The sequence below is a fragment of the Planococcus citri genome, chromosome 1 (assembly GCF_950023065.1).
Source record: "Planococcus citri chromosome 1, ihPlaCitr1.1, whole genome shotgun sequence".
Classification (NCBI taxonomy): Eukaryota; Metazoa; Arthropoda; class Insecta; order Hemiptera; family Pseudococcidae; genus Planococcus; species Planococcus citri.
Window position 1 is genome coordinate 67569701 of NC_088677.1, and position 113868 is coordinate 67683568.

General features: G+C 34.4%; 1 protein-coding gene and 1 long non-coding RNA gene across 7 annotated transcripts; both read left to right on the forward strand.

Annotated features, from left to right (window-relative positions):
* The first annotated feature begins 37667 nt into the window (after positions 1–37667).
* On the forward strand, positions 37668–102332 carry LOC135833478 (protein abrupt-like). 6 transcript variants are annotated; one of them, XM_065347335.1, is made up of 8 exons: positions 37668–37859; positions 75791–76324; positions 79989–80186; positions 80320–80598; positions 80690–80948; positions 84943–85002; positions 94735–95039; positions 100681–102332. In XM_065347335.1, exons 2-8 carry the CDS (start codon positions 76109–76111, stop codon positions 101188–101190), a joined length of 1827 nt encoding a protein of 608 aa, XP_065203407.1. In that variant the 5' UTR covers positions 37668–37859; positions 75791–76108; the 3' UTR covers positions 101191–102332. The 6 variants fall into 6 exon arrangements, with proteins under 6 accessions (XP_065203407.1, XP_065203406.1, XP_065203408.1 ...); XM_065347334.1 differs by lacking the exon at positions 37668–37859 and adding an exon at positions 55857–56442; XM_065347336.1 differs by lacking the exon at positions 37668–37859 and adding an exon at positions 57357–57535.
* Positions 102333–109538: 7206 nt separating this feature from the next.
* On the forward strand, positions 109539–110850 carry LOC135842508 (uncharacterized). The gene is made up of 2 exons (XR_010558134.1): positions 109539–110065; positions 110441–110850. It is a non-coding gene; the product is annotated as an uncharacterized LOC135842508 (long non-coding RNA).
* The last annotated feature ends 3018 nt before the right edge of the window (positions 110851–113868 follow it).

The following is a 113868-nucleotide window of genomic DNA, read 5'->3' on the forward strand; positions in this document are numbered from 1 at the left end:
ATTCAGACGTGCTCTAATTTCCTCTCCCACGTACTTAATTATTTCGTATTTTTTCGATAAAAATAAAGGACATCGAAGCAGGAAGGAAAAAAATCATACGACTAGAATAATCGAACGCGTCATTTACGAAATAAAACCGCGTCTACGAGTATACGATGCTACTGGAGCGATAAAGAGGATGAATTTTCCGAGCATTTGCGTTTCTTCCATAAACAAGTATAACGTCGTCGTTGTATGTATAAGGATAAAGGATAAAGCATGGTAGATTGGATTACACGTTACATGGCAGCATGATGCTGTATTATATGCGAGAACTATGGATGGAAGTTGGTTTAGTATGGTTGACGAAGAAGAAAAAAATGAAAGGATGAAGAGAAAGAGAGACAAAAATACAAAGGGAGGAAGGAAATATACTGTCGTATACCGAAGGCAACGTAACGCATTCGGCGAAAATTCTTCTTATCATCGAAAAGGCTAATGAATTAAATTGTTTTGTATAAAACAACAGCTATCTACATACACATAGTATAAACGAACGAATGAACAAATGAGTGAGCGAACGAACGAACGACGAACTTGCAACTCATCGTAATGGATCGGTATAGCGATTTAATTGAAAACTCAGCGAAAAATTAAGATTTCGCATTATCGCCAAGCTAATTGAACTGCTCCGCTTCGGCTCGACTTTGAATACGAAACGAATCGTGTGCGGCGTTGTATATTATTCGATTAAGGCGCAAATTTTAAGGCGACCCGGTTGACGCGGAGACGCGAACGATAAATTGGACGAGCTACGAAGAGGAGAAGGAAGGAGGAACAAGGATACGGTACGGCATCGGTGGCGGCAAAGGACGACGAATATTCAGCAATTATTTCCATTACAAAAGTTGTTATAATGATTTAGTTTTATCAGAAATATAGCGATGAGGAGAACGAGAAAGCTGTGCAGCGAGTACCACCGACCCGACCGAAAAAGGAGAGACGAAGGCTGGAAAGCTCGAGAAAAAGAACACGCAGTCGAAGCGTACAGTACAGCGTAGAGAGAAAAAGGACGGACGTTTTTCCGCTATGCTATACCTCTCTTCTTCGTCTTTTCTGTGTGCGATTGTGTGCTACATTATTCGCAATCGTAAGGCAATACTCGTCGATTCGGTTCGGTTCGAAAAAGAGAGGAAAAACAGAGAGATCGAGAGGTAGGTGCGCGTTCGTCTTCTTCTATGTGTACCTACTCTGTGTAGCCGCGTACCCTTTCGCTGTATGCCTTTCTCTTCTCATCCTGCTGAGGGTAGGACGACGACGAGGAGCGACGTCGACGTCGATGACGATGGTCGAACGGCGAACGACGAACGACGACGGTAGTTGCTCTTTAAAGCAAAACAATGCTACGCAATCAGTCACCGAAATCCAACGGAACAATGCTTTTTCTCCAGATCGATTCCAATTTTACTCGTAAACAATGCAGATCACATTTTAGAGTTTATTAAATTCTCTCGCCCGTTGTTTCGACGACGACGTTGTCGTCGCCGTCACCGTTCTCATTGCTGCTGTCACCTTCGTTTTTACCTATACCTATACAAGAGAAGAGTGTACGAGGTGGAGGTAAATTTGTGAAGCGTAGTCTCCCAGTGAAAGGTGTGGGTGAGGGAGCTGGAAAGAAAATAAAGGTACTATGGGACTTGGTTTTTTTGCAAAGGTAGGATAACAGGTAAATATCGTGAATGAAAAGGACAAGAAATCAAACTGCTATGTGAAAATTTGTAAATCATTATTTAATATACGAGAAAACGCTTCGAATGTTTTTCCCCCTTACTCATTCGTACGAGCTAAGGGTGCTGGGCTGCTGGCTCAAGGAGTATAAGGGGCAACGAAAGGGAATAAATAGGTGCCAAAAAACGAGGTGAAGGTGAAATACGAAATACTACAATATATTTCGACGAATGAGATATAGGCGGTTATTTTGTATTTTGCGTTTTTTGTTAAGCGTTGTTTTCATTTTTGGTTTTTCTTGTCCCTATGTAGAGTACGTGTTTGCGTGATGGGGCGGAAGGGTATTTGAAAAATAAAAAAAATGGCTCCCGGTGGTTAAAGCCGCGTCGCGGTTTTTTCGTTTTTTTTCTTTTTTCATAATTCGTCCTTTTCCGCGCCGCGAAATGTTATCGAATGAAAAATGAAAAGTAAACGAGCAACGATACCCGTAATGGTTACGTTTTACCGTGTTCAACTTTTTCATAAGTGATCGTTTCCGTTCAAAGTGTGTTTTAAAAATAAAAAAACCACAGTCGACCTTTTTTTCGCCTTTGTCGTTTTATGTAGGCTATCACTGACTGAAAGAGAAAGTTGGGTGGAAGGGGGATTTTCGAAAATGGGTGAATTTGTTAGGTGCTGATAACTGAAGTGAGCAATCTTAATTTGATTTTTCTTCGTGTTTTCTGGAATATACAAGTTATAGATGCTAATCCTTATTTTTGGGCTCTTCGGAGCGATCTGAAGTTCCTGGAGGGAAATTGAGAAATCGCTGGAGGCTCCAAAATGGCCCAAAGGTCAAAACTGATAAGCTAGTTTTTGATGTATGGCGGTTGAATTTTGAAAGAATTATTAACATTGGTTCACTTTATACTTGAAAAAATTTATATTTTCATGGACAAGTTTTAAAAATTGACGTTGAAACAGCTTCTTTGAATTTTCAAAAATTTGTCCCCAAAATCGAAAAATAGACTTCAGCATTCAAAGTTTCGGTCAGCGGAGGGGGGAGGGGGAGGAGTCAAATCTGGAAACATTCCCCTCGTCAAGATCGTGTTAACATTCTGAAAAGGGCTTACAAAAGTCTACTGAAGTCAGGCCTATGTTTTGGTAAGACAGGGTGTGTGAACAATATTCTGTTAATTCTGCTTTTTAGTCCATGCTTTCATGGTCAAGTTTGCCAAAAAGTCTTGCTTTTCTTCATTTTTAAAATCAAACTTTGAAATTTTCCGATCAATTTCATATTTATTTGGAATTTTGAATTTATAAAATTTTGATCCCTCTCCCTCTCTGTTTTCTTCTCCAAAAATTTGAAATATACTTATTTGAAAAAATGTCTTGTTAAAAGTCCAGCACTTGAGTTGTGTTTATTCTTTATTCTTCAGTTAGACTTTCTTTTTGGTTCATTTCTTTTTTTTTTTAAGTTTTGAAATTATTTTTTTTTCATTTTTTAGTTCATCTTGGAAATTGGAAAATTTTGACACCTCTGCCCCTCTTCCTTGCTCTTCTTAAAAAATTGGAATATTTGAAAAAAATGTCCCATGAAATCTATATATATTAAAAGAATTTTGAAAACCTTTGTCCAGTCCGTGAGCCTCTCCCACTGGACTGATTTTCCTCATTTTTGTTTTAAAATGTTCCTCATGACGCATAGATATGTCATGAAACATTTAGAATTCAGAAGTTTTTAGTTTGAGCCCAAAAAATTAAAAATGCATAATTTTGGACAATTGTAACTTTGAGCTTTCATTTGATGGCCGAATATTTCTCATTTGCTAGGCATTTTTCTTATCATCAAATAGTAAACAAAACATCCAGCTTATACTTCGCAGCCGACTATTTCTCCTTCTAACTACTCATTTTGTTTGAAAATTTTTGATTTTTGAAGGAAGTGAGGAAATCTGAATAAAATTAAACAAAGGAAAAAGATAGCAATTGAGAATCAGAGTACCTATGTATAGGTATACCTATATAAATAAATTGAGAAAGTAAGCAAACCAGAAAAAAACAGAAAGAATTGGAGAAAATTAATATGCGCATTTTAAAACAAAAATAAAATGTAAGGTTAAAGTCACGAAACAAAGAATGAAAAGTAATGGAAAATGAATGCATAAGGAATAAAAGAAAAGAAAAAAATTAATGAATTGAACAAAATCTAAATTAAAACCGCATCAATCTTGAAAAAACTGAATGAAAACAAAAGAAATCAGATCAAATTGAAACCAAAACCAGGAAACAATAATTGTACGAAAAGAAAATGTAAAAACAAAAACGAAGTTAACACTTTATAAACAAACTCAATCGTTGAAAAACAAAAAAAGAAATGAAGGAAATTGAAATATTTGAAAATTAAAATAAAACCTAAGAAAAAAATTAATGCCCCCCCCCCCACAAACAAAGAAAAATGTATTTAAGTGAAATAAAAAAAAATGTGGTTAAAAAGGAATAAAAATGAATAAACAATAAAAAATGATAACAGAAAAATTATGGGAATTGATAAATTCAATAAAAAATGAGATAATATATGAAAAAGGAATGAAAAAGAATAAATGTTAGAAATTGATGAATAAAAACAAGAAGAAATGATAATGATGATAAAAGTGAAAACAATTGGCAAAGAAAATTGAAAGATATCAAAACAAAAAAAAAACTAAAATTGAATGAAGAACTAACAACAAGAAAAAATGCGAAAATAAAACTGAAGACAAAAAATTGAAAATGAAAAATAAAAACAAGAAAAAGTTATTAATAATAAAATAAAAGTGAATTTAAACAAAGAAAATTGAATGACATCTAAGTAAACAAAAGAAAAACTGAAATTGAATCGAAAACTGAAAACAAGAAAAAGTGCAAAAATGAAACTGAAAATTAAAAATGAAAACCTTGAGATATGAAGGATTTTTTATTTTTACAATGAAGAAAAACGTTGCCAATTCATCAACAATTTTGAACGTTCAGGGGAAATATTATCAATGTTTTGGGGGGGGGCGAGCCAGAGTTGGGGCTGCGGAGCAGCCCAGGGTGCGGAACACCCTAGTTATTATTTTAAATGATAAATTTAAATTGATAATATTCTGGGAAGATCAAAATGAGGGTTGAGAGGGGTGGAGGGGACTTTTTATGGGAAAGTTGGTTGCTGGTTCTCTCATTACTTTCCCTTAAAATGCCTCAACTTCTTTATTTCAGTGGAAGTATGTACTTAATTATATTTTCAACTTTGATTTTTGTGCTCAATCCCTCTCCTCTCTTCCTCATGTTTGAATGAGATGCTTAGAATGGCCTAATTGGAGATTCGACGTCGAACGTACTTACCTATTAGTGTTCGAGGAAGCTCGATTTTTGTGAAAACATACCAATTATTTGTTATTCATTTGTTAGCTCCAAAAGATCACATCACCGTCGCAATTTTTGGAAAATTCATTCCTTAATTTTTTCAGTTTCCTATTTTTCAAAAGTTTTTTCTGATTTTTACTGTGTTTGAGATTTGAATAAATAATTTTTCAACATTTTTTTTTTTGTTATCAACTTTTACTCCATTTTTGAGAAATTTTTCTCAAATTTAGTGACCTTTTTGTTTTTGTGAATTTTCTGAAAATTTTGCATCGTTTATTGATTTATCCCATTTCAACATAATGTTTCCAATTTTTCCAATTTTTTTTTTTTACAGATTTTTGATCAGTTATAAGTTTATTTTACCGCTGTTTTGATTATTTTACACCAATTTGTTCATATTTTGTGTTATTATCACCATGGATAATACTTTGGCATTGCTCCACTAATTTTCAGTTGAATTAATTGCCAATTTTCTGACCGCAGTTTTGGACATTTTTTTTTATATTTTCAAAAAAATTTCGTGATGAGTTTTATGTAAAAATTTTCCACTGGTTTCATGACAAATCGTGATATTTTCAAATTAATCAATAATAATTGTAGATTATTCGTTCGCGAACGATTACCGATCGCGAATGAATGAATCGAATCACCAATAAATTAATTAATCAAATAATATTACAAATCTATCATTATCAACAAAAAAATTTAAAGTTGATTCGTTCGTGAACGATTTGCTCTGAAACGATGAATCATTCGAGAACGACTGAATCACTTGAAAATAAAATTGTATAATTCACGACAAAATAAAATCAAACTTATGTAAGTATATTTTTAGGCGAAAATTTGTGAACGATTCGTTCACGAACGACTGCTCAAATGAGAAAAATCGTTCGCGAACGAATAAATAACTAATTCACTATGAGATCAAATTAGGAATTGAGGACGTGAGGACGTGACTAAAATTGACAGTTTTAATTTTGTCATCAAGAAAAATTGGACCCACTTCGTTCACGAACGATTTGCTCAGAAGTCAGAATCAACAAATCATTCGAGAACGACTGAATCGCTGCTAAATCAAATCTAACGAAAGAGGACCCGAAGACATGGTGAAATTTGACTTTTTCAAACTCATCAACAAAAATTGTAGATAGTTTGTTTGCGAAATGATTCATTCTGAAAAGTTCAAAAAGTCGTTCATGAATGAATGAATTACCAATGAATCAGGTGAAGATTCCGTGACATCGAAAAATTAATTATTTACATAGAAAAATGACAATATTTCAATAGATTGAAATTAAAATCGTAAAATTGAAAAGGTTTCCTGGTATAAGCACAACATTACTCTTAAACAGATGGAAGAAGAAACGCGTTTGTGGGTCATTTAGAAGTTTTACCGAAGAAGAAATTAATCGCGGAATTCCCCGAACGGTGTTTTCGCCGATCGACAAATTCGAGTATTTTGCTGTTTTCTTTTGGGATATGTTACGTCGATTGGAATATTGTTCTGGGGTATAAATTTATAGGCTTGGGAGGTTTCATTGTTTCTGAAAGTAGAAATCGGACCGATTTTACTTTTTCACTTTGTACTGATCTTGAAAAATGGTCTTCGTGTTGAAATTTTAGGCAATGGATTTTGATGTTTACATACTTTTTTTTTTTTAAATCGTAACTTTTGAACTGATTATTTCGCCATTCACGCATATCATTTTACAAAGTTTTAACTAGGTAAGTAAATTAGATTTGAATAAAAATAAGAGTAAAATTGAGAGATGATCGCACGTATACCTACGTACAAGTACAAGTTTCGTAATCTATTATTAAACCGGCTTCACCCAACGCGTTAATAGGTTAATTACCTTGATACAATTAGAACCCATTTAAAAAATTCGATTATGTAAATACTTAGAATAAAAATACAAATACATACATAAGAATTGGACTATCAAATCGTAGGCATATAGGTTTAGGTACGATAATTATATCATAAATACTATCAATATACCCAGATAGGTAGGTATAAGAAGCTGTTGCTCGACAAGTCGTGTATAGGCAAGCTAATAATATAATAATTCGATCATATACGAGTAGCTTTACCTACCCAATTAATTATCTCGCTAATATATGTTACAAAGCAAACAAGGATAGCTTAATTAGTGACCTGTTTTACGGTGCAGCTTCTCGTAAAAGCTAAAGCTACATTACTACGTGTACCATACTTTACAATATGATGTAGGTATATTTACTTCTTCTCCTGTTTCTTTTCATCTATCGTCATCTTATGGGCATTTATCTCTCCTCTAAATACACAGACGCCATATTCTCTTAGGCTATTATGATCATAAGTGTAAAAAGTTCAAGAAGAAAAAAAAAGCAAGCTTATTTACACAACGATTAGATTACCGTATTGGATAATTATAAAATGATTCCTCATAAACTACGTGTACGTAGGAGGTGGTGAGAGGAGTATACTTTTGGTGAAGATAAAATCGTCTTACTCTTACGCTTTCTATTTGATCAACGTGTGCGAAGACGGCTTCCTTCAAGTGTCTTGGAAGATGAAGTCATCGTAGTCGTACACGCGACAAACTATTTATACTTACACAAAGTATACATACATATAAGTATTAGATAATTGCTGATTGAGTTCGATTTGAACCATTATCAATGATTGCGATTACGATGATTACGATTCTTATAATAATGCATACGTGTAGACGTACCATCAAAGGAGGCCGAAAAGAAGACGTACGTCGTCGTGTAATTCATAATCTATTGCAACGGATGCGGAAAAATTAAATTGAAATAGATTCGTTCGACAGATCGTTGAAATCATTGCCTTGATTTTTTTTTTTTTTGCGATGACCAGCTTCCGGTAATGATAAACTCATTCATAGAAACGTAGAATTGAATTGATAGATAACGTACGTAGGTGATGAAATATGTACCTATACTTGGCTTGGCATGATTTTTAATCTTCGACGGGAGAGGAAATTCCAAGAGAAGAAGCTCGAAAAGGGGCGAATTTTTTTTGAAATTTTTGGGAAATTAATTTTCAAATGACTTGGAGAAGGGGAGAGGGTGGAGAAGAAATGCTGCCTGAGCGAAGTGAGGACGAAAATTCGAAAAATATTGCACTTTGGCTATAAAAATATATCTTTTTTATACGATTTTAGGTTGAATTTTCTACTTTTTTTGGGCATGAAGTTTAGGGCTGTTGAAGTCATAAGTAAAAAAGTTCAAAAATTTGCAAAGAAGCTCCATTTCTACTTTTTTTTGATATACTTTTTTTGCATTGTTACAGAATGTTATTTTTTCCCTTTTTAGGTATTTTTTTTCAAAGATTTTTGTACCCGTATTTATGGTTTTTTTGTACCTATGTTGATTTTGAAAATGCAATTTCATGACTTTGCAGCAATTTTTTGCCAAGTAATATTACTTTCTAGCAGACTTGGAAAGCTAGCCTAAAAGCTAAAAGCAGATGCTTTTTGAAGTTTTTCAAAAGCTGAAAGCCAGCTCAGTTTTTTTACGGCTGTTCTATTGGCTTTTTTTGTGACATTTTTGTAAATATTGGAATTTAGATGGGGAGTGGATTTCATTATCATATTTTTGAAAAATAGAAGTGTTAAATTTTGATTTAACCAGTGCGATTTTAGTACTATGATAGGTGCATGTGTGAACTAGAATAATTTTAAATGAAATTTATTTTCAAAAAAAATGTCCAATTTTTGTCCAGATAGAATATATTTTACCACAGCTGAAGCCAGCCAAAAGTCAGCTACATAACCATATCAATTTTGAAAGATATAAGAGCTGAAGCTTCATATTTTTTATTATTTTTTATCGAAAGCTGAAAGCTAATAGCTAAAAGTTCAGCTTTATCTTTAGGCTTTCAAAGTTTGCTTTCTAGATTTATTTTACACTATTTTACAATTTTTTTGTACTATGTATTTTTTGTTTGTCATTTACCACTTTTTCGATTTTTTTTTACGTTGTATTTAATCATTTCTAAGTTTTGGTTTTTAAATGAAAATTTCATTGTTCTATCAGCTGTTATTTTTTCAGGTTTTTATTTTTTATTTTTCAAGTTTTCCTACAATTTTTGTTCAGTTTTTCGATTTTGTTTTTATTATTAGAAAAATTTGTCAGTATTCAAAAGATTTTTTTTAAATTGATTTTTCTATTAACGATGATGAATTCAATATTGGAAACCAGTGTCTGATTTTCTTGGTGTTTTTAAACTTCGTTATACGAGGTTGTTAGGTTGTTTACTTTTCATAATTTGGATTCTTAAATCTTTTTTGCTTTTTTCAAAATTTTAACTACCTAATGCTGTTTTTAAACTTAGATTCAAATTTTCAATTTTTTGTGTGATTTTCAATTTTTTTTCAATTTTTTCATTTGTTTTGTTGTTGTTTTTTTTTCTGAAGATAGATTAGTTTACTCTGTGGATAATTTTTCTTGTTTTTTTTCTTTTTTCTCCCAGTCTTTTCTAGTTTGTTTTGTCATGAAAAAGTTTTTATCTTTTGTTGAAATCATCATTCTACATTATTTTCAAAATTTGAAACTACCAAATGTTTTTAAATTTTGATTCAAATTTTCAATTTTTTGTGTGCTTAACTACTTTCTTATCAATGTTTTTTGCCAATTTTTTTTTGTTTTTTTTTCTGAAGAAAGATTTTACTCTGTGAATAATTTTTCTTCTTTTTTTTCAAGTCTTTTCTAGTTTTGTTTTGCCATGAAAAAATTATTATTTTTTGTTGAAATCACCTACGTAATTTCATTCAATGTATGCTTCAAGATTTTTAGAATTCCTATAAATTTTTCTTAGTTTTCCGATTATTTTAAAATTTATTTGTCCTTTTTTCATGTTGAAAAAACATCAATTTTTCCACGGTTTCTAAATTTCTGAAAAATACTTCTTAATTCAATTTTGTCCATTTGAATTAATTTTCATCAAGTTCTCATTTATTGTTTTTTTGTGGAAGGTTGGAAAAAGTGGAATTTTTGACATTTTATTAAAATATTGAAGCATTTTTCTCTAAATTCGTATTGTTGATGTTTTCGAATTTTTTCCAATTTTCTCTGCTGGAGTAATAAATAAATATTTTTTATTTTTGAATTTGAATTTTCCATTTTTTTTTTGAAGATTTAATTTTTGTTTTTATTTTTTAATTTGAAAAAAAAATCTCGGATTGTTTCAGTGTCTTTAATTTTTTTTCGCATTTTGAAAAAATGCCCGCAGCTGAACTAAACTTTTTGAAAATAATTCTCAATTTTCCTCGAGGTTTCTCCTTAAATATCGATAATGATGACTTCTGCATACCAAAAATCGTCCAATTTCTCAATATTTTAGCACCTTAAGACGGATGGCCCTCCCACTGCAATCTCCCACCCTTAGTACATAAAACCCATTCGAATTGAAAATCAATAAAATATTAAATACCTGCTGGAAATCCGATCTTAACCGAATTAGATGCATTTTTTTATCAAATGGTCTTTAAAAATAAACATAGACAGAAAAATTCGACCTGCACCCAGTTTAATTTTACAGGTGAAATACTCGTAAGGTAGAAATTTGAACGAAATTTCTCACCGAATTGGCTCTCAAGGTGTACCTATTCCTCTCTCGTACGTACGTACGTGTTGTATACGTTAATCAAAAAGGACACGCTATCTCATTCGGCCCTCCTGGGAGAAGAAAATGGTCCTTCAGTCTCGAAGGGATGATACCACAGGCCGCGTTGTTGTAGCGATAAGACAACGCGTTGATGTATACGTACGAGATAGTAAAAACAGATAGGTGTACTCGTGTCAGATTTCAGCTTTCGCTCCAATTTGAGGGGGTGAAAACGCATGCAAGATAGAGAGAATGATGAATGGTTGAGGAGGAAGGGAAGATACCGGCACGTAAAGGCAGCGTACAGTGCGAGTGTACTCTTATGTTTTCTGTACCTACATGTATAAGCCTGTAGCATATAGAGTAGATAGGTAAGTATGAGGTGCTGAAAGGAGAAGAGTAGAGTGGTGAATCGTGCATGCGAGAGATGAAAACAAGAGACGAAATGTTGTTAATGAGTATGGAAGGTCGGCTGCGCTAAGCTAAATCAGCATCAACTGTAAAACGTATTTTAGTAGATGTCATTTTATAGGCGAAGAATCGAATTACCTATTGCTATTGCTGCCGTCGTCGTGGGTATGTGTGGGTGAGGTAAGACGATAATTTGCGCCCAAAGGTATACTGAGTGAGTGAGCCTTTGCGCCGCGGGTATAATTCCCTCCTACACGTATGAACGTTGACGTATGTCGTTACGAGTTACGTACATTGGGCCTCCAACTCCGGCTTCGGCTTTTGAACTCGTTTCTCGTTGAGCCTTTTTTTTCTCTCTTGGCAACGACGACGACGACGAAGATGTGACACGATTGTCGTCGACTCGTCGTCGCGTTTAAATCGAATTATTTTACTAATTTGGTTAAAATTCGAGGCGATGTGGCGTAGGTAGGTAGGCAGGCAGTTGGCTCAGATACCTAGATAGGTTGTGTTAAGGTACACTTTGGGTCAGGAGATGAACATAGTTAACAGAAGATGTACCTACTTGTACATCTTCAATATACTTATATGTGTATTGGTAATGAGCTGTGAAGAGACGATCAACTGGGATAAATTGCGAAATACTGCAACAGAAGAGAACCAGTTTCTCGATACGAATTTGTAGTATCTTCTTATAGAAAAATGTATATGTGTACCTACTATAGGTACACAGTTAACACCGGAGGGGGTAAGGGTGGTTCACGTAGAGCTTTCGCATACGAATTACATACGATGTGCCAGCTATAGTGCCAATGCCGCCGGAGACAAATTAACGTAAACAAAGAGGCCGGTACAGTTATTTGGGATTTTTTGCTCATCGCCATGCAGCTAGATGTACCTACTTAGTACTTACTCGCGTATCGTCTGCTCTGTTTGGCATCAGTGATTTGAAAAGAGCTTCATTTTTTTTCTCCATTCGAAATCTGGTAGCGGATTTGACAGCTGTCGTATTCCAGCGACTAGTGAGTTTCAACGTTCGTAGTATGTCGATGATGGGAAAAATATGTAGGGCTACGATTTCGTCTTCGTCTTCGTCGTCTGCATCTTGAATCTACATACATAGTACGTATTTGTATTTCGCGTGTACAGTACATCGAATTAAGCTATTCCAAGTGCGCTGGATTCGAAAAAAAAGTATATTTATACATAAGTAGATACGAGTAACTATGTGTTAATTCGAGCCAAGTTTTGTCTTTTTGTGCTATTATGAAGAAAGGAGTATTTCGACATGACGATGGCAGATATTAAGGATGGGTGCACGACTGCACGTGTGTGCACTGCCTCGTGTACATATTTGTTGTTGAATGCATGTGTGCATATAGAATTGCATGGGTTGATATGAAAATGAAAATAATCGTTGATGAAGTACGTAATGCATCGCTCGAGTTGTACAAAATTTTTAAAAATTAATATTTGTTACCTATTTTAATTGCCAATAGTGTAGATGATGTTGCATTTTTGTTCGGGAAGATCAATTTCGAAAGATCATTTCTGCACTACAGAAGGAGTAGCGAGGGAAGGAAGGGGGAGGCAATCTCACAACTCTGATTTCGAAAAAATTAGGAAAACGAAGTTTTGAATCATCAATGAAAATATTTTAGGGAAGTATCAACTATTCGATTGCCCCCCCCCCCCAAAAAAAAGAGAACCTGAAAATAAGTGGAAATCGTGACGTAAAGTACCAGCCTTTAGCGATTCGAATCACGAACTGTCTAAAAGTTTGATTGAATTTTGGAAGCACATAAAATAACCAACCCTACAGTCTCTGAGCTCTGAGCTCCTGCACCAAAGTTGAAAAAATCAAGAAATTGATGGATTTTTTTCAAATTTATTTTACGAATGGTGAACTTTTGTTCGAAGTTGAAAAGTTTTCAGGTTTTGAAATCACGCATGCTCTGATTTTATTATGAAAAGTACTGAAAAATTGAATGAATTGAAGCTGCAATTTTTAGACACCCGTTATAAAAAAAATGGCAGATTCTGGATTCCTGGTTTTTGAAAAATTGTAATGAACTTTGGCAGGAACGCTGTTTGTTGTTTTTTTTCAGCTAGAAAAAATGAAAAGGAATATCAATCTCAACTTTTTGGGTAGAAATTTTAAAAACTCGTGAAGTTTTTACAATTTTAATATTTCTTGACATCTTGATAGATAAAATTTTGAAAAAAATAAAGATTGTCAAATCTTCAATTTTTTAGACTTATCTACCTAAGTATGTGATTAAACTTGAGTGGTCTTTCTAGTTAAAATTTGACATTATCTTATTGTCCTAAATCATCCAAGCTCGCATTAATTTCCTCATTTTTTCCTTGTTTTTTTTTTAATTTTCAATTTTTTGTTCAATATTTTCTTTCTTTTTTTGAGAATGTTTTTTGGAGCAAAGTCTTTATTGATAGAAATAAATGTATTTGTTTTTTTTTAATAAGATATTCATCTCGGATCCGATCCTAGAATATATTTTTTTTTTGAACCATCGACCATCGAGTCTTGAATTTGAAAATGCAATTTTTTTTTAAATTTTGGCTACTTTGTAGTGAACAGATTGCTCAATTTCTAAAATAGGTTCCAACCAGGTTCATATTTCCGGGTTCTAAAAGGGGTAAACTTTGAAGTCAATTTATCAAAATGTAGACATATGGACTTTTAGGTGTGAGATTTTTCAAACTTTACTCCTATCCTCCTTCGTCAGTATTCTTTCTCTTTCTCATTGTTCATATAGATTAGCGTAGTGCATGTGACTTGAAATTTTTTCCCATGCAAATGCTGAATGGATCAGTTATTGTTCGTGTTATTATTACAAGATAATACATGGTACTCACGTTATTATCGCGGTAATTATTTACTTTTACTAGCTACATAATTATGTACACAATACACGAAGCCTACCGAATTAGCGATAATATCGATTTTTTATCGAATTATTTCATTTAATGTGGCATTTATTCTGAGAAAATGATTAGTATTTAGGTTATGAGGATTCCATATAGGTATTAATATACATTATAGACAGAGTAATTACGATTGAAACGTTGTTGGGTTTTTTTCCATCAGAACGAAAATTCGACGATAGATTTATTTTACACGTGTATTTGTGAGGTTATAAGTTATAAAAGTAGAGAATGAATTCGGTTAACATTTCAATAAAAATTAAAAATAATCGCAGAATGATTTTTGAAATAATTACAAGAATTGTTCATTTTTGACAGAAAAAAAACTATCAATTTTTGTGAATTTGCAACACTATGTTAGAGTACGCATTTTTTTCTCATAAATATACTTAATTATAGATAATGCCCGTTCATTTTTTTTTTGGTAATTTTGATTTTTTTACTCTGATTTGAAATTCTTTCTGTAATAAATTTGATCTCTTTGTTTTTTGTTTTTTGGAAAAGGAAAGAGAGGGAGAGGGAGGAAGGGGGATTGCAAGATTTTCAACATTTTGTAAACGTGTAGTGTGGTTGCTCAAATTTACAAAAAAAAAAAAAAAAAAAAAAAAAATACAAAAGATTGAAATTGTTTAAACCTTACAATTTAGAAGTGTTCCTGTAAATGTTCAAATCTCATCTAGCCCCCATTTTCAAATTCTCAAAAAAACGATTGCAATTTGCAATTTTCCAGCTGAGTCTGGAGCCTCCAGCAAATTAGTTACATAATACAAAATTACAGAAGTTTTGTAAAAGGAATGAATGAAATGGATGATAAATTTTATACATGTATTTCATCTTTGAAAACATCTTTTATTATTCTCTTTGCCTGACAGGTAAGTTTTTGAAAGTTACCTGATTTCCTCCTCTCCACATCGTGCTCTTTCAAAATTTCTGAAGTTTCAGATAAAAATGGTTTTTCAAGTCAATAACTGTTCTCAGTTTTTATTTCTGTATGGATTGAAGAGGTGTGATATGCAAGGAGAGGAAGTGGAGTAATCTGCTAATTCTTGAGATGGTGAAGATGGGTTGTCCAATCGTCCTTCCTTATCCTGCTTTTTGCTTGGCTCCTGCTTCATTTCCAAAATCGCTAGAAAATGAGAAAAATCAAATAAGTTGAAATTTTCACGTTTTCAAATTCAAAAAAAAATCATCTAAAACCCTTCAAAAGTTTTGATCCCCCCTCCCTCCCTCCCTCTTAATTATGAAAAATGTGTGGAACTTGGGCTTCTTCAGTTCTTTAGAGAATAAGAAAAATCAAAAAATCTGAATTTTTTTATACTCCAATCCTAGAATTGGATCCATTTTCATCAAGAAGCACTATTCGATAATTTTGACCCCTTCCTTCTCCTCTCCCCAATAAATTGATGAAACAATGAGACTTGGGCCTCCTAAAAAATGAGTAAGAAAAGTCAAACAGGTTGAAATTTTCATGTTTTACAGTCTAATTACAGTATTTGATCTATTTCCATGAGAGAAAAATTCATCTAAAGCCATACTCAATAGTTTTGACTAACTTCCCGTGAGGTATTGATTGAAAAGTTTTGGACTATGGGATTCCTTAGTTCCTCAGAAAATGAGAAAAATCAAAAAAACTGAAATTTTCGTGTTTTTACGCTATAATTCTTGGATTTGATCCATTTTTATCAAAAAGCTTTATTCAGTAGTTTTGACCACCCCTTCCCTAAAATTGATGAAAAAGTGAAACTTGGAGTTTCTCAGAAAATGAGAAAATTAAACAGGTAGAAATTTTCAGGTTTTTACAGACTAGGTAATCCTAGAATTTGGTCCATTTTCATGAAAAATAAAATTCATCTAAAATCATTTCAATAGTTTTGACCCCTCTTCCCTCGATGAAAAAGTGTGGAATTTGAGCTTCCTACGGCTGCCTCAGTTCTTCAGAAAGTGCTGTTTTTTTATCTCGTTTTATAATCAAATTTTGAAATTTTCTGTTCTTTACATATGTGTCCGTTTCAGGAATTTTCAATTCTTTTTTTAGTTTTTCTCTAAAAAGCGGCCAATTTTTGACCGAAAAAAAAAACTGAAAAAATGCCTCCCTAGGAAAAGTTGGTTTTTAGGTTTTTGGCAAAAATTCTAATCTTCAATTTGAAAATAAACCTCTTCGAAGGCATTCTAGAGCCTGCAACATGACTTTAATTTTAGCCAGAAATTCCAAATTCTCCAGTCGAGCTAAAAATAAATCAGGTCAAATTGGGAAAAAAATCTCAAGTATTTTTTTTTTTTGCTGTAAAGTGTGTGTAAGAATCGTTTCCCGATCCCGAAGTTCGCATCATGATCGGATTTCAAAACCAATTCAGAGGTTCCCAAAATTGTGAAAATTGAGCTCCTGCGTTCTCATCACTAAGTGTGGTCTATAAGTCGTGACAGAAAGGTGTGTTGGGAGGGGGAGGGGGTTGTGATCTCAAATAACTCGCATCAGACCATTCTTGAAATATCAGCCCGCAACCACTCCCACCCAACCAATGATCTTCAATATTTCAGGGGTTCTCAAAGTTGTATTTTTCGATTAAAATTTTTTTAAATCACGCAATCGAACAAATATTGGAACTTGATAGAAACGAAACGCTGCAAAACTACATTTGAACCTAAAATTGCGTTTTTTTTTTTTTAGGTCATCATGTGTAGGTACATGAAGCCTGCAATCCCCCCACCCCCCCCCCGGATGTAGTTTTTTCGTTACGAGAAAACATTAATTCGCTTGAGGTTTGGTGGGCGAGGTGAGAGAGAAGGTACGTATATTATATGCCTAAATTCAAAACTGAAATTATTTACTCAATATTAAGCATCGCTATCTATCCATTTCCTACTCACTTGTGTGGACTTATTTCATCTACAGAACTTACCTGATAACCTGGTACATGAGTTCGCGTATGTTCTACGTATATTTTTGAAATCCGCTGTGGAAATTTTCCATCGTTATACTGCAGTATAAATAAGCAGGTACATGCGAAAACATATCAGGCATATTTTCTATTAAAAATACGTACCTATAGATAAAGAAGATACAAGCTCGAGCTTTTCGAAGACGACGAGGTATAAGTGTATAAGCAGAACAACATTTTCATTTCCTTGAAAGAAAAGTCCGTAGAACCTGAACCGCCGATAGAATACGATGTTTGTATTTACGTTAAGCTGTATCCAGAAATGAGATGAGGGGGATCTGTATACAGAAAGAAAAGGAAAAGGAAGAAAAAAATTATTTTTTTCTCGTTTTACGTACTTTATCGTACTACAAACTACTCGCTAATCTTATTTCGTCAGCGTAACATAATATACGAGTAGTACAGTCAGTATATAATATAGTTTGGTCGACGTACGAATGATGTACTGTGTTTGGGGTGCAAACGGGTGTTGGGGTACATAAGGCGTGCAGAAAAGCGGCGAATGTATGTATATACTGTGTATAGTATGCTCTATATAAACCACGTGCTTAGTATATCAAAGCGTATCATCATCATCGCATCGTCTTTCATATATACCCGCGGTAATAATACATTATTCAGGGAATTTTTCCCTCGTGTCCGTCCCTTCTTCGAGTCTTCTGACTATGGTACATATGGACGATGGAATCGACGAAGAAAATCCGTATCCAGTTGTGTGGTTTTTTTTACTCAAATTTTCACGAATCTGCGTAGTTCATTGGTTGGTCAAACCGGAAGTGCAAAAAAAAATCGCGACGAAATTTTAATTAAAATTTTCCTTAAAAATATCCCCAGGGAAAAGCTCAGCCGAGCCTGAAAGGCACCTGTGCGTTTATGAAACACTCGAGAGCGAAAAAAATTTATACCTACGTAGGTATACGGCAGTGTAGATGTAATAATTAAATACAAACGTGGCAACGCTGCGGCCGTCGCTGCGCCGCGGCGTGCCGCCGATGACAGAAGAATGGTTAAAGGCCGTTGTGTGTGTGTGTTTAGGTATATACGTACGTACTTGTGCTGTGTGTACTGTGTATAGTGTAGAGAGTAAGAAGAGATAGAAAAGCGAAAGGCCGTTTTCTGGAACGAATGAGAGGTTATATTCGTATTATTGATTAAAACCGAAAAAGCCTGTGTAATGTAGGGAAGAAGCGTCGACATTTTAGATTTATCAGTGCGTTAAGTAGATGACTCAATTTGACGGCAAAGGCCGTTCCCCGAGTAGTGGCAGTACACAGAGAGAGCGAGAGCGAAGGCGAACGGGGGCGTAAAATAAGGGGCCGTTATAAGGACGCCATTACAGCTTCCCCCGTACGTCCTTTACGGTACAGTCTCTTTTTTTTGCGCCGCGCTGGGCTCGGCTGAGTGCGGCGAGGCGCTCTGTCGGTAGGCGCGGGCGCGGCGGCGCGGCCATTGCGGCCGTTGCCGCAGCGCCGTTATATAGATGGGACTGGGAGAAGAAGCTTCATTCTGTTCATGAACGGTGTACATACGCACTCTGTGTACAAGTGCACGTTACGCAAAATCGATATTGTAAAGCCTGTGTATAGCGCGTACTTATCTGGCTGAGGGCGAGTCGAGGCGTTCGGGTAGATAGAGAAATGAACAAGAGGAAGACGGAAATATTGCGTAAGTTGGCGAGTATGTTCGGTGTACGAGCCGACAACAAGGAGAGAGAAGCATTGCCGGATAGATGGGCATATACGCAGAGTACGTAGGAGCGAGCGAGCTAGACACGCAAAGCACTAACGAGGATAAGGGGGCACGAAGCACAGTGAGGGTGTGCAGAGAAGCTTCATGTAACTCTCTCGCTCTCTCTCTCAGTGCGTCTTTGTCTCACTCGGCACGCTGAGTATGCGAGAGAAAAAAGGAGAGAACGAATGAACGATGAACGACGACGACGACGACGAGTACGAGTACACACAGCACACCGAGAGCTTGGCGCTGGGCGATGTAGGCGCAGGCGGCGCGGCGGCAGCGAGATAAACGAAAGGGAAAAGGTTGCCGAAATGGACCCTCATTGCCGGGGATGTTCCCATTCACAGTGAAATGCGTACATATCTCTTTTTCAGTGGTAAAAGTTGGTACTCTGAACGGTTCGTACGGTAAGGGTATGCGCAGGGTCGCGGGGGCGGCGGCGGGCGCGCTCAACGAGAGAGAGAGAGCGAAAAAAACGTAAAACGTGCTAAAGCACAGAATCGGCAGCACGGTGAAATTTGCGGCTATTTTAAGTGTGCCGCAAATTGTTACCGAATGTGTTAATTATTAGTACGCAGTACGCGCACTTTCGATATCGAAACGGGATATTTTCGCGGCCCCTTGATCGTACCGTACCCTTACCCATCCTTCGTCCTGTTCCTGGCGGCCGTTGGTTGCTGATGCTGGCTGGATACTGCTCTGTTTCTCAAAGGCTGGCCAATGAGAGAAATTTCGCCACGAGCTTACGTTTTCTCGAAATGAAAAAAATGATGTAAAAATACGTCGAACCGACGACACAGTGAACTTAATTTTTTATATAGAGGGGGTTTTTTGTTTGGAAATTTCTTCTCTCCGTTTGGTTGGTTTTTTTTCCTGAATTTTTGTAAGACGTGAGCTAAATTTATTAGGTGTTTTGTCCCTCGAACGACCGTATTGTTTTGGTGATTTTGAGAGGAGGGAAAATAAAGCGGTTAGATTGAAAGGGTGACCTGGTTTGTATGAATTATTGTCACGGCGAGGGTTTTTTTTTTTTTTTTTTTTTTTTGGAATGATTTGTTGGAGAATTAGCAGGTGTAAAAACGTGGAATGGTTCGATTGTGAATTTGAATTGTTTTTGGTTTCAAAACTTTTGGATTTGAGTCGAGTGATGGTTGAAGACTGAGCTGAAATTCGTGACCCGTGTGCTCGAAAAATATGTACTTGAAAATATTAACGATGATTTCTCCCTTAACACTCTTTAAACGTATCCGGAAGCTAAACTCCTATGCCTTGTTGTAAAAAGTGACATCTTTTATTGGATCAAGCAGTGTAGGAAGAGGGGCGGAATGATATTGTTTTTCGGTAATTATTGTTTATAGACTGGAAGTTGCTGTAGTTGACCTGAGAAAGGGAGGATTATATAGGGCAATCGATGGTGGAAAAATATTCGTTTCAAACAAATTTTTTAGCGTAATTATAACCAAACTCTTTCATAGGAACGTAAGTGGTGCGCTCAAATCAGGTACAGTGAGTGTAGAATCAGATTTCAATTTTTTTCTCGATCAATTTGATACAGATTTTTTAAAAACTGTGTTGGTACTAGTAGATGTATTTTGTTCAAAACGACTAGTTTTTGGTGTGTGAGAGCTCTTTTTTGAGTTTTTTTTTCAATTTTTGAAAATTTGCAAATGTCCAAAAATGAACTTTAGAACCTGAAATTTTCGTAGGCATTGAAGAGGGGGGGGGTTTAGGACATGCTCTTTCGATCTTCGATCTAGCTGGGTTTCGTTCAAATTGGAGAGTGTGAGTTCGAATGGTGCCTTTGTTTGTTAGAAAAGCAGAAATGAAACTTATTTTATTATCAAAAGTAAAATTAATGAATAATGACAATTTTGTTGAGAAAAAAGCATAATATGAATGATGAATAGTTGAAAAAACGTCCTATTGTGACATTAAATTGGACCATTTCAAAAATCGTTAAAAATGACAATAAAAAATAAAAACGGGTGAATTTTTAAAATCGAGGAAGAAGTGTGAAAATTGCTGACAGAATTTTGAAAATGGTGTAAATTTTTTATAAGACCGGGTTTTGATCAAAATGTAAGAAACTCTTCAGATTATTTTCAGAAACCAAAAATATTAAAAATAACCCAGAGTCCGCCTCTCAAAAAAATGTAATTTTTAACAGCGCATAACACGGTCATTTTCAGAATACAATACATATTTCAAAATCTATTTTTTACATAGGTAAATATGTTTTTTGCGCCGAGGGTCTTTCCGAAATTTGTGTTACACTGACTTTTGAAAACTTGGAAAAAAGTAGAGATGTTGAATTGTTCATTTTGGAAACTTTGAAAAAAATTCGTACCTAATGTATTATTGTTGACTTTTTGACATAAGGTAACGCCAAATTCAAATAAGTTTGGAGAAAGTAATCCTTGCTGGAACAGAAACGCATATGCAGAAGATGATCGACTAAATCATCAGTGCTGGATTAAAATATGGAATGAAGATGAATGCATGCAAGACCAAGGTGATGCGATTTTCTAAAGGAGATGCTAAAGAGGTCAAAATCAACATCGGAGTGCAAGAAATCAGGGTGTCTAACAGGTACTGCAGGTACTGCAAGTACTGTAAAAATACTGCATTGAAATCCTTAGTACTGCAAGTACTGCATTTTGCCTGAAAAGTGCTGTATTTTTTCTCAGAATCATTGATTTAAAATTTTTTAAAACCCTCAAAATTAATTAATTGGTGAAAATCAAAAAAAAATTTTCATTTTGTACCTCAAAAGATGGCAACACTTGTTAAATTAATCAGAGTGCAACGGGCACCCGGATAACCGGGTTTCCGGGTTCAACCCAGAAAGCAACCCGGTTACCCGGGTACGGAACCGGGTAGTGAAAAACAATGAAAAATGCGACGTTGCCAAATCAAAGTGACGAAAAAAGTTCATCTTTATATAGGATAGTGATATAAAGATGAACTGCTCAAAATTACGTCATTTTCTAAGAATTTTTCTACCCGGATAAGGAACTGGGTAGACCCGGATAATTTTCAGATCCAGGTAATACCCGCGGATCCGGGTACTCGTTGAACTCTGAAATTAATACTTGTAAAAATTTTATCAACAAATTCCAACCAGCTGAAAAATATTTTTTTTGGGGGGGGGGGGTTGGTGTAAGCTGGAAAGGATAACAAAAAATGAGGTAATGCAAAAAGTACTGTAAAAGTACAGTGGAACCTCGATAACTCGAAACTCTTCAACTCGAAAACCCCTATTAACCGAACCAACCTCCATTCCCCTTGAAATCTCCATAACACTCGATGTTAACTTTATTCGGATAAGTCGAAATTGACTACACAAACCAGTCATAACTCGAAGCTAAAATTTTGCCAAAAATAGCAAGAAAGCCTCAAGTCGTACGTTGTCGAGCGCTTACCTCTATAACTCGAATATTTTTCAATTCATACTTCTATCTTTTATGCACTTACATATTTCAGTTGTAACTCCAAGCTAAACTTTTTCTGAAAATAGTGAGAAAGCCTCTATAAGTCGTACGTTGTCTGGCATTTACCTCTATAACTCGAATATTTTAATTCATACTTCTATCTTTTGTGCCTTTAGATATCCCTCAATTCATTCATTTCATAAGACCTCTATAACTCGAGCGCTCTCAAAATCTTACCTGCATAACTCGAAACTGATTATCTCAAAAACCTCTATAAGCCGAATGAATGACCATTCCCCTCGGATTTTGAGTTATCGAGGTTCCACTGTACTGCATTTCTTCGGAGACATTTTGTTAGACACCCTGGAAATTGAAAATGTAAACCAATTCAGATACATTGGAGCGCTGATAAACAATGATGGTAGAGATCATAAAGAAATTAAATCACGGATTGGAATGGCAAAAAATGCATTCAATAACCTCACCAATGTGCTGGCTGCTGGGAAATCGAATGATGTGTCTAGGTCTGAGAAATAGAATTATGCATAGGTATGCAATGCTACATATGGACCGTTCTGAAGTATTCCTGTGAAACATGCACCATGAGTGCTGAATGCGAGAAGAAAGTATCTGCTTTTGAGATGTGGTGCTATCAAAGGCTACTATGGATCTCATGGAAGGACACCAATGAGGAGAGGAAGCAGAGCTGTGGGTCCAAAATGATTTTGGGATTGGATTTTGGTTTGGGGATTGAAATTTATTCATTTTGGGATTGGATTTGTTTCGGGATTCGTTCTTCTAAATTTTCATTTCAGTTTTGGGATTCATTTTGGGATTGAAAAAATTGTTTTGGTTCAGGGTTGAATTGGTTTCGAGGTTTTCATTTCATAATGGCGAGGCGTGAGTTTTACTGGTAGGGAAGCAAAGTTGTAGTGAAAATTTTCAAAAAATGAAGTACATACTTAAACTTCCATAGCCTAATTTTTAAATCAAGGTAATTTGTATAACAAAAAAAAAGTAAGTAACAATTGCAACTGGTTTTTTGGAAGCAATGTACAGTTTGCTTCCAGCACACAGATTTATGATTTTTGTAGGTAATAGAAAGGGTGCATCGGATGACATTTGAACAAGACAGTATTTTGGATTGTTTTAAAATATTTTTTCATAGATATTTTATTGTCAATTTGTTCAATGGTACTGATATTTTTAAATTAATTTAATTTTCTACAACTCGGAAACTTTAGAGGGAAGCATTGCTTCCCTTGCTTCCATGGACGCTTCACCACTGCATTTCAACCAATTTTAAGCCCAAATTGACTAATGAACCCTGCAAGGGTCTATGGTGTAATTAGTTTAAGGTTTTAAATGCATATTTTGCCTAATTCATCGAGTAATTTCTATTACGAATCTGAATGAATGACGATATATGATGTAAAATGACCATTTATCAGAATAAAATTGCTGAAAAAAAGCAAAAAATGAAATTGAGAAACCAAAACGATTCTGTTTTGGTTCTGGAGTTGTTTCGGTTTCAAAATTATACCAGTTTTGGGATCAAGAAAAATAATGATTTTGGTTTTGGGATTGGATTTGAATCAGGATTTAATCGGTTCCGGTTAAGGGATCGTTTCGAACCCACAGCTCTGCAAGGAATAATTAGCAAGAATAGGAGAGGAGCAGAAAGTCATAGTGGAAGATGTCAAGAACAGAAAGCTGAAGTATTTAGCGCATAAAATATGAGAAAATGGTATTTTTAATTTTATGCTAGGGGTACTGGGGAAAATCCAAGGAAGGACGACGAGGAGGAAGGAAACGATTGGAGCTGTTAACAGCAAACTCACTGGCCAACTCTCCCTGTAAGCAGGGATGGAAAGCTAGCCGAAAGCTAAAAGCTAAAAGCCGAAGGAAGTTTGGGATTTTGGAAAGCTGAAAGCTAAAGCCAAAAGCTTCATGTTTTCAGCTTTCTTTCAACTTTTTTTGGATGTTTATTTGGTTTGGTTTCAGTTTCAGTTTTTTTTTATAATTATAGCCCTTTTCCCGTTTTTGTTTTCATTTTTTCCACCGTTTTGTTTGATTCTAATTTCTATTCTTATTAAAGTACACGTTTCCTATTATGAATTATATTCATATTTCATTTCAACTATCTATGGTGTACGTTTCTGTATTGTAGCAATGTGTGAAAATATTGAAAGTCAAAAGCTAAATAAAAGCCGAAAGCCAATGATTTTTGGTAGCCAAAAGCTAGCCATTAGAAAGTTTCATTAATTTGAAGAGCCAAAAGCTAAAGCTGAAGTTTCATCTTTTAGCTTTCCATCCCTGCCTGTAAGACCCTGAAAGAAACCATCAGATACAATAGAAACTGGCTAATATAGATGGAAATATACGCTATCTTATCTCCTCTCTAATTTACCAACAATTGCTTGTAATTTACCAACAATTGCTTGTAATTTACCAAAAATTACCCGTAATTTACCAAAAATCACTCGTGTACAAAAAATTACCCGTAATTTACAAAAAATTACTCGTAATTTACCAGCAGTTACATAAAGTTATTTTACCATAAATTAATGGTAAGCTACCAGACTTCTAATGTGCTAAAATTTATTCAATATGAAGTTGATATTTGTGGTGCAGCTGCAGTGAAGTTCGAAGGTGGCCTTTCTCTTTTCCTTTGCGTCTTCAGAAACTGTAAATTAGATATCTTTAGGTTTGGCCTCTGCATAAAGAAGACACTGGTATGTACCTTCATTTACCTTACATCGAATTTTATTACAATGTAATGCAATTTTCGTGTTTTGCATTGCTGCTGAGTTAGGAAACTTCCAATCAATTTTTAGAATTCACATTGCCTGTAAATGACCAAATTTTGAATAATTTTTCAGAATTCTTATTGTCTTCAAATTACAAAATTTCAAATTCAATTTTCAAGTTCATATTGTCCATAAATTGCAAAACGTTTACTTAATTTTTGGAATTCACATTGGCTCCAATTTTTCAGAATTCTCATTATCTTAATAAATATTACAATTTACATACATATGTACAATAACTCATATCATTTTCAAGTTCACATTATCTACAACTTACAGAACTTTTAATCAATTTTTGGAATTCTCAGTGTCTCTAAATCTAAATGTCAAATTTTCATATTATTTTTTTAGAATTTCCATTGTCTTCAAATTTATAAAATTTCAAACCAATTTTCAGAATTTGCCGTTGATTTTAAATTATTAAATCTAATAAAATATGTTCAGAATTCGCATTGCCTCTAAATTACACAAAAAAAATATGAGTACTTTTTACAAAAAATTTTAACTACATATTTAGCACAATAACTGGATCCCATTCAAAAATACATAATATAAGTATGATAAAATTTCGTTTTAAAACTCAGTATTTCCAACTGTTCAGTTACAATAATAATTTTTACTGTAATCTTATAGTACAAATTACAATTAGGTATCATTTTAATAAATATTGCTATACCTACCAATAGTAAGCTATACCAATAGTAAAAATCATTTTGTTTTAATAATTTTTACTAAATCGTGATAATAAAAATTATATAAACCAAGTTGTGTAAAAATTACTCATTTTAAGGTAATTTTATCATAAAAAAGTAAAAATTACTCATCATAAGGTAATTTTTACTATACTTACGGCACTATAGGTACTGTAAGTAGTGAAAAGTATTGGAATAAATGAAATTAAAATTCATTTAGCAAAATAATATCATCATATTTCATAACTTGATTTTTATAAATTAAAATGAGGGGGTTACAGGGTTCAAAATCCGTTTTTTTTTGCACCATCATCATGTACTTACTCCTCAGCATTTACCTATCCAATATTTCCTACGAAAAATCAGTCACCTATACCTACCTACCTCATGGGGATTCGAACCTGGGACCCTACATATCCTATTCCTACCTATACATGCCCTAACCACTCGGCCATGAGTTCACATGGAGGGTTAGGGCATTAAAAGAATATATGTATTGTTTGGTAAACGCCCCACCAAACCACTCCCACTTGAAATACACAGGGGGCAGACTGGGGGTATAGCAGGGTACATGAAACACAGCTGGTGGTGTTGGTATAGGACAGGGATATAGCAGGGTACAATGAGCGGCAGGTGTTTTGCGAGTCCCCTTTACCATTTTTTAGGAATTTATGCATTAAAATAATGAACTAAAATTGCAATTACTCAGCAATTACCCATTCGAATTGAATGAAAATAAATCTATACCCTTCGCCTTAATGATTCTCAAATGCTGTCCAATAGGTACAAAACACAGTTGGACAGCTTAAGAGAACATTCAGTTACAGTGAAATTTAATTTCTCAAAGCGAAACCAAAAAGCATTTTACTTTTTTTACTCTTCTGTACCTGGTTTTTTAGATTTTCTGAACAAAATCGACATGATTTGAATTAGTTTCACATTTCAGTACTTGAAAGTAAGTACATATATTTCAGCAGCTGAATTTTCAACAACTTCCTAGGAGAGGGGTTGATTGAATCATGAATGAAAATTTAGTTCGGTTCAACGCGCACACCTAAGCTACGGTCGAAAGCTCATTTGAAAATTGAAAAAATTTCAAGTACATTCTCACAATTTCTCATTTCAATAATCTTTACGATAGGTAGTTTGAAAAATATTAATTGCGGAAATTGAACGTGCGTCACAACTTCTCCTGGTTCATTTTACCGTGTTGTTTGTCTTTTTCACCATCCTGTAAACCCATTTTTCTGTCTCCTTTAGCCAGACGTCTTACTCATGAAGTTTCGTCAATTTCATTACAGCTGAGGGCACTGAACGTTCAGAATTATTACAGTTGAGAAGAGTGAATACGGAAAACAATTTCAAATTTATATGCGATTGTTTATACGTGATTAATTTAGGAACATGATGATTCAGTTTCCGTTCGAAATGATAGCGATTCGCAAAAATTTCAAGTTTTATTAGGTTTTTTGAAAATCATCCTTTAAATCCATCTTTTTTATTTCCTTGTGCCAGACATTTTACTCATGAAGTTTTGTCAATTTCATTACAGCTGAGGGCACTGAAGGTTTGTTATCGCGGCTCAATAAGCAAACTATTGGTGCATGTTGAATGGACAATAATTACGTAGGTAATGAAATTCACAATTATTACAGTTGAGAAGAGTGAATACGGAAAACAATTTCAAATTTATTTATGCGATTGTTTACGTGATCAATTTTGGAACATATAATGATTCAGTATCCATTCGAAATGATACCGATTCGCAAAAATTTTCAGTTTTATTAAGTTTCTTGAAAGGCATTGTGAATTTAAGAATTTTTCCAGTTCTTTTTATTTTTGAAGATGAATGATTAAATAATGTGAAAAATAGGGTCTTGCTTGACCAGTAGCAGTAGCCCTTTTTACTAGCTCACAAAGATATTTCCGAGTTAGTTGCTGCAGTAGTATATATGGAATTTATTGTCTATATAACATTCTGTTTTATTACTTCGTACTTTATGCTCGAATTTCCCCTCCTCCAGCAAGTTGTTAGTGTATTATCGAAAAATAAAGAATACAAAATTTCGTTACGCATGAAATAAGGTTACAGTTTCTTGAACTTTTGAAGAAGAAGAGAAAAAAAAAGGAAAGAAAAGAAAACGAATGAAAGAAAATACCTACGCGGTGCGTTACGTATGGAAAAATTGACAATGAACTTTGATCCTAACGCACCGTAAACTACATACATACAATCTGGTATAAAAGTTTTCCATAAACTGAGAACAGCGAATGGTCTTATTGAAAATGTAAATTTAATTTTTCAAAGTACCCGCGTCGTCGTTGTGTTCGGTGTATCGCTGCCAGCACATTTCACGAAACGTAACGTAACCTTATATTACCCCTTTTAAAATAATTGCTCTGTCGTACCCAGACGGAAGAAAAAAAATTTTCGACTTGTGCTAGGTATAAGTTATGTATAAAAGAGAGGCTAAATTTGATTTAAATAATGCCCCCGATGTTTAGATTTGTTGTTTTCTGACAACATATATCATCTTTATTACGCGATGGTCGCGTTGTTGTTGGGTTTGAAATATATAGCGAGAACCGAAAAGATTATGGGACGCGGACGGTGGTGCGATAATAATGATAATTGTGAAGGACGACGCACGCGAGAAAGGTGTAAAAGAATAGAGACAGAGAGAGACGAGAAGGAAAAAGGAAAGGCTGCAGGAGACAATGGAGAGAAACGAAAAACGACGACAAGGACGGCAAGGACGACGACGCACGGTAAAAATCTCATAAATCTTGAGAACCAATGGATCTTCGTTGGGTAGGTAGGTACATCATGGAAGGCAGGCGCCAGGGCCGAGCGGGGGAGTGTGAGAGAAAGATGAACGCTAGAAATGGTACAGCGATGTTGAGGTGGTGGAGAAAGAAAGCGAGACGAGAATCGAAGGAAGGAACAGAGTGCGTAGGATGACGCGGGAATCAAGGGTAACGAATCCCTTACCGACAAACAATAGAATTCGTTGATAAAGTAAGACCCTCGGTAATCAAGGGTTGTAATAGAAGGGATAGGAGAAAGGGGCACGGGCGGCCGGGCCGGGCCGGGCAGCCGACGAGGCACAGTATTTTTCCTCATTTTAACCCTTGCCAGCTCCTAAATCAAGGCTGGAAATTCAGCTATTTTTGGCGTTAAATTTAGTATCTATACTCTTTCTCTCACTCTGTGTCTCTTTCTCTTCTTCGTATTCGTATCGTGTACGGGGCGTTTAGTTTCGGTTCAGCCTGCGAAATTTTTTTTTCATCGGGGTGAAATTTTAGTGCGAATTAAGAGGAGAGAGGTGAGAAGTGAAGAGAAGGTGATAGGAGAGAGAGGGTTTCCTCTTGAATTCGATGGCCCATTCGTCAGGTGAATTTTTTGCTTTTGTTTTAAACGGGTATTTTTTCAAGGATGTTGTCTTTTTTCTATCTTTTTTCGAAACACCTACCGTTTATTAGAGATCATCCCTTTGTACCTGCTACCTACTACCTACCTGAAGGTTAAACGGTTACGAATTGTGTGCGTATGACTTCTGTCACTCTGACGAAAAAGATGAATAAAATAGAAATTTGCGTTTAAAACGTTGAGAAAAGTTTTCATAATCTGTACCTAAAGGTATTTTTAAGAAAATTGTAAGTTTTTCAAATCTTTTTACGTCGGTTATTCTTCAATTGAAACTTTTCAATTCGAGAAAAGCCAGAAAAGGTAATGTAAGAAAGTAAAGATTGTTTAGATTCGTCAGAAAGAGATTAAAAAAACTTTGAAGCTATTTCTAAGTTTCTTCATAATAAAGTGGTGATAAGTGAATCTCTATGGTTTAGTATAAAATAACAAAAAAAACTATCTCAAGACTGATTGAACTTGAAGCAAATCAGTTTTTTTCGTTTTAAAAGCTGTGAAAAGTGAATTCAAACGATTGATTCAAATTTGAAAAGCTCAGACAAATTGAAAGCGTTTTTCTTTTTCATATGGTGAATGGTCAAAAAATTGAAAAAGTTGCGTCAAAGATCTTTAATTTGGCCTCTTTTTACAATAATTTTTGAAATAGAATTTCAGCTTCCTTTCGAATCTTAAAAGCCTCCAATTCATGAACAAAATTTGAAATAAAGTGACATACTTATTGTTCGTTATCACTTACTTAATTTGAAAGTTCTGAAATTGAGTATTGGTCAGATTTTTGACCCGACCCCTTACTCCTGTGAACCCCCCTGTCCCCAACAGTGTCCTTGAACGAGATTTAGGTACAAAAAATTTAGAATATTTGGAAGTAGTGGTTTCGAATATTCGCTTATTGATAGGATTCAGTGTCCTGATGCTCCTTGAGGTGGTATATCTTATTTTGAAATTTCGTTTTTTTAAGAGAGTAATCCCTTGTCCTCCCCCCCCCCAATTTTCTGTCAAAGTTGTGCCGGTAACCTTCCTTCTCCTCCTCCTTTCCACTCCATCAAAAAAATTAAAAATAAAATGGTTTGAAAAAAAATGAAATAAGTCAAAGTCTGTTAAGAAATTATTGAAAAGCTTTCATTTTTGGCCTCAATGCTCTTTAGGGTGAATCGTATTTTGAAGTTTCGCTTTTTTGAAATTTTTGGATTTTATGAGAAAGTTATTCCCTATTTTTTCAGCTTTCCGTGAAGGTTGTGCTGGTAACCGTCTTCTCCCTTTTCCTCCTCACACCAAAAAAATTGAAAAATCAACAAATGTTAAAAAAAAATTAAAATAAGTCAAAGTTTGTAAAAAAAAATGATCGACTAATTTTTATTTTTGGTCAGATTTCTTTGAATATCTCTTCAAGTAAAAAAACCTTCTTTCGGTTTCCGAACAATATTGGTCTCCTTGTGTGGAGCACTTGAATAATTAGGGGGAGTGAGATACAAAATGGAATTATGCAAAACCACGGTATCTAACAGGTAGTGAAAGTAGTGAAATAGTAGTGATTTTTAAAATGGGTAGTGAAAGTAGTTGAAAAGGTAGTGAAAAAATAAAAAAAACTAAAATTCGTTCCTTTTTCTCGATCTTTATTCCGTAACCGTAAGAAAAGTGCTCATTTGTCGACTTTTTTAGAGCTGGAATTACACATTTTTGAGAGCTTTTGCCCTTTTCCACATGAAAAATTTATTGTTCAAATTCAAGAAATGCTTGAAGTGTGAATCAGAAAAATAAACTCCTCCCTACAGAAATAATTTTTTTTTCACTTCTCGAAACATGAATTTTTTTATAATTTTGCCCTCGCTTTTTTTAAAATCATTTGAATTTAAAAATTTTGAAGCAAAGTAATAAACGTTTTATAATTAATAAACTCATTACACTAAAAAACATCGTTTTTTACATATACCTCTCACATAAGTTTTTTATTCGCCCAATTTAATTACGAGTATTACATTAGCAAGAACCTTTGAGGTGAAAATGAAATCAAAAATTGAAATGATGAAATTTTATTTTCGACATCCGCTTGCTTGAAAAAAATCTTGGGATTTTTGAAGACATTGGAAAAGCGAAAAATTCTAATGTAAGTATGTAAAATTCTGCCTCCCCCTGCACCCTTTTTTAAATAGAATCTCTAATGCTTCCTGTTAAAGTCCTGATTTTTTCTCCCAATTTCAATTTTTTTAAAAATTTTCCTGTGAAAAATTTAACTTAGTTCATTGTTTTTGTGTATTGGGGGGGGGGGGTCGAGTGGATAGCATTCTAAAAATTTGGTTTTAAAAAGGTGTTGAAAAAGTAGTGATTTTTTCAACAAAAAAAAAACCGTTAGATACCATGTTATAGAGCCACCCAGAGTTGACAAAAATTATGGAAAAAATAAAAAATTGAAGTCTTTATAAAATTTTGAAAGTTTTTCATTTTTGATGAAGTCAGGATCAGTTCAAGTGACTCCCATTCAAGAAAACGCCTCTTTTCTGCATAGCCCAAGCCCAAAGTGCCCAATTTTTCAAAGTCAAGAGGGGAGGGGTTGAAACTAATAAAGGCTGATGTTTAGATGAAAATGAACCCATTCTAAATAAGAATGTAATTTTTTTTTTTTTTAAATAAATCATTTTCTCAATTTTTGGAGAACTGGGAACGTAACTTGGGAAGCTTCCTGGCACTTGTTAATTTCAAAATGGAGGAGGATCTGCAATTTTTAAGTAACACCCGCCCCTCCCCCCTCCATAAAAAAACAAAAACGTTTGAGTGTAGGGGTAAAAAAATTTTCACTATTATAAATAAGAGCCCTTTTGCTGACAATATTCTTCGATTTCGACTCATTCACTGTGGTTCTGTCAGCATTCGATTATCCATCTGTTTTCGATAGGGTTGATTGACCTTTCATATTTAGTTCAGCGAACTTAGTTATTGTGTGATGAACTTTATGTCCATGTTATTTTTTTGTACTGAACATTTTGAAAGACCTGATACCTCAAGATATCGTTGTTGGGCCTCTGGTACTATGAGATGTTCAAGTAGAATGCTTTCAGGTCTCAAAAAATTACTGAATTGTGTGCAGGATGCTTGAATAATAAGATTTCTTAACATATAAATAGGCAGATAGACAGATAGGCAGGTAGTAAGTACTTACTTACCTACTTACACGAATACCACCCATCATATTCCTACCTTTTACGCAAAATACATATACAAGGCACCTAACAAAATACATAGCATGTAATTCCATAATAGCGTGTAAATAGTACATCTCCGCGTGTAATGCGTTCGGTGGTGCGTTCGTCGTCGTCGTCGTCATCGTCGTACTTCACTCTACTCTACCCCCTTTAATGGTCTTAATCGCGTCTTTATGAACCGATGAAATTTCTGATGTAGAGAAAGAGAGAGCCTTTTTCAACTGTTCACCTTCGCCGCACCATGATGCGGCATGGCAAAGGGTATAGAGAGTGTGGCGCGAGCGAGAGAGGGTGTAGCGTAGGTGAGCGCCGCGGCGCTGCGCCGGCTTCTCGATGAAATGATTTGTTGGCAATTACGCGGCGCGCGGGCGGCTTCCGGCACCGGGTTTTTACGCTTTTTGCGCGGCGCGGCGCGGCGGCGCTAGGGTAGGCAAAGACCAACGTGTATAAAGTGTACCTACAGTACTACACCACCGGAGCAAAAGGGTACGAGGAAAAGAATCGGCATCGGCTTATGTAGAGAGGAAATAAACGTACATACGTGTGTAAGTAGGTAGGCAGTAGATGCCTACCTACACTACAGTACCTACCTACATTATGAGAACGGTACATAATCGTGTGTAAAAGTATACTTTTACTTTCAGATGCGATGTACGGAAAAATATACGAGTACAAGAAGTATTAAGTAGTGTGTTGAACGGGTATAGTGTGGCAGACCAGGGTAGTGTTTTCCTGTATAGATGAGGAGGAGGGATGAACTTCCGGTCAAGGGAGAAAGTTTCAACGTGAAATATATTATACAGGGTGGTCCATATGTGTGGGTAAGATTCCAAGAAATGAGATATGTCTTGTTTTATTCAAATATTTTGAAGAGAGATCCTATACAAGAAACAACTAATTATGCTCTGTTATCGGAGAATTTTCTGCTTTGCAATTTTGATTGTTTTTATTTTCTTTGTAAAAGTAAAACTCTTGAATTTGACTAAAAATTGACTTTTGCGATAGAAATTTTATTCATTTTTTATGGGCTCCAATCAACGTGTCCAAGATTTGAAACCTGCAACCTAACGAGAGCTAGAATTCGAACGTTGAAAACTTCAATAAAGGAATAATTTTTTTATATTTGAAAAATTTTATAAAAAATCATCTTTGGGTCAAAAATAAATCAAAACTATGTACATTTTAGTCCCTCAAAAAGTAAAAAAGATCGAAAACTCGTAAAAAGAACTCGACTCAATGGTTCCAAAAATACATGTACCTACATATGATTTACCCTACTGCAGTACGTTTCCGATGAATGCAGTTTTCTGGAGTTCTTCGGCCATTTTATTTAAGTATTTAATGATTTTTTTGTGGACTGGATGGGTAAGTTGTAATTTATGCACCTTCAACCCAAATACTAGTATGATTTTGAAAAATTGAAAAAAATTTCAGAAATGGCTTCATACTCAAAATTTTGAAGCCTTTTGGATGCCTTTATACGAGTCCTCAAAGGTAATTTGAACATTTTTATGGGGGGGGAGGGGAGTCGGTATTCCTAAATAAAAGACTTCGAATATATGCTTACATTCAAAAAATTAGTAATGTTGAATTTTTAAAAATGATAGGTAATTTGGTGCTAAAACTAGAAAAATTTTCAATTAATTTGGTTCAATTTCTGGACTTTTTAAAATTAATTTACGTATTTGTCTTGAATTTTTTTTTGAAAATTTCAACATTGGAATTCAAATTAACAAGTAAGAAAAAAAACTGTATCTTTTTTCCCAATTCCGGTTCAATTCACCAAATTACAGAATGAAATCTATCCTCCAAAAGGAACTCCTTCTCCCTCCCTCCCCTCTTTCCTATGTCGTCCTATGTAGCAATAAAAATGATGGATTTATCATTATTCAAATCTAAAGGGCTTCGAATTTATTTTTCGTTTGAAGTTTCTGCACTTGAGAGGCAGTGAGAGCCTTAGAGGTGTGAAAAGAACCACGTGAGTGTTGAAATCTTTCGGAGTAGAGGGAGAAGGGTGTAGTAGAGCCCGAGAAATTCTCTTAAATCATGATGAGTCATTTTTTGAGAGGTGATTGGGAGGGAGGAGGTGTAGTAGAGTCCGAGAAATTCTTCCAAATCTTGATGGTTTTTTTTTGAGAGGGGATTGAAAGCGAGGGAGGGAGGGAGGAAGCGGGTGTAGTGGAAACCGAGAAATTCTCCCAAACCTTGATGAGTAATTTTTTTTAGAGGGGATTGAAAGGGAGGGAGGAAGGAAGGGAGAAGGGTGTAGTAGAATACGAAAATTTTTCCCAAATTTTGATGAGTTATTTTTTTTTGAGAGGGGATTCGGAGGGAGGGAGCTAAGGAGGGGGTGTAGTAGAGTCCGATAAATTCTTCCAAATCTTGATGGGTCATTTTTTGAGAGGGGATTGAGAGGGAGGGTGGTAAAAATAATCTGTACGTAATCAAACGCGATTCTCAAAATCATGCTGTTTGAAAAGGTCACGCCGAAGTTCTAATTTTGATTTCAAAGTTTTTTGAATACTCTGTTTTGGGAAAAACCAAGAGTGTGAAGAAAAAAATACTGGTGAGTAAAGGGAAAGAAAATATTGGAGCAAAAATTTGAAAATTCAACTTGAAATTGATTAGTATTTTGTGATAGATTTGAATTTTCTTCATAATTTTTTCATCTCAAAAAACTAATTTTTGGCAATATCAAAAATTTTGCGAAAAAAGTGAAAAAAAGCAAACTTGAGGAGCGTAAAATTTCTAGCAAGCCTGATGTAGCATGATGAGCTTTTTTTTGGGGGGGGCTTTGGTTTTTAAGTATTTTGGGCAAAGTTATGAAGTTCGGTTTGAATTAAGTCGTTGACGATGAAAAATTAATTTTTGGTAAAAAACTGAGACTTCTGAGACGAAAAAATGGAAGGAAACAAATAGTGAAACCTTGAATTCACCTCTTGTAAAGTGTGATTATTTTTTTCTAGGAGGCCATATTTTGAGATATTTTGAGCAAAAGTTGAAAAAATTCAACTTGAAATTTGAATTGATTGTTTATGATGGATTTCAATTCCACCCCCCCCCCCCTATTTTTTCATCACCATAAAATTATTATTAACAGAACTAAAGAACTTTACGAGAAAAATCAAGGGAACAAAGTTATACAGAAACAACTTTGAAAAATTCGCTTAAAATCGAAAAATGAATCTCAGCAGCTAAAAATTGAGGGATGGAGGTTTTTTGACGTCCTTTTTTGACCTATTCCTGTATTACATTCGGCTCAAATCGGAGATTCCGATGTCTATGAGTTCCCTTTTCAAGTAAGAATTGGCACTAATGCAACTCAACACTTGATTTTTGGGGGAAAAAACTGTAAGTGTTAAGAATAAGGTGAAAGGAAACGAAATTTTAGAGCATGAAATTTTCCCTCTGTGCAGTGTGATTATGATTAAATGACTAGTTTTTTTTTTTTTTTTTAATGTTCTGTTTTTGGTAGAAGTTCAAAAGTTTGACTTGAATTTGAATGAACTGTTTGTGCCAAAAAATCAACTTTTTGGAAAAACTGAAAATCCATAAATTTTGATGAATAATTATAAAGCCAAACTGGATCTTTATTAGAGTTAGAACCACCTTGTATAAATGAATCTGGTAAAGTCGTTACAAATAGTATGTATTTACTACTTCAGAAGTCGCCTAAACGCCTGTGTGTGTGTACGATATGGTGCATTTTTTCTAAAGTTCTTTCTCTTTGTTTTTGTATGTGTCTGTGTGCGTGTGTTTTAAAAACTATACGAACAGAAGAAGACCGTTATACAATGTACCGAGGCTGTGTGGACGATGGACGATGGCGGAAAATTCGACAATATTTCGTCTATTTTGCCGAGCTACATATTTTTATTATAAAATGAAAGCTCGTCAGTCGGTCGAGCGTCTTGACTCGAAGACGTCGCTAGTTCGGAGTTATAGAGGAAGAGAGTAGATGAGCATGAAAAATATTCGAAAAGAGAACATCCGCGAAGAGAGGACAAGAGGGATGGTGAAAAATAAAAGGGTCAAAAATTGCGTATACAATACACAGATCAAAAATATCCAACAACGAAGTTGCCGAGGAGCAGGGCCCGGCAGGGGCATCATATAGTACATAGCAGGACGAGATGGAGATGGTGTGAAAAAAGTGGAATCCACACGAGCGAAGAAGGATGCCGGGTGGGGAGGGGGGAGGGATGGTAAGAATTCGAGAGATTGAAGATAGACAAGGAGAAAAAGGCAAAGGCAAAGCAGCAGCGGCGCGGCACGACGCTGATAAGAAGTTATCCAGAAAAAGAAAAGACGATTCCATACTGGCGCCTTATTTATCAACGGTTCATTTAACTTTTGCGGCCTTTCTCTCGGCTGGCTATGCGTATAGTTGTGTATAGTTATGTATGTGCTAGAGAGCGAAGAAGCTACGTAGAGGAGAGAAGAACCGATGCGATTTAATCAAAAACTTTTATTTCTTCTATGACCCGGTTGTAAACAAAACTATTCCGCTATTTGCAGTTATAAATTTTCGACAGGCTCGCAAAATTCGTCGGCTCTAAGCATGAGCCCGCTTATCTTATTATATTAGTTTGGAAGGAAGAAAATGTCCTATTTAAACGGAATATATTTCTCTCGGTGATGGGGCCAGTTTTCAAACTTTACCCAGAAATTACCAATAACTAAGTTGTACTTTTGAAGAACGACCATTTTTATATTTATTTACGCGATTCGTTCACTTCATGCCTTATTTCTGGTTTCCTATAGCCGACTTTTTAACTGGCTTTTGCTGCCTATTTGTGTCTTCTCGGGTCTTCCTCATCCTCCTCCTGCTTGTATATGGTACTCCGAATCTGGTTATTTTATATCTCGGAACTGAGCTTTGCTTTTTCGCCACCTCCACTCCACGCTTGATTTGGCACCGATCTTCGAAATGGCTGCGTTTTCATCTCTTGGATTATATAACGAAACGACGACGACGACGATGTCCCAATTTTAGAGATATGAACGAGATTTTCGTCAGATATTTCCTTTTTTTTCTTTCTCTCTCTTTGCTTATGATGGTGTAGAGATGAATTTTCGACGAATAAGGATTACTCAGAGGGAGTTAATTGTTTGACGGAGTTCTTGTATTGTTTATCTGGGTGAATGGTAGGTATGTGTACGAGGAAGAAGACAGGAAGAAAGAATCAGAGCACATGCAGGTACTTCGAACGACCTTAAGTTGAAAGCTAAATGTACCTATTTATCCATTAATAACGTATGTGTATAGATTGGGTACTGGGTAGTGGGTACCTTTATGTAGCATTAGGTACATTTAGATGCTAGTGAAATGTAAAATATGTTACAAAGGTTTGTTTGTATTGTTTTCGCAGTGACATGTGCATTTTTTTCCAAGAACTCCGAAGTCGATGCCGTCACACTGCAGGGCTGTAATCTCCAGCAAATAATAGATCCTGCCTGCTATTGTATAGTTTGTGTGGTACCTGTGTACCTGAAAAAAGTGAACATACGAGATTTATTGAGGTATATCGACGACCTAAAACCCAACGATCACGCTGCCCACCTTCCTGTGCACCGTATTGGTAAGTGTTTTTGCCTCGTTATGTATTGTTCTTTTTACTTTTCATTTTATACTGCGGGTTTTTTTATTGCTTCTTCTTTTTTTTTTTGGTTCTTGGTAACTGCAGAGTATCTCGTATGTGTCCAAAATAAGAAATTTCTAAATGGTGTGTATGTTTGGTGGGTATTGTTATTTTGACAGCATTTTACTAGGTAGTAGAGGTACGTTTGAGTAATGAAATGCTAGGTATTGTGGAATGTCGAGCATGAAACACTTGTAAGCGAGAAGTAACTGTTACCTATGTATGTGGATTGTGGGTGCAGTATTCGTTAGGGTTTTAAACGATTTACTGTTTAAAATCTTTTAAAATGGTCAAGAAGAAATGGTTCTTTTTCGGAACTCGATTTTTTTGTGTTTTGAGAAATGTTTGTTGGTGTTGAAATACTGTATAGGTGATTCTGGGAACTCTTGATGGTGTTAGAAAGAAGATGCTGGAAGAAGGAAGAAATGCGGATGGTGACATGGTTGTGGCTGAAATTCAAACATACCAGTTACCAGGCTCTTTATTTTTTCCTGGTTTAGTGTTTTGTACTGTTTTTTTGGTATGTTTTTTGGAGGTTATTTTTTTATTATAACTTGAGTTAATGTATCTCTTTGTGTTTATTTTGGACAATATTTTGATTTAAACAGGCGTCAAGGGATTTTGATACGTAATATGTATGATTTATCGTTAGGGCATAAAAGGGTGAATGCAGGAAAAAGCGAAGGTTTAAGCGACAAATAATTGATTCAGGGCAAAAAAAAAAAAAAATGAACGACTGTATGACATATGTATTTTGAGTGGCAATCACGGATCAAAAATATGTCAACACGACAAATTTTACGCTTTGAAAAAAAAAATTGAAAATCTACCAAGTTCAGTCAAGTTTTCTATACTTATACAAATACAAATATATGACAGATCACTGAACCATAGTATCGCTTTTTTAGCTGTTATGATGGTCTTCATTTTTTTCTCATTTCCGCAATAGAAGAATTAATTTAGTTATCAAATTTTTCTGTTTGACGGAAACACCTAATTTTTTTGAAGTAAATTGCCTCAAACAGTGAATCAAGGATGAATATTTTTTGCTTAATATGACAGATATGTTATGAGGAAAGTCGTGACAAAATAAGTCCCCTTTGTCAGAAGGTCATTTTTGAAAGTTTTGCATAATTTTGACAATTCCCTGAACTTTTTTTCTCTATACTTCTTATAAATCAGATTGAGTCATTGGTGCTTTTTAAAGTCAATAAAAATTTTAAAAATTGATCATATTTTTCCCAAGTTTTTAAACAAAGCCTTACATAATGTCAAGATTCTGTTCATGTCAATTTGATCAAATTTTGATTTTATTTTTCATGCAAGGCTTGTCGTACTGAGTTACTTTTTGAATAGGGGTAACGGCCCTATATTTTTACCCCCCCTAAGGACATATCTTGAAATTTCTTTCGACCTAATGAAGCTAGAGAAAAACTGAAAAGCGCATTGAAATCAGCGAACATTCGTCGACAAGATTCAGTGTTTGCCAAAAGTTTAATTTCATTAGGTTCGCCAAAAAAAAATTTTTTTTGCAAAAAAACGAGTTCGCTATTTTTTTTACCCCCAATCGCTATTTCGTTTACCCCCATTCGCTATTTTTTTTACCCCCCAATTTTTTTTTGTGTTTTCAATTGTAACAACATAATTCAACGTTTCCTAACAAATTATTAATTAACCACGCCAAAAAGTGTCCTTTCCGTTATCATCAGTGTATTCATTGCTTGAAAACATAATTGAAAATAAAACTGTGAATTTATAAAGATTATTTGAGCAAATTTTCAACAAAAAAATTCAGTAAACGTATTTTTGGGCTTTAAAATTCCTGGACTACCAGATTAACGCCTTGTTTTTCACAAGAAACTATTTTTTGGGAATTTTTCGCGGATATAGGTGGTGAAAAATTGCTGTGAAAGTTCCTCCTCTAATTTTCTGTTTTTATGTTAATGCTAAGTATACTCAAGGTCTTCAATTTGATAGGTACCCATTTTTGTTTTGTTTGCTTTCATAGAAAACCTGCATTAGAGGGGTATCATTCATTTATTCAATGTTTTTGGTTGATTGTTTACATTGATGTAATCAACTGTAGCAAGTGTTTTTTGGATAATATTATTTACAAAAGTTCAGAGCAGTACATTCAAATACTTCCCTAAAAATGAATAAGATTTATATCACGCCTTTAAATAGTCGTCAACGAGCAAAAATTCTGGAAATTGAGGGGGTAAAAAAATTAGAGAACAAAAATTAATATGGATTTTCCATTTTTTTACCCGGTAAAAAAAATAGAAAACTGGGCTTGAATCGTTCTCTATTCTTTTACCCCCTCTAAATATTTTTAGAAAACAAATTTGATGAAAAATAACTAGCTCATCTAATAGACCAGAATGTGTAGAATTCAGCGATGTACTCACAAACTCATTTTGGTGGAAATTAGCGCGTCCAATTCTTAAAATCAAAACACACTTTCTTAAAATTTTGTTAAGAAAATCGACCAATCTCACATCACATTTTTCAAAGTCTCCTGAACCATGGACATTGAATGGAAAATGCAGCTTTTCAAGGGCACTGTGTTCCAAAAGAAGCACAAAACATATTAATATGGTTTTCGAATTGATTCATGACTTTGGTGGTTTATTTTTCAGAAAATTCTTGGGGGGTAAAAAAAACTGGGCCGTTACCCCTAATCAGTAAATTACTGAAGTTACTAAAAGTAACTTGGTTATTTTTTCAACATTTTAGTTACTAAAGTTAGGTACTTTTTTTTTCAAATTTTCAATGATTCTATGTTTTCATACATCTTGAATCAAAAAAATTTTAATATTAATAACTTGAATGAAAAAGTGCATTTGAAAAAAGCAACAAAATCTCATCTTTTGTCAGAATTGTCAAATGGTGCCGTTTCTTGCTAAAAATTGTCGCTTTTTCGCCAAAAAAATCCCTAAAGTCTCAATTTTTTCAAAAGAATTATGAATAAGTCTCGGTTTTCAAACGAAAAATTATAAAAAAAAATTTTTGTCAGTAATTGATAAGAAAGCATATTTATGTTTTGCTAATTGCCAGTCTTGTTTTTTTTACCAAAAATTCTTAAAAATACTCGCGTTTTCAAAAATTGACAAAAATCCACAAATTCGACTGCAAAATTGCTAAAAATTGTCGGTTTTGCAAAAATTTCAAGAAGTCTTGCTTTACCCAAAAGATTTGCTTATTACTAAATATTTTCAAAAAAATAACCAAAATATCTCATTTTTTTTACCAAAAAATGCAAGAAAGTCTCGCTATTTAAAAAAAAATCCTATGAGAAAATTTCCAACAGTTGCTAATTTTTGGTAAAATTGTCAAATTTTTGCTTTTTGACAAAAAATCAAATTCTCACTTTTTAGCCAATGAACCATACTATTGCTGAAACTTTTCACTTTTCAAAAAACATTCAAAATGTCGCGTTTTTGCCAAAAGTTGCCAAAAAGTATCACTTTTATGGCCAATTATTCCAAATTCATACTTTTTAGCAAAATTACATTCCGAAAAGTCTCACTTTTTTCAAAAAAATTTTGAATTATCACGCGTTTTGCCAGAAATTTCTAAAAAGTGCACCCTTTGTTAAGATTTTCAGAGTTTAGCTATGTATTTGTCAAAAACTGGCTTTATTTGTCAAAAAATTGCAAAAATTCTCACATTGGTACCAAAAATTGCCCAAAAATATTGTTTTTTTTTATGAAGAAGTTTCAAAATGGTTCAACCATTTAAAATAAGAAATTATGATATTTTTTGATTTTTTTTCCTACATTAAAAAGGTTTGCTTACGTTTTGTCTCTTTGTTTGGTTACATTTTTCGCGCTTTTTTGGTTATACTGTAGTTAATAAAGTTTCTTTTTTTGACCAAATTTGAATTATTTTTAAAAAATTGGCAAAAATCCAAAAATGGATTTCAGCTGCTGAACTTTTTGATGGGGGTGTATTTTGAGATCCTTTTTCGATTTCCTTTTGTCTGGTTTAGAAATTTTGTGTCGGTTTGGCGTAGGTACCTCTACCTACTACTAACCTACATCCCTTGATAGAGTGAAGAAAAAATGAATCATGATATCGGGATTGGGGCTACGTTTTGGATTCCAGGAGTTCATTTTCATAAATTTTATGGAAGTGAGATTTTTTTAAAAAAATGTCCAACCGAACTGTAAGATCATTTCTAGCGAAGGATTTTGATTTGGCATTGGATTGAAGAAGTTCGAGTAGAGATGACCTGATGTGCTTGATTGAAAATTCGCGAGTGTCCAAATTTTTTAGAGGGGATAGAGGGAGGGAGTGGCATGAAATTAAAAGTTGTGTAACATCAGTGGAAACTGGAAAGCAGTCTGCTGAGAAATTTGGAGAGGATAAAACGATTTCTCGATTTTTTTTAAATTTTCGATTTTTGCTCTTTTTTTTACCAGTGTTTTGATGTTTTCGTAATCGACGAAGTCTCCCTAAATTGACTTGAGAGAGTGAAATTAGGCATGTAGGTACAATGGTATACATCTTAAGGGCGCTATATAATGTACCTTTTTGTGGTTTCGATTTTTTCTTCATTGGAAAAATTATTCTGAAAAAGTGGAAAAGTCATGTCATCTGAAAGACTGGGCAGAAAATTAGAAGAAATATGATGAGGAGAGAGGAGAAGAGAGGAGTTCAAAAACCATTCACTTTTGCTTGAATTTGAAATTTGTGAACGTCACTTACAGAGATGACCTCCCATTCATTAGTACTGTGAATTGAATTAAGACAAGTCACATCGGCCTTACGTTTATTTGCGGTCATCGTTGCAGACAACAAAAGACGACGATTTTGTTTCTTCTTCTTCGTCGTCGTCGTCATCTAAAAAGCCAGCCTCTAACGGCAGGTCAAATTTCGTTGTTTTTATTTATAAAGTGACGCAGAAGGCCAGGGACTTTGCGTCTCTTACTCGCTATCGCTTTCGTTTGTCGTCTCCTTCTATGCACTATATGTAATGTACAGTATGTATAATGTACGATGTGTTCGTGTGTAGTACGAAAACTTCACGGATGGTAAGTTTTTGACATTATTAAAAAGCCTGGCTGACCATTCTTCTCACCCTGTTTGGCTGCCAGCAGCGTACGTCTCAGCTTCATCGTCCTCTACAATATGTACTAGGGGGGAGGGGGGGGGGGTGGAAAAACACACGGACGCTGATCGCAGGCTGGGGTGTAGTATGTGTCGCCAAAAAATATATATAACCCTTTGGACACGTACGCATGCTTACGGGGTATTTATTACGCGACGATGTCGTCGGTGTGTTTTGCGCTGTACTGTACTCGGTGCAGAGCAAATGAAAGAGAAGAAGAAAATGAGCCCGGCGTGATTTCACGTGTGCGTCAAGGGGGTGGCGCTATATAGGCATCAGAGGTTCGGGGAAACGGCGAAAAATGCAGGGAAAAATTAATTAACAGCATGCGGAAGCGAAGCGAAGTGAGGCGAGAGAGAGAGAGGCGCAGGCGAGGAGGCCGATGCGAAGTAAACGTTTGCCTTTGCCGACGAGAGTGGTTTACGCGTCGAATAAATAAGTCCGAATAAACGCGCCGCTGTCGATGAGCGTAATTTTCTTAAAAGTGAATTTGGAATTATTCCAATGCGCGTATCGGAAGGGAGGAGAAACAAAAAAAGGAGCGCCGAACGTACCAGAATTGGCATTTGGTAAAATAGATATAATTTCAAAAGAAGGAAAACCCGATATCAAGGGGGTAGGGGGGCAGGACGACGAACGGATCCGGGGGTAAATTTTATAATTCGAATTTACGCGCGCAGTTCGGCTCTCTCGTGCGTTGAAAGGTTCGGCGGTGAATACTTTTTTTTTCAACGCTTTTATTAGCTTTTAATTTTTATCTCGGTAGGGAAATCAGCATCGCTGGCTCGAGAGTAGGCGAAAGTCGAGCAAAGCGGAGTTTGAGTTTTCCAAAAGGTACGAAGTACCGGCGTTCGTGTAAAAATGAACAGTGTAGACGTTTCGAGTGATATATGGTACGTGTTTTTCGTCCAAGTCAAACCGGGCCCAAAGGGGAAAGAATGGAAAGGAAATCTACTCGTAACGAGAGCTTGCCTGAACTTACAACTTGTATAGAAATGCTTCGAATGGTTTTTTTCTTTTGACGACTTGAATCGAGTGATGACTGATGAGTAGTTTTATGTAGTTGTGAGGTCCAAGTATTGAAAATCAGCCCGTGATTGGATCTTCGTGAATAAATGAACAGCAATTAGAGGTAGGTATAGACAGGGAAAGCAAAATTTTCATCGTGTGGTGAAAATGAGTGATAATAATTCTGTGTGATGTATCGTTTATTAGGTTTTTTGGGACGCTGAGTTCGATTATTCGATTGGTTTTTTGGTCTAACCAGAGATGTGCCAAACGAGGGGGAAAGCAACCCCAGCCCCTCTTCAGACAGAAAAATGTTGGCAAAAATTGAGAATTTTTGGTGTAAATTAGGTAAATTGGAGAAAGTTGGGAAACTTGGGAATAGTTGGGAAGAATTTATGTAAATTGGAAAAATCAAAGAATTACCAAAAACCATGGGTTTTTACTTCTTGACTGACAAATTTTTGAAAGCTTTCATCCACTCTTCACTCACCTCATGTTGTAGTTCTGCTGTTTGTCTTTTACTGCTATTTTTATTTTTATTTTTCGTCGTCAGACCATTGTTTCCTTAAATTTTGAAATTGTTTATTTGTTGTTTTCATCTATATGCTCACATATTTATTTACTTGTTTAATTTCTCATATATGGTAATAAATTTTGATAAGAGAGCCTTCTATCTAATATGTATAACTATTAATTGCTGAATTCTATGTGATCTGCTTTGCTGAAATTTTGGTGTTGTTACCGATTTGTTATTCATTATTTGCTTATTCAGACATATTGTCTATTATTTATTTATTTATCTGTTCATTTATATGTTTATTCATTTTCACTTGTTGATAATTTACGTTTAGAGAGCCCCTCGCCGCTCGCGCCTAAGGCGCATAGGTGTAGGTAGTCAAAAAAATATGTACAACTTGTATTGTTACTTGTATTTTTCTAATGTAATGTAATTAAGCATGTACAGGTTGAAGTCAAATATAAGCTCTCGACTCTCGGGCCAGATCATTCTCCTTTTCTAATTCTCTAATCATTAGTTTAAGAGTTGAAAAATTGACTTTTCACATCAAAAATAATGTTGTTTCACTTGAAATTTTCCAAGAAGGTCTTTTAATTCCAGTCAAAATAGCCAGAAAGTCTCACCTTTTGCAACAATGCCAAAAAGTCCTATTTTTTGTCAAAAATTCGTGAATAATTTTTAGTTTTTGCCGAAAGTGGTTCTTTTTGAAAACATTGAATTTGGTCCCGAAAAAACGAAGAATTGTGAATTTTTGAAAGTTTAGCTTTTGATCTCGCTTTGCGGGGGTCTTATTTCTATTTCTGCTGAAAATGAAGCATGATGTTACTTTGCGTTTCGAATTATCATTTTTTTCACAGCTTTCGCCCTCGCTTCGCTCGAGATAATTTTTCTTTTCCTTTCTGTGACCAAAGTTAGTAAAGGGTATAGAAAAATTTACTCCTAGCATGAAAAATAGTGATGTTGTTTTAGTTGTGAGGAATCATTAATTTGCAAAAGCTTTCGCCCTCGCTTCGCTCAGGTCTTTATTCCTACATTTTTAAAGTATTATAATTTCCTGTAGGGTATGTAACAGTACCTCAAGTTCAGCTTTTGTGCTGCTTTTTGTGTCCTGCAAACTCTCCAGTTGTCCTGCTTTTCTATAAAAAAGTTCAGATTTTTTTCAATCAGACTTTAAATTTTCAATTTATTTCCCTTTTTTGTGGTATTTTAAAAATTTGTTGTCCTTTTTCTCACTTGACTGATGGAAAAAAATTTTATAAAAATGATCGTTTAGCAGGTCAGATGAAAAAATGCAAAAAGATTTCGGTCTTGCTTTGCTCGGGCAGAAACCGATTCTTTTACTCTTACTGACTTTTTCGTTCGAAAAGTGGAGTACGATTTCGATGAAACTTGAAATCTCACGAGGCCTGCACGATTCCTACAAAGTACTAATACGACCCTCAATTTTTGGCGAATCATTCATGAACGAATTGATCAATTTTTTGAAAGAACCATTCGCCAACAAATCGATCAATTAATTCTTTGATTTATGAATCAATTCGTTCGTGAATGAGTCACTAATATGAATCAAGTCGTTCGCGAATGATTCGCAAAAAATGATTTAATTCGTTCGTGAATGATTCACCTAACATTGAGTAAATGAATCGATTCGTTCGCGAACGAATCACTTGTATGAATCGATTCGTTCGCGAACGAGGCACTTGTACGAATCAATTCGTTCGTGAATGAATGTTTTAAAAAAAGTGGATCAATTCGTTCGTAAAAGATTTTTATTTTACGAAAAGTCGGTCTTCTCACGCTAAATGCGTGAGAGTTTTTTTTCTTCTGTTGTACTTAAGTTATTTTTGAAAAACAGAAAATGTATTTTTTTTAACAATTAAAAACTTCCAGGTGTCTACAAGGTCTCTAAAGGTGCGAAAAAGTCTCATTTTTTTAACCAGAAATCGCCAAAAATTTGGTGAAAATGGCTCGGCGAGAACCAAATTTCACTCAAAACCATCCGGAAGCACGAAAATGTTGCATTGAAACTTGATCTTATGTTAGAAATAATTATTATTTTGGTACTACTGAAATTGTAAATTTTCAAAACCTTTCTCCCTGACTTCGCTCGAGTAAAATTGGAAAATGTTCCAAAAATTTTGCCCCTTCGTCGCTTCATTCGGTAATAAAATGTTCTCTTCTCTTTTTGAATTTAATTTTCAAAAATCAAAAACTGGGAAAAAACTCGAAAAAACAAGAAAAGGTACGAATGTTTAATTTTGGACTGCCAATAATTCTGAATTGAGAATGTGTTTTCTCTCATTGAAGTAAGCTACGGAAGTTTTTAAAATTTCAATTTTTCTTCATATTTCTTGAGACTAGAGAGTAAGAGTAATTCAATTCATACATTTTTTTATGTCAGAGTCAGGTGGATACTGTTGAAAGCTGCTCATTGCAAAATTTCCTAAATAAAATTTTAAAAAGTATAAACTTCTTCGGAAAATTTGATTTTTTCATTAAAAAATTGAGAGGAGTGGGGAGAGCTAATAAAAGTTGCAAAAAGTTCACTTTGACACCCCCTTCGAAAATTTTTTGAATGTCCAAAGACATTGAAAAAAAAACGAATATTTGACGAGTAAAACATTGACACCTCCCCCCCCCCAAAAGTTGTAAAGTGTTTTAAAAATGCCCTGCCAAAAGTCCTGCTAAAGTCTTGATTTTTTTTTGTTCTGAAACTATTGTTAAAGTTTGAAAATCAACTTTTTGCATCAAGAATGATGTTGCTTTGCCGTTTCAAATTATCTATTTTCCCCTGTTTTTGCGCTCGCCTTCGCTGGGCAAATATTCATTCTGCTGCAGAATTTTTCAAAAATTTTCGAGAAAAAAAGTTTAATTGAGAAATTTGGAAAACACAGTCAAATTAATGAAAAAAAATCCAATTCAGAATTATTTTTGTTTTCAACTCCTCTTCCAAAATGTATTCGATTCACATCTGAGCAATTGGCTGGAAAAATTTGTGGGGGGGGGATATGTGGTAAAAAGTTGGCAAAGTATGTCGAAAGAAGTTGGAAAAATTTCAGTCTCCCCCTCGCCCTCCACCAAGACGCATCACTTCGTCATGCCTGCGCCTCCCAAATCCCTTTGTAGGTTTAAAAATTTTTAAGGAAATGATTAAACTATGTGACAAATTGTTTATTATAGGTTTTTGGAGTTGTTGTTGTGAGGGAATATCACTTTGTTTTTTTGCATGAGAGAGAGTCATTTGTAAGTTGTAACTATCCAATGTACGAGTATGAACTTTTTTCACTCCATCTCCCTGTGTATGTACAATTTATCATGGTTTTGTGCGAGTTTGCCTAGGCAACGGTTTAATTTTTAATTCCAATTTCCGCGTATTTTATTGTTTGATTTGACCACGGTACCTACTTTTGTTTGTGTTGTCGTTTTTCTCTTCTCTCACATACAACACGTGTATTTAAAAAGGCTCGATGATGGATTTTTCTCAGTATTTGGTTGTTTATTTGAGTATGTGTTGTGTACGTTGTTTTTTTGTTTGTAGCCAATATGATTGCGATGTACGAGTAACTAACGTTGGCATAATTGCCATAAGTAAACACACAAAGTCTTTGTACGTGTTCTTTTTGCCTACCTTTTATTCTTCTTTTTGTTCTCTGGTGAAATGTTGAATTATTTAGGCACCTGCCCTGCGTACCTTTCTTTCTATTCGTATTGCTAATGTAAGAAAGACGCTTATTCGTATATTCTGTAAGATGATAATCGTTATGTATCTGTAGCTTCCCCGCACACGCGTGGTGTAATTCTCGGAAAGGAGGCGTTCGAGGCAGCATCGTTTATGATGAAAATGCGGATTAGATTATTTATTGCGGCGTTGATTTGCATTACGACGGATGTTTCGCACACGTATGTTTATGGCAGACGGATCGAACGTACCTACATGGAAAAACAAGCGAGCGAAAAAGAAAAAGAAGAGAAGTATGAAGCTCGCAGCGATGTCTGGTTACACCCATGGTATCCTCTCTCTTCACTTGACTAAACCGTAAACACAACTTGTCGGTCATAAGAAAGGTGTGAAAAGTTTATCTATGGCAAGGATCGTGGCCGAGAGGGTGAGCAGGCAGAATGTGGTTTGTTGAAGAGTGTACCACTGTACCTACAAAAATCGCGAAATTTTTTTATGGCAAGTTTTACGAGTCACTTTTGTCATTTTTTTTCTCGCTCCAAATGATGGAGTATGAACGTGAAGTTTTTTCTTGTTGTTTTGATTTAATTTTTTTGTTTTCATTTTCTTTTTTTTTTTGGGGTTGTTTTTCTCAACTTTTCAAGGTCGGGAAAAGTTTGTCGAATGTGTTCTAAATTTGTTTTTCGAAACTCGAGTTGTTGTTTTGAAGTAATTTTAGAAAATGGTCATCGTACCATTCGTGGTCAATGGTCGGTTTTCTTGAAATTGGATATTTTTTAGAAGATTTTGGTCATAAACATACTTAATAGGTAGGTAAATGAGTTTCCTATTATCCAGGAATGCGAATCAATTTGATTTGTTCTAATACCTATAATTATCTACTGTCATTCTTTAATAATTGCTAAATTGGTAGGTAGGTAGTAGGTACCTATTTATAAAACATATTCAAAAAATATCCTCATTGAAAAGAAAAATCACTCTAATGACGATCTGTCTGAAGAAGAAGGAGAAAAAAAGAAGAAAATAAAACTTTCGGGTAACTGTTGAAATCTCCAGAGAGAAAAGAAAAACGACTACAACAATACCAGGTACGCCACTAAAACACTTGAAAAATTCGCGTTTCGCGATCTCCGGAAGATATATTTGCTGTGTTCTGAAAACATTCAAGTTGCGTAATAGGGCTGGAGGCCGTTTAAAATAAAAAATTCTCCGGGGTCTTATCCGATTAAAGGGAGAAAAAAATTCGAACGCGAAAATAAGAGAAAAAAACACTTTACTGGGAACAAAAAAAAAGACTCGTCGATTTGTTAAGTATAATAACGCGAGCTACCGGTTAACTTTTCTTTTCACGGTGATGGGCAACAGTGTCATCGAAATATTCGGCGATATGAGAGAGAAATCGTGAGGAGGGCGAGGAGCAAAGAGGGCGAATAATGAATTTGAAAATGACGCAAAATGAGCAATTTAGACGTCATTCGATTTGTGCGATAAAAAGGGATTCCGTGTATTGCATCGTTTTAGCGTGCGGTAGTCGTCTTTGAGCGGTATGGGAGATAGAAGATCCGAGCAGGAAACAGAAAAAGTTAGAGAAAGGCGAAAGCGGAGGAAAAAAGGCCCCAGGAATCTCATGGGAATACGTGTACCGCGCCGTATAAAAGCTTCTATAAACACTGAACCGATTGTACCTACTCGTGGTATACGTGGTGTTTTTGTGGTTCTGGAATAAACGATGAAGGAATGCGGTAAAAAGTTTAGATATCAGAAAAGGGATTTGTTTTTGTACCTAACTAATAAAATGTGCTAGATGATGAACTATATGTAGTAGATCGATTAAAGAACCATAACTAAATGAAAAGCTTCATAAGATGGAATTGAAGTGATGGGTTTTGACTTGATGTTTTATAGTCTAAACTAAAACAATTGAATCCTCAAATCCAGATTACATAATTTGGTTTCTTCTTATTTGAAAAAAATGTAGCTATTTAATGTACTTACTTACATTTAGTTTGCTATTTCATTAGAATGAAACCTTTGCATTTGGCCAGTAGCGTGAGTATCCCAAAATAATAATCTGCTTACTTACTCATTTATTATATAAAATTAATCAAAATCTTAATTAAAGTTCGGACTTTTGTTCTGGCAAATGCCTCGTGGGATTTTTATTATCATTCTTCAAAATGAAAACAAACTACTACGTATAGGAAGATAAATCGCTGTGGAATTTTGCAACGAGGGTAACAGATTTTCCCCTAGGAATACCCCTCCCCCTCCACCCCAGTTGAAGGCCACTGTAGAAATCTCAAAAATTATTTAAATAAGGTTACACTGGTTACAGTTTTAGTAGGTAGCAGGTACCACCATCTTGTACAATGCGTACCTCGAATGTATGTACTGCAGTGCCTGTTAATTGACGAATAATGCAATATTTTGTGGAAATGTTGCTGTACGGTTTTTGTGAACTGTTGCATCTTTTGAGCACTATTGTACTTCAAGGTTCAGAATCAGACAGGAAAACAAAAAGGCTCATTCTAATGAGGCAAATAGGAATGTCCACATTTAGGTGGTCAAAACTGCATTCCCATCCGCCAGCTCTACAGTTACATGGGGTTTCTTGCAACTTAAACGCAGTAACTTTAACTTACACTGTTCAATGCTTACAAGCATGCTCTGAATATTAGAACCATCACGCTGATTAGTCACATACTGAAACTTCTGATGGTCATAAAATTATTTCTAGAGACGCAAATTACTAATCAGAACCCATGCCAAAATGTTTGATGTATCAAAACATCATGTAGGCTCAAAAAATCATAGTTCAGATGAAATCCGGATTCTGATTTGAGGCCATTGAGAAAAAGGTTTTGATTCCCAAGTAGCAATATTATTGATATTATATATACCTATTCAATTTTTTTCTGAGAGTGATTTGGGTTTTGGTTTTGGGTCTGGATTTGAAACTGGTTTAAATTCATGTCAGGTTCACACAAAGTTCGGTTGTTTCAGTTTCAGATTGGGTTTTGGTTTTGGCCTTTTGGGTTCTTGAAAAAAAATTTTGTTTTATGTTGAAATGGGTTTGGTTTTTGGTCAGGTTCAATGAAAAATAATGTACAATTTTCAGTGATGTGAATCCTTTTTCAAAATGATTTCAGTATCCATTTTCATTCACATTTTTCCATTTTTGTAATAAGATGGAGATGGCCTTGAAAAAAGTACCTATCGACATGATTTTACATGGATGTAAAATTGAAAAAATTAGAACATTTGTCCCAAATAAGGTAAATAAGGGTAAGTTCACAATAACTTGGCAAGACTTGACATTTTTTTTCTTCAAAATATGCTTCTGAGTTCTGAAAAATGTCATGGAAGGAATCATCATGCAAATGGAAATGTCAAAGTCCAGGATGAAAAGAGCATATCAGTTGTGTTGGTCTAGGTCTAGTTGTTAGAAACTCAGTAATTCAAGATCACACTTCACCCAAGTGAGATTTTTTTTCTCTACAATTTTTTTTTTAGTGAGGGTTTTTCAGGAATATGTACTCCTTTTTGAAATGAAAGAGATTTGGCCACTGTTTAACATATGTATTTTCAATCAAAATTGCGCATGGACTTGAACAATCGCCATCAATGTCAAGACCGTGTCAAGACTAAGATGAATGGGAGACCATAGTATTAATTTTGATATCAACTTCTCACTTGTTTTGCATCAACATAACAACATTGGTGTCAAACTGTTGACTAATTTAACACAACCTAGTGTTAGTGACGGATTAGGGATCTCATCTTCATCTTTTTCATCAACTTTGCAGGCATAAATATTGTGCTACAATGGGTAATCTGTATTACAACCTTTTCACAGATTTTAGGATAATTTCCTGGAAAAAGGTATCAATATATTTTTGTGATTGTCAGTTACTTTGATGCTTTTACCAGAGTTTTTCTATTGTTTCAACACATTATCAACACTTTGGAAATAAGTGGTTCCCAGTTTCAGTTCCCAAAAGGTTCTCAGACGTGGCTTTGAAATGGGTTTGTTTTGGTTCCAAAAGGTATCTTTCACATTGTTCTTCCAAAACGGTTCTCAATTTTTTTCAAACTCAAATGAGTTGAACGGTTCTGGTGGTTCCTTTTACTTCTACTTTGATGTTTTGCTGATGGTGCTCGTGGTCCTACCAGTCCAAATGGTTCCAGATCCAAAAATGGAAAAAAATCCAAGTTTCAATGATCATAACTCAATTGGTTCTAACAGTTCTAAATTTTTTCAAAATCATTTTGTACCTATGGCCATGGTTGTTCTTTTGGGTCCTTTCTTTTCCAAATTTTGAAACGGTTCTGATGGTTTTGGTTCCCGATTCAGCTGACCAAAAAAAGTGATGATGGTGACTCCAAACCGTGTTTGTTCCAAATGATTTTCAACTCTGCAACCAAGTAATAAGAGAATCTGGTATTTCAATTCATGTCTACAACACATGGAGAAGTCAAGATGTCAAGACAGCTTTAAGAATAATGGAATTGAATGAATAAAATGGGAAATATATAATCGCAGGACAGAAAAGGGTGTTTGAACGACAACAGCAAACGACAATAAAAGCTGTGGTAGTGACAACTTGAATATTTACAACGACAGGTTTTCAACGATAAAATAATGAGTCAGCACAAAGCACAACTATTTTTAACTATGAATCACGACAACTCCTCCCACCAAAAAAGCATGTCTAAGTGGCAGAATAAAATTTTAAACAACAGAACAATGTATGACCAATTGCATATCTGAAAATACACGAAAAAGCGATAAATAAAATATTGGATTGGGAAGCTAGCAAAAATAATTAAAAATTGCTCTAAAGTACTGCAAAAACTGTGTGACAATTTTCAGATGTGAAGTATGAGCTTCCTATGGACTTATTGAGATTGCAATTTGCATAATAATAATATACCTTTGTGTTCTATGATAATGAGAATGTGCCAATTTTTCCAAAAAAAAAAAATGAAGTTCATGACACTTTATGACATTAATTTTCAAAAACATGGCATGTGACATACAAGTCGAAGGACATTTGGGGTATAAAATCGAATGTACACCAATGAAAGGGGGGCTAAAAATCTCAATACCAAATGTAAAATGTGAGGGAGGTGATGCTTGCATGGACCAAAAAAATCATGCTAAAACTGTTGAGAAATTTGCTGTGTACACAAAATTTACCACTTTTTAAGAACTACCCACCTATCATTTTATGAAAATTTCTGACTATATATACATATGGAACTTGCTTACTATCCGAGACCCGGTACATCGTACTGACGATCCGAGGCCCGCGTCTTTGACACTTAGAAAAATTTTAAAGAGTGCCTAGTAAATTCGTTCGCGCATGCGCCTCGATAGCGGCTAATAAGCCGGGTCTAGAGCCGTTGGTGCGATCTCCAATGAGTGATTTTTATAGGAATGGCGCTAGTGTGAAGTTTCTGTGTGGGGTGAAGTAAGGTAAGCTGTATATACTGTAGGTATGATACCTACTTTGTGAGTCCCAGACAAAAATTTGTCTATAGCATCCCTAAGGTGCGTACATCATAAAAATATAGTTTTTAATCGAAAAACGTTCCGAGACCCGCTAACGGGCCTCGGAACGTCGCGTCGGGTCTCGGATAGTCGATGTCACTTCCAGAAACGGGCCTGTATAAGCTGTAGCAAGCCTGTATATATATTTTTTTCATTTTATTCGATTTGTAACTTTTTTGGTAAAATAAAAATAGACGTGTTGATACTGTTGATGGATTAAAATAAAAATAAAAATAGACCTGTTGACAGATATTTCTATCATGATTTTTTTTTATTATTGTCCTTCAATTTATTCAAGCGCCGTTCAATTTTTTATTTGTCATGGACATTTTTCATCTGTCGTGCAAATATATGATTGTCGTTCAATTTTTTTTCTGCCGTTCAATTTCTTTTTTGGTTGGGCACTTCTTTTATTTGTAGGGCCTGCCGTTTAGACCACCTTTTCTGTCCTGCGATTCACCTATTCTGTCGTAATGATAAATCATACCCGAATAAAATGACTGTGTCACAATTTTTTGTGGCCAGACCTGACGAGTTTTTTAATCCTATAATTTGGTAGTCAGTCTAGGTTTACACACCTGGTAGCAAAATTGCAATTTTATTCATTTATGCTTCTGCTACAGTAAAAGAAGCATCAGACGATTAAGTAACTCTGAAAAACTAATGATGCAACTTACCTTGTTGTTGGCTGGTGTCTTTCAGTCATCGATTGATGCCAGCTATTTTGGATATGCATGCACCATTCTGTTGCCTGTGTGTCGGCATCAAGGTTGAGGATGATACAATTGATACATTATTGAGAGGATTCAGGTATGGGATTCTTTGGAGAAATCCTTTAGGATTCGAGTAATGCAGGAAGCAGCTTTATGGTATCCATTGAACCATGATCATAGGAAAATGAATTTTGACTTTTTTGAGTAGGTAGTGGGTTGGGTTTACTCCTATTACGTACAATAGGCATGTGCTGAGGTAGAATAGAAAATGAGTAGGCAGCAGTGGTGTTGTGAGGGTGAAGACTGAAGAGGCACGTGTACCTGTCCACATGTAGTTTTCATTTACTAGTCTCATTCACACTGTATTGTATGCCACACATTCCTAATTGCTTGTCATATGGCGCTCATGCTTCCCGTAAACGCATATTCTTTCATCATGTTTAATCTGTATTCTTTGTGTTTTGAGAATTGAAACAATGAACCAGTTAGTGCGAATTGCAATATTGTGTATAATACTGTAGATACATACCTGGAGATTGAGTGATTGTTTAGTGCATCATTGTTGTACTTTCTGGTTTTGTATGCAGATGCACATTGCAAATAAGTACCTAGCCATTTCCTGTACCCCTGTGGCCTGTCCCAGTATTGAAATAATAGAATAGAGACAACGCATACTGAGACTATGATCTGTTCTGTTCCTGTACTTTTTTTTCAGCCTTTTATGTCTTGAAACACTGGACACCAGCATGTGAATAATTGTGATATTAATAATTATAGTATAGTGTATGTAGGATTGTAGGTGTGTAAATTAAATAATTACATGATATGTTTTGGTGCATATTTTTATTCACTGTATTTTCTCTCTCGCTGGGTATGATGCACATTGAGGATGCTCCTTATCCTTATCTCAATATTGAAATCGGTTTGGAGGAATTGAAGTAAACCGTAAAATCCATAGAGGGAGTACAAAAGTACGTAGAGTACCGAGTATGTGCGTGTGCATGCATACGCATGCTACCCCTTGCCATGGCATCGCTAAGTACTCGACGAGTGCGTGGTGCGTATTACATAGTTACACCGTGGAGAAAAGCTACCCCTTAGGACGGGGTGAGGCAGCGAGAGTGGGACGACGTCGTCGAGTACACGGAATACGTACGTACGGAGTACCACCAGGAGGAATACGTACGTACGTAAACGTGAAACGTGAATTTTCACCCCGTTTCGGCACAGAGGCTCGGGCTTGTTGGGCATCGGGCGGTATTTTCTCGCTCTCCTACTATCGGCGGTGGTACTCGCTACACTGGCGCGCTGATACCGAAGCCGAAGCCGGTGTGTAGGTACATTATATACACGCCGTGTAGTTACTACGCGTACGTAAACGTTCGTCTTCTTCGTACAACGAGTGCGAGTGCGAGGAGTATACGCTCTTCATACCATACCATTCCATTCCACCATTCCATACCCATACCCATCGCGGCTGGCAATAACAACAACACTATATTCACGAGCAGGAGCAGGCATACTCACTCGCGAGTAGTGTATAGAGTGTACACGCTACAAGCCGACCCGAAACGATACGAAATACGAATCCGACTCCTCGAGGAGGCGAAAAGTACACCGCGCGCGCGGATCACTGTGTAGTGTGTATGTTCGCTCTCGCACTCTCATTACTACATTACGGCGTGTACTCACGCACTAAATCGACGAGTTCGGTGTTCGTTTTTTTTTTTCAATTTTACTATTTTTTTTTTCGCATCGTAATTATTCGTCAAGTAGTGTCGGCGTGAAAATTTTTAAAAAATTTCAGAAAAATAAATCGTCGGTTGTGCTCGGAGTTTTTAAGTGCGTGGTTTTTTAAATACGAGTCGAATATTTTCGTAATATTTCTACTGTATAGTGCTGGCACACGTGAACAGCTGATAATTTTTTTACGCCGAAGGTGGGTTGTATTGAGAAATTTTGGTTATTTTTTCACGGTGATAATTTTTTTTAGAGCAAAGTGTTGTGTTGTTTTTTTTCAATTTTTTTTTTTTTTTTTTTTTTTTTTGTTGATGAAATGAATATTTTTTTCTGAATTTCAGGTATCCTTATATTTTTGTTAATTATTTGTGAATTTTTTCGGGGTGTTTTTTTTTTGGTTTGCATCAGTGTATATTGTATTGGTGTTTTTTGATATTGTTTTATGAATGATTGTTTGGTATCGGGTGAGTTTTTTGAATTTTTCTTACCCTTCGAACGGTATTTCCGGCTGTTTCCAATAATATAACCTGAGCAGGATCAGGAGTGAAGGCTGAGGAGTGAAGAGTTTTTTTCAAGTGTTTTTTTGCATCAATTTTTGTGATCACCTGTTCTGAATGATGTATTTACTCGGTGCTCTAGCATCAGAAAACACATTTTTCAGGTACCGGTAATATCTCGTCGATAAGATAGTTGTTTTTAGCCAAAAATAAACAAATTTTAGTTCCATTTTGGTGAAAAAACAACATCATCGGGAATTCTCGTCGTATACGATTATTGAAAGGGTATTTCCTCAATGTGTTCTTGTTTTCGATATTTATCGATTCTTCGAGGATAGTTCGGTCTTCGGTCGTACGAATTGAATACAAACAGGAAACGATTAACTCTATTCTGGAGCTCTGTATGAAATAGCCAAGTATTGAAAAAATTTACGCACAATTAGGCCAACAGGTGATACAGAGGTGTTAATATAGGTAGTATGTCGTATAGTTCGTACACTGTGAGGTGGTGTATCTTGAAATAGAGGTATTTACTTGCGTCCAGATAGCGTCACTGTACAATGCAACGGTGTACGACCTGAGCATCGCGGGAGACGGCAGGGCAGGCAGGGGGTAGAGAGGCTACGCATATACCATAATAATATATTTGATAGATAGTAGTGTACGTAGTTAAAGATACCGATTGGTATATAGAGTGTATATTTTGCGCGCGGCGGGTACATATTATTATTACTTATACACAGTGTGTAAATGAAGATAGGACCACAACAGTGAGCAGAGCACGAGCAGAGGAGAGTAAGTAAGCAAAACACTCTGTTAGAGTAAGTGAGAAAGAGAGAGTGAGTGAGAGGAGCTGCAACTACTACGACGACGACGACTACGGTGACTGAGGGCGGCAGCGGAGCGGCGAAAACGAGAGAGCAATTATTAATAAAATTATGTGTACGTCGATTAGTCGAACGCTAATCTGTTGTATGGGTCAAACGTGCCGTATTTGTGTTCGTTTTACGACGACGATTTAACGATAATTGAAATTGAAAAAAATTTCGACGAGATTTCCGTTTACCAAAATATTTTGTGACCGGTGGAAATTTTTGTTTTTTTGAGAAATATCGAGTTGTAAAATTTTTCCAAGTTCGCGAAATTTTTTTCCATAGTGAAGTGACATAGTGTGGTGCTTGGATCGTGAAAATTTTTTGAAAATACTGAAAAATTGAGCACGATTGTGGCTGTAGTAGATGTGGAGATGTGCAGGTGTTTTCTCGATCGACGAGTGTAATGAATCAATTGTTGTTGGGGAAATTTGACAAGGTTATCGCTCAAGTATGTACCTCTTACCTTTTGCTGGTTGTGTTGTGATTTTTTGTGTTTTTTTTGGGGGGAAAGGGTAAACGAGGGTTGTTTATCGTTGGTATTTTGAAAAAGATGATTCAGTGCAGGGTGATTGATGAACGAGTGACGTGTTATCTGGTGACGAATGATTATTGCAAAAGATAAGGATTTTTATCGCGATGAAATTTTGAAACTGATAAGGGTGCATTGTGCCTACGTCTCTACGTGTTTCTTCGGTTTGTGATTTTTTTTTTTTTCTAAATCTCGACTGATAACGTTCATAATCCGGACAATAGTTTTTACCGGTGACTAATAAATTTGAATTTATGTAAGGTGAGATCTATTTTGCAGTGAAAATGTATTTTTTTATTTGGCCCGAAGTACGAAAAAATTTTACGAACCGAAGGAGATAACAGTTGTAAAATTTTTCGAGATGTAATATTTCGACTACTTATTTCGAGAGGTGTTTTTTTATGCATTTCGATAAGAGAGGTGTAATATTTGCTCATTTTGATGCCCGAAGCTTGATTTTTATTTGTTTTTGATTATGCACGTAATTTTTTATTACGAGCCTTGTTTGCGATTGAGAATTTTTTTACAGTATATATAAGTATATTTTTTTCGAAAATCGCGATTATAGAACGTAGTAGTAGTGGTGGTAGTAGGTAATTATACAGCCTCGATTGCGAATTGAATTGACTGATAAGAGGTTTTGAAAACGTGTAATTATATTTTTATCGAGTACACGTACCTACTCGATGAATTTATTTAGTGTGTTTTTTTTCTCTCTATAGTCTATCTTGGAAAATGGATGTAATTGAGAAAAATTTTACGATGATCGATAAAAATAATGCTGTCGGGGGTGACGATGTTGAGAAATATTTGCAGTGTTTTTTTTTGGTGTGATTAATTTTAACGCGAGGAGTATTTTTTTATTTTGCTAAATTGTTTTTTTGTTTTTTTTTTTTTGGAATTTTATTTGCTAAGTGTGAAATTTTGATGGATAAAAGGGTGGAAATGATGATACTGCTTGAAACAATACGTTGTTTATCTCGAAATAATCGATAAGAAAAAAATGAAAATTTAAATTGGGAAAAATTGAAGGAAACAGGAGTGTGATTAATTTCAACTGGGTGGAAATAATGATACTGCTTGAAACAATGCGTTGTTTATCTCGAAATGATCGATAAGGAAATGATGAAAATTTAAATTATTGGAAAAACAGAAATGTTGATCGTTTTAATGGTTCAATCAGTGTTAAAATTTGGTTTTATTGTAACAATAAAAAAAAATTATAAATGTACATTAATTTTTTTAAAATTTTTTGATACAAAATAATAACGTTAAAATTGATAACAATTGGTGTATAAAATTTCAAAATGAATTTTGAGAACGAACGTTTAATCGCACGAGCTTTTTACTCGTGTTTCATCTTCATTTTCTGTTGATTTTTTGATTTTTTTTACGATGTTTTAAAATTATATACTTAGTTGAACTGTTTTCGTAAAAAATTGGAAAAGTAATGTTTAGTAGTGACATTTTTGGACCTTTTGAATTTTTTTGTAAATTTTTTCCTTAATTTTCAACCTGTTTGCGTTGAATTGCAATTTACCAAATATGATTGTAGTACATAAATTATTGTATCAAATTTCTTATCAATAATTCGAAAATGATCGTACTTTGATTAAAGTATTTTTTTTTCAGTATGGGTGGTGAATTATTTCAACGTAACGTTTATTTTGATCTAAAAGGAAGCTCTAAAAGTGCGGGAAAAGTTGTACATTTTCCTGAAAAGTGAAAATTTGAAATGAAAATCTACTTATTTTTTAGTTCAGTTTTTTTGGAATACTTGATTTTATTTGTTGATTAAAAAATAACGCTGTCGATGTTGATTCGAGATGTTGACCGGTCGATAAAGTCGAAAATTGGAATTTTTAGTCGAGAAGTTGAGGGAAAAATTGATAATTTTGTTTTTCGAAATTCGATTATCTCTCTGTAATTGTTCGGTTTCATTAATCAATCGAATTTTTGGAAATCGTAGTTCTAAAAGCGTAGAAAAAAATTTGTGAATTTTGTTTTACGAAATCTGATCTGAGATAAATTCAATTTTGTGAATTGAACGAATTTTTCATCAGGAAGATAAGGAAGGGTGGAAATAAATTGTAGGATGAGAAGAAGTTTGAAGAAAAAGCTCTGATAATGTAATTGAATAATAACTGTTCCTTTTCAGACTAAATTTTTTAGTTACTTTTCACCCTCTGCAAAAAAAAAGTCGAATAATAAATTGTTTCAAAATTGAATCAGTTTTGGTTTCTTTCTCAAGTTTTTCTGTGAAATACGAATGTTAATTATCTACGTAGAATTCAGTTCTTTATGAATAATTTCGATGTTTTACATAAGTAGTAATTTTAATGTAGACCTGAAATTATTGAAATTTCAGTGAAAATAACAAAAAAAAAGTTCCTTGAAGTATTTATTTATTTTCTGGTATGATTAACTGAATTGGATCGTTCAAGTTCTTAATGGTTTTCGAGATTCAATAATTGGATATTGTTCGAAATTCGAATATTGTATCATTTTTAAGTAAGATTTTAAAATTTTCTAGCTCATAATATTCTGGATTAGGTATTTTTATTTTTCATATTTTGGTAAAAATTTGAATTTTTTGGGTCGCGATTATTCTGAGAATGTCCCAACATTGCCATTATCTTATTCCTTTCCCTTCAATAATTTGATGAAAACATCATTCTTTTGCAATTTTGTACAAATTTTAGCAACTTTCTATCATTTTTTGTCATTTTCCATCAATTGTTTGTAATTTTTTGTCAGTTTTTCCAATTTTTTTTAGTTGAAAGTTGAAATTTGAATTTTCATGAAATGGAGCAAAATTTTAGCTGATTTGTAGTTGTTGTTTTTTATTATGGCAAACGGATATTTTCACTCGATTTTTATGTTGGCAAAATATCTATCAGGTCGCGAAAGTCTAGTAAAAATCGCGATTTTGAAAATAGGTCGCGAAAGTCGTGAAAAAGCCGCGATTTTTAACAAAAATTGCCAAAATGTTGCTAAAAATCGTCCCGATTTTAAATTTTTTTTTTTTTATTGAGTAAATGTACTTCTTATTAATATCTAATATTCATTTCATTGAATTAACAATGAAGTTTTCAAATTTTTTTCATATATCTTCAGTTCAGAGTATGTACTTTATATATTTTTTCATGTCACATGGGAACTACTGAAAGTTGGCCGAAAACTCCCTAAAAATAGTGTGAACTTTATTGGAAACCCATGTTTTTTTTTTTTTTTTTTTTCGTTAAAAAATTTGGGGGACTGAAGAAAAAAAGTCGCGAAAAAAAGATCGCGAAAAGTCGCGATTTTTGAGTACCAAATTTTGGTAGAAACTCTGGTTGAAAAATTTGCTAAAAAAGTTATTTTGAAATTTCGAAATTTGATGCCCTGTTTAGCGATCATTTGACCCTTCTTTTTCCCTTTTTCATTTTTATTGTTGGTTCTCATTTGTAAATAATCTGTTGAAGTCTATCATACTAGCCAAAAATTAGATGCAGTTTTGAATAATATGTGATTCTAATTTGCTACTTTGGAAACCACTTTAAAGATTGTGCTAAATTATGCATTTCTGAATGGATTAACAATCGAAGGAATTAAAGATGACCAAAGTCCAAAAAATGACGACTTTTTGCGATTTTCCATCAGCAATATTACTCTAATTGAAAGTTGAAATTTTGATTTTTAGGATTAGAGTAAAATTTTGATTGATTTTGTACATATTTAGTTTTTGACATATTTTGATGATTTTCATTCCTATCATGTTTTTTGTTACCAAAATGCTAAAAATATTATTTTACGAATATTCATTTCGCTAATTCTATAAGCGAAAAAAATGACCAATTCCGTAACACCGAACACAAATATTTCAATTTCACTCTAAAATACTCATTCTGAGAATTACGTGAATTTTTTTTCCAAAATTAACACGTTTACTCGTCTACGAGTAAGTAATCGCGATAGCGAGCAAGTTTCTGATATCGATAGAGAGTATGATGGGGTGAGGATAGAAGAACGATGAGAGTTGAAGCTTGTAGAGAGTCGCAGACCTAACACGACGACGCGACGCGTGAAAAAAAAATGAATTCCCTGCATCGTAATTACACGTCCAGGTATTCGATAATGGTATAGGAGTCTGATCGTCTGGTAATTGTTTTCTCAGTATACTATACGATTTGTTTATCGACCAAAGTATATTATACGCATTCGTATCGTATCCGTGCATATTGCCATATAAATGACGATTTTGAGTATAGTAGTATTATTTTGTCCTTGTATATTAATGGATTTTTTTTTCGCTATTTCAAACGTATATGTAGTCGTCGTCGACGTTTATTTATATACGCCAAAGACGCGTTAATGCGATCGAGGTATGGTATTTAATTAAAAATTAATTAATAACAACTATACCACCGCTGCAGCTGATGCTGATGGCGCGTGTAGTGTATAATAATGAAGAAAAGCGAGCTAGAGATACGTACGAATGTGCGAGTATGTTCTCTCATGTGTTGAGTGGAAAAAGGCACCTTACCTGCATATACATATACGTATAACTTACGCGTATGAAGAATCGAACGACTAGGTATATAGCAGGAAAAGTAAAGAAAAACAAGAGTAGGATAGAAGAAAAAAAAATCGTGTCGTAATTTACGACGACGATATTTCCACACAGAAGGAACAACCAAGCAACGTGAAAAGAGAGAAATGAGAATGGCGTGAACGGATGGGATGAATGGGGATGCTGGATACGACTACCTACGAGCATCAGGGATGGAGGATTGGTGGGAGAAGGGGGGGAGGGTGAAAATTTTCGGCAAAATAAACGACGAACAGTGAAATCCGTGTAAGACGACGGAGCTTTTAACGACGCGTATTTTTCTGCGTTCTTTTCTCATCCCTGCTCGCTGTCTGTTTCTCTTTCTTGCTCATTCAGTGTATTGCAACGGCCAAAATTGTTATTCCAAACTTATCTGATAAATTTTCCAATTTTTTGAGGCATTCGCGAATTTTCTCAATAATATTTGGCTGTGCTCGGTTTTTTGATTTTTGTTTATGTACTCGCTAAAATTTCATTTTTTTTTTCATTCCTTTTCAATTCGTTGGTTCGTCAATGTACTTTTTCTAATAATTTTTTTATGTACGCGAATTCGCGAAATTTATATAATGTCTATTTGTTTCATGTACTTTTCATGTTTTCTTTATAAATGAATTTATCTAATGACGATTTCTACTTTTTGTATCGTCATGTTGGTTACATAAATGGGGGCCCGTCCGGGATAGAAACGAAACGGTTCGTTATTTCGTTTTACATAGTTATTTTGTTTTTAACTGTTTTTAAAAAAAAAATGTTCGATCAAAAAAGTCATTTGGTTGAAATTCTAAACCAAGATCCAAACATCTGTATGTATATCGTCTGTACGTAATTACATATCTACGACTACGTTTTCTCCGCGGAATTTGAGTATGCTGAGTGTGTCAACCTTGATGTTACGTCACTACTTCCGATTTCTGTCAAATGAGTCCGCCTAATTCGTCAAATTCATTCAATTTTCTGGAATTATCGATGTCGCTTTTCTCAGCCTGAACCACCAGCACTTGTGTCAATTGATTGGTAATAATATTTCGCTGTTTTTGTTTATTTCGTTCAGCTCATCACCACTCTCGTCATCACATCATAGTTCTCGTTGGGTATTCAAGTATACGTGGTATTTATATTTTGAAAAAAATACGTTTTTGTAATTTTTATTTATTCACGATGTTTTATTTGATAAATCGTCAATTTATTTTCGCATACTTATAACCCACGATATTACGTAATCAATTACCCACCTATCTTATGCTATATTTTTTTTTTTTTGAAAATTGATTGATCAAAGAAAGACATGGAGGAATTCTCAAATAATCCAAAGTTGTTCAATTGTCTCCTTACATTAACAAAAACTCTGGTTAGACTCCATAATCACCTAGATTTATTAGAAGGTAAAAAGACCTCTTTTTCATCTAATTTATTATCTCAAAATAATGAAAAAAGTTATGGTGAGCCTTTCTCTCAATGTTTACCTCAAATACCAGTATCAAATTTTATCGAAACATTTAGAGGTAATTATTATTTGTCTTCAAATAATACAACCGATAATTACGTTTCTACGAACTCAACTCAAATTTATGAACAGAGTTACGGAAATTATCTCGATTTTAGCGATACAAAACAGTGTCCTTCTGAAAATAGGGATTTTAATAATTTTATTGAGCCTAAATTTGTATCTGTTTCTCAAGTTTACAAACAAACTTATGGAAATTATCTCGATTTAAACCATATAGGTCTGAGAGTTCACAAAAAACCCGATCATGTAATTATCCATATGTCTTTTATGGATGATTTTTGTGAGGCAAAAGTATCGAGCGAATCTTTGGAAGTTTTGAACAAAACTACAAATAATTTCCAACTTGAAATTTTGAACTCAGACAAAAATCACGCATGTGATTTCACTCATAATTCTTTGAAAACTGAATTTAAAATCATTGATGATTTTCCCAAAGCAGAAAACTCAAATAATTTTTGTCTTGATTTTTCACCAAAGTTTGAAACTTGTGAGATCAAAATATCTGAAAAGGCTCATTCAGTTGAGAATTTTTCGGAGATTGAAAATATTAACATAGTTGAGATATCTGAACCCTCAATTTTATCTCAAGTTTGTTGTGATTCGGAAAACTATGTTTTCAGTCCAAGTTTTTTTGAATTTGATTTGTTAAAACTAGAAAATGAAATATTTTTTGAGCCAATCATGTTTGAGTCGTCTTCAAATAGTGTTACTAGACCACAAACTTCAAACTTGATAAATTTAGGATCGCAAATTCCAAAAGTTCATGATAAACTAGTTTTAGATGTAACTATAAGTGAGAACTCTCACGAATCCAACATGTCTGAAGATCTTAAAGTTGAAATCAAACTTATAAATCCTTTTTTCAAACTTGTCAATAATTTTGATACAAAATTTATAATCATCAGTATAACAAAACGTTATTTAAAAATGATGTTTGATAAAACCGATCTCTCTTATTTTACTGCATTTTCTCATGCAGGGGGCAAGTCTGTATCTTTTGTAAAACCTTTGCAGGATGATAATTTTTGTGGATATAATAAAATGTTCGATGATCAATCGATTTTGAAATTTATTTTGATTTCCCTGAAACGCAAAAGGAAAAAATGTTTTTTAGATCTTAATGGTTCGCTTTCCTCTGTAAATTTATTCGCTCAAACTGCTCGAAGTTATTGATTTTTCTGATCAATTAATTTTTATTCTTGAAATGAAAATGATTAATTTTTTCTGATTTAGTGGCATTTCTATGCACATCTTTCTGATCCAATTTTCCAACTTTCCAGTTTTTCTTCCTAGTTTTTTCCAATTAATCTTTTCGTTTTCCTTCGTTTTCCTTTCCTACTCTCTGGAATGGGGTGAGGGACTTTTGTCCAAGCCTTACATTCCAGAGAAGGTGGCAGACCATGGTGCAGGCTCGTTGTTTTCCATCTACGCGAGTCTCACGTTGGTGTCACTCTCTTCTCCTATTTTTTTATTTTTCCATGATGTCTCCCGGTTTTTGTCTCTTTTTCCTCATACTTAATATTGTCCTATATATTTTTGTTTTTTTTTTTTTAAATTTATTGTTTTGTTTAATTTAGAACGCGATAAAATTAATTTAGGTAATTTTTGATTGTTTATTATTATTTCACAATTTTGTTATTTTCATCTATGGTCAATTCAATTTTCTCTAAGCTTGCTTTGAGAAATTTGAATTAGCCAGGGGGCATATGCAACGGCCAAAATTGTTATTCCAAACTTATCTGATAAATTTTCCAATTTTTTGAGGCATTCGCGAATTTTCTCAATAATATTTGGCTGTGCTCGGTTTTTTGATTTTTGTTTATGTACTCGCTAAAATTTCATTTTTTTTTTCATTCCTTTTCAATTCGTTGGTTCGTCAATGTACTTTTTCTAATAATTTTTTTATGTACGCGAATTCGCGAAATTTATATAATGTCTATTTGTTTCATGTACTTTTCATGTTTTCTTTATAAATGAATTTATCTAATGACAATTTCTACTTTTTGTATCGTCATGTTGGTTACAGTATCTCGGTTTGTGTTCTTTTGCAACCGTTAACCTTGACTCGAAATTGCTAACGCGTAGAATAAATTAAGTATGAAAGTGTTTTTTTTGAAAGAGAGAGAGAAAAAAAAATTGGGAAATGTGTGCAGGACTTCGATATGAAAATGACGTGCTGTAGTCGAGGGTAAGATTTCTTGTTGATGAAGAGAGAAAATCTCGTGAGAAAGGTATTGCGATGATGATGGTGGTTGTTTGATGATGCATGTTCAAACTTTGACCTGACTTTAAGTCGTAAAGTTTAATAAAATGTTGCGAAGTAGCTCGAGAGTTGAGCGAATTAGGGTTAAAAAGACTGATATGATTTGTATTATTACCTGTAATCTTTAGAATGAGGATTTGAAAAGGTCTACTCGTGTATTGGAGTTTGGGAAGGTTCAGCGAAATGTTGACTAATTTTGTCGGCAATTTTTCAAAAAATTGAATGCTTATTTTGGAAGATGAATTTTGAGAGCTTTGGTAATTGATCAGATGTTGATTCTAGTATTTTTCGCCGAATGCGATAAAATTTTCAGTTGAGAAAAAATATTTTAATTTTTTTTCAGGAGTAGATGAGATATTGAGATAAATATCAAACTTCTAAATTTTGTTAGAGGTTATTGAATTTTTTTAAAGTGTTATTTAGCATTTTTTTTTAAAATATTCAAACTCGTTAGCTTTTTATGTGAGGCAAGGTCTTTTAAAATGAGATGAAAAATGCTGAATTGCTAAGTAAAATTATTTTTTCGTAGCTTATTTTCGTTTTTAAAGAGCCTAGTCGAGGAAAATTTCAACACCTCATATACACCTTTCCTGAATACCTACTTGTAAAAATGTACGTGTTCAGGAAGTCAGGAAAACATTTTTTTGGTAATTTATTTTCATTCTTAAGGAGAAGAAAAGATCAATTTAGGTATAGTTGCACCATTCTGTGAACAAACTCGAATCAAGTTAAACCAAGTTTAAGTGACATATCAATACAAATTTTTGTATGCTAAAAAATAGCCAGCAATTTTTATTCGCATTTAAACCGAGTTTAGCGTTAATCTGAGTTTAAACCATGATGGTGCAACTAGCCCTTATTGAATGAAAGTGGAGTCCATTAGTCAATTGAGTTCAATTATACGATTTCTGTCCTGTTGATCTTACGAATTGGATTTTTCTGATTACTGATCGTTTTTCATTCGCAAGAGAAAATCTTTTTTGTGGGGTATTTTTGGCAACTTTTGTTTCTGAATTCGAAATTTTCCATATATTTCGTTTGTTTTAGTCTGTTGAAATTTCAGTTTTCTTGTTTATTGTTGAGTTTTGATTAACTTGATCGAGCGACATAATCTCTGGATTCTTACAATTTGATAATTGTTTTTGTGATTATCATTATGATTACTCAATTAGCTTCATATATGTTCCCAGCCACATAGGTATCACTGGAAACGAAACTGTTGATAGATTAGCAAAAACAGCCGCTGCCCCCTCCCCTCTTACCTCGCTCACTCCTGATGACATTAAATCTCTAATCACTCACAACACATTTACTAACTGGCAGAACTTTTGGTCACAACAAACTTCAAACAAACTCTTCCAACATGAAAAAACTACCCTCCCCTGGAAAAATCTAGGCCACCTGAACAGAAACGAAGAAATCCTGATTACTAGACTAAGAATAGGCCACACAAAAATTACTCATAACCACTTATACCAAAAAGAACCAAAACCCTCATGCCAATTTTGCAGAAACGAACCCACATCCATCCAACACATACTTTTCAACTGTCCCCAACTAAACAAAACAGACTTACACTACAGATAAAAGAAAACCCACCTACTATCCCTGACGAACCCTCAGAAATTCATCTCCCTAATAAAAAACATCAACCTCACAAACCAAATCTAACCCCCCCCCCCCTTACGGGTGTAATAATCTTGTAATTATAAACACCCAAAAAAAAAAAAAAATTAAATGTTTTCTTTCTGTAATAAATGATAATGATATGTTCAATTTGACCCCTCCCCCCAAATTGATGATCATCTTATATTTACGATTATTTTATGATAATTGAACAAAAAAATTACATCTCGAATTTTTTCCCCTGATGAATCAAAAAATTGTCGAAATCGCACACTCTCAATTTCCTTCAAAATCGAAAATTTTTTCCTTCTTCAGTTACGTTCTTTGTTTTGATTAAAATTATACAAAATCGATGTTCATGTTCTTGTCGATGGCAAATTTCAAAAACGAAGAAAAGCCATCAAGAATCCAGTACAAGAAGAACCACAAGAAAGGTCTTCATCTCCAGAGGAAACTTCAAACGTTGAAATTCCTCCAATTCTTCTCCCAGATGTTGCGAATTATACGTCAGAACCCTTGGTAATTAAGAAAATTGTCACCAAGGAATTCGAATCCGAAATCAACATCAAGTTTTGAAAATATTTTTAACAGATATCGATGACTTCCTCAATTTGACGAGAAAAGTCTCGAAGAAGACTAAAGAAAATTTTTTACGTTTAGTAATCCTGTTGTAATGAAGAATGCCCTTCTTACTCAATCACTGATGATGAAATTCACGATGCTTTTGAGATAAATTGAAATCGATTCCTATCGAGAAAAATTATCGATAGCTGGATTTTCATCGTTTTTTAGTAAATTTTCCTCAAGAGAGTATAAAATTTATGGATTGATTTTCCAATTCAATTTGATTTACGATGTCGACTTTTGGTTGGAGTGGAGAAAAATCGATGCATTCTGGTACTAATAATAACCGAAACCAGAACGATAACAAAAACTAAAACCATTAAAAACTGCTAAAATTATCAACTAACAAAATTAAATTCTGAACAAAATCCTTTTTCATCTGCATCTCAAAATCAAAGAAATTTTCTTTATGTTGGTTTTGGTTTTTATTTTATTTTCTTATTTTCGCTTATTGATTTTCGATTTTTTCGAGGCTCTTTTCTACTTTTTTGAAAAAAATTTGGCCGAGAATTAAATTTTAACCGAAACCGAAACCACTAAAATAATATGTTTCCAAACTAAAACCAAAACGTTTGAAAAACCCAAATTTAACTAGTATGTAGTAAAATTCGTTCTGTTCTCGATGATTGATTTCTGAGGAAGAATTTCCACCTAAATTGTATAATGATTTGCTGAGAATTCTGCAAAAACTGCTTCAAACTTGAACGTATCGAGTGAGATTGATTTTTCAAAAAGTTTTACAAAAATGCTTTTCGATTAAAAGTCGAGTTTGTGTTTTCAAATTTGAAATTTTGACTAATAATCTTGAGCTAAAATGAAACAACAAAATTTTTCTAATTATGAATCGTTTTCTTAGTTTTGTTTTTGTGTATTTTTATAATGTTTCGAAAAATTTGGAATTTTTGCAATGATTTTTTGTGGTTTTGTAAAAGTAGCGTAGAACGTTTTTTAGAAGGAGGAAAGAGCAGACAGAATTGTCGCATTTCTTGTTTTGTTGAAAACATGAGAAAAATTCAGTAGATGAAAAATGGTGTCTGATTTCCTCTTTTTTCGTTTTTTTACGGGTTGAAAAATTCGTATGAGGAAAAATTATCAAATTTCCTACAACTCAATGATTGAAATTCATCTCTTTCCCCGAATTAAAATAATATGGCCAAGTTTAGGTTTCATTCATTTGGGAGTTTGGGACTCTCACTGGTATCATTGATTTATAGAAGAACTCTGATCATAATCCTCCTGACGAGTAAACCTGTAGGCAACTCATACGACACGATTTTTATGAATGAATGACGATGACGAATGAACTCAACAATGTGCTCGTATACCTATTTTGTTTCTCCCCTTTTTTTTCGAAGACGCTCGCGACGAAAAAGAAGGGCAAATATTGTAGTATAAGTATACGTACTATGTGTATTGTGTATATGTATAATAGGGACGCGTGCACGTTATCAGTTTGACTTCTTTATGGCTTTTTTCTTTGGGCTCGAGCTCGATGCACCGCGATATAGCTACACGACGACTGTAAGGTGTGTGTGCAAGTGCTGGGTGCTGTGCTGGTGTTTGTGTGTGTTTTCATTTAATTTCGATCTGTGTCAGTAGTGATAAGAGAGGAGGAAAAAAAATGAAAACGATACGAGACGTATTTTTATAACGGTCGAGTACGTAAAATATACATAATATTAGAGCCACGAATGTGAATTATGAACTGTAGAGTTGTCAGCGGTGGCACGTACACGTCCCGAATATTTTATGTACGCGTGTCCTGTCCATATTTTATTTGAAGGAGGAGTTGAGAAGGAAGGGGATTATAATGAGTATGTGCTTAGCTATCGCGATCATTTCGAAAATTATGATTTGATTACCAATGTTTGGGTTTGTTTTCAATGTGTACGAAATGGATTTGTTGAAGGAAGAGTCGAGGTTCCGAATGCAATATTTTTTGAAAAATTTTATTCCCGAGTTTCTATTTTTGACTCGAGTGTAGGGATGATTTTTTATGACTGAGTGCTTCAATTTCTCAAAATTTTGATTAATATTTGTGAGGACATGAGGAGCTTTTGTGAATAATTGAATTGACGTTTCACCCCTCATCATGAAATCGAAGTCCATCAGATGGTGAATAATAATGATCGGTCTTGATGATCGCTTGATGGCCATTGAAAATTGAAGTAAGGCGTTTCGTTCAACATTTTTTGGGCATCGAAGAACGAAAAAAATGGTTAAAGTTGAAATTGAAATTATGAAAGTTGAATTGGGGTGGGGTGGCCGGTGGGGGGATGTTAGGCAGTGAAACCGGATAAAAATTTTACCAGCTGATTTTTAGTGATTTTCAATGACTTTTTTTGTGATTTTCGGTCATTAAAAAAAAAAAAATGGATTTTTTGAAATACGTAATTTTCACCATTTTTAGTGATTTTCAGTGAGAAAAATTTGATGGTAATTTTTTGTTTTTTTCGTGACCCTTCGCTGTTTTTTTTTTTTTTTTGTAAGCGAGTTTTTTATTAATTTTTCATTGACTTTGTTGCTATAGTTTATTTTTAGTATACTTTTTCACTAATTATGAATGATGGTTGAGAAATCTTTTACAAAAGGATAATTTGACAGAGAAATTTACCTTTTTATACAGACTGGGATAATTTTTTCGAAGACTGATTAGATGAGATGAGACATATTGAAAGTAAAAAGACAATCATGTACACCTTGAGTGAAGCAAAAAATCAATGAAAATGGCTCTACATTGTATGTATTTTGTTGTAGGTATTGTTTTTTTTTTTTTTGGAAACGAAACAGTACGATGTAGATCGAAAATGATAATAAGTAACAATACGTATCTAACACCTATACGAAAGAAAGAGAGGCAGTACGAGATGGAATATTTATAAAATGGAAATTCCCATCCGATAATGACTCGTTAGTCGTAAAAGAAGGGTAAAAACTTGCAGCTTTTATCGTCAGTTGCGTACCTATATATTTTTCTCGTGTGTGTTGTGTAGGTAGGTATAATATGTAAGGTGTAAGTAATAAGGCGAGGCAAGGTAGTGCCTCGTAAGTTAAAAGTACTTTTAGTATGTACATACGATATGTAGATGAGGGAATTCTATAGTCGTCGTCGTCGATATATGAAAACTACGTAGGTTGTAACTTGTGCATACGTGTATGTATGTATGTATGTATTAGTAGTATAATAATACGAGCGTGTACTTTACATGTATGTATGTGGATGTGCCCTTATACGAGTTTTAAGATGTATATTGTACAATGTACATATACCTACTCGTAGATGTACCTGAGCTATTTTAGATACCACTGAATTCATCGAGTAATATTATGTACACGAGAACATACTACATATACGAATGCGTCGTTTATTTTGGCCCAGTTACTGCGTTTATCTTGCGATAGCGTGTAAACGAGTCGGAGTATGTAGTATGTTTTTCGAGGAACGAGGCAAATACGAGCCAAGTAGGGGATGTTTCTCTTTCTGTGGGTAGAAAAGCATTATAGTGCGTGGTTTTGAAAGTGAGAATAGCGTAGAAATGGTTAATATTATAAAAGAACGAGGTGTTTCCAAAAAATTATTTTTTGGGGCATTGTAAAGGTGTGGGCATGTTTGAAAAGTACATAGGTTAGGTGCATTTTAGCTGAGTTGTCGTGAAATGTATTGTAGCTAATCTGATGAGAGATTGGTGTTGAATAATTTGGAATTTTTGTTCTTTGATGATTCATTTATGTTTAATGATGGAAATAATTTGTATGTCGTCATAGCAGGATTAGTTTCAGGTCTGATTTGTCCTATTTAAAATAGAGGCTGTAGGATCAGATGGCTTTTTACTAAAAACTGAAAACTGAAACTAAAAACTGAAAACTGAAATTTTGGTAGTTTATTTTTTTCCAAAATTTCCAAAATATTACAAAGATGGAAAAAGAAGTGGAACTAAAACTGAAACTGAAAAAAGCAAAACAAAAACTAAAAACTGAAAACTCAAACTGAAAAAAAATAATTGAAATTTAGGTAGTTCAAATTTCCAAAATTTTACGAATTTGATGGAAAAACAAGAGCACCATAAGTGAAACTGAAACTAAAAACTAGAACTGAAACTGAAAAAAAAACTGATAACTGATAACTGAAAACTGCAACTGAAACTAAGAACTGATGATTGAAATCTGAAACTAAAAAAAAAAAAACAGAACTAAAATTATAGGTAGTTCATTTTTTCTCAAAATTTCCAAAATTTTACGAATTTGATGGAAAAAGAAGTGGAATTGAAACTGAAACTGAAACTGAAAGCTGAAACTAAAAACAGGCTGATAACTGAAAAAAACAAAACTGGAATTTAGGTGGTTTATTTTTTCTCAAAATTCCAAAATATTACGAATTTGATGGAAAAATAAGTGGAACTGAAACTGATAACTGAAAACTGAAAACTGAAACTGAAACTAAGAGCTGATAACGAAAAACTGAAACTAAAAAAAAATAAATAAATAAATAAAGTTTAGGTAGTTTATTTTTTCTCAAAATTTTCAAAATATTACGAATTTGATGGAAAAATAAGTGGAACTAAAACTAAAACTGAAAAAAGCAAAACTGAAACTAAAAACTGAAGACTGAAACTGAAATTAAAAAAAACAAAACTGAAATTTGAGTAGGTATTTACTTTTTCTCAAAATTTCCAAAATAATGTACGAATTTGATGGAAAAATAAGTGAAATTAAAACTGAAACTGAAAAAGGTAAAACTGAATCTAAAAACTGAAAACTGAAATGTAAAAGTTTTGCCATCACTGTTTTCTATCAAAAAACTTATTTGTGTATTTTATATTTTTTTGTGATTATTCAAATCAATTTTGTAGCGAAACACCAAATTTCCCTGATTTTTACCAACCTTTTTTTTAGTGATTTTCACTGATTATTTTTAAAAGACGTTTTAGTGGTCATCGCTGATTTTTTTAGTGATTTTGTTATTTTTTAAAGTTGGTTTTCCACTGTTTATTGTAATTGTTCATAGATTTTTAAAAATGATTTTCCTGCGATTTTCTTGTCAAACACCAGTAAATTTCACCGATTTTTTTTTAACGATGTATTAATGATTTCCTTTCATTTTTTGTGATTTTACACTTCACTGATTTTTTTCACCTGTGTTTCGGTGATTTTCACTATTTCTTATGATTTTCGGTTTTACGATTTTTTTTTCTTTACATTTTTTGGTGATTTCAGTGATTTTTTTCTCTGATTCTGTAGTGTATTTTTGTACTGATTTTCTGGTGCAATTTTTGGCCATTTTTTCAGTTGAGGAGGAGGGGGGGGGGTTTCAAACTAATCGATTCCGCAGGCTGCAGTCAGATTATTCGGTTTCCTAATACAACTAACAATAAGTCGAGGTGATTGATGAGGAACTGTTTTTCGATTCCATCGTCAGGATTATTCGAGAGCGTTTTATTCGTTTATTGAATTTCATTTTCCTCGAATTCTTTCTATCATGTTCGTTCAGTTTTTAGAATTCAAAACATTCAGGAATAAAAAATTGGGGTATCTTTTTATTTGATCAATTGAAAATAGAACTCGAAGTAGACTACGATATTGAGCTGGAAATCAGTGTAACGTACATATGATCCGAAACAGATCAGAATGCTTGATAGCGTGAGAAAAAGTACATACATGAAAATGAGGGATGAGCAGAGATCTTAAGCATTTCGAAGAACTGAAAAAAACACTGCGTCATCGGCGACGACAATATCGTCCTCGTTACATATTTCACAGCAGGTCTCATAGGATTTTGGGAAAGCTGACCATCAAAGACACGGAGCTTTTTTTTCTCTCTCGAAAGGGTGATTTTCGACCCAGAGAGGCTTAAAATGGGAGGGTAAGTGCGGTTATGTTGCGTTGGTCGATGGTCGATGGTTGATGGCTCATTTATAGGCGTTTCTATCAGTAATTTTCGTCCGCCTCGTCCTCGACGAAGGCGAATTTTTTTTTTCATCATCTTTTTAAAGATGATTTATCTTTTGTAATTATACGAAAAAGAATGGTGGAAGAGGGAAAGAGGGAGAGAATCGGGGAATATGGTGATTTAATTAGGCTCGTTTGTTAGTTTCCCTAGAGAACGTAAATATTTCGAATGGCTCAGTATGTCGATAAAGTGGGCCTGTGGTTTGGGTATAATTTTTAAACGTACAAGTAGGTCTAATATTTTAGGTTTTTTTTTGTGTTTAGAGAGAAAAATGTGGAAATTGAATAGGATATGTTTTTTTTCGACGTCAAATAGGCGTCACAATGTGTTGTAATTGGCGTGGTTTTTTTTTGCGAAGATTTGAGAATTTGTGAGCGTTGATGAAGTGGGGTTGAATTCAAGGTTTACTCTGAATTCTGATGTATGGAAAAAAATACATTGGCATTTTTTTGAAATAAATGACAAATCCTGATAATTCACTTTTTACGAACTATACAAATGCTCTTAAAATCGACCAGTTTCACTAGAAATTGGCAAACTGGGGAAAACCCTCCTACCCCCTCTCCTCCTTCAGAGCGTACCCGGGAAATCAAAGTGAATTTTTCAGTTGCTATAGTCAGAAGTGGCTCGTCCTGGTGAACAAATTTTGTGATTTTCGTTGACAGATTTTCCATATTCAAAACATTAAATAATATTTCATTATCAAATCTATAATTTTATCAGGATTACTCGTTAAATTGGTGAATTTGGAGTCTTCTGTATGAATTCATCGATCATAAAAATCACTTTTACTGCTCGTATCATGAAAACCTTGTGATCGATTCAAATTTGATGAGTTTCGTGTTGGAAAAAAAATCGAGCATTAAAAATATGTACCTACCCTGACTCTGTACAACGTAGGTTGATAATTTCCATAGTAAAAATAGACAACCATCATCGACGATGTAATTTTCGAAGCGAAAATTTTATCAATAATGCATCTCATTATCATTACCCTACGTAGATTGTATACAAATGTGAATCACATCGTTATTTTACCTATTTCATATTGTTTACTTATGGTTGATTTTTTTTCCTATCTTTTGCAGAAACGAATTTGATCGATGCACGTGATAGAAAAATAAACTGACGAAAATGATCTCATTATTCTAACGAATCCTCGAACGACCGAAGTGAAGACGGAAAGTCCAAAAACCGCGACGACGAAATGACAACTGATGACGAGAAGTGAACAGAGGCTAGAAAATTGAATATGTGAACCTTTGATCGTGTATAGAAGCAGAAGCAGTAGCAGAAGAAGAAGAAAATATTATTATACAGAATAGACAGCGTGTTTTTTCGCCATCGCTTCGCCGCCTCCTTCGAAGTGCACAGCAACTTAATCGGTGACATAATTGCCAATACAAATGGGCGGTATAGGTCCGACCGGGGCTATCGGCGGTTCGGAACAACAGTACGCGTTAAAATGGAACGATTTTCACGCCAGTATTTTAAACTCGTTTCGCCATTTAAGAGACGAAGAAGATTTCATTGATGTTACCATTGCCTGCGACGGATTCTCGTTCACGGCCCATAAAGTCGTACTGTCGGCGTGTAGCCCTTATTTTCGTTCATTGCTCAAGGTACGTACGTACGTTCACGTTGATGGGGTTTATACGATTATTGTTATCATTTTGCGTCGTCGGTGTAAGCCTATAAAACACGATAGGATGGGGTTTTGCTTTTTTTGCCCTTTTTCCCCGTAGTTAGGGATATTTTGCGATGGGTCATTGAACTGATTTTTCCTTGAGATAGGATCTTGCTGAGATATTTGGCTTCAGATCAGGGAACCTGAAGCTCTGACTCTGGTTGGAGAAATTTGCGAATTTTTCCTTCTCGTTTGAGAAATTTTGGAATTCAGTCCGATCACTTTGGTCCATTTCTCTCAACTTGAGAATTGCTACCATGGGCCAGATTTTATTGGTACCTTACTCGCAGAGCATAAATTCGATGAAAAAAAAATGTTAAATAATTTTGATGGAACGTCTCGTAATACTTGTGTTGAAACGCAGTATCGTAATTTGAAATTTAATAATAAATTATCTATTACCTACCACAGGCTCGTATTTGTTGAAAAATCATTTTAAATCGAGTTCGAGTACAACCTACATATTTACGACGTCCGAAATGTGAATAAAGAAAACACAAAAATTTCGAGCAAATAAAACTGAATTAATTTCGATCGAAAAATAATATGCTATAAACATGTAAAAAAATCCTATTAAAAATTGTTATTCTGTGAACGAAATTTGAGTGGAAAATTTTTATGACGAAAAAATAGGTATAGGTAAATATTGTCCATTTTTAAAACAAATACCTATACCTGCTTGCCCTTTGGTATTACAAAGTTTTGTGTACGAGTAAGGACATTTTTATTACCATTTGAATAATAAAGGTTTTTCTTTGCACGATCAACGCGAGCTGATAGGCAGTTATGTGTATAATATGTACGAGGTATCTGTGGGGGGTGGGGGTAAATATAGCGTGAAATATAACGTGTCGAGTTTGATGTTTCGTAGATTACTTCCATAGTAATTTGTGTGACTAACTAAATTATGCACAGATCTGTGTATTGTATGATTTGGCCAATCATTAGAAGGTTTTGCTGAGGATTCATCGTAAGTTTTAGGCTGCAGAAAGTGATGCGAACTCCTGCTCCTCCACACCCCCCCCCCTTCCCTCCATTCTATACTCGAAGGATCTTGACAGTTGGTCTAAATAAGTAATTCTAAGATGTTTTATTGATTTTAGTTATTATTTTCTATTGAAAATCAGCTTTCGAAATTCAAGTTTTGGAATTAAAAACCAGATCTTGAGAGCTTTTTTGTCCATCAAATTCAAAATTTAGAATTTTTTGAAAATGTTCTCTCGTTTCTTTCAATCCAAGTGCGTTAAAATTTCGAAAAAAAAATTGAATGGGAATTGTTTGAGCATTATTTTTTTTTAAATGACGAGAAAAAGGGAGGGAGGGGAAGCAAGAGAAAAACTTTTCACATTTCTTTGATTTTTTGCAATTCATTATACTGTCTGAGCAGAATGAGCCCAATTTTTTTGGCATATTTTGAGCTGAAATGCATAATTTGACATTATTTTAGACATTCTTTTCGATTTTCAAAATTTTGAGTTGAGCTCATTTTCAAAAGTACTTACTTACCTACTTATTTTTGAGCATGTAAATTACGAAACTGAAAAATTCCTGAAAATTTAAAATAATGAAAAATCGTCATCTTTTTTGCTAATTTTTTCGATTTTTTAATTTTTTTGGGCTTGTTTACGTTTTAAATTTGAAATATCTCAAAAGAAATGAGCTGGATATATAGCTCTATTCTAAAAATGCTCTCTGGAGATGCTCATGTCGATCTTGCATGTTTTCCTTTTTTAGTCACAGATTTTGTCCTCCATGAATGGATATTTTATGTGAGCATATTTCGAAGTTTTTAGCGAATTAAAATCCGTACGTTGAATCCTCATCAATTCATCTTGAGGACCAGCAGGGTTTTTAACAGGTAGTAAAAGTAGTGAAAAAGTTGTGAATTTAGTCAAAAAGGTAGTGAAAAAATGAAAAAATACAAACGCGCAACAAGTACCTACCTTTAAATCAATGAAAAAAAAGCTTATTTTTGATGAAATTGGCAACAGTGTTCAAATATAATGCGTATGACGTCAGTTTAGCTGGTAAATTTTCTTTCAATTTCAATGTTTTTGAAAATTTTCCGGCAAAAAATGTGACTTGGTTAATTTTTTTGTGTGTGGGGAGAGGGGGTCGAGGGGTCGAGTTGGGAGCTTTCTGAAAATTTGGTTTAAAAATAGTTGTAAAAAAGGTAGGCCTATGTAGTGAAAAAGTAGTGATTTTTTTTCAACAAAAAAATTTCTTTAGATTCCGTGGTCAGTCAGGCTGCTTTTATCCAAGAATTCGGATGTCCGGTGAGTTTTACGAATTGATAAAGAGGCTGAAAAATTTTTCCATCTTTCGTAAAAATCCTTGCACACATTATTTAATCCATTTTAAAATGATTTTCGATTTTGTTAATTAGCTATTTTACTGACGTTTCGCCCAGAATTTTGCAATTTGCGGAGAATATCAACAATAGTTTCATTTTTACGGAGGTATTTGGTGGGCAGGAAGGGAAAGGGGGAAAGGTAGAGAAAAGTAATACTCTTCGAAAGTTTTGTTGAAATATTGAATAACAAGTTGGAAATTTTATCGCAAAAATGTCGGGTTTTTACATTTTTTCCAGTGGTTTTCAAAATTTGGATCGTTGATAAATTTTTTTTTTTTGGGGGGGGGGATATTGAAAAAAAATTGCACAGTTGGGCTAGTTTCACATCTTCAATTTAATACTCCAAAACTTGGTTTATTCGTTGAGTCAAATTTTTGTAAACCTTTTGCATTGTAAAAATGTTTCTAGAATTTTCAAAAATGGATTTAGAGAAAATTGATCAATTTTTGCTTGGTCTTCTTAACCTTTTTTGTCTGTGTTTTCGTTTCATGAGTATAATTTTACTTGATGGATTTGGAAATGCTGCAGAGAAATCAGAGGGAAATTTTTTTTGATAAGAAGCCAAACACAAAAATTGTTGAAAAATTGAGAGCATATTTTACCCATAAATTGGCTCGAAATGTGGAAAAAAAACATTTTGTCATCTTCTTTACTTCTGTTTAATTTTTTGCTTTGAATTCTCAACTTTAAGGAAACTATTTTTCTGCGGAGATTTCACGTTGTATTGCTTAGATAGAGCCACCGATCGCTGTTTATTAGCTGAAAATTTACTTTTGAGGGCACCCTGCTTGGTTTAATTTGAGAATTGAATGAATGTCTCTTCATCATATTTTCACTGATAGCTCTTTGTGAAAAAATATGTGAACCTAAAATGATCAAATTTTATGTATGTATGTATCTACGAATAAACTTACCTATTTGAAATTAACTCCCCCCCCCCTCCCAACAATCGCCCTTCTACCCTTTCATTTTTGGGAATTTTTTGAATGTGGATCATAGAAGCATTTCTTACGAGTCAAACTTGATCGTATTTTTCTCTGGATCTGATTTGATTCAATACTTTCCACCATCGCATCGCTCAATTGATCGAAGATCGATATTTCATTTCAATTCACGAATATCTAGTACCTATTTGAATAATGAACCATATTGGTCATTTATAGAAATACCCAGTAATTTTAATATTTCAGTATACAAATGAGCTAATCTTTTCTTTACGTTTTTTTTTTGCTTTGTTTTTCTGCAGGCGAATCCGTGCCAACATCCTATTGTTATATTACGAGATGTACGGAAACAAGATATGGAAGCGTTACTTAGGTTTATGTATAATGGCGAAGTGCACATAGGTCAAGAACAACTACCAGATTTTTTGAAGACTGCGCAAACTTTGCAGGTTCGCGGTTTAGCGGATGTATCCACCAAAGATCAACATAAATTGACTAGCGTAAGTTTATATTTTACTCGTCACGATCGACGATTTGATGAATACCTAATTATATATGAATAATGCCATTAATCTCGAATCTGAATGTACCTAATGTGTTTTATTTTACGTTTATTTTTTTTTTTTTGTACAGAATACCAGCACGTCAATACCGTGGTCATCGAATTTAACCGACGACGATAGCCAATCGTTACATAATTCAACAACAAAATTAAATAGTGTAGATAATCCGCCGCCGTCCAAAAAACTTCGTACTTCGGAACACCAGCATAGTGACTCGAGGTACTCGGAATCGCCTCCGCTAAATCGAGACAGTAGTAATGATAATCTAGATCATAAACCACCGATCGCCGATACCCTTCTGACGCAGACGCTTCACGAAGGCACGACGCCGCTGAATAACTCTAACGCGGTAAGGAGATCCTCTCTTTGCTTGCAGATTTCTCGTAGAAATTGTCAACGCTAAGAGGCTAATGATCGGGTATCTATTTTGTTGTGTATAGTTGAAAACCGTATCCGAACCATCGTCGCAGATTCATTCGTCAAACGAAGATAGTAATAATTCGTACGACGACGAAGCGAGCGACGCTGAAGGCACGGAGAATGGCCAAAACAGCGTGACAGATTTAGCGCAACCAAAACTAGAACCACCGGATTTCGCGTTAGGTGATCGATCGCGAAACGATTCGCTAATGAGTCCGGCGCTATTCGATCCGCAAAGGGGGCGAAACAGTTACGGTAGCGGTCTTTTCAACATACAAGGTAATTATCTCCTTCATAAGCTTGTCGAATAACCATAATGTATGTACGAGTTCAACCCCTGAACAACTCAGAGGTCGGTAAGAGAGCTTGTGAGTTGTGGGTGTAGATAGCGACGAGCTGTTGAGAGAGAGAAGAAAAAAACACTGGCGAAAAGGTTATCCAAATGTTGCGAATTTTTCGGTGTTTTTTCCCACGTGAATTTTTATCCTAAGTACTACTCGTACTCGGTGTACTCTGTATACTTCTGCTTATATACCTTCGTTCAGATCTGGCCTGGTCGGGAAAATTTTTCGAAATAGTGCACGTGATGGTAAATACGTGTGTGACATCTGCTTACGAATGTGCTTTTTATTACCCTCTTTCGCTCGTTTCGATACGTACTATTTTAGAATATTTATCATGCTGCAGGATTTTTTTGGGGGTTTTTTCTCTTTCTCTCTCTGTTCGAGTGTTCTTATGCCTTCTCCGTTTTACGGATATTTTATTCGAGTGTTATTTCGTTATCGATAATGCAGCGTGGGGTCTTGTTAAGCAAAGGCGAGGGAAGAGGATGATTTTTGTGCGTATTTTTCGAATTTTTTTGTGTGCGAAAATACGCGTTGAATTTTCGATTGTATGTATTCTGAAATACGCAAATGCAATGAGCAATTTTCTGTTGGGAAATTTGAAATTTTCGTTTTTAGGATTATTTATGGTGATGCAAAATTGAAAAATAGTTTGTTTTGTAATTATAAAATTTTAGCTCATCATCATGATTTATTTTTCAAACTTGAAAAATTTTTTTTTGATATTTTTGGATGAATATTGTTTGAATCTGAGTTTAAAAAGGGCTGTTCCAAATCCAATTTTGATAATAGCTCAAATTATGGAAGAGTTGTTCAAGAGTAACTTTTACGTGGAACTTTTTTTTGCTGGTCGTACAGATGAGGCATTACAGGAAGTCAGGAGCCTTTTCAAATGATCAAAATTAGAGATGGAAACGTGGAAAAAGTGACAGGTCTCGAGGCATGCTTCCTACTTATTGAAATTAATCATGGATAATTTTATTGGTTTCATTTGATATTTTGTAATGATTTTTCATGTGAATTGAATGAAGCAGTCTCCTTAACTCCCCCCCCCCCTACATTTGAATATACCTACTTGAAAAATTGCCGTCAAAAAATTCATTTCGAGGTACTTTTGATGGGGAAAAATTTCAAGCAGTATTTTTTCAAATTTGGTCACTTTTCGATGACATTTCTGAGTTGATTTGAAAAAAAAATTGAGAACCACTAAAATTGACATTTTTTTAAAATTACTCGATCGTCAGTTGAAATATCGAGATGTATGTTAATGTTGCTCGATGGATTGTTTAGCTGGCTATGAAAAAGTAGGTAATAATAAAAGAATCATGAAAATATTGGTTCGAAGTTGATTTTCAAAAATTATGATCGATTAGTCTAAAAATTGATGAAACTTGAAAAACTATTCAACAATTTTTTGTGAAATATCCAAGAATAGTTTTGATGATTTACAAGTGCTTCAATTTTTTAAAAAGATTTTACTGTATTTTTATTGAAATTCTGTCCATAAAGTACTTTCAAGCGAGGTGTTGCAAAAAAAAAAAAATCAAATCAGCGTCAAAAAGTTCTACACCGAGCAGAATTTAAGGTACCTATTGAATTTCATTTTCTAATTTTTGGCGAATTTTTAAAAATTTAAAGGCTCAGATTTTCCATCAAGAAGAATAAAAATTTGATCAAATTGAGGTACCTACGTAAGAAGCTGAAATCAATTTTTACGTCATTTTAGAACTCTCAAATTTGTTGATCGTAGTTTCAAACTGTTCTGGAGCCTTCGGCGGAATTTTGAATTTTCCAGTCGGTTCAAACACATCAAAATCTGGAAAATCCAGTTCCAAAATGTCTCCCAAGCCCAAACCATGGTGAAGAAGCCGAATTATGGTATTGATTTCGGATTCGTTTTCTCAACTTGGTTTTGGTTTCAGTTTTTTCAAACGTTTTGATTTCTGTAACGTTTCTGTTTTGATGTTTGTATTGGTTTCGGTTTCAGTTTTTCAGACGTTATCGTTTCGATTTTGATGTTGGTTTAGATTTCGGTTTCGGTTGTTTAATCGTTTTGATTTTTATTTTACTGATTTTCAAATGTTTCGATTTTGGTTTCGGTTTCGGTTTCGGTTATTTGTCAATTTTAATGGTTTTCACTTTTTAGTGACGATTTTGGTTTTGATGATCATAATATTATTGTTTCCGATCAAATTTTGAAAAAAAAAGTCGACATGAAAAATCAATCAGTCAAACCCAAGAACGATGCTTAAAGAGAGCCCAAAAATCAGAGAAGAAGATATTTATTTTGGTTTTTGATTTTTATGTGTGTTGGTTCGGATTTTTAGTGGTTTTTTTTTAGTGATGTTAATTGATTCGACCACTACACCAATTGTGACGTCAATCCTCAGAAATCCGTCAAAAATTGAAAAACAAAAATCAGCACTCGAAGCTTTAATCGAAGGCTTCCCCTTCCCTCGTCGATCCTCTGGGACAGAATTCTTCTTGAAGGGGATATCCTACTAAGGAACATTTTAAAGCAAACTTGCAAAAAAAAAATTGCCCTTACTAAAAAAAATGGCGGCCATATTGATTGACAGGCCAGCCAGAATCGCAAATTTTGCTTTCTAACACGTGATTGGCTCATAAATTTTTGAACCAGAGAAAGCTGGATTGAAAAAGCGGGCAAAAATTCATCACCAGCTAAAATTTCAAGTGCTCAAATGCATTTTTCAATTTTTGGTGAATTTTTGAAAATCAATAATTTTTAGTCAAAAATAAGGAAAGAAATCTAAATTTTACCAAATTGACCAAGAAGTCTGAAATTTGAGATGTACCCGATTTTCAACCTGCCAAATCGATTGCAAACGGTTTCGGAACGTTTCGAGTAGTCTTGGAGCCTCCAGCAGATTTTTAACTCGTGTTAGAAAGCAAAATATGCGATTTTGGTTGACCTGTTAATCAATATGGTCGCCATTTTGTCAGTACGGTCAACTTTTTTTCTTGGCAAATTTCTTTTAAAATGTTCCTGAGGATGTCCCCTTTAAGAAAAATGTGCTTGAGGATCGGGGGGGGGGGTGCAACTATTCCTACCATGGCATTATTTATAAGAAATGGCTTGCTGCGTTTTGGGATTTTTCATGATCAGATATCATTTTCTGTTATCGATAATTTTACAAAAAAGTCCTGCTGATTACATCCAATTTGAGCTCAAATCAGCCTTTAAAAATCCGAATGTCATTAGATTGGCAATTTTGAAACAGCATTGGATCTGATACTCTTCCTTCCTCCCTCCCTCCCTCGCCTGCTTTGGTTGGTTTTTGTTGAAATTTATTCGAATAATTGAAAAAAAACAACATTTTTTTTGAGGGAGCAGAATAGAGCACTATTTAGACACAAAAAAAAAGTCATGAATTTTCTCTAATCACCTTCCAGTAGGTGGGAGGGATCAGATTGCGTGTCCAAAAATAAAAAATCCCATCGTGCATTGAAGAAGATCAAGGAGCTGTTATGACAAGTTCTTTAGGTCGACGATTCCAAATTCGAGATTATATATTTCGATAATTTAACGAGTTTTTGCCTCAATACCTATCTTTTGTAATTGCGTAGCGGAGGTAAACTTAGCAGGTTGAGGTATCGCGAGATGGACGCTTTGAAAATATGTCAATTTAACGACGTTTTTTCGTGCGTTTTTTTTTTCACACCCTCGGGACTATCTCGACAGGAAGTATCAGGGGTTGAAAAATAGTACGTAGCTGAGGTATAGCTTTAATGCGTTATTAATTACATGGTCTCTCACGTCAACTTCACGTGTAACGTGTATACCTATAGGTACTGTAGTATCTGTGAGTAGGCATAATGTTAGTGTTAGTACATGGTACAATATGGTATCGCAAATAGATCTTTATTGTTTGTTAACGATCGATTTACGTTGTGATTTGTGATTTCAGGAATTGCTGGCTTAATTCCGGGTCCTTCGGGGATGCATAATAATAGTCAAGATAGTTACGGTAAGTACATTGACGTCGTCGCAATACATTTGTTCTGCTAATTGTATGTACGTTATACTTTAGTCGTATATTTAAGTGTAAGTATAAGCGGCCGGCCGCGCTTTTAGACGAGTCATTCCGACCCCGATCTCCCTCCCCAGCCCCCTCTAATGTACCCAAAAATGATGGAGAATGTGAGTAACTGAGTATAGTAATTGCGTACAAAGAAAAATGAATGTTTTTAAGACGAAAGTTTGCCCAGAGACGTGTTATTTCTGGAAAATGTCGCAGCCGTACAGAGAACGAATGAAATTAAGATTACCTACACGTGCGGATATCTATTTTAAAATTGCATCGTATATACGCGACGATTGCAGCGGCAGCGTCTGCAGCAGAATATAAATGTACAAATATGTGCGTATACTGCATTTATGTACCTACTACCTATGTAGAGGACTAGAGGTTATAGGTATACGTCTGCCTGTCTGTCTGTCCGTTCGTTCGAGAGAATGAGCGAGACATTTGCAGGTGCACGTGTGGAATTCTTACTCTTGGCGGGTAGATTTTCGCTAAATAAGCGTTTTTCTGTAGTATCGTATATGTAGATGAGTATTGTTCTCATCAGACTGGCGAATAATGCTTCGGTCGGTGAAATACGAGGATGCGTTCGATCATGCTATACAAAGGGTGATAATGGTGATGCGCGAAGTGCGGATGCGAGTGGAAAATTTCAAAGCATTTTTCTGCATCCGGTACCCACGGTCGAGTGTGTTTTTTTCAAGGTTAAATAGGACTTGCGCGATTGAAAAGACGAAGATATTCTTAATGCGCGGAATTTTCCGAATACCACGGTTATGAATTACTATAGAGACTAGAGAGGATGTATGTATAATAAAATTGATGAGTCGATCGATGAGTCGTGGTATTCAGAATGCGATTGTTTAGAAGATTCGAGTCGGAAAATGAATGGAAGAATGGAATTTTTTACAGACATAGCTTCGGCTAGTTTTATCCATGTCCATTGTCCAAAGAAGAGCTTATTGAATCGTTTTAATACATATACATATTATTCTACGTGGTATAAAAGGTTTTGAATTTGATCAAAAGTGGCAATATTAGTTTTTAGGAGTGATGAAAATGAACGAGGAATGGAGGCAGGAAGGGTTGAATGATTGAAACCTTTATTTGAGGAATTTTTCGAGACAGCTGCTGATTCAGCGTTTAGAATTTCACCTCTTACATTTTGTTCTGAAAGTACCTGTAAAACTTTCAAAATTTCAAAGCTTTAAAATTTACCAAAAAAAAAAAATCCTGAGTGAAAAATGATTGGAGAATGACGCTGCATTGAGAGATAAAAACTCGTACTGAAGATTAAACGGGATCGTTCATCAATTCCCTTATTCTGATTAAAATTTAACGTAATTTTTTCATCGTGGTGGGAGGGGGGGGGGATTCGAGCGACCGAAGTGTAGGCGAATGACTTTGAAATTCAAATTCCAATTTAAAAACCGAAAGTTGTGATAATTTTGAAAATTATGCTGAACAATCATAAAGAGTTATGAGTTTTTTTTATGAAACTTCGAAAAACTAAAAATTTTTTGTGAATCATTTTAAAAAAAAGTTATTTGAAAATAGGACCTTCGATATTTGGGTCAATCTGTGCCCATTTGTACAACCTTCAGATTTGACTTGAGATTTTTTGACGAACTCGAAGCCGCCAGAATTCTGGGTAAATCTGTCGCATCATTTTACATACCTTAAGCCTTATCAGGAATTTCGGGGGGGGCGGGGGTAGTTTTACCTAATTTTCTGTGACGTTTCAATCAGAATTTCTCAGTTTTTCAAAATTCGCCTGGAATCAAAAAATGAACTTCGTCACCTAAAATTTTGGTTCTGATGATACTTTTTTGCGATTTTCTCTAGAGGGCTCGCCTGTTTGAGAACCCCTTGTTCAGCATTCAAATAAATAGAAAAGCATGTAGGCTTAAGGCTCTGGTTGAAAATGGATTTTTTAAAAATATTCTTGCATGGTATGTGCTTTTGTATTAAGGTGCCTCTTATTTTGAATTTTCTCGCTTTAGACTCTTCACCCTTGAAATTGTGACATTTCACATTTCATGAGAAAATGCTTCCCTAAAAAAAGAAAAAAAACAACAACAAATCAATTTATCATAACATTTCTCATTTCACCGTCAAAATTTTTCTGAACGATCTTCTTTTCAAGAAATCCATCCCCCCCCCTTCGTCCATCAATCTATGTTCGTCCGCTTGTTTAATACTCCTCCGAGATTAAAAAAATCAATAAAGAATAAAAAATGAAAGTTGAAAATTTTTTTGAAAATTATGGTCAAAAATTTTTTAATAAACCCTCCCCTTCTTTTAGAAGAAATCTCCCTCTCATATACTAATCAGTATAGGTCCAATTATTCCTCCAAGTTTAGGAGGGTGTACCAGTACCTACCTGCTACTAATGTAGCATTTTTTCCTTATCCAAGGGGAAGGGGAAGTCATAGCTAATGATTAGTACTTTCCTGGTGAAAATTGACCAAATTAAAATGGGTGAAGGAGGGGGGGCTCATTCATAACTATTAAATAACGCATTGCGGATAACAATAGTCCTTGAAAATTTCAAATTTTTAGATGTTTTTTGTTTTTTGAGAGACCCAAATTCCACTTTTTCATGTTGTAAGGAGGGGGGGGGAGGTCCGAGTCAAAACTGTTGAATAGAGTTTTTTGGATGAAAATAAATCAAATTCGAAGATGAGAGGGCAAAAAAATCGAAGAATAATTTTTTGATCTTTTTATTTTAGAACGATTGAAGTTCCACTTTTTCATCATAGGGGGGGGGGGGGTTATTGGATAGTTTTTCAGATAAAAATGGACCAAATTCAAGAGTTTCAGAGAGTTAGAAAAGAAGTTTTTATTTTTTTGGAGTGTTTCTCATTTTTGAGTGACAGGTAGTAGCCAGTAGGTACTCAAGTTTCACCTTTTTGTCATGTTAGGGAAAGTGGGGGGGGGGGGGGTGTTTGAACGATACAATACATCTTTTCGGGTGGAAATGAATCAAATTCAAAAATTAAAATAGGTATTATAAAAACGCAAACATCAAAATTTTTTCATTTTTTTTTTTTTAGAAAGTGAGGGAAATTTTGGCATGACCTGATTTCAAGTTGAAGACTAAAATTTTCATGGTTATTTTTATTTTATTTTTTTTTCATAAAAATTTGTCATGTTCTATTAAACGCGATTTTGGAATAACAATTGATTTTTATGGACCGGTACCTTCCGCTCTAAATTTTTTTTGAAGTGCTAGAGAGTGCTACAAAGTCTGAAAATGACACGTTGCGAGTTGTTTCTTACGTTTTTGATGACACTAGATTCAAATTTTAAGTGATTTTTCAAATCGACCTTTCCCCATCGCCGCAAACCTGCCAACGAACGTAGAAAGCTTCCCTTCTTCCCCTCCCCCTCCCTTCAAACAGTATTATGCGCACGAGCTGTTTGACTGGAAACTTATGCTTCTCAAAAGGGGACCAAACTAAGCTCGGTATGTCTGCAGAGCAAAGAGATGGCAGAAAGGACTTGGAGAGGATCGAAGATTGATGAAGTGCTGATGAATTCACTTGTCGCGAGATCCTGATTCACCCTACTCTTCTCCCATCCACCCCCCTAACCTCTCCCCTAGACCATAGAAAAACAAAAAACCATTGTTGAGACAGTTTCAGTGACCTCTGGCTGTGGTGGGGTTCCAGGCGGTGGCGGCAGTGGCGGTATTGGCGGCGGCGGCGTCGGTGGTGGAAGCTGTTACGCTGGCATGGCGGAGCCGAAACCCATATGCAAAGAGTGCGGTCGCGTCTATAGCAGCATCAGTAACCTGAAGCAGCACGTGGCTAACGTGCACGCGACGTCGCCGATCTGGGAGCCGTGTCCGATCTGCGGCAAGCACTTCAAAACCAAGCAGTACCTGTTCAACCATTTGCTGCAGACGCACGGCATACGTCAGCGCGGCAACCGAATGCAAATGATGCCGTTCGCGGCATCTGCGGCAGCGGCTCCGCAGCATCATGCCGCCTCCTCCTCGTCGTCGTCTCAGCAGTTACCTAGTCATACGTCCGGTCTGGGGATGGCGGCGGGGCCGCATTCGTTACACATGAGCGTGACGCTATCGTCGCAGAATTCGTCTCGAGCCGGAGCCGGTGCCGCAATCGGCGGCGGTGGTATCGCGGCGTTTGGTCATCAAATGGCCCCGGTAATAGGACCGCATTCGCCGATGGATTCGTCGAATACCGATAGAGAGGTGCCCCACCAAGCCACAGCGTCCATTTCGCATAAAGATAAGGATATGAGCAGCGCCATGGAGCAATGTTTGCAGTATTTGTCGTCGGCTACCAAATGATACTAGATCAGTATGTAGATACCCTAAAACGATGAGGAAATCGGTACAGTACGGCGACGGTGGCCTATCTAGCAAGCGCATGCGCGAACTAAATTTTTGTCTTTTGTAATAACTTAACTTTGTTGCGTGTCCTTTTTAAATTTTTTTTTTTTTACCATTCCAAAGATATCGAAACGAGTTTACCCCGTCATCGTACGTTATAAATTTATCGGATTGTTAACCTTTTTATTTATTTTAATTTTTTCTACCGTCAAGATGACGACGCTGTTCTAGTCTTTTGAATTTTTTATTCTTCTCTTCTTCTTCGATCGTATATTAAATTGGCATTGTAAATATACGGCGTATTGTTAGAATTTTTTTCTATATACCTACACCTGCCTACGTACGTTCGTTTTTTTTTTTTATCATGTAAATACAGCAACGCAGGTCGATGGACGAGGTGTGAAATTTTTTTACAAGTCGAGGGTAAAGAAAGCCAGAAGCGAATGTAACCGAGTCTTGTCGCGATGAATCGTCTCTTTGTCTCTCTGGACATACTCCAAATGGCTGGCTGCTTCTCGTAATCGTATGTGTGCTGGAAAAAACAAATAGTGCAGTAAGAGCTAAATTTAATTCGTGTCGTGTGCCCACCCCCGCTCGACGTATTTTTTCTCTCTTTTTCTGCGGACGAAATACTGCGTATGGTCGCGATGATACATTAGAGTTATTTCAATGAATTAGATGGTGAAATTGTCGAGCAGATTGGATTCGATTTATGTAGGTGTTGTAAGAAGTGGTCTGAGGAGTTGGGTGTGTAAGGTGTGAGGATAGATCCTGGTTGATGAAAAGAACCCAAGAATAGGTCAAAATTATGAAGAATTTGAGTTTGGAAATGCGATTGTGTGACTCGAAGGTTTACAATGCCAGACGATTGTTTGAAATTATTCTGAATGGATGGATTTTTAAAATGGTATAGGAAACGAATATTTTTGATCCTGTTTAGCCCCTTCTGTGACTAATAGCTTCTGTTTTGAGCTTGAGCGATTTTGATGGATTAGCATCAGGTTCTAGATTGAATTTTGATCAAGTAATTTTTTCAGTCTTGAACAGTCTTCTCCAGAAAGTCATTCAGAAGTCGTACTCTGGCTCACATGTGATCTAAAATCATTTACGAGTATAATGTATTTTGTGGTTCTATTCGAATTCCTTTGTCTCAAACTTTATTACAAGTCACAATCATAAAATCAGCCCCCCCCCCCCCAGAAAGCCATAATGTGGCTCAAAATTAATACAATTTACTTGAAGAATCATTTTTGCCTCAAAATTATGAAAAAGTCGTAGTTCTGTTCAATTTTTGCTCAAAGTCCATTTTGTAAAGTAACCATCATTGTATTGGTTGCCCTCAAAATTGGTACAAGTCACGAACTCACAGTTCATAATTTTAATCAAAATTGACCAAATTCACTTTTAAATTCATTTTTAGCTCAATATTACTCAAAAATCATCAAGTCACACTCCTGCTCAAATGTTGCTCAAAATAATTCATAAATGCTTAGTATTGTGGTTTATTGAGGTTTGTTTGGTTCAAACATATGGTGCAAGTTACAATCATCACCTCAGACTTTTGCATGACGTAATAGTTTTGCTCAAAATTGACCAAGATTACTCAGAAAGGTCATTTTTTGGCTCAGAGTTATTGATAAGTGATGAATAAGTCACATTGCCTTAATTTCGTTCAAAATTATTTGGATGTTAATTGTTAAGCTCAAACTTCGTTACCAGTCACAACTTGCCTTTTCTGTGAAGTCATATTTTTTCCTCAAAATTGACCAAATTTTCTTAAAAACGTCCTTCTTGCTCAAAATTTAGTTGAAAATTGTGAAAAAATCATACTTTGGGCCTTTGGCTCATTTTGTAGCCTGAATTCCCAACTAAAGTAGAAATGATAGGATTGAAAATCTCCTTTCCTAGGCTTCTGATTGTATTAAAAATCATATTTGCGCTTGAAATAAGATGAAGTTCGCTTTAGAAAAGCATTTTAGGCTTAACCTTACTTTGAAAATTACAAAAAAGTCGTAGATTAGGATTTTACCCACAGCTGTCATTGAGTGGAAAAAAAAGTAATGTTATGAATAATATTCAGGTACCTATCTTTATGTCTGAGAACAGTTCTAGAATAGGCTTTACTTGCTGTGAGATGTGGTCAGACCAATTCTCATTCAAAGTTATACATATTTCTTCTTGAAGTTAGGTCAAGTTTATTCTTGAAGTTATTTATTCTGGTTAAAATTGGTGGTATACTTGAATGTCTTTTTTGAGCTCAGTCTTGTTTCGAATGTTCTAGAATAGGTCTTCTTTGTTGTAAGTTGTGCTCATGAGCTCTAATTTGTATGCAAAGTCTTATTTCGGTTTAAAATTAGTTGAAGTTTACCTACTCTAAAAGTCATATTTTGGTGCAAAGTTCTGTTCAGAAGTGTTTTTTAAGTCCCAAATTTTTGCCCCAAAGTTGCGTTAAAGTCTTTTTTGGCTCAAGTCCAATGTCAGATCGTTGAAGAAGTCCTATTTTGAATATTCTAGATTGGACTTTACTTTGCAGTACGGTCTGAAAGTCATTGGGTATTTTGGTCTAAAATCGTATAAAAAAAGTCTTGTGAACTTGAATCCAATTATGGATAATTTAAAAAGCCCTTTTTCGAATGTTCTAGAATGTACTTCGTTTTCTGGAAGTTACATGTGATCATGAGTACCAATTCTTATGCATAGTCACATTTCAGCTTAAAATTGATTTAAGTTGATTAAGTCATATTTTGCCCCAAAATTTGTTGTAAGTCTTTTTGAAGCTCAAATCCAACTGTAAACCGTAAAAAATTCCTGATCAAATATTCTAGAATGGACTTTAATTTGTGATCATGAGCACCAAATCTTATGCAAAGTCATGCTTCAGTTTAAATTCAGCTGAAATTGGTTCTAAAACATTATTTTGGTCTAAAGTCATGTGAAAATCTTTTTTGAACTCAAATGCAGTCTTCGATTGTAAAATAAAATCCCCTGTCAAATGTTCTAGAATTAGACATCACTTTCTGGAAGTCGTGAATTGTGATTCAGATGGTTATTTTTTGTTCAAAGTCATGTACATAGAAATCTTTCTGGAACTGAGATCCAATCAAATATCGTGAAAAAAGTCCTTTTTGGAATGTTCTAGAATAGACTGCCGCGCTGGAAGTTGAGATCATGAGCATTAATTTCACATACAAAGTCATATTTTGGTGCAAAACCACGTTAAAATCTTTCTGGAGCTCAAATGCCATCACATATTGTAAAAAGAATCTTGTTTGGAATGTTCTAGAATACATAGACTTTAATTGCTGGAAGTTGTGATCATGAGCATAATTTCTCCTACAAAGTCATATTTCGGTGCAAAGCCGGGTAAAAATCTTTCTTGAGCTCAAATCAAATCACATACTTATTGTGAAAAACGTCCTGTTTGGAATTTTCTAGAATAGACTGCAGTTGAGCTGGAAGTTGAGGTCATGACATCATTTCTCATGTAAAGTCATATTTTGGTGAAAAGCCGTGTAACAATCTTTCTCGAGCTCAAATTGTAACAAAAAGTTCTATTTAGAATGTTCTAGAATGGACTTTAATTGCTGGAAGTTGTGATCATGAGCATCATTTCACATATAAAGTCATATTTTGGTGCACAGTCACGTAAAAATCTTTCTTGAACTAAATTCAATCACATATTGTGAAAAAAGTCCTATTTAGAATGTTCTAGAATGGACTTTAATTGCTGGAAGGTTGTGGTCATGAGCACCATTTCTCATATAAAATCATATTTTGGTGCAAAGCCGTGTAAGAACAATCTTTCTTGAGCTCAAATTGTAACAAAAAGTTCTATTTAGAATGTTCTAGAATGGACTTTACTTGCTAAAAGTTGTGGTGCATCAAACTCCCAATATTTTTTACTCCTGTGCCAGTCAGCTTTTCTTCTAGAGGTATTCGTAGAGATGTATATGAAGTTGAAACCATTTCACAGTCACTTTTAAACCAAGAATATCAGGTTTTAACTTTTGCCACAGGCGTAACGATCTTGTAACAAACATAGGTGTCTGATGGGTTGCCTATCGATGACCTTGGAAGTGATTATTATATGTTGAGAACACACCGTATATTGTGCATTTTCACTAGTACCGTTGAGTGGATCTTGGTGAGAAATGTTTCTATGATTTTTATGGAAATGGAGATGAAGGGAGTGAAGGGTGAAAATTTCCCCCAATCAAATATTATTCGATGACGTGTGCGGTGGAGAGGGTGGTTACGACTTTTACTAATTTTGAACGTTGGCTTGGGCTTGTGCAGATGGCGTTTACGACGGTGTCAGTATCAGTGTCGTTGGTGGAGGTGGTGGTGGTTCTGGTGGTTGTGGAGGTGGTGGAGTAGGAGGAGGAGGAATAGGAGCTAACGCCAATGGTCGATACGATTGCCCTCTATGCGGTACCGTGTTCCTAGACGCAGCCACCGTACGGTCCCATCTCGAGTTACATTATCCGCGCGAAAGCTCTCAGTGCCCGGTGCCATCGTGCGCCAAATCATTCGTGCATCCGAATTCCGTTCGTAATCATATGCGCATGAAACACGCCGTCGTTTGGGCCAAGATGAAGCAAATGAAATCTCAGCTTTACGATTATTACAGCGTGGATGAGTTTGCTTAAGGCGAAGTAGCTCATTCTCCGCCTATTCAATGAACCCACCTTTGAAAAAAAAATTTGTAATCTCCTCTCGCATTTTCTTTACCATTTTTTGTTCGTTCGTTCGTTTGTTTGTAAATATTGATCGTTTTACCGATATAGGTACCTATTAAGTGATAGTTTATTATTATATACGAATGACCGCAATGTTTAAATACGCTTGAGCTTTGGAATATTTAGTAAGAGTATTTTTTACGGTCGATTATTCCTATTATTTTTTTTGAACGAGTTTTTTTTTTGTTTGTTTATTTACGCGATTGGTATGAATACTTATTGTTTTCGTTAATTTTACTCGTACTACATGAATTTTTTGTACCCCAGGTATGCGTTGCTAGTGAAATTAATTTTAAGATGTTTATTTTTCATTTTTCCTTTTTTTTCAAGTGTGACTTATTCTATACTTTTTTTTTCGAAATGAAAATACCTAAAAAATTGTGATGTTTGTATGTGAAATAAAAGTTCGAAAATTACTTTTCGATTATTTTCGTTTCACGTACCGAGGTATTAACGATGGGGTTTTGGAATGACTCGGAATGTATTTTCGGAGGAAGAGGAGGAGTGCGGAGCCAAGATTATGTATTGGATGAATTTTTTTGTTAATGTTCGCGTTGTTTTTGTGGTTATTTTTAGGTATGATGAGAAGAAGTTCCGAAGCTGGGAAAGTACGAGCGACGGATCCGAGACCGTGCCCGAAATGCGGTAAAATCTACAGATCGGCGCACACGTTAAGGACGCATTTAGAAGATAAGCATACCATTTGCCCGGGATACAGATGCGTGCTGTGCGGTACGGTGGCCAAATCGAGAAATTCGTTACATTCGCATATGTCGCGACAACATCGCGGAATTAGCACTAAAGATTTACCTGTGTTACCTATGCCATCGCCGTTCGATCCGGAATTAGCGTCGAAGCTGTATATGAAAGCTGGTATTAAGGTGAGTGTCTTCGTTTATGATTGGATTCTCTTCAAAATTTCCTTATTTTTTTGGAGGTGAACTGATGTCAAATTCAGGGAGACTAAATTTATTGGGGTGGGGGAAGCTGTGGCGAATCCAAACCTTCAGAAGATAAAATGAGTGCACATCCACCCTCTCTCAGTGCTAGTTTTGCCAAAATTGCCAAAAGTTGAGTTTTTTTTTCAAAATTAATTCTATATAGTATTTCTGATTTTTGGCAAAAGATCCTGCCGAAAATCCTTACTTTTGTCAAAGTTTCAAGTCCTTTTTTTTTGCCAACTATTCAGTCTTTGCATAAATCGATTTTAAAGAGAGCCCTGATTTTTGACGAAAAGTCCTTGTTTTAGGCCAAAATTGCCAAAGTCTGTTTCTGCCGAAATGAATTTCCAAAAAGACTTGGTTTTTGGCACAGATTTGTCAAAAAATCTCTTTTTTTCAAACTTACATCCCTACTAAAAAAAAAAAGTTTCATTTTTTATAAAAGATTCTGTTTTTGTCCGAAATGAATTTGGAGGTCCTGGTTTCTGGCTAAAATGACCAAAAAGTACATGTTTTTGCTTAGTTGCCAACAAGTCTTGTGTTTTTTTGCCAAAATTGCTGAAAAGTCTTGATTTTTGTACAAAATTGCTAAATACTTTTGAAACTTGTTTTTTCCATATAGTCAAAAAAAAACTCCTTGTGTTTGGCGAAAGTAGATACCTATTTTAAAGTCCTGATTTTTGACAAAAGATGCTGTTTTTTGCCGAAATTGCTAGAAAAAAGTCTTGGTTTTTGGCCAAAATTGCTGTTGAGAAATCCATTTTTTATTTTGTGCCAGAATTACTAAAAAAAAAGTCCTAGATTTTGCTTATATTGCTAAAAAGTCCTCATTTCAGCTAAAGTTTGCAAAAAGGTTTGTTTTTTTGCCAAAATTGCTTTGTTTTGAAATGACACATGCTATAAAATGCCTAAATACTGAAAAAGTTCTTCATTTGACTCAAGAATTTGACTTTTGAATTATTTTTTCAAACAATTCATTAGATGGGGGGCTGTGGTAAATCCAAACATTCAAAAGCTGAAAAGAACTAAAAATTCACCCTCCCTCCCACTCCTGATTTTGTCAGAATTGGTAAAAAGTACAGTTTTTTCAAATTCAATTTTTGAAGTTCAAATTTTTTATTCTCCCAAAAAGTTGGGTTTTTGCCAAGATTTTCAAAAAAAAGGCCCTGATTTGTATCAACGTTTCGCAAAGTCTTTATTTTTTGTCAAAGTTGATCGAATGTCCTATTCTTTGCAAAAATTAATTTTAAAGAGTCCTGATTTTTGACAAAAGGTCCTTGTTTCTTGCCAAAATTGCCAAAGTCCATTTCTGCCGGAGTAAATTTTCAAAAATTCTTGGTTTTCGGCAACAATTTGCGGGAAATTTTTTTTTCAAAATTACATAAGTTTTAAAAAAGTTAAGATTTTTTAATGAAAGGTCTTGTTTATGTTCGAAATGAATTTTAAAAATTCCTGATTTAAAATTGCCAAAAATCCCTGTTTTTTCGAAGTTTTCAAGTGTCTTGTGTTTTTTTTGGTCAAAATTGCGAAAAAGTCTTGATTTCTTGACAAAATTGTAAAATAAGTAGATCTTTTTCCCTCCATATTGTCAAGAAAAGTGCTAGTTTACACCCAGAATTGCCCAAAAGTTCCTGTGTTTGGCGAAATTATTGAAAAAGTCCTTATTTTTGACAGAAGATCCTGTTTTTTTGCTGAAACTAATTTTAGAGTCTGCGATTTTAGCCAATATTGTCAAAAAGTCCTTGTACATAGGTATTTGTTAAAATCCAAAAAGCCCCGTTTTTTGATAAAATTTATTTTTAAAAGTTTTTATTTTTTGCAACAGTTGCAAAAAAAGTCTTGGTACTTGATTGAAATTTTTGCTGGCATTTTGAACTTATACAAATCACAGTATTTGAATCGTTAGCAAACGACTGATTCAAATAACGAATCACCAAATCAATCTTCCAAATAAAGAGGCAGTTCCACGATATACAGTAAGATCAACAAAATCCTTCCCAAACGTTCATTGTAACAGCGAAAACCGTTTAAAAATAAAAATAAAATAATAACTTATTCATCAGCACAGTTGGCACATCATTCTTACACTCGACAAGTTCAACTTGCACAATTTTCAATTCTTTTCATCCTCGAAAAGGTTCTCGCGCCAGCGAGAAAAAAGGAAAGGAATCGAGAGAAATCCTTCTTATATAAACTTCCCCATCGTTCATTTTTTTTGTTTTGGTACACCTTCGGAAAAATTTAAATTCATTTCCTCTAGTTTCTCTCTAAAACCTTGAGAATAATTTTTTTTTCACGAATTCTCCTCGACTTGATTCGCGAATAACTTAATAAAATTGGAGAAACCTTATCGTAATATTATTTCTCATTCAAATTAGGACGACGAAGTAAAAAAAAAAAACAGACGATCAATTCTTTTCCAACTCGACGATAATTTTGCCAATTTTTAAAATACCTCCGAATATTATAATTTGTTCATTTTGCAACCAAAACTAATTTTATTAACAAAAAATGACGAAAAAACGAGCAGGCGGAGGGGCTTTTCTTCTGGGTTCGAATTGGCAAAAAAAAAAATTCTCTCGCACAGAATGTCGCGTTGGTTCGTTTTCCTTCCAACCTTGGTTTGATCCTTATCATCTACGCGGTTTTCTTTTCTTTCCTCGAAATCGAACTTGTATTTTATAAGAATGGAGTACCAGAAGAAGGGGAAAAAAGGTTCTTTGACATTTTCGCAGGAAAAAAAAATACAAAAATCGAAAGCGAAACAGTTCAACTTCCAACGAAAGAACTCCGACAAGGCTTCGCGCAATTCTATTTATATAAAATAATACCTACGTGACAATGTTGCCACGTTAGTCAAATCCAAAACCCTCCAAGGGGGGAATTTTTTTAACACTACCGAACCAAAAGCAAAAGCTTCCTCGTGTTTAGTATGCGGTGGTGGTAAGGTAAGGTGTATTTCGAATCCTCCATTTGGATTCTATTTTTCCCAGGTATTATTTCGAATCGGTTGTGGGAGTATTTAATATCCCTAGATTTTTACCTTTTTTGAAAAAAAAAGGGTTCATCGAGCAGAACGGAGGGATTCAAGGTTGCTTCCTTTTTTTCTATCTTTGGTGTCGGGTAATTTAACAGAATACGAGTGTTTCGAACTAGCGAAAAATGTACACTAATTTTAGCCAAAGCTGGAGTATCTTTCGGGTCAAAAGAATAGCTATTTTTTCAGCGAGAGCCGAGAACCGCTCAATTTTCAGCGATAGGATCGTTCGCGAACGACTTATCAGTCTATCAATTGATTTCAAGTGATTCATTCGTTTACAATTTTGAACCATTAGGTCATCTCGAGTGATTCATCACTTGATAATTCACTTTATAACAGGATTTTACTTGCAGAATTTTATACGTACTTATATTTGATTCGTTCAAGAGCGACTGATTCTGAATGATTCATTCGTTCACGAATCACTTGCTCATTGAGAAGAAAGTCGGATGTTGACTTTACCAAAAAATTTCATCTATCGCATCGTTCAATCATTTTACAGAAAACCACGTGAAATATTTCAGTTTTTTTCACGGCGTTCGCGAACGATTCGATTTGGTTTTCGTTCATTCACGAATCAGTCGTTCTCGAATGATACATTTTTTTGAAATTTTCTTCATGATGGAAATTTACTAAACAGAGTTTGATAATTGATGTGATATATATTTAATTCGTTCGCGAACGAACGATTCTGAATGATTCATTCGTTCACGAATCACTTTGTTCATTGAGAAAAAGGTCAGATGTTGACTTTACCAAAAAATTTCATCTATCGCATCGCTCAATCATTTTACGAAACACCACGTAAAATATTTCATTTTTTTCACGTTGTTCGCGAACGATTCGATTTGGTATACGCGCATTCATGAATCAGTCGTTCACGAATGCTTTATTTTTCGTTGAAATTTAATGAATTTTACCGAGGAGGTTATTTTTATCCACTATGAATCTGTTTGTGAAAAAGTTGGTGCCTCAGAAGATTCAGTCGTTCGTGAACGCATCGTTCAATTTCGAATAATTCGGTCATTGAACGACTTATCGCGTTGAAATTTATTTTATGATGGAAATTCACTGAAATAGAATTTGATAATTGATATCTAAATGATTCATTCGTTCACGAATCACTTGTTCAGTGAGAAAAAGGTCAGATGTTTGGCCTTACAAAAATTTCATCCATCGCATCGTTCAATTCAATCATTTTACAAAAAAATACTTGAAATATTTCAGTTTTTATCTGGTCGTTCGCGAACGATTCGATTTGGTATTCGCGCATTCATGAATCAGTCGTTCGCAAATGATTTTTTTTTGTTGAAATTTAAATGATTTTTACCGAGGAAGTTACATTTCTCCGATGTAGAATTATCAAGTATCTGTGAAAGAGTTGGGTGTCCCATAAGATTCAGTCGTTCGCGAACGAATCGCTCAATTTCGAATAATTCGATCATTGAACGATTTATCGCGTTGAAATTTTTAATTTACTTCATGATGGAAATTCATCAAATTAATAGAGTTTGATAATTGATATACATATATATTTAATTCGTTCGCGAACGAACGATTCTAAATGATTCATTCGTTCACGAATCACTTGTATGTTGATGAAGAGTCGAAAATGTCGAACTGGAAGTCAAATTTCATCTATCCCATTTCTAAGGGTCGTTTTATGAACAATCCAGCTTGGCGATATTTTGAGTCGTTCGCGAACGATTTGAGCAGAAATGATTCTTTTCTCTGCAAGTGAATTTGTTCATCAGGTGGTGTTAATTTTTGTCAATATTTCTTTTTGTAATCATGAGTCAGTCATTTGAGTCATTGATGAATCCCTCAAGTTTATGATAGAATCAATCGTTCGCGAACGATTCGACTTGAAATGATTATTCAGTTGTTCAATTGTGATTCTTTTGGTGCAAATGAAGGTCTTAGAGCACACCTTATATAAATTTACTTCATGATGAAAATTCACTGAACAGAGTTTGATGTATTTATTTAATTCGTTCGCAAACGAACGATTCTAAATGATTCATTCGTTCACGAATCACATATTCCTTAATAAAAAGTCGAAAATGTCGAACTGGAAATTGAATTTCATCTTTTATTCCATTTCTCAATTTTCAGTCGTTTTATGTACAATCCCGCTCGGCGATATTTCGGGTCGTTCGCGAACGATTTTAGCAGAAATGATTCTTTCCTCTGCGAGCAAATTTCTTTATCATGTGGTGTTAATTTTTGTCAACATTTCTTTTTGTAATCATGAGTCAGTTATTGATGGATTTCTCAAGTTTGTGAATCAATCAATCGTTCGCGAACGATTCGACTTGAAATATTTATTCAATCGTTCAATTTTATGATTCTTTTGGTGCAAATGAAGGTTTTAGGGCACAGTTCAAATAAATTTTGAGTTCAATTGTGAAATATGAGACGAATTGATGGATGTATTTGGACTTGGATGGGGATGGTATTTTTGATCGAACTTCTAGGAACAAAACCAATCAATATGACATATTATGATGACTAATATAAATTTTCCTGCTCTGTTTACAGATGTCACCAGCCGAGCTACGAGCTCGAGCCTCGCCCACCGGCACCATAACGCCGCTCCGTCGATCCGATACCAGACTGGACGCTCCGTCGTCGGACAACAACAACTGTAGCGGCGACGACGACCCGCAAGATTTATCGATGAACTCGAGCCACAAATACGGTTCGCACCTGGCCCCGTCGCCTTTAGATTTCCACCAAAATCCGGCCGTCAACAGTAAGCTAAACTTATTATCTTCGTTAGTGGGTAACGACAAAGAGAACCGAGGCTTATCCATAACGCCGATGGGCTCCACCATGATGGACGCGTATCTGCAGCTACTAACCGAGGGCAAATTCGGCGGTCCGGAGCAAATGTCGGCCGCCGAAATGACCGCCAAACTGGTCGCTCAACAAGAATGGGTCAACCATCAATACGGCGCTGTGTCGAATAACGAAGACGACGAATGCTCCACCAGCCAGGACGAGTTGAGCGAAGACGAGCCCGAAAGGGAGCCTATAAAGGCCGAGTAGACGTACATTGCCGCCGCTATAAATAAGTAAATTTTTACGCAGATCCGTACCCTACCCTCCCTGCCCCTCGTGTTTTTATTTTTTTTGTGTGTTTTATTGTTTTTTTTTCTCCTCTCTCTCTATCTATCTCTCTGTGCTGTTTGTGTATGTTCCCTTCTGTCTCTCTCTCTCCCTCCTCCCTCTCGTACGTACTTATTCTGTGTATTTTTTGTTTGTTTTTTTTTTGTGTATTTCTCTATTTTTCTCTCTATATATTTCTCTGTATACTCAACGCTTTATACCGTCCGTTACGTAACCATTATTTGATAAGGTCAGCTGACTGTGGCTCGTCTGTATGCCATATTCCCCCGATAACCCAAATCTGTGCCCCCCACATAGGTGTATACCAGTGAGAAAATCCGTTTGTAATGTTGCCTCGATGATGGTTTTTTTCTACTCAGGTTATTATTGCTATTTTTGTTACGATTGAGGGGGTTTTCACCCATTTCTTCGAGTGTTATTTTTCTTCGAGGTAGCCCAGTGTTTTAATCAGTTATGTTTAGAAGCTTATTTTTTGTTGATAATTTTTTTTTTTTTTTTTGAAGCTCGAGGTGTGTTAATGTGTGTGTACTTTTAATTTGCTTCTCAGTGACATGTTATATAAGCCAGAGTGTCGTTCGTTTACTCCAAATTGTAGCTTTCAATTCGTATTTTTTTATGTCGTGAAGAGATGTTCTTATATTACTATGTAGCTCTCTTTTATACGTTTTCAGTCAATTACTATATAGTATGTTGTACCTTTACCTACTTTTCGTTGAATTGAAATTCGCACCTATACCGGTACTATATCTCGGTTTATCGCTAGAGTAATACGAACGATTGGCTTTTCAGCGTTCGCTCGTGGCTTATAAATAGGTTTTTATAGGGATTTTTCGAATGTGTAGTAACAGTATTAGTTCGAGTAGAGAGTACTTAGCGGTTTGTGAGACAGATAGATGAGATTTTATTCGTGTGGAAGAAATCGAGATGGACGAAAAAATTACAACGAGTATTTTATTCGAAGCGAAAAGTCTAAACGTAAGTCCAGTAGGGTGTTTTGAAATTTTAAAGTAAAGTGATTACCATAGTCGATCGATTGGTACATTCGGAAAAAGGATGTAAAATTTGACGGTCGTTTGGTTGTTGTAATTACATGTGTAATTCGTTTGTAATTTTGATCTTTTTTTTGTACGAAGTTTATTCGTAAAAAAATATTTCATTCTGACAAAATTGATATTATTAGTGCTCTTTTTTTAGATCAGTGAAGAGCTTATTTGGCATCTCTTTCTTGTACAATCGAAACATTCAATTTTTAGATTAATTGAAATTGTGATGAAATTAGCTCAATTATTGATATCTCTTTTGATCAAATGAAATTGCAAAAATTGGACTTTTTTTCTTCAAAATTAAACACGAAAAAATCAATTTTTCTTGGAAAAAAGCGTCTTTGAAAAAAAAGTTGATGGTAGCGTCATAAATCAGATTTTTTTGAAAAAATGCGCCCGAAAAAGAGTGGAAAAAAGTTTCCTTCAGAAAAGAAATTTTTTCAAAAAATAATTTCAATAAAAACTGAGGTCGAAAATGATTTTTTTTTTCAAATTAAAATTTTCCACAAATTTTTTCTTTGAAAGGAATTCGGTTTACATCAAAAAAATTTGATACTTTGATTTTCAAAAAAAAAGTTGGAGAAATTTTTCATGTTTCAGAAAAGTTTTCTCAATGAAATTTCCATTTTCCCTTCGAAGATAAAGATAGTACCTATTTTATATCCTAAAATGAAATTTCAAAATTTTTTTCTGCTTCAAAAATGAATCAAAACTGTAAAACAGTTTTTATTTGATCTTCAAAAAAATAAATAGTTGAAGTTTTCAAATTCTTCTCAAAAATGAAATTCATATTCTTTCTTCAGAAATAAAATGTTCAATTTCTCCATGAAAATTCACAAATAAAGCTTCGTTGCATTCTGTCTTTAAAGATGAAATTTTGAATTTCTCGTCTAAAATGCAAAAATAAAGACGTTTTATTTGTTCTCTCGAGAATTCAGAAATAAATTTTTCACTGTGCAAAAAAATTTAAAAATTGAGTTCCATCTCATATTCTTGTTTATGATGAACTTTGAACTTCTGGAGGGAAAACTGCATTTTCCGAAGAGTTTTCGTTTTCTCTTCTGAAATTTGAATATGAAGTTTCTATTTTCTCTTCAAATATGAAGTTAGTATTTTTTTTAATTCAAAAATCAAATTGAAAAAAATTTGAAAAATTTTTAGTTTTCTCGAAAATTGAGAATTGAAGTTTTTGATTTTTCCTCAAGAATTCAAGATCAAGAATGAAGTTTTTCATTTTTCTCCTAAAAAATCAAAAATGAAGTTTTTGATTCAACCTTTAAAAATGAAGTTTCTTGAATTTATTTTTCTGAAATATTCAGAAGTGAAGTTTTCATCCTCTCTTGAAGAGTTTTTTTTTTTTTTTTTTAAAGAAAATGAATTGCATTTATTGCATTTTATATTTTAAAAATAATGTTTGAAGAGAAGACAAATTTATCTTCAAAAATAGAATTTGAATTTTTTCCACAAAAATTAAAAAATGATTTTTTACTTTTTTCTTCTAAATAAAAATGAAGTTATCAGTTTTTACCAAAAATAAAAAACTGAAGTTTGAGATGAAGAGTTCATTTTCTCTTCAAAAATGAAGTTTCAAATTTCAGTTTTTCTCAAAAAATTCAAAAATTCAGTTCTCTAGTTTCTTCTAAAAAATTCTAAAGTGAAGTTTTTATGCTCTCTTTGAGACAAAGTTTTTATTATTTTTTTTTCAAAAATTAAGATTGCATTTCCTATTCTAAAAATGGTTCTTAATTTCTCTTCTAAAATTCAAAAATAAAGTTTTAATTTTTCTTTTCGAAAATGAAAATATTTCTTTTTTTAAATGAATGAGTTATCAATTTTTCTCGAAAATTAATAATTGAAGTTTTCAGTTTTCCTTCAAAACTTTTGGAATGAAGTGTTCATTTTCTCCTCAAAAATGAGATTTTTACTCTTTCTTCAAAAATGAAGTTTTTCTCTTTTTTTTTTTTTAATGGAAAAAATATTTCCATCTTGTCTCTGAAAATCCAAAATTCCAACTCTTTTACAAATCAGAAGTCTGAAGAGCAAAATCATCTCGTATCCTCTCTACTTAAGACCAAGATAATTCTACACACAAATCAACTCGGTATTACGAACGGATTTTCTAATTGATAGTACCTTATTCTCTTTATAATGTATACATACAAATCGTATACGAAATCGAATCATTATTAGGTATACTACATACTCGTATTACGCAATTATTATACATACATACTCTATATAAAAATCTTCGTTACACGTTTATTAATTAATTAAGTCGAACTTCACCGCCATCGCCCCATTTATTATTATTTTCTATAATTCTCAATTCTCAGAGTGCCATTTCAGTATAAATATTATTTTTTTTTACTCGCGATTTAGCGTCTATACTGAAGAAAAATTTAGATCTGTTTGATGTTTGTATTATAAAAATATGTACTCGTATAATTGTAATTTTATAAAATGATACTGTGATGTTGTTGATTTTATGTTAATTTCCTTTTTTTTTTTTGTTTAAAAACGCATGTAAAAAAATTTTTATCGTTTATGATTTATACGTGTTTTTTTTTTTCGTTTCTTTTTTTTTTTGTAATACCATAATTAGGTTTTATTTATATACGAAGTGTTTTATTCTGTTATAGCAACGAACTTTTTGAGGCATTATATAGGATCTATAATATTATTATAATTAATAATAAATAAAGAACAAATTGTAATGTTAGACTGAAAATTCTCATATTTGTAATTTCTATCTCTCTATTTATGATTTTTTTTTTACCATATTATTTTTATTACGACAAAGAAAAAAAAACCTGATCGATTAATGAGAAAAAAAAATAACGAACGCAGTACAAATTTTCGTTACACATGTGTGCATTTACTTAGTACTTATTTTTTTCGTTTATCCCACGTTGATTTAGCGTTGTTTTTCTTTTTTTTTGATTTTCTTTTTGTTATTTTAGTTTTATTATTTTTCGTCATTATAAAATATATATTACTTAAATAGTACAAATTTCAGTTACTTCCAAATGTAGATAACGAGTAACCTACAGATACCAATATGATTAATATCCGTGTATTATTTTTTGTTCTTTTTTGTGTTATTTATTTAGTTACTGTAGTTTTTCCTCCTCCTACTCCTCCTCCTGTTTCTCATCTTCTCACCCTTCTTACCTGGTCTTTTTTTCATTTTCATTTCACCACCACGCGTTTATCTAGATATGTTGTAATAGTATTCATTGTTTTCTATAATATTTCAGTGACAATAAGTGAGGTTTTTTTTCGGCTATGTCCTTGATTATCTTTTGTACCGTATTTTTCATTCCATTTTACAAACTACCTCTTTATATGTGTAAGGGTCTCGCTGACGATATGCGAGAGAGTCTGCTCTCTCTTATTATTATGATTTTTTTTTGTTTCATAGTACTTATACATAATCCCGTGTTAAGAGGACTTTCAAATGGTTAAACTTTATAGTACAAATTTTCTGAGTCTTATTTTTACGATATTATTGTATTATTTTATTTTGTTTACGATTTTCGCGCGCTTTTTTTCTTCCCTTTTTTTACTTTTCTTTCTTTCTTTCTTTCTTTCTTTTTTTGGAAATAGTCAAAGTTGTCAATATGCCATAGCTGAGTCATAGATGAATAAATAAATAACATAGCACACAATAGTACAAAAAATATTACCAATTAAGCATTTATTTTTATATTTTCGCTATTTTTTCTTTTTTTTTTGTTTTATACCGAGATTCTCTCGGTAGTGTTCATTATGCATTTATTTAAAGATGAAAAAAAAAAAGAAAAGCTCGGCAAATGACATTGGATCACTTAAAGTACAAATTAATTCCTAAGTGTTGTTTTTTTCTCTGTTCATTTGCGTTTTTTCGTTTTCTTTTTTTTTACGCTATCGCGTTTTATTTTTTTTTCTAATGGTATTATGTTAAAAAATGTATTAATTACGCTTGTTTTTTAAGATTTTTTTTTCGTTTCGACGCGATTGGATTTTCAGTGCCATATTCCTGTTTATGTTTTTTTTTTTCGCCCTATGTTTAAGTTATTGTTTAGGTTTTTAGGTTTTGTTTTCGTTCTTTTTTTTATGATTTTTTTTTTCTAGCTGTACTTTGAATCAGTTCTCTCTGTCTGACGATGCCAGTATTAAGGAATATGTTAGTACATATTCAAAAAGAACTGATTCTATCGAACTTTCAAAATTTTAAGATTTTCGTTTCTTTGGCCGTGCAGTATTTTTTTATGTGTATCGTGCGCTGGTCACGACGTTGTTGTGTTTTTTTCTATCACCTCTGTGCCCTCTGTCCCCCTGCCCTCAATTAGGAATCTGTGTACAGCAAATTTTCTCGAAGTTTCGCTCTCTTTTTCCACGTACTATTATTTCTTTTTCTTCTTCTTCTCCTCCTCGTGTATATAAAAATGTAATTAAATCAGTGTTTTAGCTTTATGGCTTTTTTCTCGATACACGAATTTTGAAATTAAAAAAAAAAAACAAAACCCCGCAAAATACGTTACCGTTGATACTGGATGTTCTTTAATTGTTTTTTTTCTTTTTTTTTTCGTTTCTATCGCTGACAATACTATACATTTTTGATACAGAATCAGAAAACAAGAGAGTGATATGTTTTAAATACGATTAGTCATAAAACAAAAAGCTCAATTTAAGTAGTATTTATAGGTGTTATTATTAATATTTCTATAGATTAACAAAAAAAATTGTGTATAAAGGTTTTATATAATATAATGAAAACAATTTTCGTGTTTATTGTGCGTTCGTCGTGTGAATGTTTTATATGTCGAAGTGTGTAAAAACGATTTTAAATATAATATATGTGTTATTTCTGAGAAAATTGCGTTAATTGAATTATTGGTAGAATTCCAGGGGGGAATATGAGGCGATAACTTGCTCAAACATTGGAAATAATATCGCCAATGAAGTCCTCGTACAGAAAACCCTCTTAATTTGGCCCCTCGTTGGCTCATTTTCCATTCAAAATGGGATAAAAGAAATGATTTCTTCATTAAAAATATTCATCCAAGTTCCAAGGCTGTAAAAAATATCGTTGATGGATTCCTCACATTGACAACCCCTTCAAATAAATTTTTCGCCTTCGAAGAATTAATATGCAACTCTTCGTGCGAGACTTACGTCAAAAAATGAAAAAAACTCCTGCAAAAATACGGGTATGCAACTCAAGTCAAAAATGAGCAATTCAGCGAGTAGCGCCATCTATTGGGAAAGAAGAGAACCTTTGTTCTATTTTTAATGATAGAGGTTGAGAAAGTGAGGAAATGAGAGCTAGATAATATGCGCGTGGCACTATCTCTCGGAATATTAGGAAACTATGATTGGAAAAAGCTTCTACAACCCTGGAATTTCATGTAGTTCAGTAATATTTTGATAGATAGCGCCACGCGCATATCTAGCTCTTGAAATGCGATTTTTCGAAACAGTTCGAAACCAATCACACGGGCATACAGCGCCATCTATCGGAATAAAACGGAACTTTTGTCCTGTTTTTAAAAACTACATTGTAAAAATGAGGAAAGAAGAGCTAGATATGCGCGTGGCGCTATCTATTGGAATGTTATGGAACTACTTCGCAAAGAATACTTGGAAACCCATTTCATCTATTGCTGGAATTCAACGTAGTACCTTGATATTCCGATAGATAGCGCCACGCGCATATCTAACTCTCATTCCATCACTTTTTCAACCTTGATTTTTGGTTCTGTTTTATTCCGATAGATGGCGCTGTGTGTCTGTGAAATATCAAAAAATAATGTGAATGTCTCCATGCAGCACAATGCTCAGACCTTTCCATTGGTCGTGTTATTTGAGTTGCCTATAAATTATTTTCGCAGGGGCATTCATTATGAACGAAAAATTGCCGTGTTTTGGCTTCGATCAATTATTCAAGTTGCCTATTGAGTAAAATCTTGTATTTTATTACTTACCATGCCTACAGTTTGAAGATAGTTTTTTTGATTTGCAGTCATGTTCGAATTTTGGCATTTTTGTAAGTGAGACAATTTGAAGAAATATGCTTCAACAGGTAGGTAGGGGGGTGGTGAGTTTGAAAATTAGTGCAATGTCATCATGTGACATGTCGAAATATATGTTTTTGAACCTCCCGAACTCGAATTTGACATTATTTTGGCGCTCAAGTCGATAGGGGCTTCGAGCCTTCGAGGAGGGCAGGATGCAAAATTTCAAAATGAGCTTGCTCATCGTGTGAGGTACCAAATTGAGGTACCAAATTATGTGTTTTTGAACCCGCTGATCACAATCTTGGTGATATTTCAACCCCAAATCCAAAAGGGGCGTGAAAGGGGGAGGTTCAAAACTCAAAAATGGGCCTAAATATCATATTACACATTAAAATAATACACGTTTTTGAGGCTCCTGAACTCAAATTTGACATTATTTTGGCGCTAAAGTCGATAAGGGCTTTGAGGAGGACAGGGTGTAAAATTTCAAAATGAGCTTACTCATCATGTATTTTAGCCCCAAACCCATAAGAGGTTCAAGTGGGGCGAGGTTCAAAACTCAAAAATGGGCCTAAATATCCTGTTACTCATCAAAATATACATTTTTGAAGCTCCTGAACTCAAATTTCATATTATTTTGGAGCTCAAGTCGATAAGAGCTAAGCAGGGGGGGGGTTGTAACATTTCAAAATGAGCTTTTTTTTATTGTATCCGGTCAACATGCCTAAATTAACATGAAAAACTCGATCTAAATCTTAATCTACATCTAAATCTATATACCCTTCTCCTGCCAGTACTCCAGGAATCTAACTGCTTCATCATCAAGTATCCCATTTAATTTTCCAGGATCGATTTTTCCTGATAATTCACACTCAAATAAGTGTCCGTCAGTTGAATTGCGATCACGTCTATGTTCAGGTTCTTGACCATTTCAGCTAGTATAACTTCCTTTGGCCCTGACAGGCCCTCTTGATCCTTAAGGGAGGTGTACTCGTCGGAGGCCCTGAGAAGGGCCGTTTTAACCTGGGTGTAGGGTGCATGATCGACCGGTGATGGGATGATTGGCCAGTAGTTGAACTACTGTTTCCAGGGGGTGCCAGCTTATCAAGAAAATTTATTCACAGTTCTTAAACTAGACAGCTAAGCAAAGCTTAGCTGCAAAGTGTGCGTAGCTAGCTGCCTTTTCTCAACACCTCCTATAATAAAAGGCCTGGGCGCTGTTGGAAAACACGATGTGGTCACACTGTACCGTAGGCCAACGGTTATCATTCAATTCATTTGAAATGTATTGATTGTCATATAAAATTTGTTTAATTTTAATGAAAATTTAGCAAATTATGGGTTAATTTAGAAAAAATTGTTCATCAATTTTGTTGAATATTGTGTTATTTTACTAGTAAAGTATCCCAGTGGAGTGTTGTGCGTCTGTTGTGAACGTAAATTACACTGAAAATATGAAAGAACCAGTGATTGATTTTTGGATGATAAACGTTTCACATTACTGAATAAAATTTCGCGAATTATGATTTAATTTTTAAAAAATGGCTTCATATTCACACTACATCGTGTTATTTAACTCGTGAATTGTGTCACTCAAGTGCTGTGGGTTTGTTTTCGAGATAATTATGCTGACAGAAAATACCAATGATCTGATTTCTACCTCCGGAGCTTTGAATATCTATCTAAATTCAAATGGTTGAATTTCCTACAGAGAATGATGAAAACATAGACCAAATGGAATATAATATCCAAGTAAGTGTTCATTACCACTCATATTATTTAAAATAATCACTCCAAAGTATAAACAATTTCCCACACTCATTCATCACGTACAAAAAGTAATTTCTTCAGGTTTGCAAATGAATTTCAGCTGAAATAATATGTAATTATTTCATAAGGTTTTGTTTCGTTGGTTATGGAATTTTAAATCAAAAGGGTTAATTTACCTTTTTTGGAAGAATTTTGTTTTGATATATAATCATATTTTTCAGAATGTTCTTGTAGTTGATAACATGTTTCATGAAACTTTGAGAACACTACACTACAGTCAATAGTGATGAAAATATGATGTTTTTTGGTGTTATTAAGTATTTTGCATTAATTGATCTTCATTGGCATTTCTTTCAGGTGAATAATCATCATTTCTTATGAATTTATGATCCGAAGATATGAAATTGTAGCTCACATTTGATGAAGTATTCAAGATGTTGATTCTGATGGATGTTTTTATAACTTACAAATGCAATGGATTACACAGGAAGATGAGTTCGAAAATATTTATCGAGTATGTTTACCAAATATTCTGTATATTTTTAAGCTGTGAATAGTTTTTTAGTTTTATATCACGAAAGATATGTTTGTTTTTTCACATCAGTGATCTTGTTTTTAGATCTTGATGATTATACCAGTATGTTACCCACTGAAATACTCCGTTCTGTGATATTTAGGATACTTTTTAAATATTTTTAATGTCTAGTGTACAAAAAATTATGGTAATCGAAATAAAATCATAATTTTAGTGGTATTTTCATTTAAAATGTTTGAATTTGTATACTAAACGTATTGTACTGTAGTACATTGGTCGGCCTACAGTCGTGACGTCACGAAACCAGCGCCCAGGCCTTTTATTATAGGAGGTGTTGCTTTTCTACAGCTATAACCGTTATTACATCTAGGTAGTGCATAAGTGAATCAACCATGTCACAGTAATGAGAATTTTTGAAACTCTCACTGCTTCAAAATAATAATTGTTTTTCAGTGTTTTCATATTTTCCAAATTACAATAGGTATTTCAGAATAATTTATAAGCTTGTATTGCTTCTAAATTGAGAAATTTCTAGTTGTTTTTCATAGTTTGCATTGTTTTAAAATTTACAAAATTTCAAATCAATTTCCCGAATTCCCCATCGCTACAATTTCATAAAGTTTTCAATAAATTTTCAGAATTTTGCATTGCTGCTGAGTTAGGAAATTTGCAATCAATTTTTAGAATTCACATTGCCTCTAAATAGTCAAATTTTGAATAATTTTTCAGAATTCTTATTGTCTTTAAATTAAAAAATTTCAAATTCAATTTTCAAGTTCATGTTGTCCACAAATTGTAAAACGTTTACTCAATTTTTGGAATTTACATTGCCTCCAATTTTTCAGAATTCTCATCTTGTTCATAAATATTACAATACTTATTTCATATAATTTTCAAGTTCACATTATCTGCAACTTACAGAACTTTTAATCAATTTTTGGAATTCTCAGCGTCTCTAAATACAAATTTTCATATTATTTTTTTTAGAATTTCCATTGTCTTCAAATTTATAAATTTTCAAACCAACTTTCAGAACTTGCTTTTTATTCTAAATTAAGAATTAAATCTTATAAAATATGTTAAGAATTTGAATTGCCTCTAAATTACACGAAAAAAATATGGGTAATTTTTACAAAAAAATTTAACTTAGGTAATACTGGTATTTAGCACAATTAAGTACCAGATCCCATTCAATAATGTTTACTGTAATCGTATAGTAAAAATTATAATTTTAATAAATTTTGCTATAGGTACCAATAGTAAAAATCATTTTGTTTTAATAATTTTTACTAAATCATGATAATAAAAATTTCATGTTTCAATCGTACAAAAATTGGTTTAATTACTCATTTTGAAGTAATTTTTAAATTATAAGTAAAAAGTTAAAAATTATTTATGTCAAGGTAATTCTTACTTTACTTATGGCTATAGGTAGACAAAAAATTAATGAAATGAATCTTTAGTTAGCAAATGATATCATAATTCATAAACTCAATTTCAGCATTATTTTTGCCCCATTATCATGTACTACATAGGTAGTAACTCCAAAGCATTTACCTATCCAATTTTCCTACGAAAAATCTGTCACCTACCTACTTACCTCACGGGGATTCGAACCTGGGTCCCTGAATTTCCTATTCCTACCTACATGCCCTATCCACTCAGCCACCAATTCACTACGAGGGTTAGGGCATTAAAATAATATATTTGTTTGGTAAACGCCCCACCAAACCACTCCCACTTGGAATTTACAGCTAATAGACCGGGGGTGTAACAGGGTACAATGAAACACAGCTGGTGATGGAATAGACTGGGGGTATAGCAGGGTACAATGAGCGGCAGGTGTTCTACAAGTCCCCTTTTCCCTTTTTTAGGATTTAATGCATTAAAATAATGAACTAAAATTGCAATTACTCAGCAATTACCCATCCGAATTGAATGAAAATAAATCTATACCCTCCGCCTTAATGATTCTCAAATGGTGTCCAATAGGTACAAAAAACGGTTGGATAGCTTAAGAGAACATTCATTGCAATTGAAATTTCAATTTCTCAAAGCGAAACCAATAGTGTGCTACGCACACTAAAAAAGCATTCGCGGAGGCTCATCCCTTGCCCCCCAAAATGAGCTCACTCAATCATACGAGGTATTAAAAGATATATTTTCGAACCGCTGATCACGATTTTGGTAATACATATATTTTAGCCTCAAGCCCAAATGGGACTCAAGAGAAGGAGGTGCAGAACTCCAAAAATGGTTCGAGGACCATCAAAATGAACGTTTTTGAAGCTCCTGAGAACAAATTTGATATTATTTCGGCGTTAACTGTAAAAAGGGCTTCTGAGAGGGGGGGGTCCCAAAATATAAAATGGACCTTAGGAATTTGTCAAGATTCGAAACTCGAAATGAAATAAAACAACACAAAACGAAAATCGTTTTAAATTTAACGGCAAAAAAATCAATACAGACTTAATTCATAATTCTACAACACGTTGACCAATCTGGAGTAAAAAAACACTGCCAGCCGCTCGACTGTGAAAAACCATGATTGGTCATTACAAAAGTACACGAATAATGATAACATGTGATACAAATTTTCAACAAAAAAACACACAAACAGAAATGATACAACATCAACAGGACATACATAAAAAGTAACTGGGGGAGGGGAGGGGGGTTCAATCATCGTAAAACAACGTGAACGTGAATGATGGGCAATTTTGCTCGTCATTTGTCTTATTACCATTGAAGTAGGACAACAACGTTTTCATTGATTTGTACAAAAATTGCTTCTGACTAAGGGGACTTTCACAATTAGCCCTTCAAGTGTAAAATTTACAACACGCTGAAGTCAGCGTAGGAATAAAAGTAACACTCGCACAAAGTGATAACAGACCGCCTGAAAGGCGCGGCGCCAGCCTACATCCCATTTGATAAGCCGATCCTGTAAAAACCCTGGTCAGCACGTGTACCGCCGGGAAGCAGTAAGCAAGTAGACGGCGCACGGATTTCTACCCTAACCTCGCCTTTCGACCACAAGGGCAGTCCGAGCTCTGTCGACTCGGAGGTCCATACGCACCAACCTCTGGCCCGTACCAGTATTGAGGCGCCGAGCAAGCCCCCTACATATTTTTCTTGCGGACTTGTCTCGAATCTTATTCTTACCCCATATGCCAATTTTGAAGTTTTTGCCAACTTTGCGCACACTTCACGATGGTGACTTCCCCTTTCCTCTGATACCACATTTGAC

Bases quoted from the DNA above. Each gene is read 5' to 3' on its own strand.
- LOC135833478 (XM_065347335.1), top strand. From the start codon at position 76,109: ATGGGCGGTATAGGTCCGACCGGGGCTATCGGCGGTTCGGAACAACAG. The intron at 80,187-80,319 runs GTAAGTTTATAT...TTTTTTGTACAG, and splicing joins ATCAACATAAATTGACTAGC to AATACCAGCACGTCAATACC. The intron at 80,949-84,942 runs GTAATTATCTCC...TTGTGATTTCAG, and splicing joins CGGTCTTTTCAACATACAAG to GAATTGCTGGCTTAATTCCG.